This window comes from Ascaphus truei, unplaced genomic scaffold (genome assembly GCF_040206685.1).
Source record: "Ascaphus truei isolate aAscTru1 unplaced genomic scaffold, aAscTru1.hap1 HAP1_SCAFFOLD_206, whole genome shotgun sequence".
NCBI classification, from domain to species: domain Eukaryota; kingdom Metazoa; phylum Chordata; class Amphibia; order Anura; family Ascaphidae; genus Ascaphus; species Ascaphus truei.
The window spans coordinates 165843-310021 of record NW_027454968.1 but is presented as its reverse complement, the minus strand read 5'-3'; the positions used below and the strand labels follow the sequence as shown (position 1 = coordinate 310021).

Below are 144179 nucleotides of genomic sequence, written 5' to 3'. Positions count from 1 at the left end.
TTATATCCGCCCTGCGCTTGTCTTTATATCCGCCCTGCGCTGTGTCTGTATATCCGCCCTGCGCTGTGTCTTTATATAGCCCTGCGCTGTGTCTGTATATCCGCCCTGCGCTGTGTCTTTATATCAGCCCTGCGCTGTGTCTTTATATCAGCCCTGCGCTGTGTCTTTATATCCGCTCTGCCAGCCCTGCGCTGTGTCTTTATATCAGCCCTGCGCTGTGTCTTTATATCCGCCCTGCGCTGTGTCTTTATATCCGCCCTGCGCTGTGTCTTTATATCAGCCCTGCGCTATGTCTGTATATCGCCCTGCGCTATGTCTGTATATCAGCCCTGCGCTGTGTCTTTATATCCGCCCTGCGCTGTGTCTTTATATCCGCCCTGCGCTGTGTCTTTATATCAGCCCTGCGCTGTGTCTTTATATCAGCCCTGCGCTGTGTCTTTATATCCGCTCTGCCAGCCCTGCGCTATGTCTTTATATCCGCCCTGCGCTGTGTCTTTATATCAGTCCTGCGCTGTGTCTTTATATCCGCCCTGCGCTGTGTCTTTATATCAGCCCTGCGCTGTGTCTTTATATCAGCCCTGCGCTGTGTCTTTATATCCGCTCTGCCAGCCCTGCGCTATGTCTTTATATCCGCCCTGCGCTGTGTCTTTATATCAGCCCTGCGCTGTGTCTTTATATCAGCCCTGCGCTGTGTCTTTATATCCGCTCTGCCAGCCCTGCGCTGTGTCTTTATATCAGCCCTGCGCTGTGTCTTTATATCCGCCCTGCGCTGTGTCTTTATATCCGCCCTGCGCTGTGTCTTTATATCAGCCCTGCGCTATGTCTGTATATCCGCCCTGCGCTATGTCTGTATATCCGCCCTGCGCTGTGTCTTTATATCCGCCCTGCGCTGTGTCTTTATATCAGTCCTGCGCTGTGTCTTTATATCCGCCCTGCGCTGTGTCTTTATATCAGCCCTGCGCTGTGTCTTTATATCAGCCCTGCGCTGTGTCTTTATATCCGCCCTGCGCTGTGTCTGTATATCAGCCCTGCGCTGTGTCTTTATATCCGCCCTGCGCTGTGTCTTTATATCCGCCCTGCGCTGTGTCTTTATATCCGCCCTGCGCTGTGCCTTTATATCAGCCCTGCGCTGTGTCTTTATATCCGCCCTGCGCTGTGTCTTTATATCCGCCCTGCGCTGTGTCTTTATATCCGCCCTGCGCTGTGTCTTTATATCAGCCCTGCGCTGTGTCTTTATATCCGCCCTGCGCTGTGTCTTTATATCCGCCCTGCGCTATGTCTGTATATCAGCCCTGCGCTGTGTCTTTATATCTGCCCTGCGCTGTGTCTTTATATCCGCCCTGCGCTGTGTCTTTATATCAGTCCTGCGCTGTGTCTTTATATCCGCCCTGCGCTGTGTCTTTATATCAGCCCTGCGCTGTGTCTTTATATCCGCCCTGCGCTGTGTCTTTATATCCGCCCTGCGCTGTGTCTTTATATCCGCCCTGCGCTGTGTCTTTATATCAGCCCTGCGCTGTGTCTTTATATCCGCCCTGCGCTGTGTCTTTATATCCGCCCTGCGCTGTGTCTTTATATCCGCCCTGCGCTGTGTCTTTATATCCGCCCTGCGCTGTGTCTGTATATCCGCCCTGCGCTGTGTCTTTATATCAGCCCTGCGCTGTGTCTGTATATCCGCCCTGCGCTGTGTCTTTATATCCGCCCTGCGCTGTGTCTGTATATCAGCCCTGCGCTGTGTCTTTATATCCGCCCTGCGCTGAGACATTATAGGCTAAAGCTGGTAAATTCCGGGCATTATTGAAATCCCTGCTCTCTCATTGGATAATGCCCGGAATTTTAACCAATCAGTAATGGCCCGGAATATTTGGCAGCTTGCCAAGTTTTTCAGCCAATCAGCTTTCAGTTCTCATTCACAAAGAGTGACATTTGCTCTTAGACAGGGGAAGTGATTGGACAGAAGGCATCAGCCAGACACCGACTCCTCCCCCACCCTACCTGCAGCCAGGCACTGACTCCTCCCCCACCCTGCCTGCAGCCAGGCACTGACTCCTCCCCCACCCTGCCTGCAGCCAGGCACTGACTCCTCCCCCACCCTGCCTGCAGCCAGACACCGACTCCTCCCCCACCTTGCCTGCAGTCAGGCACTGACTCCTCCCCCACCCTGCCTGCAGCCAGGCACTGACTCCTCCCCCACCCTGCCTGCAGCCAGGCACTGACTCCTCCCCCTCCCTGCAGCCAGGCACTGACTCCTCCCCCACCCTGCCTGCAGCCAGGCACTGACTCCTCCCCACCCTGCCTGCAGCCAGGCACTGACTCCTCCCCCACCCTGCCTGCAGCCAGGCACTGACTCCTCCCCCCTCCCTCCCTGCAGCCAGCCACTGACTCCTCCCCCTCCCTACCTGCAGCCAGGCACTGACTCCTCCCCCTCTCTCCCTGCAGCCAGGCACTGACTCCTCCCCCTCCTTTCTGCAGCCAGGCACTGACTCCTCCCCCTCCCTGCAGCCAGGCACTGACTCCTCCCCCACCCTGCCTGCAGCCAGGCACTGACTCCTCCCCCTCCTTTCTGCAGCCAGGCACTGACTCCTCCCCCTCCCTGCCTGCAGCCAGGCACTGACTCCTCCCCCACCCTGCCTGCAGCCATACACTGACTCCTCCCCCTCCCTGCCTGCAGCCAGGCACTGACTCCTCCCCCACTCTGCCTGCAGCCAGGCACTGACTCCTCCCCCACTCTGCCTGCAGCCAGGCACTGACTCCTCCCCCTCCCTGCCTGCAGCCAGGCACTGACTCCTCCCCCACCCTGCCTGCAGCCAGGCACTGACTCCTCCCCCACTCTGCCTGCAGCCAGACACTGACTCCTCCCCCACTCTGCCTGCAGCCAGGCACTGACTCCTCCCCCACTCTGCCTGCAGCCAGAAACTGACTCCTCCCCCTCCTATCTGCAGCCAGGCACTGACTCCTCCCCCACCCTGCCTGCAGCCAGGCACTGACTCCTCCCCCTCCCTACCTGCAGCCAGGCACTGACTCCTCCCCCTCCCTACCTGCAGCCAGGCACTGACTCCTCCCCCTCCCTACCTGCAGCCAGGCACTGACTCCTCCCCATCCTGCAGCCAGGCACCAACTCCTCCCTCCCCCTCCCTGCCTGCAGCCAGGCACTGACTTCTCCCCCACTCTGCCTGCAGCCAGGCACTGACTCCTCCCCCACTCTGCCTGCAGCCAGGCACTGACTCCTCCCCCACTCTGCCTGCAGCCAGAAACTGACTCCTCCCCCTCCTATCTGCAGCCAGGCACTGACTCCTCCCCCACTCTGCCTGCAGCCAGGCACTGACTCCTCCCCCTCCCTACCTGCAGCCAGGCACTGACTCCTCCCCACCCTGCAGCCAGGCACCAACTCCTGCCTCCCCCTCCCTGCCTGCAGCCAGGCACTGACTCCTCTCCCACCCTGCCTGCAGCCAGGCACTGACTCCTCCCCCACCCTGCCTGCAGCCAGGCACTGACTCCTCCCCCACTCTGCCTGCAGCCAGGCACTGACTCCTCCCCCTCCTGTCTGCAGCCAGGCACTGACTCCTCCCCCTCCCTGCAGCCAGGCACTGACTCCTCCCCCTCCTTTCTGCAGCCAGGCACTGACTCCTCCCCCTCCCTGCCTGCAGCCAGGCACTGACTCCTCCCCCTCCTGTCTGCAGCCAGGCACCAACTCCTCCCTCCCCCTCCTGTCTGCAGCCAGGCACTGACTCCTCCCCCACTCTGCCTGCAGCCAGGCACTGACTCCTCCCCCTCCCTGCAGCCAGGCACTGACTCCTCCCCCTCCTTTCTGCAGCCAGGCACTGACTCCTCCCCCTCCCTGCCTGCAGCCAGGCACTGACTCCTCCCCCTCCTGTCTGCAGCCAGGCACTGACTCCTCCCCCTCCTGTCTGCAGCCAGGCACTGACTCCTCCCCCTCCCTACCTGCAGCCAGGCACTGACTCCTCCCCCTCCCTACCTGCAGCCAGGCACTGACTCCTCCCCACCCTGCCTGCAGAGAGCTCTGCACAGGAGAGTGAGGGGAAAGGTGTGTGTGTGTGTGTGTGTGTGTGTGTGTGTGTGTGTGTGTGTATTACAATAGCTGTGTGTGTATTACAATAGGTGTGTGTGTGTGTGTGTATTACAATAGGTGTGTGTGTCAGTGTGACTGTGTATTACAATAGCTGTGTGTGTATTACAATAGGTGTGTGTGTGTGTGTGTGTGTGTGTGTGTGTGTGTGTGTGTGTGTGTGTGTGTGTGTGTGTGTGTGTGTGTGTGTGTTTTGTGGATGTAAAGGGGGCCAGCAGATTGTTTAATTAGTGTGTGTTTTGTTGGTGTAGAGGGGGAGCTGCAGTGTGTGTTTTGCGGGTGGAGGAGGGGGGAGTGTTTTGTTTGTGTGTGTGGGTTTACAGGGGGCTGCAGTGGGTGTAGGGAGGGGGCTGCTGGTGTGTGTTTTGTGGATGTAGAAGTGATTTGTGTGTGTCTCTGCAGTGTGTGTTTTGTAGGGGGGGGGGGCTGCAGTGTGTGTTTTATAGGTGATGGGGGGGGGGCTGCAGTGTGTGTTTTATAGGTGTAGGGGGGGCTGCAGTGTGTGTTTTATAGGTGTAGGGTGGGGCTGCAGTGTGTGTTTTATAGGTGTAGGGGGGGGCTGCAGTGTGTGTTTTATAGGTGTAGGGGGGGCTGCAGTGTGTGTTTTATAGGTGATGGGGGGGGCTGCAGTGTGTGTTTTATAGGTGCAGGGGGGCTGCAGTGTGTGTCTTATAGGTGTAGGGGGGGGCTGCAGTGTGTGTTTTATAGGTGTAGGGGGGGCTGCAGTGTGTGTTTTCTAGGTGTAGGGGGGGCTGCAGTGTGTGTTTTATAGGTGTAGGGGGGGGGGCTGCAGTGTGTGTTTTATAGGTGTAGGGGGGCTGCAGTGTGTTTTATAGGTGCAGGGGGGGCTGCAGTGTGTGTTTTATAGGTGCAGGGGGGGCTGCAGTGTGTGTCTTATAGGTGCAGGGGGGGCTGCAGTGTGTGTGTTTTATAGGTGTAGGGGGGCTGCAGTGTGTGTTTTATAGGTGAGGGGGGGGGGCTGCAGTGTGTGTTTTATAGGTGTAGGGGGGGCTGCAGTGTGTTGTTTTATAGGTGTAGGGGGGGCTGCAGTGTGTGTTTTATAGGTGCAGGGGGGGGGCTGCAGTGTGTGTTTTATAGGTGTAGGGGGGGCTGCAGTGTGTGTTTTATAGGTGTAGGGGGGGCTGCAGTGTGTGTTTTATAGGTGAGGGGGGGCTGCAGTGTGTGTTTTATAGGTGTAGGGGGGGGGCTGCAGTGTGTTGTTTTATAGGTGTAGGGGGGGCTGCAGTGTGTGTTTTATAGGTGCAGGGGGGGGGCTGCAGTGTGTGTTTTATAGGTGTAGGGGGGGCTGCAGTGTGTGTTTTATAGGTGAGGGGGGCTGCAGTGTGTGTTTTATAGGTGCAGGGGGGCTGCAGTGTGTGTCTTATAGGTGTAGGGGGGGGCTGCAGTGTGTGTTTTATAGGTGTAGGGGGGGCTGCAGTGTGTGTTTTATAGGTGTAGGGGGGGCTGCAGTGTGTGTTTTATAGGTGTAGGGGGGGGGCTGCAGTGTGTGTCTTATAGGTGTAGGGGGGGGGCTGCAGTGTGTGTTTTATAGGTGTATGGGGGGGGGCTGCAGTGTGTGTTTTATAGGTGTAGGGGGGGCTGCAGTGTGTGTTTTATAGGTGTAGGGGGGGCTGCAGTGTGTGTTTTATAGGTGCAGGGGGGGGCTGCAGTGTGTGTTTTATTGGTGCAGGGGGGGGCTGCAGTGTGTGTTTTATAGGTGTAGGGGGGGCTGCAGTGTGTGTTTTATAGGTGCAGGGGGGGGGGGTGCAGTGTGTGTTTTATAGGTGCAGGGGGGGGGGGCTGCAGTGTGTGTTTTATAGGTGCAGGGGGGGCTGCAGTGTGTGTTTTATAGGTGTAGGGGGGGCTGTAGTGTGTGTTTTATAGGTGAGGGGGGGGCTGCAGTGTGTGTTTTATAGGTGTAGGGGGGGGCTGCAGTGTGTGTTTTATAGGTGTAGGGGAGGGCTGCAGTGTGTGTTTTATAGGTGTAGGGGGGGCTGCAGTGTGTGTTTTATAGGTGCAGGGGGGGGCTGCAGTGTGTGTTTTATAGGTGCAGGGGGGGGGGGGCTGCAGTGTGTGTTTTATAAGTGTAGGGCGGGGCTGCAGTGTGTGTTTTATAGGTGTAGGGGGGGCTGCAGTGTGTGTGTTTTATAGGTGTAGGGCGGGGCTGCAGTGTGTGTTTTATAAGTGTAAGGGTGTGTTAAATACCAGGTGTGTGTGCGGAGGGAGTACGGCAGGTTCTGCGACGGCGCGGTAGTACAAGGTGCCGCCATGTTGTTGCGCAATATTGCAAAGGACACTGACGGGGTGAAGAGGTCGCGCATGCGCAATGGGAGCGCGCGAACGACAGGCCAATAAGGGAAAGGCTCTGATAATGGCCCACAACTCCCGCGAGCTCTGGGACAGTCACCTGATGCTAGGAGCCAATGAGAGGGCGGGGATTAAGGAAGGAGGAACAGGAAGCGTGGGGGGAGAGACCACGCTAGGAGAGGAGATCGGGACAGAGCGAGAGGAGGTAGTGTGAGTGCAGGGGGTCCGTGACCCGCCTGCATAGGCCGACTATTACTCCCCAGGCCCATAGGAGGTTTCCCTGAGTCACAGCAGGGACGCCCGGTAGTGGAAGGAATTGTCACCTTAGTTAGGGACAGCGCACGGAGTTGTGGACAGTCACAGTCATCTGGGATCAGACGGCTGGACATCGCGACGTCTGGAGGATCCGAGCGGAGGCAACGGACCCTTTGCGAAGAGGCACCGGTCACCGCCGTGTCCGGAAGGTACAATTGTAAAGCAAGTGCACCAACACCGGTCATCAGGCGCTGATCCCGCCTTAGGAATAACTCTGGTAGTGACACTAGCAAGTGGCTAGCGGACTGAGTATATCAGCTAACCTCTTACACGGACAGCACTCTATAGAGCGTGGCGGAGCCACTGTATGCGGGACAATTTCACTAGGAATGCGGCTGAGACGCGATACTACAAGGACTCTAACGTTATAGTATAAGTATATAAGTTATGTGTGATGTTATATAGAGAGTAAGAGATGGTTACCTATGCACAGTAAACTTGGTTGCACGCATTGTTGGTGTGTTTCTTGCCCAGGGCGATCTTACATAACGGGGATCCTGGGTAGGTGGAGGCGCTGCGCTAGAACCCTTACCCCAGGCTCCCAGCTAGCGGAGGCTCAGATCTCCTGGAGCCGCAGGTTGAGTACAGTACCAGTAGTCCCTGAGGAAGGTGTCAGAAACAGGGCTACATAGGTGTAGGGGGGGGGGCTGCAGTGTGTGTTTTATAGGTGCAGGGGGGGGGCTGCAGTGTGTGTTTTATAGGTGCAGGGGGGGCTGCAGTGTGTTTTATAGGTGCAGGGGGGGGCTGCAGTGTGTGTTTTATAGGTGCAGGGGGGGGCTGCAGTGTGTGTTTTATAGGTGCAGGGGGGGGCTGCAGTGTGTTTTATAGGTGCAGGGGGGGGGCTGCAGTGTGTGTTTTATAGGTGCAGGGAGGGGCTGCAGTGTGTGTTTTATAGGTGCAGGGGGGGGCTGCAGTGTGTGTTTTATAGGTGTAGGGGGGGCTGCAGTGTGTGTTTTGTGGGTGCAGGGGGGGGCTGCAGTGTGTGTTTTGTGGGTGGAGGAGGGGTGCATAGTGTTTTGTGTGTCTGCAGTGTGTGTTTTATAGGTGCAGGGGGGGTGCATAGTGTTTTGTGTGTCTGCAGTGTGTGGGTTTACATGGGGGCTGCAGTGGGTGTAGAGGGGGCTGCTGGTGTGTGTTTTAAACACAGCATGCATTGGCTTGAGGATTTGCTTGTGTAATACGAGCTTGAGACAAAAGGTGGCACTGAGTGCTCATTTGCATGTCATTTCCCAGAATCCCTTGCTGCAATGGAAGCGCTGTATACTGGGTGACAATGGGGAAAGACAGGGTTGCAGACCTGTCTAAGACATGCAAATGAACATACAGTAATATTTACAGTTGCTTTATGCTTTACTGTGTCGGGTTTTTGTCACTTTTTTACCCACCATAACCTTAATAGTCTATCTATCTATCTATCTATCTATCTATCTATCTATCTATCTATCTATCTATCTCTGTGTATATGTACAATTTCCCTTTAATGAACTTGCAGTAAAAGCATAAGAGTGTAGACAATCATGCTGATAAAAATTAATGAACATGCAAAAACGCTTGCCTAAACAAGTGAGAGAACCCCTTTTGAACAAGCACTCATAGTGTGATTGATACAAGTTAGTTTTAAAAAGTAACCTTTATTAGTGTATATGGGTAAAATAAGTGAAGTACCACCTTGAGAAAGCGTCAGTGTGACGCGAAACGTACGTCGGTGGGCGTTCCTCTGTGACGTCAGCACGCGCACTGGTGCGGCGACGTCTGTTTGGGAGCGCGGAGAATAGCCGCAGCTTCACTTTGAGCTCCACCCGGCAGTTTTATACATAGCGGTGTTCATGAATACACCATGCCGGGCGGAGAATCAACAGATGCCGCCACTTGTGAGCAGGGATTAAAACGCTCCGAGATAGCAGCCCCCCACAGCACCCCTGTATTATAGAGGGTACGTCACCGAGCGGCTGCTGGGCACCTATACTTTATCTAGTCGCTTATATTTAGTAGACAGGGCTGATTTGCCCTAGAAGACAAGTGGTAACTGAGACAAATTTGTCTATGGCAAGATAGCCTGCCCATCCAAAACACCTACATTGACTGACACAGCTGGGCGGCTATTATAAATATCAATCACTTACCTATACCACTTATATAGGTCTGCAGAGATAAAGTGATTTTTATTTTTCAGGCAGCTGAAGATAACTCTTTTATTGGCTTTATTAATCGAGATATACCTGCTAGCCTATCCACAAACACACTTGCTACCTTCACAGGGGATACGAGCAGCTATTCATATCACTATCTACTTACTATGTGAATCGTGTTGAGCTCATATGAGGCTATAATAACTTTGAAATAATTAATGATTAGTGGGAAACAATAAAATCATCATTATATACCAATAGTTCCCACAATTTAGCCTCACTACCCCCAGCTACACAGTAGCCTTCCTTCCTGATATTTTACTGCATCCAGCGTTGTATTGAAGGATATATTTTAACCCTTTGATGGTCTCTCTGACAATTGACTCCAGCCAAGCCACACTAAGCACTGATCAAGTTGGTCTGGCCTGAAATTCACTAGCTATATACTATATACTGTATACTGTCAGAGAACCACATATCAATCAGATGTGGTATGAAAGTGGTGTGACTGACACTTTATCCACGTGACATACACCAGACCCTTTCAACAATAATATACACACCACACTGAGGCACCTTATTCATTCTATACTTTAATATTAAAAAAAAATTTCTTTCTTTTTGATTTTATTTCACATGGTGCCAGTTACATTATATTCCTTCAAATACCACCTCCATTAGTCTACAATTCAGACTCAGAGACATTAAGTTTAATACGTGTTTTAATTGTGTTGAGTGTTTATGTACTTCACTTATTTTACCCATATACACTAATAAAGGTTACTTTTTTAAACTAACTTGTATCAATCACACTATGAGTGCTTGTTCAAAAGGGGTTCTCTCACTTGTTTAGGCAAGCGTTTTTGCATGTTCAATGATCCTCTCACCCCTGGCACCAAATCACAGACAGTAGCTAGAGCTCACTATCCCTTCCCCCCTTAACTCCCCATTGATAAAAATTAATGACTACAAAAATGTATCTTTGTTTATGAAGAATTAATTTTTTTTTACAAATAAGCGTACATTTAGCCTATAATAGTTAATCCCAGAAGAACAGGGCATTACTGGCCAATAATGCCCTGGCTGGAAGAGTTAACGCAGCCAGTGCATGATTAGTGCATACGCTCGCGTCTGTACATAGAGTTATCAGAGTACAGTAAGTGTATATACGGTATGTGTGTGTGTATATATTGTTATCAGTGTTGGTGTATATAGTGTGTGTGTGTGTGTGTGTGTGTGTGTGTGTGTGTGTGTGTGTGTGTGTGTGTGTGTGTGTGTGTGTGTGTGTGTGTGTGTGTGTGTGTGTGTGTGTGTGTGTGTGCGTGTGTGTGCGTGTGTGCGCGTGTGTGCGTGTGTGTGTTTCTGAGTAAGTGCATGTTCTTGTAGTTTTCGAATCTGTCCCTTGTAGTCAGTACTTGCTACTATTATATACTCATGTCCGAGGTCTGGCTATTCTGGGCGCTGTTATGTTGAGGTGCCTGTTCCTGTCTCCGCTGCCAGGGCAGGGGGAGCACGCCGACTCAGCCAACGCTCTAAATAAACTCCCTGTCCGTGTTTGACCAGCAGTCGCCTCCCCCGCCCCGAGGCGCAGGTGCCGAGCGGGTTTGTGTGTCTGCTTTCCCTGCTTCTCGCTCTCCGAGCCCAGAATCCGCCCGCACATTGGTATCCAACCTTTAGAACAAGGGGGCCACCAAACAGGTTAGGTCTTTAACATATCCCTGCTTCAGCACAGGTCTCTCAATCAGTGGCTGCAGTCAATGACCGAGCCACCTGTGCTGGAGCAGGGACATCCCGAAGACCTGGCCAGTTGGTGGCGCTTGAGGACTGGAGTTGGCCACTTCATTCACAGTCACAACGACTGGGCCACCTGTGCTGAAGCAGGGATATCCTGAAGACCTTGCGGACTGGATTCGGCCACTCCTGCTTTAGAAGCATGAATGGCTCTTCTGTTCTCTTGCTGTGATCCGATCACAACAGCCCGGCCCAGATTTGTGGCCATTCACTCGGGCACAGGTCGCTGGGTGGCCTCATTGTCGCACTTGCAGTGATTCACGCAGCAGCCATGTGCAGGCGAGGAATCTGGGATCTGGCAGTGCTGGCAGAGTGGAATGTGCTGTCACTGGAATGGCAGGTTACAAGTCGCACATGCAGAGCCACACAGGCCAGGCGTCCTCCGGGGTATCACTGTCCTGTTCCCTCCAGGGGCAGCGCTTTAGCAGGTACCGTACCTATCCCCTGTGTGCCGTGCCTATTACAGCATGGGGGATGCAACGTGATATACCTCAACCCCACAACTTGAACCCACTCCCTCCCCCCCCCCCCTCCACCGTAGGTCCTAAAAAGGGCAGCACATTATATATATATATATATATATATATATATATAATTAATGCAAATAGTGCTGTAGAGTGTGCTAGTGAGTTTAAATATCGTTATATATATATATTTTTAATATATATATATATATATATATATTTTATATATATATATATATATATATTTGAAGCAAAAAGTGGCACTGCGTGCTCATTTGCATGTCATTTCCCAGAATCCCTTGCTGCAGTGGAAGTGCTGTATGCTGGGTGACAATGGTGAAAGGTGGGGTTGCAGACCTGCCTAAGACATGCAGATGAGCATACAGCTATATTTGCATATATATATATATATAATTTAAGTTACGGTGGGTGAAAAAGGCAACAAAAAACCTCCACCGTTAGCATATAGCCAATACAAGTGATATATATATATATATATATATATATCAGTGAATTCCACTCATTAAGGGCCTCATGCAGAGAGCAGCGCTATTCAGAATTGGAGAGGGGGAAAATTTTTAGCTTTATTGGAGAGTTTTTTTCTCCATATGCAGAAAGGGCATAAAACTGCCTTTCTGCATATGGAGAGTTTCAACCAGCGCTATGGGGCCTATGCAGAGAGCTGCGAATTTTAAAATTGGCGAATTTATTAAAAAGTAGCTTTTTTGGCGAGTTTAAATTGGCGAGATGCGCGCTTCAGAAATGTGTTAAAACAAATTCGCGCCTTTTTTTTTCCCTTTGCAATGGCCGCGAGCGGCAGCTTCTTGCCAATTTTTTCTGGCGAGGCAAAACGGAGACAATCGCGCCATTTTATTGGCGCGAACAGCCGCTAGATGCCGTTCGCACCTCTCTGCATTAGGATATTTTTAAAACTGGCGAGATTGAGGTTCTCGCCAGCCGCGAGGCGAGTTTTACAAATAGAAAAGAAAAATTGGCGCGTTTTTCGGAACTCGCCATTTTCTGCTGCTTTCTGCGCGATTTTCTCCAAAAAATGGCGAATTTCGAAATAGCGCTGCTCTCTGCATAGGCCCCTAAGTGTGCTGAAGTGGTGATAGCAAATCCATAGTGAGTGCCGTACATATACAATAAATACAAATTAGATATACAAAAGTGAATAATCGTATGAAACCAGTCCGGTGTGGATAAAAAAAAGGACAAAGTCCAAAATTCAGGTAGTGATCTGGCTGGAGCCGGCGGCAGCTTCCAGAATGATGTGGCCACATCACATGAATACCTAAAAGAAAATCGGGAAAACAAGCGCATGCTCCATAGCGTAACTCTGTGAGATAATGGAATTAAGTTAAAAGAAGACAAGAGGACAAGGAATAATAGCCCGTCAGAGCTATACCTCTGTATTCTTGGACCTGCCTGGCCTTTTGGCCCGGGGTGCACGCCGGCGCCGGGCGGGGGCGGAGGTGCCGGCGCTCGCGGAGCCGCCGGGCGGAGGCGCCGGGCGGGGGCGGAGCCGCCGGGCAGGGGCGGAGCCGCTGGGCGCGAGCAGAGCCGCTGTTACTGTGCAGTATAGTAAATTCAGGGGGCTTAACTCCAGCCCCCCCCATCCCCAACAGGTCAGGTCTTCAGGATATCCCAGCTTCAGCACAGACTGCTCAATCAGGCTCTGAGCCACCTGTGCTGAAGCTGGGACTGATTGAGCCACCTGTGCTTTAGCAGGGACTGATTGTGCCACCTGTGCTGAATCAGGGATTCATGCCACCTGTGTTGAAGCAGGGATCCATGCCACCTGTGCTGGAGCAGGGACTGATTGAGCCACCTGTGCTGAAGCAGGGACTGATTGAGCCACCTGTGCTGAAGCAGCGACTGATTGATCCATCTGTACTTAAGATGGGACTCATTGAGTCGCGTGCTGAATATGGGACTGATTGAGCCACCTGTGCTCTAGCAGGGACTGATTGCCACTTGTGCTGAAGCAGGGACTGATTGAACCATCTGTGATACAGCTGGGACTGATTGAGACACTTGTGCTGAAGCGGAGACGGGATTGAGCCACCTGTGCTATAGCTGGGACTGATTTGAGCCACCCGTGCTGAAGCTGGGATATCCTGAAAACCCAGCCTGTTGGGTGGGTGAGGGTGACGGGGCTTGAGGACTGGAACACAAACCTTCCCTGCTGCCCCCCCCTGCCTTCCCTGCTTCGATGCTCGCGCCTCCCCCCCCTACCTTAGAGCTGCGTCATTTGCGCCGTGTCACAGAGCGTCTGAATCCCGGTAAGGGAGTTACCAAGGCCTCACGCGCCCCCCCCCCTCGGGGGAGAGCGCGGGGCCTCTGCGGCTCCCCCCCAGCTTGCGCACCCTTGGCGTATAGCACAGTGAGCCGATGGGCTGTACGCAGAAACACGCACACGCGTGTGCATGATGCAGAGTGATTGCCCTTTTACCTCTGTTATGTCAGACACGGCCCTTCCAGGTGAGACCCCGCGCGGTGGGATGCCCGGGAGAGCGGCTCCTCCGTGTGGTGAGGCCCCGCGCGGCATCACAGGGGTTATTGGAGTATATCGTTAGTGTTAATCTATGCCGCCTTTCATTACCTGTAAGGAAAAGTAATTAGCCGAGCTGCCGATCAATTAGTTCTCCCGTGATCGATCGGCAAAGATCCTGCTTCCCTGAGCTCACTAAATGGCCGCCTTTCAGTTTCAATCAATCCTTCACTCGGTAACTCAGCAGATACAATGTATTCTTTCATTACAGCAAGGTTCTGCTTCTCGGAGAAGGTGGCCTCCATGTCTGCGCATGCGCAGAACGGGGAAGACCGAGGTCGCGCATGCGCAGAACGGGGAACACCGAGGTCGCGCATGCGCAGAACGGGTGGTTGTCGAGGGTGCACGTGCGCAGAACGGGTGGTTGCTGAGGGTACGCATGCGCAGAACGGGTGGTTGCTGAAGGTGCGCATGCGCAGAACGGGGAAGACCGAGGTCGTGCATGCGCAGAACGGGTGGTTGTCGAGGGTGTGCGTGCGCAGAACGGGTGGTAGCCGAGGGTGTGCATGCGCAGAACGGGGAAGACCGAGGTCGCGCATGCGCAGAACGGGTGGTTGTCGAGGGTGTGCGTGCGCAGAACGGGTGGTTGCCGAGGATGCGCATGCGCAGAACGGGTGGTTGCCGAGGGTGCGCATGCGCAGAACGGGTGGTTGCTGAGGGTGCGCATGCGCAGAACGGGTGGTTGCTGAGGGTGCGCGTGCGCAGAACGGGTGGTTGCTGAGGGTGCGCATGCGCAGAACGGGTGGTTGCTGAGGGTGCGCGTGCGCAGAACGGGTGCTTGCTGAGGGTGCGCGTGCGCAGAACGGGTGGTTGCTGAGGGTGCGCATGCGCAGAATGGGTGGTTGCTGAGGGTGTGCGTGCGCAGAACGGGTGGTTGCCGGGGGTGCGCATGCGCAGAACGGGTGGTTGCTGAGGGTGCGCATGCGCAGAACGGGTGGTTGCTGAGGGTGCGCGTGCGCAGAACGGGTGGTTGCCGAGGGTGCGCATGCGCAGAACGGGTGGTTGCTGAGGGTGTGCGTGCGCAGAACGGGTGGTTGCCGAGGGTGCGCATGCGCAGAACGGGTGGTTGCTGAGGGTGCGCATGCGCAGAACGGGTGGTTGCTGAGGGTGCGCAGTGCGCAGAACGGGTGGTAGCCGAGGGTGCGCATGCACAGAACGGGTGGTTGCTGAGGTCGCGCATGCGCAGAACGGGTGGTTGCTGAGGGTGCGCATGCGCAGAACGGGTGGTTGCTGAGGGTGCGCGTGCGCAGAACGGGTGGTAGCCGAGGGTGCGCATGCGCAGAACGGGTGGTTGCTGAGGGTGTGCATGCGCAGAACGGGGTGGTTGCTGAGGGTGCGCATGCGCAGAACGGGTGGCTACCGAGGGTGCGCATGCGCAGAACGGGTGGTAGCCGAGGGTGCGCATGCGCAGAACGGGTGGTAGCCGAGGGTGCGCATGCGCAGAACGGGTGGTAGCCGAGGGTGCGCATGCGCAGAACGGGTGGTAGCCGAGGGTGCGCATGCGCAGAACGGGTGGTAGCCGAGGGTACGCATGCGCAGAACGGGTGGTTGCTGAGGGTGCGCATGCGCAGAACGGGGAATACCGAGGTCGTGCATGCGCAGAACGGGTGGTTGTCGAGGGGTGCGCGTGCGCAGAACGGGTGGTTGTCGAGGGTGCGCATGCGCAGAAGGGGGAAATTGCCGGTATGCACATGCGCACACGCCGAAAATCGCTGATTCCACTCTCTGGCGGTTTTCTCTTTGCGGTGGGCCCTTAGTACGGAACCCGTCTCCTGCCCGGGGCCCTCCTGTACTAAGGTAACATTGCCTATTGTTGCAGTTTGCAGCTCAGAGTGCTGGGAACACTGGCAACCAATGATCCCAAACAGGAAAGTGTGACACAGATCTTGCGTTGCCGCCGAAAATGTTTTCATTATCAGACTATAGATACTCGGCACCATTATACAGTACAGCGTTTCAAAATCAGTGTACAGAGACAATCGACATCATTAGGCCGCGCTTATAGTCCCGGCGACGCCGCGCCAAAACAAATGGGATCCGGCGCGACACCGCGACCAAAATCGCTGAAATCAGTGGCATTTGATTGTTACCGCGACAGCCGCACCACGTGACGGCAATAAGCCAATCACAGGACGTCGCCGCCCCTTGCAGCAGCTGAATGGCAACTTTTGCGACGCCGGCAGGTGACATCACCGGTCGCGTCGCAGTCAGTGTCGCCTGCACTGTAAGCGCTGCCTTATACAGTGCGGCGTGTTCATCAGTATATAGATACTCAGTATCATCATACAGCGCGGCATGTTCTGTGTCCCTGTATACAGTAGATATACAGTAGATACTCAGCATCATTATACAATGCAGCGTGATCATTATCAGTATATAGATACTCTGCATCATTATACAGCGCGGCGTGATCATTATCAGTATATAAATACTCTGTATCATTATACAGCGCGGCGTGATCATTATCAGTGTATAGATACTCTGCATCATTATACAGCGCGGCGTGATCATTATCAGTATATAAATACTCTGTATCATTATACAGCGCGGCGTGATCATTATCAGTATATAAATACTCTGTATCATTATACAGCGCGGCGTGATCATTATCAGTGTATAGATACTCTGCATCATTATACAGCGCGGCGTGATCATTATCAGTGTATAGATACTCTGCATCATTATACAGCGCGGCGTGATCATTATCAGTATATAAATACTCTGTATCATTATACAGCGCGGCGTGATCATTATCAGTGTATAGATACTCTGCATCATTATACAGCGCGGCGTGATCATTATCAGTATATAAATACTCTGTATCATTATACAGCGCGGCGTGATCATTATCAGTATATAAATACTCTGCATCATTATACAGCGCAGCGTGATCATTATCAGTGTATAGATACTCTGCATCATTATACAGCGCGGCGTGATCATTATCAGTGTATAGATACTCTGCATCAATATACAGCGCGGCGTGATCATTATCAGTATATAAATACTCTGCATCATTATACAGCGCGGCGTGATCATTATCAGTGTATAGATACTCTGCATCATTATACAGCGCGGCGTGATCATTATCTCTCTCACACCCCACCCGCTGCATTGGTATGTACAGATATAATAGATAGAAGATGAGTGATACTTGTTACCTCCTAGTCCCGCGGTAGCGTGGCACCTGCTGGGAGTACATTGGCTGGATTGCAGCTGATAAGGTCCCTGGGTTTCTGTGGCAGAGACACGGGGAGCAGGAGGAGTCCGGTATTTCTAGCAGTGAGATAATGCGGGTTATATATACACCTGGAGTCTCCCGCCTGTGGCCTCTCTCTCCCCCTATGGATTCTCTGCTCTCCCGCCTGTCTGTGGCCTCTCTCTCCCCCTATGGATTCTCTGCTCTCCCGCCTGTCTGTGGCCTCTCTCTCCCCCTATGGATTCTCTGCTCTCCCGCCTGTCTGTGGCCTCTCTGCTCACTTTCCTGTGGCCTCTCTGTTCTCCCGCCTGCGGCCTCTCTGCTGTCCAACCTGTGGCCTCTCTGCTCTCTCTCCCGCCTGTGGCCTCTCTGCTGCCTGAAGCCTCACTGCTCTTCTGCCTGTGGCCTCCTTGCTCTCCCAACCTTTGGCCTCTCTGCCACCTGTGGTCTCTTTGCTCTCCCCCCTCTCTCTCCCTCCTGTGCCCTCTCTTCTCTCCTGCCCGTGGCCCCTCTCTCCCCACCAGTGGCTTCCTTGCTCTCTTGTCTGTGGCCTCTGCTCTCCCAACCTGTGGCCTCTCTGCTCTCCCTCCTCTGGCCTCTCTGCTCTCCCTCCTCTGGCCTCTCTGCTCTCCCTCCTGTGGCCTCTCTGCTCTCCCTCCTGTGGCCTCTCTGCTCTCCCTCCTGTGGCTTCTCTGCTCTCCCTCCTGTGGCCTCTTTGCTCTCCCTCCTGTGACCTCTCTGCTCTCCCTCCTGTGACCTCTCTGCTCTCCCTCCTGTGGCCTCTCTGCTCTCCCTCCTCTGGCCTCTCTGCTCTCCCTCCTCTGGCCTCTCTGCTCTCCCTCCTGTGGCTTCTCTGCTCTCCCTCCTGTGGCTTCTCTGCTCTCCCTCCTGTGGCCTCTCTGCTCTCCCTCCTGTGGCCTCTCTGCTCTCCCTCCTGTGGCCTCTTTGCTCTCCCTCCTGTGACCTCTCTGCTCTCCCTCCTGTGGCCTCTCTGCTCTCCCTCCTGTGGCCTCTCTGCTCTCCCTCCTGTGGCCTCTCTGCTCTCCCTCCTGTGGCCTCTCTGCTCTCCTTCCTCTGGCCTCTCTGCTCTTCCTCCTCTGGCGTCTCTGCTCTCCCTCCTCTGGCGTCTCTGCTCTCCCTCCTGTGGCCTCTCTGCTCTCCCTCCTCTGGCGTCTCTGCTCTCCCTCCTCTGGCGTCTCTGCTCTCCCTCCTCTGGCGTCTCTGCTCTCCCTCCTCTGGCGTCTCTGCTCTCCCTTCTCTGGCGTCTCTGCTCTCCCTCCTGTGGCGTCTCTGCTCTCCCTCCTGTGGCCTCTCTGCTCTCCCTCCTGTGGCCTCTCTGCTCTCCCTCCTGTGGCCTCTCTGCTCTCCCTCCTGTGACCTCTCTGCTCTCCCTCCTGTGGCCTCTCTGCTCTCCCTCCTGTGGCCTCTCTGCTCTCCCTCCTGTGGCCTCTCTGCTCTCCCTCCTGTGGCCTCTCTGCTCTCCCTCCTCTGGCCTCTCTGCTCTCCCTCCTCTGGCGTCTCTGCTCTCCCTCCTCTGGCGTCTCTGCTCTCCCTCCTCTGGCGTCTCTGCTCTCCCTCCTCTGGCGTCTCTGCTCTCCCTCCTGTGACCTCTCTGCTCTCCCTCCTGTGGCCTCTCTGCTCTCCCTCCTGTGGCCTCTCTGCTCTCCCTCCTGTGGCCTCTCTGCTCTCCCTCCTCTGGCGTCTCTGCTCTCCCTCCTCTGGCGTCTCTGCTCTCCCTCCTCTGGCGTCTCTGCTCTCCCTCCTGTGGCCTCTCTGCTCTCCCTCCTGTGGCCTCTCTGCTCTCCCTCCTGTGGCTTCTCTGCTCTCCCTCCTGTGGCCTCTCTGCTCTCCCTCCTGTGGCCTCTCTGCTCTCCCTCCTGTGACCTCTCTGCTCTCCCTCCTGTGGCCTCTCTGCTCTCCCTCCTGTGGCCTCTCTGCTCTCCCTCCTGTGGCCTCTCTGCTCTCCCTCCTGTGGCCTCTCTGCTCTCCCTCCTGTGGCCTCTCTGCTCTCCCTCCTGTGGCCTCTCTGCTCTCCCTCCTCTGGCCTCTCTGCTCTCCCTCCTCTGGCGTCTCTGCTCTCCCTCCTCTGGCGTCTCTGCTCTCCCTCCTGTGGCCTCTCTGCTCTCCCTCCTCTGGCGTCTCTGCTCTCCCTCCTCTGGCGTCTCTGCTCTCCCTCCTCTGGCGTCTCTGCTCTCCCTCCTCTGGCGTCTCTGCTCTCCCTCCTCTGGCGTCTCTGCTCTCCCTCCTCTGGCCTCTCTGCTCTCCCTCCTCTGGCGTCTCTGCTCTCCCTCCTGTGACCTCTCTGCTCTCCCTCCTGTGACCTCTCTGCTCTCCCTCCTGTGGCCTCTCTGCTCTCCCTCCTGTGGCCTCTCTGCTCTCCCTCCTCTGGCGTCTCTGCTCTCCCTCCTGTGGCCTCTCTGCTCTCCCTCCTGTGGCCTCTCTGCTCTCCCTCCTGTGGCCTCTCTGCTCTCCCTCCTGTGGCTTCTCTGCTCTCCCTCCTGTGGCTTCTCTGCTCTCCCTCCTGTGGCCTCTCTGCTCTCCCTCCTGTGGCCTCTCTGCTCTCCCGCTTGTGGTTTCTCTGCTCTCCCATCTGTGGCCTCTCTGTTCTCTCTCCTATGGCTTCTCTGTTCTTCCGCCTGTAGCCTCTAAGCTTGCCTGCCTGTGGCTTCTTCGCTCTCCTGCTTGTGGCCTCTCTCTGCTGTCCAACCTGTGGCCTCTCTGCTGCCTGAAGCCTCACCGCTCTTCTGCCTGTGGCCTCTCTGCTCTTCCACCTATGGCCTTGTTCTTCCAACCTTTGGCCTCTCTGCCACCTGTGGTCTCTTTGCTCTCCCCCCTGGCCTCTCTCTCTCTCCCTCCTGTGCCATCTCTGCTCTCCTGCCCGTGGCCTCTCTCTCCCCCGCCCGTGGCCTCCTTACTCTCTCGTCTGTGGCTTCTGCTCTCTAAACCTGTGGCCTCTCTGCTCTCCCAATCTGTGGCCTCTCTGCTCTCCCAATCTGTGGCTTCTTTGCTCTCCCGCCTGTGGCCTCTCTGATTTCCTGCCGTTGGCCTCTCTTTTCTCTCTCTTGTGCCCTCTCTGCTCTCCTGCCCCTCTCTCCCCCGCCAGTAGCCTCCTTGATCACTCGTCTGTGGCCTCTGCTCTCCCATCTGTGGCCTCTCTGCTCTCCCTCAAGTGGCCTCTTTGCTCTCCCGCCTGTGGCCTCTCTGCTCGCTTTGCTGTGTCCTCTCTATTCTCCCTCTGTGATCTTACCCTTTGGTTTCTCTGCTCTCTTGCCTGTGGCCTCTCTGGTCTCCCACCTGTGGCCTGTCTGTTCTCTCTTTTGTGGCCTCTCTGCTTTCCTGCGGGTGGACACTCTCTTTCCTGACTGTGACCTCTTTGATTTCCTGCCTGTGGACTCTCTTTTCTCTCTCCTGTGGCCGTCTGCTCTCCCAACCTGTGGCCTCTCTGTTCTCCCAATCTGTGGCCTCTCTGCTCTCCCAACCTGTGGCCTCTCTGCTCTCCCAACCTGTGGCCTCTCTGCTCTCCTGCCTCTCTGTCCCCCGTCAGTAGCCTCCTTGCTCTCTCGTCTGTGGCCTCTGCTCTCCCATCTGTGGCCTCTCTGCTCTCCCTCCTGTGGCCTCTTTGCTCTCCCGCCTGTGGCCTCTCTGCTCGCTTTGCTGTGGCCTCTCTATTCTCCCTCTGTGATCTCACCCTTTGGTTTTTCTGCTCTCTTGCCTGTGGCCTCTCTGGTCTCCCACCTGTGGCCTGTCTGTTCTCTCTTTTGTGGCCTCTCTGCTTTCCTGCGGGTGGACACTCTCTTTCCTGACTGTGACCTCTTTGATTTCCTGCCTGTGGACTCTCTTTTCTCTCTCCTGTGGCCGTCTGCTCTCCCAACCTGTGGCCTCTCTGCTCTCCCAACCTGTGGCCTCTCTGCTCTCCTGCCTCTCTGTCCCCTGTCAGTAGCCTCTTTGCTCTCTCATCTGTGGCCTCTTTGCTCTCCCACCTGTGGCCTCTCTGCTCTCCCACCTGTGGCCTCTCTGCCCTCCCATCTGTGGCCTCTCTGCCCTCCCATCTGTGGCCTCTCTGCACTCTTTCCTGTGGCCTCTCTGCTCTCTCTCCTGTGGCCTCTCTGTACAGTTTATTGTGGCCTCTCTGCTCTCCTGATGGTGGTTTCTCTCTCTCCCGACTGTGGCCTCTCTGATTTCCTGCCGGTGGCCTCTCTTTTCTCTCTCCTGTGGCCTTCTGCTCTCTTGCCTGTGGCCTCACTGCTCTTCTGCCTGTGGCCTCCTTGCTCTCCCAACCTTTGGCCTCTCTGCCACCTGTGGTCTCTTTGCTCTCCCCCCTCTTTCTCCCTCCTGTGCCCTCTCTTCTCTCCTGCCCGTGGCCCCTCTCTCCCCACCAGTGGCTTCCTTGCTCTCTTGTCTGTGGCCTCTGCTCTCCCAACCTGTGGCCTCTCTGCTCTCCCTCCTCTGGCCTCTCTGCTCTCCCTCCTCTGGCCTCTCTGCTCTCGCTCCTGTGGCCTCTCTGCTCTCCCTCCTGTGGCCTCTCTGCTCTCCCTCCTGTGGCTTCTCTGCTCTCCCTCCTGTGGCCTCTCTGCTCTCCCTCCTGTGGCCTCTCTGCTCTCCCTCCTGTGGCCTCTCTGCTCTCCCTCCTGTGGCCTCTCTGCTCTCCCTCCTGTGGCCTCTCTGCTCTCCCTCCTGTGGCCTCTCTGCTCTCCCTCCTCTGGCGTCTCTGCTCTCCCTCCTGTGACCTCTCTGCTCTCCCTCCTGTGGCCTCTCTGCTCTCCCACCTGTGGTTTCTCTGCTCTCCCGCCTGTGGCCTCTTTTCTATCCTGCCTCAGGCCTCTCTGCTCTCCCGCCTGTGGCCTCTCTGCTCTCCCCCCTGTGGCCTCTCTCCTCTCCCCCCTGTGGCCTCTCTCCTCTCCCCTCATATGACCTCTCTCCCCTCCTGTGGCGTCTCTTTCTCTTCCAACCAGTGGCCTCTCTGCTCTCCCAACCTGTGGCCTCTCTGCTCTCCCTCCTTTGCCTCCCTGCCCTCACATCTGTGGCCTCTCTGCTCTAACGCCTGTGGCTTCTCTGCTCTCCCTCCTGTTGCCTCTGTTCTCCCCATGTGGCCTCTCTGCTCCCCCACCTGTGGCCTCTCTGCTCTCCCACCTGTGGCCTCTCTGCTCTCTCACCTGTGGCCTCTCTGCTCTCCCACCTGTGGCCTCTCTGCTCTCCCACCTGTGGCCTCTCTGCTCTCTCACCTGTGGCCTCTCTGCTCTCCCACCTGTGGCCTCTCTGCTTTCCCACCTGTGGCCTCTCTGTTCTGTCTCTTGTGGCCTCTCTGATTTCCTGCCTGTGGCCTCTCTGATTTCCCGCCTGTGGCCTCTCTGATTTCCCGCCTGTGGCCTCTCTTTTCTCTCTCCTGTGGCCTTCTGCTCTCTTGCCTGTGACCTATCTTCTATTCCCACCTGTGTACTATCTTCTATCCTGCCTCAGGCCTCTCTGCTCTCCCACCTGTGGCCTCTCTGCTCTCCCGCCTGTGCCTCTCTACTCTCTCTCCTGCCTGTGGCCTCTCTAATGTTTCTCCTGTGGCCTCTCTGCTCTATCTCCCTTCTGTGGCCTCTCTGCTCTCCCACCTGTGGCCTCTCTAATGTCTCTCCTGTGGCCTCTCTGCTCTATCTCTGTTCTGTGGCCTCTCTGCTCTCCCACCTCAGGCCTCTCTAATCTCTCCTGCCTGTGGCCTCTCTGCTCTCCGCACCTCTCTCTCTACCCCCCCCCCGCCCCCCCCCCCCGTGGCCTCTCTCCTCTGCCGTGTCTGGAGCCTCGAGCAGCAGAGATCAGACTGCAGACTCGGCCATGGCACCGCGTACCCCAAATCCACACCGTGTCTTCTAAGTGATGCTATTCCTCCGCCCATTCCAGCGCCCAGGCCACAATGTACCTCACAGTATAGCAGTGCTGAGTAAATATACACGGTTACACTGTACACCGCACATTGGATAAGTTATGGTGGGTGAAAAAAGTATGGAAACCTGCTGTGCCCAATCTTCAAATTGCAGAACCAGCCTCACACTGAGGAGACCCCAAAAGGTCGAAAGCTGTCTGTGGGTGGGTTTACTGGCTCTACATCATAACCCAGGCCGTGCTGAAAGCTGTGTGATGCAGCGAGCATAAGTTTATAAGGGTTCCATGTCAAAATGGATTTGAAGCAAAAGGTGACACTGTGTGCTCATTTGCATGTCACCACCCAGAATCCCTTGCTGCAGTGGAAGCACTGTATGCTGGGTGATGATGGTGAAAAGCAGGGTTGCTGTGAATGTGCTCACAAGAGATATTTTCATTATATATATATATATATATAGCTTTCGCTTTGCCGCGGAGTGCGACAACGCGATCGGCCCAATGAGGTAACGGAGGAGGACGTTTTCCTGCAAAATGGCTACCGCCGTACCGTGACCACACTCTGCCCTCTAACGGATTCACTCGATATACCTCACTGGCGAGGTTTCCTGCATCGCTTCCCCAATTTAAAAAAAAGCTTTTTTAAATGGAAATAGGATTCTCATTGGAACCAGATTTGTCAGCCATTTTGTTTCCCCTCTGCAGAGTGGTTTAAACCCGCAGCTTGGCCAGTAAGTGTCTTGGGAAATGGGTGAGGGGGTCTAAGAAAATAGTACAGTTGAGATCCGGGAGGGTGGGACGGGGGGCTGTAAAAATAGAGGACACAAACAAATAGGGTGTGTGCGGTGTACCATGTCTAGGGCTTTTCATGTGGAGTCAGATCTCTTGATCACAACATAGTCCGTATTTGATTGTGAGTTGAACGTGCTGCCCATTAATAACGCACGACGCTTCCTCCACTCCAATAACGTTCTACCTTTGGGTCCCAGGGTTGACCACCTGGAAGTCCTCCTCGGTACAACGTGAGGCGCTCCAAGGTGGAGGAAACATTCAGCAGCGAAAGTGTCAATGCCTAGAACAGAAACCCAAGCCCCTCCCTATGCAAATAGAGTCCCTTGTGTTACCTGATACAGGATGTGTGTGTGTGTGGAAACCAAAGACTCTGGGAAATAGGCACAGGACGGAAGCCAGCACCTGGATGTCCCGGCTGCCCTGCGGTTCAGGTGAGCTGAAGGTGAAGGAAGAGGCAGACCGTTTTGGGGTTTCTGAGGACGTAGGTATGTTCTCGGTGTCTCTGTGTCTTTGGTGGACTTCTGCTTGCGGTGATCAGCGTTGTAGGAGATTTGGCCAGTTGACGGCACCTTGGGTCTGTGTTGTTGGAGGCTGCGTAGGGTGTTATCTCGTAGTACTGGTTGGATCACCGCATTCTTTCTCGTCCCCCCCTTGCGCTCTGTTTGCTTCTCCTCCAACATCTTGTAGGACCTGCACCTCGCCCCAATGGGGTGCAAAGATATGTACAAGAAGGGGGACAGGCAGTCCGTGCTGCCTACCCGTTGCTGCCGCCCTATGAATTTGGACATTGACCCGTTCCTGCTGTACATATGTCCACGAGAAGGTCTCGGGCTCTCTGACTTCCCTCTCCAGGTGAAACGTTGACGTTAGGACGAGTGGTGCACGGGAGATGCAAAGTGCATTGTCATTTACTGAGAGGGAAGTCAGGTGTAACTGCAGATATTTGTGTGTTGGTGTCATGTAGATCAGGGGCGGCCAACTCCAGTCCTCAAGGGCCACCAGCAGGTCGGGTTTTCAGGATACCCCTGCTTCAGCACAGGTGGCTCAACCGGTCCCAGCTTCAACACAGGTGGCTCAATCGGTCCCAGCATCAACACGGGTGGGTTAATCAGTCCTAGCTTCAGCACAGGTGGCTCAGTCAGTCCCCGCTTCAGCACAGGTGGCTCAATCAGTCCCAGCATCAACATAGGTAGCCACCTGTGCTAAAGCGGGGATATCCTTAAAATCTGACCTGTTGGGGGGGGGGGGGTTAGCACCCCTGATTCAGATCGTCTTCACGGGTGTGGGCGTGTGTTGTGGGGGAGATCTGACCCGGGCTTTATGGGGGTACGGTGAGACACCGAGCCTGATTCGTTTGTAGTGTGCGAAGTGGAATGTCGCTTCCCGTGACAACCCTGCAAACACTAGCGACTCTGCCAGTGACCACGCCCACAATGCTTCACTTTAACTCGTGCCCACATCTGCCGTGCGCATAAAGAGTGATTTATAGCGCCATTCAAATGCTGCGGCGCTTGTGTCACTTTATTAGGGCAGTAAACGCAAGTTGCTGTTTAACTACAGCGAGATTCCAGGGCTTTGCACTGTAGGCGTGTGTGAGGTATTGGCTTGGGCGCGCACACCCACTTGGGGTGTGTGTCTCACGTCGCCGCCCGATGTGCCCTCCGAGAGAGAATCTGCGCTGTTCGCTTCCTTCGCGTCTCCTATGTCCGGGGCGGGCGTGCCGAAATTCGGCACCCGAGGTGAGCGCAGAGAGTCAGCTGCTACCCCCTCCCCCCCAAGAGAGCGCGGAGCCTTCTTACCTGGTCCAGCCAGGGTCTCCTCCGCGATGCCATGTATGTATGTGTGTGTGTGTATATATGTATGTATGTATGTGTATGTGTGTATGTGTGTATGTGTGTATGTATGTATGTGTATGTATGTATATATGTATGTATGTATGTATATATGTATGTGTATGTATGTATAGTATGTATGTATATGTATGCATATATGTATGTATGCATATATGTATGTATGTATGTATGTATATATGTATGTGTATGTATGTATGTATGTATGTATGTATGTATATATATATATATATGTATGTATATATGTATGTGTGTATGTATATATATGTATGTATGTGTATGTGTGTATGTGTGTATGTATATATGTATATATGTATGTATGTATGTGTGTATGTGTGTATGTATGTGTGTATGTGTGTATGTATGTATGTATGTATAGTATGTATATATGTATATGTGTATGTATGTATAGTATGTATATGTATGTATGTATGTATGTATGTATATCGTATTGTACTATATGTCTTTATTTATATAGCACCAAAAGTGTACTCAGCGCTTCACAGAGAATACAGCACAGGGAATTATAATAATACAATAAGTGCATCAAAATCAGACAATAAGAAAGGAAATCCCTGCCCCGAAGAGCTTACACTCTAAGTGGTATGATGGGAGAGTTACAGAGACAGCAGGTGAGGGAGTAAGTGCTGTTTATGGCAGGGCTTGGCCACAATGGGTGGTAGGAGTGGCTGAGTGTGGGACAGTAGCCATAAGTGCAGGCTGTTGGTGTGTCTGATTTGTGGGGCAAGTTTTAAGGTTAGTCAAATAACTTAAGGGTTAACACACTTTACAGGGGAAGAGATGGCAGGGAGGCATGGGTGATATCAGGTATGTATGTCTTTATTTATATAGCGCCATTAATGTACATAGCACGTCACAACAGTAATACACGGGGTAATCATATAAATAACAAATAATAAAAATAACACAAAGGGAAGTAGTGCTTCAGTCATAAAAGTAACATTTCGGAATCGGAGTCCCTGCTCCGAAGAGCTTACACTCTAATTGGTAAAAGATGTTCTGGTAAGGGCGTCTGCAGGAGGCCAAGGTTTATGTATCAGGTGTATGGTATTTGCCACGGACCTACTCATATGCTTTGTTAAGCAGGTGTGTTTTAAGGTGGTTCTTAAAGGTGGATAGAGAGGGTGCTAGTCGGGTACTGAGGGGAAGGGCATTCCAGAGGTGTGGGGCAGTCAGTGAGAAATTTTTAAGGCGGGAGAGGGCTTTAGATACAAAGGGGGTAGAAAGAAGACATCCTTGAGCAGAACGCAAGAGTCGGGATGGTGCATAGCGAGAAATTAGGGCTGAGATGTAAGGAGGGGCAGAAGAGTGTAAAGCTGTAAAAGTGAGGAGAAGAATGGAGTGTGAGATGCGGGATTTGATTGGAAGCCAGGAGAGGGATTTCATGAGGGGAGATGCTGAGACAGATTTAGGAAAGAGTAGAGTGAATCTGGCAGCAGCGTTTAGGATAGATTGTAGGGGAGACAGGTGAGAGGCAGGAAGGCCGGACAGCAGGAGGTTACAGTAATCAAGACGGGAGAGAATGAGGGCCTGAGTCAGAGTTTTAGCAGTCGAACAACAGAGGAAAGGGCGTATCTTAGTTATATTGCAGAGGAAAAAGCGACAGGTTTTAGAAATGTTTTGAATGTGAGGGGCGAATGTGAGAGAGGAGTTGAATGTGACCCCTAGGCAGCATGCTTGGGCTACAGGGTGAATGATCGTAGTTCCAACAGTAATGTGGAAGGAGGTAGTCGGGCCAGGTTTGGGAGGAAGTATGAGGAGCTCTGTTTTAGCCATGTTGAGTTTAAGGCGTCGGAGGGCCATCCAGGATGATATTCCAGAGAGACATTCAGAAACTTTGGTCTGTACAGCAGGTGTAAGGTCGGTGTTGGGAAGTAAATGTGTGTGTGTTCAGCGTAGAGGTGATATTTGCTATGACAGCAGGAGGAGATGCCAGAGCGTGTACAGACACCAATGGCATCGCCATCCAGCCGGCCTGAGGGCAGAATTTTCGGAGCCTCCTTCCGTTCCTGGCAATATACCAGGCACTGAAACGTTTTCCGTCTCTTTGACTCGCCCGCGGAACCAGCTGACGTACGTGGGATATCAGTGTTCGAGCTCCTATAAGCTCTAATCACTGTACACCAGCACCGGACATTGGGCCGTGGCCATTTTGCCTCGACCAAGTCGGCGTGTCGGGCTTTGGGCGCCAAAGGACCATTCGCCGTGGCCGCTCCGTCGCAGACGCTTTGCCACGTGCGTTTCCGCCAACAAGGTAATTTAACTGAAGGGATTTCAGTGCTTATGGTAGGGGGTTGAGAATAGGGGTTTTAGGATTTGGGGGTTATCGAAAGGGATTTTAGGTCTAGGGGTTTTTAGAGGTTAGGGGGTTAAGGATAGGGGTTTTAGTTTATAGGGTTTTAGCGGTTAGGGTAGGGGGTTAAGGATAGGTTTTTTTGGGTAAGGAGTTTTAGGGTAAGGGATTATAGCAGTTCGAGTAGGGGGTTAAAGATAGGGATTTTAGGATACGGGGGTTTTACCTATTATGGTAGGGGATTATGGATCGGAATTTTAGGGTACTGGGTTTTATTGGTTATGGTAGGGGGTTAAGGATAGGGGTTTTAGGGCTAGGGGTTTTAGGGCTAGGGGTTTTATTGGTTAGGGTAGGGGTTAAGGATAGGGGTTTTAGGGCTAGGGGTTTTATTGGTTAGGGTAGGGGTTTAAGGATAGGGGTTTTAGGGCTAGGGGTTTTATTGTTTTGGTAACGGGTTAAGAATATGGCTTTTAGGGTAAGGATTTTTAGGGTAAGAAGTGTTCGTGGTTAGGATGTTTTTTTTTGGGTAAGTGGCATTAGTGGTTGGGGTAGTTGGATAAGAACAGGGGTTTAGGGTAGGGGTTAAGGATAGGTGTATTAGAGTAAGGGTGTTAGGGAAGGGGGTTCAGGATAGGGGTAAGGGTTGGGGTTAAGGATAGGGGTTTTAGGGTAAGGGTTGGGGGTTAAGGATAGGGTTTTTAGGATAAGGAGGTTTAGCAATTATGGTAGGGGGTTATGGATAAGGGTTTTAGGGTAAGGGTAGGGGTTATGGATAGGGGTTTTAGGGTAAGGTCACTGTCTGCTGCCCGACCTCAATATAGGTGTGCTACCAGCGCCGGTCCTGGGAGGACACGTTCAGAATACGGGTCACAGTGTGGGCAGCTGGTGACACATTAATACGAAGACAACTCATGAGGTGGTACTCGGTTTACCCGGGGGTGTGTGCGGCCTGAAGTTTTAAAAAGATGGACAGGTGTTGTGTTCAGTTGAAGAGCTGGTTGTAGCTGCGGTTACTGTTAGCCAAGGTTACAAGATTGTAGATCCAAACTCAGATAATTCCAGATGTATACCATGAGTAAGACACATTCTCCTTCACTACAGTAGGTGTGTGTGTGTGTGTGTGTGTGTGTGTGTGTATGTGTGTGTGTGTATATATAATAATAAGAACTCGTTTATTCTGCACTATATAGTGCAGAATAAACGGTTTCTTCGTTATATCTATTGTGGGACCTTTCACCTTTCACTCGTGGACCGAAACGTGGATTCTGTGTCTATTCATTCAATACACGTGTTTGATCAATTCTGGAGTGCTGCCTGCTGATTTCGTTCCCCAACGGTATCGTATTGCTTATATATATATATATATATATATATATATATATATATATATATATATATATATATATATATATATATATATAACTTCTAATTTGTATATCTACTATATGTCTACTATATATTTTGGAAAGTTTTTCTGTCTGTTCGCTGTGCATTTGGACATCTCTTAAAGAGGCAATCCAAGTGGCACTTTAAGAAAAGGAGGAAAAAAAAATATATATATTGTTTTAATCTATGCAGCCTTTGATGACCTTTTATTAAAACTAATTACACAAGTTGCCGATCAATTCCTAATCCCGCGGCTAATCAGTAAAGATCCTTTTTCTCAGGGTTCATTAAATGGCCGCCTTTCAGCTTCAATCAATCATTCAGTCAGTGTAACATAGGTAGAAAGAGAGACAGAGGGGTGCAGACAAGGGTCAGAGTTAGTGTCAGACCAGTAGTTGGAAACACATATAATAGTGAACCAATGGTTAAGAGCACAGGGGTGATAGGAGTATAACGCAATATGTACTCACACGGGCCTGTGTGGTTCTGGGTAGTACTATGGGTATCTTTATTTTCTTTCCTCCTTCTTGCTAGTCAGTCGTGCTCCTTCTCCCTCTGTGCGTCAGGGATGGGCCACTCAGGGCGCATGTAGTGGGAGACCGCGCCACACAGATGAATAAAAATATGTTTATTTGGCAAAGAATGTGAGACAACAATTCACTCACAGGTAAAAAACTGCTCAGGGACGCCGACGCCAGCCTCCCGCTCTCCAGCGCAGTGTGCTTCCTGTTCGCCGCGTCCGGTCTCCAGGACTGTTCACCGTCGGTGCAGGCGCCAGCTACGGTGTCCTCGAGCAGACACACAGCTTCTGGTCCAGGTCTCTGCACACACAACGCGTTTCGTATAATTGAATCCTTCGTCAGGATAACCATAGTACTACCCAGTACCACACAGGCCCGTGTGAGTACATATTGTGTTATACTCCTATCACCCCTGTGCTCTTAACCATTGGTTCACTATTATATGTGTTTTCAACCACTGGTCTGACACTAACTGTGACCCTTGTCTGCGCCCCTCTGTCTCTCTTCCTACCTGTGTTTTCTGGGGATCGCGGGAAGATCCTTTCCAGGGGTTGAGCAGCAGACACTGAGCATTTGAATTGTGATATATGTATATTTATTTTTGACCTTGTCCTTCTGTTCAGTTTCAAGCATTGTGTGAAGGGAGCGCCCCAGTTCACTTCCATAGTCAGTGTAACAATCAGCTACAATTTCTTTATTTGTAACATGTGTTACCAGGAAGTAATACAGTGAGAGTTACCGCTCGTTTTCACGCATGTCCTGGGCACAGAGTTATAATGACAAATAATACATGGCGACAAATACAGTTACATAAGTGAGCAGGGTATACATTATATACAAGACATTGCACGCACAGTTAGAGATAATATATATTATAGGTGTATGTAACAGTTACAGACCAGATTAAAATGCGAGACCGCTTTAGTTTCGAAAGAACTTAAACTGGTGTATCCTGATATTACTAAAGTAACATTAACGAGTGTTACTCGCAGCTCTAACTGCTGGGAACACTGGCAGCAAAGGATCACAAACAGGAAAGTGTGACACAGATCTTGCACTGCTGGGGAGGCGGGATAAACCTGCTATAGAAATCAAACGATGCTCAGTATATTAAAACTCATTACAAATGGTGAGTTAAAAAAAATTGCTGCACTGTAAGTATTATCTAATACTACAGAACTGATTTATTTAAAACAAAACAAACATTGATGGATTGCTTTAAGATATCATAGTCACACTTTGCGTTGTGATTTCTGAGACGAAGGAGCAGGTTTTTGTCTGTTTGGATACAATCTATTTTTAATACTATGAATTATTACAATTTCTCTTAGCAAGTCACCCACTGCGTATTGTACCTGGCGGCCTAATTATCTGTCACATGACATCATACTGATGGCACCAAAATGCACATAGCCTGGTGGCAGATAGGGAGAATCAGATAGCTATAAAGTTTACGCAGAATGAGTGGAACTCGGTTAGCACGGGCGGGCGGAGAAAGTCAGAACGCTGGAGAAGGTGAGAGAGGCAGAAGGAATTGGGGGCATAATAAGGTATTAAAGGATAGAGATGGGATGGAGAGAGATGAGAGGGGAGAGAGAAGAGGGTATGGGGGGTGGGAGGCAGAGGGAAGGTACTTTCAGGTAGTGGTATTTAATAATACGGACCCCAGTGACACCTCTTGTGTTGCCCTCTCCCCACGCCTGCTACACCATTTCCCCTCCTAGCGCCCATACCATGATGTCAACAAGAAACCGATTAGAGCAGCAGAAGGATTCTGGGAAATGACACATGCTGGGTGTCCGAGTTGAGGTATAACATTTGGTCTTGTATAAAGGAATAACTAACCTGCAAATGAGTGTTTAGACTAATCCGGTTGGAAGGGCCAACTCGTTAAATAATGTAGGCGTGTGAGACGGTGATCCTGGCTTTTAGGAGTTTGGTAGGTTTAAGGCGACTCTTCTTGATGTGACAGCGTGGAAGACTTTTTGGTGTGCTGAGAAAGCGGGGCGACCCCCTCTGTGAGGGGGTGTATTTATTAACACAACACAATCCCTGCGAGCTCTAACCCCAACCCATACCATACCACATCATATATATTTGTGTCAAACGAAGTGCTACTGAATGTGACAAATGTATACAACCAAAATTGTCAATGCTACCTCCAATATGGCAAGAAATGTATTGTTTACAACGTAACTGTCGTCTTATGAATACGGGTCATTTAGTTAAACTCGTTGGCCAAAGCGTTATAAGGCTGCAGCCACGGCACGACCCCTCTGCAGCCACATCACGGCACGACCACTATGCAGGTCCTAACACTACCTGTGAAAAAGTCTCATTTACCTCTGCAGTGGGGGGACAATGGTCCCAATAGACCAGTCTCCCATCGGTGCTACTTAAAGTGGGGAGGAGTGAGCTCCACCCCTTGTGCCTTTTGCTGGCGTATTCATTCATTAATATGTATAAGGAGTTATTTCCAGGTGGGGCGGGTCTGTGGTTGGTGATTTGACATATTTGTGAGGAATGTTGAACCGATTCGACGTAACGATGGAATCTCCGTGACTCAGAGGACGAGCGAGATCCTCTAACACAAAGTATTTGCCGCCTCTCTGCTTGTTGATAATGAGAAAGGGAAGAGCGCCGGGTTTCAGTTTGGACACGTGACACGGAGCTGGTATTCAGAGCACCGCGATCACCCTTATTGCTATCCTATCCATAATGAGGGGATACTTCCCGTACATGACATGGCCGGGGGTGGCCAAAACGCAGTCACCAAGAAACACCCACAGACCAGGTTTTAAGGATATCCCGGGATATCTTTAAATCCAAGCTGGTTGGTGGCGCTTGAGGACAGAGTTTGGCCACCCCCGGCTGTATGGCGTTAGGTATGGTGTTTACATGTTTGTTCACCAAGTATCCCATAAATCTCCTCCTTAAATCCCTCCCCGGGCTTCCCATCAAGTTTCGGATTACCCACAATGTTCTCCTCCTTACCTTGAAGGTTCTCCCCTCATCTGCCCCTCCCTACATACTGGCTCTGATCTCCCGTTTTGCCCCTGCCCGTCTCCTGCACTCTGCCCATAACTGTCTCCTTTCCACCCTTTTTTCTTCTACTGCTCTCTCTCACCTGTCCCCTTCACTGCCCCTTACCAGGAGGGGCTCCCTCACACGCAGTATACGCCCAGCACCCTCTCTCTCACCTGTCCCCTTCACTGCCCCTTACCTGGAGGGGCTCCCTCACACTCAGTATACGCCCAGCACCCTCTCTCACACCACCTCTAAGTCAAACCTTAAAACTCACCTCTTGCATGAAGCGTTTCAATAGCCTGGACTCGTGGCTACTGTCCCACACCCACAGTCACTCCTACCAACCATTGTGGCCAAGCACTGCCATCTCCTGCACTTACCCACCATCAAGGCCAGGCACTGCCATCTACTGCACCTATCCACCATCAAAGCCAGGCAATGCCCTCTACTGCACCTATCCACCATTAAGGCCAGGCACTGCCATCTACACCTACCCACCATCAAGGCCAGGCACTGCCATCTACTGCACTTACCCACCATCAAGGCCAGGCAATGCCATCTACTTCACCTACCCAACATCAAGGCAAGGCCCTGCCATCTCCTGCACCTACCCACCATCAAGGCCAGGCACAGCCCTCTACTGCACCTACTCACCATCAAGGCCAGGCACTGCCATCTGCTGCACCTACCCACCATCAAAGCGAGGCATTGCCATCTACTGCCCCTACCCACCATCAAAGCCAGGCACTGCCATCTACTCCACCTACACAACATCAAGGCCAGGCACTGCCATCTCCTGCACCTACCCACCATCAAGGCCAGGCACAGCCCTCTACTGCACCTACTCACCATCAAGGCCAGGCACTGCCATCTGCTGCACCTACCCACCATCAAAGTGAGGCATTGCCCTCTACTGCCCCTACCCACCATCAAAGCCAGGCACTGCCATCTACTGCACCTACCCACCATCAAAGTCAGGCACTGTCATCTACTGCACATACCCACCATCAAGGCCAGGCACTGCCATCTCCTGCACCTACCCACCATCAAGGCCAGGCACTGCCCTCTACCGGACCTACTCACTAGCAAGGCCAGGCACTGGCCTTTCTACTGCACCTACCCACCATCAAGGCCAGGCACTGCCCTCTACTGCACCTACTCACTATCAAGGCCAGGCACTGCCATCTACTGCACCTACCCACCATCAAGGCCAGGCACTGCCCTCTACTGCACCTACTCACTATCAAGGCCAGGCACTGCCATCTACTGCACCTACCCACCATAAAGGCCAGGCACTGCCCTCTCCTGCACCTACCCACCATCAAGGCCAGGCACTGCCCTCTACTGCACCTACTCACTATCAAGGCCAGGCACTGCCATCTACTGCACCTACCCACCATCAAGGCCAGGCACTGCCCTCTACTGCACCTACTCACTATCAAGGCCAGGCACTGCCATCTACTGCACCTACCCACCATAAAGGCCAGGCACTGCCCTCTACTGCACCTACTCACTATCAAGGCCAGGCACTGCCATCTACTGCACCTACCCACCATCAAGGCCAGGCACTGCCATCTCCTGCACCTACCCACCATAAAAGCCAGGCACTGCCCTCTACTGCACCTACTCACTATCAAGGCCAGGCACTGCCATCTACTGCACCTACCCACCATAAAGGCCAGGCACTGCCCTCTACTGCACCTACTCACTATCAAGGCCAGGCACTGTCATCTACTTCACCTACCCAACATCAAGGCCAGGCACTGCCCTCTACTGCACCTACTCACTATCAAGGCCAGGCACTGCCATCTACTGCACCTACCCACCATCAAGGCCAGGAACTGCCATCTACTGCACCTACCCACCATCAAGGCCAGGCACTGCCCTCTACTGCACCTACCCACCATAAAGGCCAGGCACTGCCCTCTACTGCACCTACTCACCATCAAGGCCAGGCACTGCCATCTACTGCACCTACCCACCATCAAGGCCAGGCACTGTCATCTACTGCACCTACCCACCATCAAGGCCAGGCACTACCCTCTACTGCACCTACTCACCATCAAGGCCAGGCACTGCCATCTACTGCACCTACCCACCATCAAGGCCAGGCACTGCCATCTACTGCACCTACCCACCATCAAGGCCAGGCACTGCCCTCTACTGCACCTACTCACCATCAAGGCCAGGCACTGCCATCTACTCCACCTACCCAACATCAAGGCCAGGCACAGCCACCTACTGCACCTACCCACCATCAAGGCCAGGCACTGCCATCTACTCCACCTACCCACCATCAAGGCCAGGCACAGCCACCTACTGCACCTACCCACCATCAAGGCCAGGCACTGCCATCTACTGCACCTACCCACCATCAAGGCCAGGCACTGCCATCTACTCCACCTACCCACCATCAAGGCCAGGCACAGCCACCTACTGCACCTACCCACCATCAAGGCCAGGCACTGCCATCTACTGCACCTACCCACCATCAAGGCCAGGCACTGCCATCTACTGCACCTACCCACCATCAAGGCCAGGCACTGCCCTCTACTGCACCTACTCACCATCAAGGCCAGGCACTGCCATCTACTGCACCTACTCACCATCAAGGCCAGGCACTGCCCTCTACTGCACCTACTCACCATCAAGGCCAGGCACTGCCATCTACTGCACCTACTCACCATCAAGGCCAGGCACTGCCATCTACTGCACCTACCCACCATCAAGGCCAGGCACTGCCATCTACTGCACCTACCCACCATCAAGGCCAGGCACTGCCATCTACTCCACCTACCCAACATCAAGGCCAGGCACTGCCATCTACTGCACCTACCCACCATCAAGGCCAGGTACTGCCATCTACTGCACCTATCCACCATCAAGGCCAGGCACAGGCACCTACCCACCATCAAGGCCAGGCACTATCATCTACTGCACTTACTGTATTCCCTCACCTGCTGTCTCTGTCAGTCTCCCAACATCCCACTTAGATTGTAAGCTCTGCGGGCCAGGGATTTACTCTCCGATTGTTTGACGTTGCTGCACTTCTTATACTGGCATTTCCTGTACTGTATTGCCTTTGCAAAGCGCCGAGTACTCTGTGGGCTCTATATATATAAAGATATACACACACGCCTAACAGAAAGCTAATTTAGTGCTTCCCCCTGCCCTCCTCCGGAAATGTGCGAAATACTCTGAGACGTCCTTCTCTTTTGAGTTCTCTTTTCTTGTTTGTCTGAGCTTCAAGCTTTCGTGCAAAGCTTGTAAGCAGCTTTGGCTCCTCACACCCACCAATGTGCAGAACGACCTCTCGAGTGCCTGTGAGCCAGTGGTGGATCCTGCAGCATGGTGGACTTCATTGTAAAAAGTGCTAACAAGTTTAGGAAAAAAGGATTGCGTCTGCTCAGCGCGTCTCAGGTAGGGTTCTCCAGCACTCACCTGTGTCTGCTTTACACCTGGAGGTCTGGCACGTCTCAGGTTGGGTTCTCCGGCACTCACCTGTGTCTGCTTTACACCTGGAGGTCTGGCACATCTCAGGTAGGGTTCTCCGGCACTCGCCTGTGTCTGCTTTACACCTGGAGGTCTGGCACGTCTCAGGTTGGGTTCTCCGGCACTCACCTGTGTCTGCTGTACACCTGGAGGTCTGGCACGTCTCAGGTAGGGTTCTCCGGCACTCACCTGTGTCTGCTTTACACCTGGAGGTCTGGCACATCTCAGGTAGGGTTCTCCGGCACTCACCTGTGTCTGCTTTACACCTGGAGGTCTGGCACGTCTCAGGTAGGGTTCTCTGGCACTCACCTGTGTCTGCTTTACACCTGGAGGTCTGGCACGTCTCAGGTAGGGTTCTCTGGCACTCGCCTGTGTCTGCTTTACACCTGGAGGTCTGGCACGTCTCAGGTAGGGTTCTCCAGCACTCGCGTGTGTCTGCTTTACACCTGGAGGTCTGGCACGTCTCAGGTAGGGTTCTCCAGCACTCGCCTGTGTCTGCTTTACACCTGGAGGTCTGGCACGTCTCAGGTAGGGTTCTCCGGCACTCGCCTGTGTCTGCTTTACACCTGGAGGTCTGGCACGTCTCAGGTAGGGTTCTCCTGCACTCGCCTGTGTCTGCTTTACACCTGGAGGTCTGGCACGTCTCAGGTAGGGTTCTCCAGCACTCACCTGTGTCTGCTTTACACCTGGAGGTCTGGCACGTCTCAGGTAGGGTTCTCTGGCACTCACCTGTGTCTGCTTTACACCTGGAGGTCTGGCACGTCTCAGGTAGGGTTCTCCGGCACTCGCCTGTGTCTGCTTTACACCTGGAGGTCTGGCACGTCTCAGGTAGGGTTCTCCAGCACTCGCGTGTGTCTGCTTTACACCTGGAGGTCTGGCACGTCTCAGGTAGGGTTCTCCAGCACTCGCCTGTGTCTGCTTTATACCTGGAGTTCTGGCACGTCTCAGGTAGGGTTCGCCAGCACTCACCTGTGTCTGCTTTATACCTGGAGGTCTGGCACGTCTCAGGTAGGGTTCTCCAGCACTCGCCTGTGTCTGATTTACACCTGGAGGTCTGGCACGTCTCAGGTAGGGTTCTCCAGCACTCGCCTGTGTCTGCTTTACACTTGGAGGTCTGGCACATCTCAGGTAGGGTTCTCCGGCACTCACCTGTGTCTGCTTTACACCTGGAGGTCTGGCACGTCTCAGGTAGGGTTTTCCAGCACTCGCCTGTGTCTGCTTTACACCTGGAGGTCTGGCACGTCTCAGGTAGGGTTCTCCGGCCCTCGCCTGTGTCTGCTTTACACCTGGAGATCAGGCACGTCTCAGGTAGGGTTCTCCAGCACTCACCTGTGTCTGCATTACACCTGGAGGTCTGGCACGTCTCAGGTAGGGTTCTCCGGCACTCGCCTGTGTCTGCTTTACACCTGGAGGTCTGGCACGTCTCAGGTAGGGTTCGCCAGCACTCACCTGTGTCTGCTTTATACCTGGAGGTCTGGCACGTCTCAGGTAGGGTTCTCCAGCACTCGCCTGTGTCTGCTTTACACCTGGAGGTCTGGCACGTCTCAGGTAGGGTTCTCCGGCACTCGCCTGTGTCTGCTTTACACCTGGAGGTCTGGCACGTCTCAGGTAGGGTTCGCCAGCACTCACCTGTGTCTGCTTTATACCTGGAGGTCTGGCACGTCTCAGGTAGGGTTCTCCAGCACTCGCGTGTGTCTGCTTTACACCTGGAGGTCTGGCACGTCTCAGGTAGGGTTCTCCAGCACTCACCTGTGTCTGCTTTACACCTGGAGGTCTGGCACGTCTCAGTTAGGGTTCTCTGGCACTCACATGTGTCTGCTTTACACCTGGAGGTCTGGCACATCTCAGGTAGGGTTCTCCAGCACTCACCTGTGTCTGCTTTACACCTGGAGGCCTGGTGTTACCTGCAGTGGGGAATTGTTACTGCCTCCTATTCATTTCGTTGGAGGCGCTTGTATGTACATATATCTTTTATTTCAACATCGCGCCCACAGTATGCTCCGCGCTTTATAACAGAGACAGCACTGGGGATTATAATGCAATAAGGGCGACAAGCCAAATCGGACAATTGGCGAGGAAATCCCTGCTCCGGAGAGCTTACAATCTAAGCGGGATGTTGGGAGACTTACAGCGACAGCAGGTGCAAGAGATGACGGTGCCTGGCTTTGATGGTGGGTAGGTGCAGTAAATGGCTGTGTCTGGCCTTGATGGTGGGTAAGTGCAGTAAATGGCAGTGCCTGGCATTGATGGTGAGTAGGTGCAGTAGATGGCAGTGCCTGGCCTTGATGGTGGGTAGGTGCAGTAGATGGCAGTGCTTGGTCATGATGGTGGGTAGTTGCAGTAGTTGGCAGTACCTGGCCTTGATGGTGGGTAGGTGCAGTAGATGGCAGTGTCTGGCCTTGATGGTGGGTAGGTGCAGTAAATGGCAGTGTCTGGCCTTGATGGTGGGTAGGTGCAATAGATGACAGTGCCTGGCCATGATTGTGTTTAGGTGCAGTAGATGGCAGTAACTGGCCTTGATGGTGGGTGGGTGCAGTAGATGGCAGTGCTTGGCCACTATGGTTGGTAGGAGTGACTGTGGGTGTGGGACAGTAGCCACGTGTCCAGGCTAATGAAACACTTCATGTCAGTACTTTTTTCCCCCCATTTTATTTAAAAGGGTATCATAAACATATATATTTCTATTATTTCAGGATATATAGTGATAAAATATATATAAACAAAAATTATTAAACAAAATATATATAACAAAACATTTTTCACTACCTATAGTAGTGAATGTATACAGTAACCTTAAATACTTAACACTCGATTAATACAACCCCCCCTTTTTTTCTCTCTTTCTCTCTCTCTCTCTCTGTTTTTCTCTCTCTCTCTTTCTCTCTCTCTCTCTTTTTCTCTCTCTCTCTTTCTCTCTCTCTCTCTCTTTTTCTCTCTCTCTCTCTTTCTCTTTTTCTCTCTCTCTCTCTCTCTTTCTCCTTTTCTCTCTCTCTCTTTTTCTCTTTTTCTCTCTCTCTTTCTTTTTTTTAATACACCAGCATTGAGTTCTCCTCCATCGACATCTCTCATGTACAAATTCCAAGCATCAGTGGGCAACAAAAAAAGTATTCCAGGTGACCGATGACCGGGAAGCTCTCAGGTGTCAAATATCACCGGCGGACTTTTTGATACAATTTCATATACTTTTTTTAAAATATTTTATTTGCTAAAGCCCCAACTACGTATGCGCCGGCGATGAAGTCTGCGTTTTCTAAGGCTTCAGCCTAAAACCTCGGGTTACAAATGAATGAGGGGTTATTACGCCTGATTTGGGAACCAGATTCGTACTGGACGGTGCCACGGTATTCCGACTCAATAGTGACTTCCATGACCAAGGGTGGCCAACTCCCGTTCTCACGGGCCACCAGCCCGGTCAGGTTTGCAGGATAGCCCTACTTCACCGAAGGTGGCTCAGTCAAGGACTGAGCCACCTGTGCTGCAGCAGGGATATCCTTCCAACCTGATCTGTTGGTGGCCCTTGAGGACGGGAGTTGGCCACCTCTGGTCCAGGAGACCATGCTCGTTAAAGGGTTTCTCAGGAGGAACTCCGATCTGACGTGCGGCCTCGAATCTGTGTGTTCTGCAGCTGGGACACTGAGCTAAGCGGAGCTCACAGCCGAGCGACTCGTGTTTATGGGCGGCCGGCTCGTGTGTGGTAGCTGGTTGTCAAGTGTTTTGCAAATATTCTGCAATATCCGAGGCAAATGGTTTCACAACCCACATGCAACTGTTGTCCCTGGTTCCTCTAACTCCACCATGTCCTATTCCTTATCCACCTCGGGGCAGAGTCGGTGGAAGATGTTACATTGAATTCAAGTGTTTCAGAATCCATGTTGGCTATTAGAATGTATTTTACATTGCTGCTGGCTGCACTATCACACACCCAGTATCACCCAGTATCACCCAGTATCACCCAGTATCACAAGCACGCTGCTTAGGGGGTCACATTTGACTACTGTACTTCCTCACATTCACAATCCAGCTAAAAACTGTGTTTTTTAAATCATTAACATTGCAAAGATACGCCCTTTCCTCTGTCCCTCAACAGCTAAAACTCTGACTCAGGCCCTCATTCTCTCCCGTCTGGATTACTGTAACCTCCTGCTGTCCGGCCTTCCTGCCTCTCGCCTGTCTCCCCTACAATCTATCCTAAACGCTGCTGCCAGAATCACTCTTTCCTAGATCTGTCTCCGCGTCTCCCCTCCTGAAATCCCTCTCCTGGCTTCCGATCAAATCCCACATCACTTACAAAATGATCCTTCTTTCTTTTAAGGCTTTTTTAAACTCTTCTGCCCCTCCCTACATCTCACCCTAATATCTCACTATACCCTCCTCTGCCCCTCCCTACATATCATCCTAATATCTCACTATACCCTCCTCTGCCCCTCCTTACATCTCACCCTAATATCTCACTATACCCTCCTCTGTCCCTCCTTACATCTCACCCTAATATCTCACTATACCCTCCTTTGCCCCTCCTTACATCTCACCCTAATATCTCACTATACCCTCATCTGCCCCTCCTTACATCTCACCCTAATATCTCACTATACCCTCATCTGCCCCTCCTTACATCTCACCCTAATATCTCACTATACCCTCCTCTGCCACTCCTTACATCTCACCCTAATATCTCACCATACCCCCTCTGCCCCTCCTTACATCTCACCCTAATATCTCACTATACCCTCCTCTGCCCCTCCTTACATCTCACCTTAATATCTCACTATACCCTCCTCTGCCCCTCCTTACATCTCACCTTAATATCTCACTATACCCTCCTCTGCCCCTCTTTACATCTCACCCTAATATCCCACTATACACTCCTCTGCCCTCCTTACATCTCGCCCTAATATCTCACTATACCCTCCTCTGCCCCTCCTTACATCTCACCCCAATATCTCACTATACCCTCCTCTGCCCCTCCTTACATCTCACCCTAATATCTCACTATACCCCCCTCTGCCCCTCCTTACATCTCACCTAATATGTCACTATACCCTCCTCTGTCCCTCCTTACATCTCCCCCTAATATCTCACTATACCCTCCTCTGCCCCTCCTTACATCTCACCCTAATATCTCACTATACCCTCATCTGCCCCTCCTTGCATCTCACCCTAATATCTCACTATACCCTCCTCTGCCCTTCCTTACATCTCACCCTAATATCTCACTATACCCTCCTCTGCCCCTCCTTACATCTCACCCTAATATCTCACTATACCCTCCTCTGCCCCTCCTTACATCTCACCCTAATATCTCACTATACCCTCCTCTGCCCCTCCTTACATCTCACCCTAATATCTCACTATACCCTCCTCTGCCCCTCCTTACATCTCACCCTAATATCTCACTATACCCTCCTCTGCCCCTCCTTACATCTCACCCTAATATCTCACTATACCCTCCTCTGCCCCTCCTTACATCTCACCCTAATATCTCACTATACACTCCTCTGCCCTCCTTACATCTCACCCTAATATCTCACTATACCCTCCTCTGCCCTTCCTTACATCTCACCCTAATATCTCACTATACCCTCCTCTGCCTCTCCTTACATCTCACCCTAATATCTCACTATACCCTCCTCTGCCTCTCCTTATATCTCACCCTAATATCTCACTATACCCTCCTCTGCCCCTCCTTACATCTCACCCTAATATCTCACTATACCCTCATCTGCCCCTCCTTGCATCTCACCCTAATATCTCACTATACCCTCCTCTGCCCTTCCTTACATCTCACCCTAATATCTCACTATACCCTCCTCTGCCCCTCCATACATCTCACCCTAATATCTCACTATGCCCTCCTCTGCCCCTCCTTACATCTCACCCTAATATCTCACTATACCCTCCTCTGCCCCTCCTTACATCTCACCCTAATATCTCATTATACCCTCCTCTGCCCCTCCTTACATCTCTCCCTAATATCTCACTATACCCTCCTCTGCCCCTCCTTACATCTCACCCCAATATCTCACTATACCTCCTCTGCCCCTCCTTACATCTCTCCCTAATATCTCACTATACCCTCCTCTGCTCCTCCTTACATCTCACCCTAATATCTCACTATACCCTCCTCTGCCCCTTTTTACATCTCACCCTAATATCTCACTATACCCTCCTCTGCCCCTCCTTACATCTCACCCTAATATCTCACTATACCCTCCTCTGCCCCTCCTTATATCTCACCCTAATATCTCACTATACCCTCCTCTGCCCCTCCTTACATCTCACCCTAATATCTCACTATACTCTCCTCTGTCCCTCCTTACATCTCACCCCAATATCTCACTATACCCTCCTCTGCCCCTCCTTACATCTCTCCCTAATATCTCACTATACCCTCCTCTGCTCCTCCTTACATCTCACCCTAATATCTCACTATACCCTCCTCTGCCCCTCCTTACATCTCACCCTAATATCTCACTATACCCTCCTCTGCCCTCCTTACATCTCACCCTAATATCTCACTATACCCTCCTCTGCCCTTCCTTACATCTCACCCTAATATCTCACTATACCCTCCTCTGCCTCTCCTTATATTTCACCCTAATATCTCACTATACCCTCCTCTGCCCCTCCTTACATCTCACCCTAATATCTCACTATACCCTCATCTGCCCCTCCTTGCATCTCACCCTAATATCTCACTATACCCTCCTCTGCCCCTCCTTACATCTCACCCTAATATCTCACTATACCCTCCTCTGCCCTTCCTTACATCTCACCCTAATATCTCACTATACCCTCCTCTGCTCCTCCTTACATCTCACCCTAATATCTCACTATACCCTCCTCTGCCCCTTTTTACATCTCACCCTAATATCTCACTATACCCTCCTCTGCCCCTCCTTACATCTCACCCTAATATCTCACTATACCCTTCTCTGCCCCTCCTTACATCTCACCCTAATATCTCACTATACCCTCCTCTGCCCCTCCTTACATCTCACCCTAATATCTCACTATACACTCCTCTGCCCTCCTTACATCTCACCCTAATATCTCACTATACCCTCCTCTGCCCCTCCATACATCTCCCCCTAATATCTCACTATACCCTCCTCTGCCCCTCCATACATCTCCCCCTAATATCTCACTATACCCTCCTCTGCCCCTCCTTACATCTCCCCCAAATATCTCACTATACCCCCCTCTGCCCCTCCTTACATCTCACCCTAATATCTCACTATACCCCCCTCTGCCCCTCCTTACATCTCACCCTAATATCTCACTATACCCTCCTCTGCCCCTCCTTACATCTCACCCTAATATCTCACTATACCCTCCTCTGCCCCTCCTTACATCTCACCCTAATATCTCACTATACCCTCCTCTGCCCCTCCTTACATCTCACCCCAATATCTCACTATACCCTCCTCTGCCCCTCCTTACATCTCACCCCAATATCTCACTATACCCCCCTCTGCCCCTCCTTACATCTCACCCATATATCTCACTATACCCTTCTCTGCCCCTCCTTACATCTCACCCTAATATCTCACTATACCCTCCTCTGCCCCTCCTTACATCTCACCCTAATATCTCACTATACACTCCTCTGCCCTCCTTACATCTCACCCTAATATCTCACTATACCCTCCTCTGCCCCTCCATACATCTCCCCCTAATATCTCACTATACCCTCCTCTGCCCCTCCTTACATCTCACCCTAATATCTCACTATACCCTCCTCTGCCCCTCCATACATCTCCCCCTAATATCTCACTATACCCTCCTCTGCCCCTCCTTACATCTCCCCCAAATATCTCACTATACCCCCCTCTGCCCCTCCTTACATCTCACCCTAATATCTCACTATACCCCCCTCTGCCCCTCCTTACATCTCACCCTAATATCTCACTATACCCTCCTCTGCCCCTCCTTACATCTCACCCTAATATCTCACTATACCCTCCTCTGCCCCTCCTTACATCTCACCCTAATATCTCACTATACCCTCCTCTGCCCCTCCTTACATCTCACCCTAATATCTCACTATACCCTCCTCTGCCCCTCCTTACATCTCACCCCAATATCTCACTATACCCTCCTCTGCCCCTCCTTACATCTCACCCCAATATCTCACTATACCCCCCTCTGCCCCTCCTTACATCTCACCCATATATCTCACTATACACTCCTCTGCCCCTCCTTACATCTCACCCTAATATCTCACTATACCCCCCTCTGCCCCTCCTTACATCTCACCCATATATCTCACTATACACTCCTCTGCCCCTCCTTACATCTCCCCCTAATATCTCACTATACCCTCTTCTGCCTCTCCTTACATCTCACCCTAATATCTCACTATACCCTCCTCTGCCCCTCCTTACATCTCACCCTAATATCTCACTATACCCTCCTCTGCCCCTCCTTGCATCTCACCCTAATATCTCACTATACCCTCCTCTGCCCCTCCTTGCATCTCACCCTAATATCTCACTATACCCTCCTCTGCCCCTCCTTACATCTCACCCTAATATCTCACTATACCCTCCTCTGCCCCTCCTTACATCTCACCCTAATATCTCACTATACACTACTCTGCCCCTCCTTACATCTCACCCTAATATCTCACTATACCCTCCTCTGCCCCTCCTTTCATCTCACCCTAATATCTCACTATACCCTCCTCTGCCCCTCCTTACATCTCACCCTAATATCTCACTATACCCTCCTCTGCCCCTCCTTTCATCTCACCCTAATATCTCACTATACACTCCTCTGCCTCTCCTTACATCTCACCCTAATATCTCACTATGCCCTCCTCTGCCCCTCCTTACATCTCACCCTAATATCTCACGGTACCCTCCTTACATCTCACCCTAATATCTCACTATACCCTCCTCTGCCCCTCCTTACATCTCACCCTAATTTCTCACTATACACTCTTCTGCCCCTCCTTTCTTCTCACCCTAATATCTCACTATACCGTCCTCTGCCCCTCCTTACATCTCACCCTAATTTCTCACTATACACTCTTCTGCCCCTCCTTACATCTCACCCTAATATCTCACTATACCCTCCTCCGCCCCTCCTTACATCTCACCCTAATATCTCACGATACCCTCCTCTGCCCCTCCTTACATCTCACCCTAATTTCTCACTATACAATCTTCTGCCCCTCCTTACATCTCACCCTAATATCTCACTATACCCTCCTCTGCCCCTCCTTACATCTCACCCTAATATCTCACTATGCCCTCCTCTGCCCCTCCTTACATCTCACCCCAATATCTCACTATACCTCCTCTGCCCCTCCTTACATCTCACCCTAATATCTCACTATACCCTCCTCTGCCCCTCCTTACATCTCACCCTAATATCTCACTATACCCTCCTCTGCCCCTCCTTACATCGTACCCTAATATCTCACTATACCCTCCTTTGCCCCTCCTTACATCTCACCCTAATATCTCACGATACCCTCCTCTGCCCCTCCTTACATCTCGCCCTAATATCTCACTATACCCTCCTCTGCCCCTCCTTACATCTCCCCCTAATATCTCACTATACCCTCCTCTGCCCCTCCTTACATCTCACCCTAATATCTCACTATACACTACTCTGCCCCTCCTTACATCTCACCCTAATATCTCACTATACCCTCCTCTGCCCTCCTTACATCTCCCCCTAATATCTCACTATACCCTCCTCTGACCCTCCTTACATCTCACCCTAATATCTCACTATACCCCCCTCTGCCCCTCCTTACATCTCACCCTAATTTCTCACTATACACTCCTCTGCCCCTCCTTACATCTCACCCTAATATCTCACTATACCCTCCTCTGCCCCTCCTTACATCTCACCCTAATTTCTCACTATACCCTCCTCTGCCCCTCCTTACATCTCACCCTAATTTCTCACTATACACTACTCTGCCCCTCCTTACATCTCACCCTAATATCTCACGATACCCTCCTCTGCCCCTCCTTACATCTCACCCTAATATCTCACGATACCCTCATCTGCCCCTCCTTACATCTCACCCTAATTTCTCACTATACACCTGCCCGACTCTTGCGTTCTGCTCAAGGATGTCTTCTCTCTACCCCCTTTGTATCTAAAGCCCTCTCCCGCCTCAGCCTCTGCCCTTCCTATCAATATCCGACTGGCACCCTCTCTCTCCACCTTAAAAGACACCCCTCTGTAATGCAGCATATGGGTAGCTCCGTGGCTGATACTATATCTCACCGTGGCCCCCCGCAGACGCACTTACCAGAACACCCACCTACTGTCCCTGTGTGTTCTCCCCACTTACCCCTTAGATTGTAAGCTCTTCGGGACAGGGACTCCTTTTCCTAACGTTACTTTCCTGCCTGAAGCGCTTATTCCCAGTATGTGTTATTTATATTATTATACCCCGTGTATTACCGCGGGGAACCTGGCTGGCGCAATATAAATGATGATCTGTAACTATATAAATACATATATGTTGGATTTTTAAATGAGATGGGTGTAATTCGGGATCCATTTTGTTTCCCCGGCCTCTCTTCAGACTGAGCTGAGAAAGATTGTGGAATATAAAAAAAAAAAACACATTTAAGGACATAACTTGTAGGAAATTTAGAAGAAGTGAATTAATTGTGTATGGTACAAATGATAAATCTCGTCATTTGCAGTTTCAGTAGTTGTTTCCATTCTTGTTAAAAAATGTTATGCTTCGTTCAGGAGAGGCGCATGTCTGAAGTATGAAGTATCTGGGACGTTTATATGATGGCTAACTCCAGTCCTCAATAGCCACAAACAGGCAAGGTGTTAGAGATATCCCTGCGTCAGCACAGGTGGCTCAATAAGTGACCGGTACTGAAGCAGGGATATCCCTAATGCCTGGCCTTTTGGTGGCCCGAGGACTGGAGTTGGCCACCCCTGGCCTAGACTCGTGGCCACTGTCCCACACCCACGGTCGCTTCTACCAATCATGGTGGCCAGGCCCTTCCATCTACTGCACTTGCCCACCATCAAGGCCAGGCGCTGCCATCTGCTGCACCTACCCACCATCAAGGTCAGGCACTGCCATCTACTGCACTTACCCACCACCAAGGCCAGGCCCTGTCATCTACTGCACTTACCCACCATCAAGGCCAGGCACTGCAATCTACTGCACCTATCCACCATCAAGGCCAGGCACTGCCATCTACTGCACTTACCCACCATCAAGGCCAGGCACTGCCACCTACTGCACCTATCCACCATCAAGGCCAGGCCCTGCCATCTACCATCTACTGTACCTACCCACCAGCAAGGCCAGGCACTGCCCTCTCCTGCACTTGTTCCCTCGCCAGCTGTCTCTGTAAATTTGCTAAAATACTACTTGGATTGTAAGCTCTGTGGGGCAGTGATTCTATTTAGTAAAGCGCTGAGTACACTGTGGGCACTATGTAAACAAAGATCTCCACACACTATGGGTTAAACTCCTATAGGTTTCATGGAGAGAGATTGCTGCTTTCGGAGTGCGGTTGGCTGTTGCATTTCCTGTTTCGGCTGACAGGAAAGGGACATGCGGCTTGTGCATGTTTCAAATTCACTTTACGACCAAACACTCCATGTTCTACATGTGAGAACACAAGCAGGGGTGAAGCACGGCTCCGCGTCATGCACACGCATGCGCAGAAACCTTCCTGTCCATGTCAGGCTCGCATGCACCTTTAGCAACGTGCCATTCCTAGCGTGGTACAGTATAGCCCGAGAGGTTGGGAAACCAAGCTGGCATGGACCCCGTCCACCATATCTGACACACACACCAGAACGGCAGGCTGGGGTGGAACTAGACACCTATTGGCCTACCTACTCCACCCGCGGGGCCCTGCCTGTGGAGCGGATGCGGTGGCGACTACGGAGGGAGCCCATCTAGACGGTGGCTGGGCCAGACTTATGGTCTAACTTCCGTGTTAGGACCACGCTGTTGAGCTCCCTCGGCCACCCCTGCCGGGTAAAACCCCGCACTGCAGGTAGGGCACCGGGAAGGGCGTTTGAGGAGAGGACGGGAGGGGAACGGCATTCCGGCGCCTGGAGTTCAGGCCCCTGAAGGTGGTGAGTCCACCACAGAATCGGCTGCACATAGGGCACCGATGTAGTAAGACTCACTGGGGTCGCGGTGGAAGAAGCTTCCGAATGGGACCCCACCAGCAGCGTTAATCACCCCCCGGACCCCTGGCCACCGCATAGACAAAGACACTTGTTCTGACTACAGACGCCAAATGGGACACCCCGCTCTTACCTGTCGGAGAGATAAGAATGCAGGAGCTCGAGTCGATTCATAGACTGGACCCAAAAGATAATAGTCCCCATCCTGACGTGTGGTGGGGGCTTATTTGATAGATCAGCCCAAGCATCCGGTCAGGCCATTTTCGACTACAATACCCCATTGAAGACAATGGGAACTTTTGCCCCAAGAAGTCCCAGTTGTGTGGGTCTACTTGATACGCGTGTTGTTTTACGTGGGGGGCTGACTTTTTGGCTGATGTGCCTCATCTCCTGACTCCATTGACACCCCCCACCCAATCGCAAGCTGACCCATAGCGCGTAACAAGTCTGCTCAGAGAACCGTGATACGTTGAAGCTGTGAGACGCGGGTCTTTAAGAGGTCCCTTCTGATCCTCTCTAACGCTGGTTTTATTTTTCAAATCAATCTGGAGATAGAAGCGTTAAACGTGGGGTGTCTGGGTAGGTTAAAATGGCGCTCTCCCCAGAGCCCCGCGCAGTGTACAGGTTACCATGGTAACCTCAGAAGCTAGAGGCGAAGAAAATCATGTTATATTAGAGTAGAAAGGCAGGACAGTTATAGAAATGGAAATCCTATAGGCTTCGGGGCAGGGTCGGGGGAGCGCGGTCTTCCTTATCCCTTATCCCCTCTCCTCCGCTCTCGGCACTGCCGATACCTCCACTGATCCACTTGCTTGAACTCCCACACTTTGCCATCTCCTCCTCCACAGGAGCCCGTCAGAACGTTCTACCTACCATAATGCCGCTGTAAATATCGAGAACAGACTTGTCAGGTCTCTAAGGTGGATAGATGGACTTCTTCACAGAAAGGGTGGTGGATTCGTAGAGTAGCCTCCTGGCAGGGATGGTAGGGGGTAATACAGTAATGGGAAGCAGACATGCTTGGGGTAGACATCAGACAACAAAGAAAAGCTGAGGATCTAATAGACTTCAGCTGTCTCGCATGTTAATCTGGTCTGTAACTGTTATTTACACCCATAATCTTATATAGTCTCTAACTCAGGCCCACTAGAACTCAGATTAGCCTGGAGGCGAATTCTTAAGTTTGACTGCAGGACTCGGGCCGCAGTATCCGACCAGCGGAAGGGCTAAAAAAATATTCACTATAACCTATGCGTACACTGGTATCCCTCTCCTCCTCCCTCTCCCCATTATGTCTCTCTTCCTCCCTAGATCACCTCTCTCCCCCTCACCTCTTTCCCCAGCACCTCCCCATCCCACCTCTCTCTCCCACTCCCCAGCACTTCTCTCTCACCAGGACCTCTCCCTCTCCCTCTCCCCATCCCACCTCTGTCTCTCTCCCCAGCACTTCTCTCTCCATCTTTCCATCCCATTTCTCTATCCCTCTCCACAGTACCTCTCTCCAGTGCCTCTCTCCCTTTCCCCAGCACCTCTCTCTCACACTCCCCATCCCACCTCTCTCTCACACTCCCCAGCACCTCTCTCTCACCAGCACCTCTCTCCCCATCCCACCTTTGTCTCCCCAGCACTTCTCTCTCCATCTTCCCATACCACCTCTCTATCCCTCATCACAGTACCTCTCCCCAGCACCTTTTTCTCCCACTCCCAATCCCATCTCCCTCTCCCCAGCGCACATCTCTCTCCCTCTACCCAGCGCACATCTCTCTCCCTCTCCCCAGCGCACTTCCCTCTCCCCAGTGCACATCTCCCTCCCCAGCGCACATCTCCCTCCCCAGCGCACATCTCCCTCCCCAGCGCACATCTCACTCCCCAGCGTGCCTCTCTCTCTCCCCAGCACACTGTCTCTCCCTCGCCTCAGCACACATCTCACTCCCCAGCGTGCCTCTCTCTCCCCAGCACACTGTCTCTCCCTCGCCCCAGCGCACCTCTGTCTCCCCAGCGCACACTATCTCCCTCTCCCCAGCCTGCTCTCTCTCCAGTGCACCTCTCTCTCCCTCTACTCACCTAGCACACCTCACCTCCCTCCTCCCATCTCCCCTTTTTCTCACCTATGAATTCTTCTGCTCGGACCCACCTGCTCACACTCTGTGTTCCAGCACAGCTTCTGTCTGACGTTGTCTGTCTGCCGAGCGCGCTTCGCCGCATGGCGGAACGCGTGGTTGGTGGCCCCTGCTCAAACTGCCCATGAAATATCTGTAAATATAACACTTGACCTCTGTTTAGCACAACCATGTATTGTCAACATAACTCTGTGCCCAGGACATACTTGAAAACGAGAGTGAGATAGGTCTGTGAAACCTGCCGGACAGGAGTTAGAAGCTCAACAAGAGATAATAGAGTTAATCAGCAAAAGGAGCGGGTCACAGGCAAGGAATGTAAGGGATTAACATGCCAACGAAGAAAGGAGGGAGGAGAAATCCCATTGTGTAACAATAAATCAATAACAGCAAGTGATTTTGTAGAAGAGGCCACGGGGAGATGTCTCCCGAGTTCTACTGAGTTTCTCACGTCTATTTCTACTTGTCAGAGAACAGTCACCACTTGAGTGATGGACAATCTGACTTATGAGGAGAGGCTAGCTAAATAAGATCTGTTTACATTAGAAAAGAGGCGTCTAAGAGGGGATATGATAACTATATACAAATATATTCGGGGACAATACAAGGAGCTTTCAAAAGAACTATTCATCCCACGGGCAGTACAAAGGACACGGGGCCATCCCTTAAGGTTGCAGGAAAGGAGATTTCACCAGCAACAAAGGAAAGGGTTCTTTACAGTAAGGGCAGTTACAGCGCGGGACTCATTCCCCATGGAGACTGTGAGGGCAGATACAGGAGATATGTGTAAGGAAAGGGATCTTTTACAGTAAGGGCAGTTACAGTGCAGGATTCATTCCCCATGGAGACTGTGAGGGCAGATACAGGAGATATGTGTAAGGAAAGGGATCTTTACAGTAAGAGCAGTTACAGTGCGGGACTCATTCCCCATGGAGACTGTGAGGGCAGATACAGGAGATGTGTGTAAGGAAAGGGATCTTTACAGTAAGGGCAGTTACACTGCGGGATTCATTCTCCATGGAGACTGTGAGGGCAGATACAGGAGATATGTGTAAGGAAAGGGTTCTTTACAGTAAGGGCAGTTACAGTGCGGGATTCATTCCCCATGGAGACTGTGAGGGCAGATACAGGAGATATGTGTAAGGAAAGGGATCTTTACAGTAAGGGCAGTTACAGTGTGGGATTCATTCCCCATGGAGACTGTGAGGGCAGATACAGGAGATATGTGTAAGGAAAGGGTTCTTTACAGTAAGGGCAGTTACAGTGCGGGATTCATTCCCCATGGAGACTGTGAGGGCAGATACAGGAGATATGTGTAAGGAAAGGGATCTTTACAGTAAGGGCAGTTACAGTGCGGGATTCATTCCGCATGGAGACGGTGAGGGCAGATACAGGAGATATGTGTAAGGAAAGGGATCTTTACAGTATGGGCAGTTACAGTGCGGGATTCATTCCGCATGGAGACGGTGAGGGCAGATACAGGAGATGTGTAAGGAAAGGGATCTTTACAGTAAGGGCAGTTACAGCGCGGGATTCATTCCCCATGGAGACTGTGAGGGCAGATACAGGAGATATGTGTAAGGAAAGGGATCTTTACAGTAAGGGCAGTTACAGCGCGGGATTCATTCCCCATGGAGACTGTGAGGGCAGATACAGGAGATATGTGTAAGGAAAGGGATCTTTACAGTAAGGGCAGTTACAGCGCGGGATTCATTCCCCATGGAGACAGTGAGGGCAGATACAGGAGATGTGTGTAAGGAAAAGGATCTTTACAGTAAGGGCAGTTACAGTGCGGGATTCATTCCCCATGGAGACTGTGAGGGCAGATACAGGAGATATGTGTAAGGAAAGGGATCTTTACAGTAAGGGCAGTTACAGCGCGGGATTCATTCCCCATGGAGACTGTGAGGGCAGATACAGGAGATGTGTGTAAGGAAAGGGATCTTTACAGTAAGGGCAGTTACAGTGCGGGATTCATTCCCCATGGAGACTGTGAGGGCAGATACAGGAGATATGTGTAAGGAAAGGGATCTTTACAGTAAGGGCAGTTACAGTGCGGGATTCATTCCCCATGGAGACTGTGAGGGCAGATACAGGAGATATGTGTAAGGAAAGGTTGGACGCCTTGTTAGGCTTGGTCCCCGCTGGCTACTGCAGCGCTCGCTATGGCGGCGCGGCGGGGACGAGAGCCGCTGTGAGGGGCGGCCGCCACGCCGCACGGTGCGTTTTTCCTGCAGACAGGAAAATTGTGATTAGTAGTAACAACGGAGCGCTAGGTCACGCCCCCCTGGCAGTTCAGCCAATGGGGGTGAACCTGCCGGGTGAAGTCATGGCCGTGCCCCGTCACTCCCCCCCCTCCCCCTCCGTCTTTCACCTGCAGCTCACTGCAGACCAGGGAACTCGGCTGCACGCGCCGCCAGCAGATGCACGTGCAGCGCAGACAGCGGGGCCGTAGCCTTAGAAAGGAAAGGTATACAGGGATATACCTAATAAGTAACGTGGGAAGGACGGTGACCCAGGGAGACTGTGAGGGCAGATACAGGAGATATGTGTAAGGAAAGGTTGGACCCCTTGTTAGACAGGAAAGGTATACAGGGATATACCTAATAAGTAACGTGGGAAGGACGGTGACCCATGGAGACTGTGAGGGCAGATACAGGAGATATGTGTAAGGAAAGGTTGGACCCCTTGTTAGACAGGAAAGGTATACAGGGATATACCTAATAAGTAACGTGGGAAGGACGGTGACCCATGGAGACTGTGAGGGCAGATACAGGAGATATGTGTAAGGAAAGGGATTTTTACAGTAAGGGCAGTTACACTGCGGGACACATTCCCCATGGAGACTGTGAGGGCAGATACAGGAGATATGTGTAAGGAAAGGGATCTTTACAGTAAGGGCAGTTACAGTGCGGGATTCATTCCCCAGGGAGAAAGTGAGGGCAGATACAGGAGATATGTGTAAGGAAAGGGATCTTTACAGTAAGGGCAGTTACAGTGCGGGACTCATTCCCCATGGAGACTGTGAGGGCAGATACAGGAGATATGTGTAAGGAAAGGGATCTTTACAGTAAGGGCAGTTACAGTGCGGGACTCATTCCCCATGGAGACTGTGAGGGCAGATACAGGAGATATGTGTAAGGAAAGGGATCTTTACAGTAAGGGCAGTTACAGTGCGGGACTCATTCCCCATGGAGACAGTGAGGGCAGATACAGGAGATATGTGTAAGGAAAGGTTGGACCCCTTGTTAGAAAGGAAAGGTATACAGGGATATACCTAATAAGTAACGTGGGAAGGACGGTGACCCAGGGAGAAAGCTGATGGCCATTACTGGGGTCAGGAAGGAATATATTCCCCCTTATGAGACAGCATTGGGTAATGTGTCACTGGGGCTGTGTGTTTGCCTCCTCTGGGCCACCGTACTGTAAATACAAATATAGAATAAGTATCTGTCATCTACATTTAGCATAGGTTGAACATGGACATACAGTATGTCTATTTTCAACCTTATCTACTGTGTAACTATGTAACATACAGTACATTGCTGGGAAAGCACTCGCCAACTGAATGTTGTTCCTAAACTGTAGCCCCAATAGCCTACCCAACTGGCTAAATAACAAAAATCAAGGGACATTTCGAGCTTGTAACAGGGCTGACTGAAGGATTTTACATCGCAGGTGAAAGGATGCAGCAGAGAGCTCAAAGCTGCCATTGACTTAAATGTTTCAGGAGCGGACGTGTTCATCACGTATCGTGAAGTAATGAATATTATTCCAATTAAACCTCGTTAAACACAATGAAAATAGGTCACCTAGTTGCCAACCAGACTCCATGTCATCATGCAATGGTAGACTCCATGTGATTTTGCGATGGTAGAATCCATGTGATCATGAGACAGTAGACTCCATGTGAACATGCGATGGTAGACTCCATGTCATCATAAGATGGTAGACTTCATGTCATGAGATGGATGACTCCATGTCATCATGAGATGGATGACTCCATGTCATCATGAGATTGCAGACCAGTTCATTGTAGTGGTAATGATTATAAGATGGGATTTGGGAACTGGATTTAATTGACGACGTCAGGTGAGAGATCCTATCATTGCCGATTTTGCTATGGGGTAGTTAAATATCTGTCTGTCTGTTTGACTGTAGCACGTGCTAACCTAATACCTGTTCTATTCTGCTGTAGGCACCTGAAGAGGAGAAGGAGCCTGCCCCGGTATACGTGAACATCGAGGAGCTCCGAAAGGAGACTGTGCGGAGAAGGTTGTCCTCTCAGCAGCACAGCTCAACCAGCACCTGCGAGGAATGGGAAACTCACACGGACAAAGGCAGCGGACAATTATTCTATTATAACAGTGTCACTCGGGAGACCACCTGGGATTCACCGTTTGATCAACCAGAAGACCAAATATACGCCTCCATCTCTCCCACGTCCCCGAGCCCAGTGCCCAGTGACACCGAGTGGGAGAAGCATTTTGATGAAGCCAGCCGAAAGTACTACTTCTATAATTTGGTGACGGGCGAAACCTTTTGGGAGCCTCCTCCCCATGAGGAAGTGTTCAACCTGGAAGGAATGAAATCAGTCTTCTCTTCGTCAATGGATAGGAGGGTATGTTTCTCTAATCGTTACCTTATTCCACAGTGAGGGGAGGTGCGAGAAGGCCATGATTTCTTACACATGGCGCCCAAACAAGGGCGCAATGTCTGGTGATAACACTGTACAGTTGAATACATTCTGTTAGGAAATAGCAGAAGTACCCACGGGTTACGGTTTATGATATTTGATCCGAAACTCAGATACCATCCTTTAAAAGGACCTGACGCTATGGTGGATTTTGACAGTGGTGTTTAGATCAACAGCTATGATCTATGCATAAATAGCTATACAAACTCATTTATTTTGTATATACAGTAACAAAAGAGGGAGAAGGAGTAGGGGGTATGATACCTTTTATTGGACCAACAAGTAGTTGACATGTTACAAGCTTTCGAACCCTGTAACATATCAGCTACTTGTTGGTCCAATTCTTGGTATCATACCCCCTACTCCCTCTCCCTCCTCTGTTACTGCATGGAAGAAAGCAAAAGAAAGGGGTGCCCAATGCTACATCCAATTGACAAAACATATATGGTAATAAGTATAAAGTTTAAATACTTCAATAATAATATTTACTTGGTTATTTAGTTAAACCCTTTGGCCAAAGTGTCGGAAGCCTGCATACCACGTCAAGGTATAACCAAATTAATGCAGGTCCTACACTACACTGTGAGCCCTCCCCTTTACCTCTGTATGAGGGGAAAGATCCATAGTAGGTCCTGTTCTTGCAGCAAAGTGAAGAAAACTCCCAAGTTGGCCAAAGGGTTTAACTAAATAGCCAATAATTATTATTATTATTATTATTATTATTGAAGTATTTAAACGTTATACTTCTTACCATATATGTTTTGTCAATTGGATGTAGCATTGGGCACCCCTGTCTTTTGTTGTATACATTTGCCACGCTCAGTAGCACTCTTTTTTGACATCAATATATATATTCATGATGTGGTGGGTGTGGGAGTTTGAGCTAGCTGGGAATGTGTGTTAATCAATACATGGAAGAAGGGACCCATTTGGTCATCCACCCTTCTTTGCTTATTTTGTAAATAAAACCTCTTAAAAGTACAGCTCAACCCCGTTATAGCGCGATCCGTTACAACGCGAATCCGCTTATAACGCGATGTGAAGCGTGGCTCCCAATTTTCGTAATGATGAATACTTCACAACACGATTATTGGTATCTTAAATACTTTATTGTACAATGCATACAATTGTACATTATTTCTAACGCGATGTGATTCTTTGGACCCCAAAGCACAGCGTTATAAGGGGATTGAGCTGTATGTGGACTGATGATGTGTGTAATAGTTAGCAAGATAGTTTATCTACTGGGTGATGTACCCCTATTGTTATAAAGAGACCAGCTTTGTTCTGACTCTAAGGGGGCTATTCAATTTAGCTTAATGGGTGGCAATATTGCCCAGAAACTCCAATTGAAGTTAACAGTGCCCCGACTGGCACTATTGCCGTTCAATGGGTTACCCCCCCCCCCCCCCAACAAAAAGTTTTTCACAGCCTTTTCACACATATTGTCTCCTCCATCCGTTCTTATCTGTGTTGGGCGCATTTCTGTAATGAAGTGTTGGCCATGAAACGATCTAGATATTTCTCCCCAGCCCTTGAGGTTACTTGAGACACAAAAATTGATGTTCAAAATGGTGTATTGTAGAAGAAAGTGGACCAACGCTTTGGTCCCAATGTTTGACCTGAAAAAGTTCCACATCGGGATGGAAACATTGGTCCGTTTTTTTGTGGAGGTGTTTTTCTTGCCTGATACGTTAATGATTGCAAAAGATACAGGACCCCCTCCCACTTTTAAATGGTTAAAGCTCTCTCCTTTGCACCTTCCACACCCATGGGAACGTGCATCCAGTGTGATTGTGACAAATCTAATACAGAGTGCTTTTCCTGGTAATGTACAGGTTAATAAGAGCTTCAATCAGACTTAGAACTATGCAACTAATTTTGACAGATTTATTATAAATCATTCTTCCTGGTAATGTACAGGTTATTAAGAATCTATATTAGTGTTAGGACCCTTGAGACGTGGTCTGCCTTGGAGGGGCTCAAGGGCTTACGACACTTTGGCCAAAGAGTTAAACTAAAAGACCATTTTATTCAAAAGATATCTATATATATATTTAGGCACTGTACCGTGTATTAGTGTCTTTGGATGTAGCACTGAGCTCTGTCTGTGTTTCATGTTCTGTCTCTGGTTTTAAACGGATACGTTAATGACCTTTTTCTTACAATGGGCGTCACAAATGACTTTAGAAAATGTTGTCCTGTTTTTTTTTTTTTTGCGGTGGCTCCGTAGCCACCGACTCCAGAAGCGGATTATCCCGACTATTCTCTGGAGGAAATAGAGAGCTATCCTCAGGCAGACTATGTGCTGAAGTCCTGTGGGCCGCCTATCCCCGTGCCACCCGACAATCATCAGTCCGAATATCAGACCTCGGGCTGGTCCTGTCAGATCAACAAAGAGGGGAACAAGCTGTACACCAATAGCTACAATAATGAGACGGTGAGTAACTTGATGTGTGCCCTGTATTGGGGTAAGGCCTCGGGCATGATGCCTCGGGCCGCGCTGAGCCGCGCTCCTGCTCTGCCTCGCCTGCTCAAACTGGTGCTTTTTTTGCGTCCTGGCTGGCGAGGCAGTGAGCGCGCTTTGGGGGTGGGGCGGAGGCGTGGCGGGAGGTGGGGCTAGTCCCTCACTCCCATTGGATGTTTGCGGTCACGTGACTGCTCCTCCGCTCCCCTGAGCTCCGAAATGTAAACTTGCCTGTCTCCAGAAAATTTCTGAGCCTCCGCACGCATGCGGAAGCGGCTGCTAAAGCCGCGCTGATCACAGATGAAGGGGGTAAGTTCATCTGCTCAGCGCGGCTCAGTACGGCTCAGCGGGGTCTGTGGAACTATGTCCCAGGCCTAATGGCACGCATAGATACAAACACGGGTATATTTTGGTCATTTGTGGGTATCAAGTAGATATATGGGAGCCATGTAGCTATACATGTAGGTGTGTGGGACCAAAGGCAGCATGACGGCAGCGGGCCCCTCCTCCTGCGTTATGATGTTAGTATGGAACGTGATGTGACTGACGCTGCATAAGGTAAGGACCCCAACGCGTGTCTACACATGCACCTCCCCCAGCTATCTCTGCACACACACGCGCATGCACACCCACACACACCCCTACCCCCTCTCTACCGTGGGGTGAGCGGCGGTGTGGTCCTGTGCCAATTCGGGGACTCCCGAGCTCCCCTCCATCGTTGGGTATTTTTGTCTTTTTGTTCTGTGCATTTGTCCACGCTCAGACACGCTCCTTTTGACACAAATATGTATATGATGTGGTGGGTGCTGGGGTTAGAGCTTGCAGGGATTGTGTGTTTATAGAGATACTCTGCGTCATTATACAGCGAGGCATGTTTATTATTAGCATATCTAAATTTCACACTCTCGCTCACTCTCTCCCCCTCACTATCTCTCTCCCACTCTTAATCTCTCTTCCCACACTCCCTCCCTCTCTCTCCCTCACTATCTCTCTCTCCCCCACTCTTAATCTCTCTTCCCACACTCTCTCCCTTCCCCTCACTCTCTCCCTATCCCCCTCACTCTCTCCCCCTCACTTTCTCCCTCACTATCTCTCTCTCCCCCACTCTTAATCTCTCTTCCCACACTCTCTCCCTCCCCCTTTCTCCCTATCCCCCTCTCCCTCCCCACTCTCTCCCTATCCCCCTCTCCCTCACTCTCTCCCCTCACTATCTCTCTCTCCCCCACTCGTAATCTCTCTTCCCACACTCTCTCCCTTCCCCTCACTCTCTCCCTTCCCCTCACTCTCTCCCTCCCCCTCACTCTCTCCCTTCCCCTCACTCTCTCCCTTCCCCTCACTCTCTCCCTCCCCCTCACTCTCTCCCCCTCACTTTCTCCCTCACTATCTCTCTCTCCCCCACTCTTAATCTCTCTTCCCACACTCTCTCCCTTCCCCTCACTCTATCCCTATCCCGCTCTCCCTCCCCCTCACTCTCTCCCCCTCACTATCTCTCTCTCCCCCATTCTTAATCTCTCTTCCCACACTCTCTCCCTCCCCCGTCTCTCCCTCCCCCTCACCCCCTCACCCCTCACCGTGCCCCAGGTTCCTCTGCGCATGGTTAGCCGGCACTGCTCCGGGTTTCTCGGAACCGGTAAGCATCTTCACATCCGGTTCCGGAGAACCCGTGCGAGCCGGGCCGAATATCCGCCCTGAACGCAGGTATACGGAGGCCCCTATAGCACCACCCGTACTTAATTGCTTCCCCAATCCCCCAAACTCGTGCACATATGTCCGTCCATTGAAAGCTATCACAAAGGTATCCGTGTAATGGTTTCTGCTGTCATGTTACTGCTGCATCGGTATAAATTGGGTCATCGGTGCGTGCGCTGCTACGGACATCTTATGGCGGTAGCCATATTGTCTTCAGATGTCACCTTCAAACATGTCCTCTGTCGCCGTTTCTTCCCGGGACGCCCTCTGGTCCCGAGCAGTGGTGGTGAGATTATTATACATCTATTCTGATGTCAGGGCGGTCACGTTGCTGCGGAATAACACACATATACCGATACCGCGTTTGAAGATCCGCTGCCCCCGTGGCATTTACCGGTGGCGGCCGCCCCCTTGCGGCCTCGCCTTTCTCCTCCTGAATTACCGCAATCATCGTCGCCAACGTGACGTCGCGGTGTCATGACGTCATTGGACGTCGCGTTGGCGACATCCGCAGTGTCATTTGATGCTGCGACTCGGACGGAGGAGGAGGGCAGTGGCAAGGAGGCGACCGCCACAGGTAAGAGCCCCCCCATCATGCCCGAGAGCGCGGCATCTGTATATGGGGGCGGACATTTTTTGCCGCCCGAGGCCTAGGCACTGACTCATGTTTTGAGCACATTCACACGCCTCAGACATGGTCTGCAACCCTGCCTTTCTTGGCAAACCGTGCTTCCACTGCAGCCAAAGGATTCTGGGTAATGACCTGCACATGAGCTATCCCAGTGCGCCACCCTGTGGCTTTTTTTTCCATTCTAACACGGGCCCCTACACGCTTCTGCCTACCGTGCAGGTACAAAAAAACAAAGGGGCTTCCTTCTGCTCACCTGGGCGGGCGCCATTGTTTTGTTCCATATCGAGGTCGAGTATGGGGGGGTAACGGGCGTCGCATTTTCTCATTGCAGTGGTTGCAGTCCCAAGACAATTCTGGAAAAACCTATTTCTATACCCCGGACGGATCCACGTCGCAGTGGAGTTTGCCGCAGGTAAATGACTAGAGGTGCCAGGTGGCTTCTTCAAAAATACAATGGTGAAAGGTGCGATGCGCTCGAGACACACAGGCATCTCTTTCCGCTCCATGCTGTTTCCTCCTCCCCTTGGCTCCAGCCACAGGCTCCTGGCACCTCCTCAGGATCAAGGAAGCTGCCCAGCCCCCAAGCAACAGCCCTGCTCTCTCCCTGCTCAGGGAAATCCCGCGGCCCCCCAAGCTGGTCAGGTCACTATGTCCAGAGAGGTAATACCGGTATACACATACACGCCCGGAGAGGTAATACCGGTATACACACACACGCCCAGAGAGGTAATACCGGTATACACATACACGCCCAGAGAGGTAATACTGGTGTACACATACACACCCAGAGAGGTAATACCGGTATCCACATACACGCCCAGAGAGGTAATACCGGTATACACATACACGCCCAGAGAGGTAATACCGGTATACACACACACGCCCAGAGAGGTAATACCGGTATACACATACACACCCAGAGAGGTAATACCGGTATCCACATACACGCCCAGAGAGGTAATACCGGTATACACATACACACCCAGAGAGGTAATACCGGTATACACATACAAGCCCAGAGAGGTAATACCGGCATACACATACACGCCCAGAGAGGTAATACCGGTATACACATACACATCCAGAAAGGTAATACCGGTATACACATACACGCCCAGAGAGGTAATACCGGTATACACATACACGCCCAGAGAGGTAATACCGGTATACACATACACGCCCAGAGAGGTAATCGCGGTATACACATACACACCCAAAGAGGTAATACCGGTATACACATACACACCCAGAGAGGTAATACCGGTATACACATACACGCCCAGAGAGGTAATACCGGTATACACATACACGCCCAGAGAGGTAATACCGGTATACACATACACGCCCAGAGAGGTAATACCGGTATACACATACACGCCCAGAGAGGTAATAAGGGTATACTCATACACTCCCAGAGAGGTAATACCGGTATACACATACACGCCCAGAGAGGTAATACCGGTATACACATACACGCCCAGAGAGGTAATACCGGTATACACACACACGCCCAGAGAGGTAATACCGGTATACACATACACACCCAGAGAGGTACTGTAATACCAGTATACACATACACACCCAGAGAGGTAATACCGGTATACACATACACACCCAGAGAGGTAATACCGGGCATACACATACACGCCCAGAGAGGTAATACCGGTATACTCATACACTCCCAGAGAGGTAATACCGGTATACACATACACGCCCAGAGAGGTAATACCGGTATACACATACAGGCCCAGAGAGGTAATACCGGTATACACATACACGCCCAGAGAGGTAATACCGGTATACACATACACGCCCAGAGAGGTAATACCGGTATACACATACACGCCCAGAGAGGTAATACCGGTATACACATACACGCCCAGAGAGGTAATACCGGTATACACATACACGCCCAGAGAGGTAATACCGGTATACACACACACACACCCAGAGAGGTAATACCGGTATACACATACACGCCCATAGAAGTAATACCGGTATACACATACACTCCCAGAGAGGTAATACCGGTATACACATACACACCCAGAGAGGTAATACCGGTATACACATACACGCCCAGAGAGGTAATACCGGTATACACATACACGCCCAGAGAGGTAATACCGTATACACATACACGCCCAGAGAAGTAATACCGGTATACACATACACTCCCAGAGAGGTAATACCGATATACACATACACGCCCAGAGAGGTAATACCGGTATACACATACACACCCAGAGAGGTAATACCGGTATACACATACACACCCAGAGAGGTAATACCGGTATACACATACACACCCAGAGAGGTAATACCGGTATACACATACACGCCCAGAGAGGTAATACCGGTGTACACATACACGCCCAGAGAGGTAATACCGGTATACACATACACGCCCAGAGAGGTAATACCGGTATACACATACACGCCCAGAGAGGTAATACCGGTATACACATACACGCCCAGAGAGGTAATACCGGTATACACATACACGCCCAGAGAGGTAATACCGGTATACACATACACGCCCAGAGAGGTAATACCGGTATACACATACACGCCCAGAGAGGTAATACCGGTATACACATACACTCCCAGAGAGGTAATACCGGTATACACATACACGCCCAGAGAGGTAATACCGGTATACACATACACTCCCAGAGAGGTAATACCGGTATACACATACACACCCAGAGAGGTAATACCAGTAATACACATACACGCCCAGAGAGGTAATACCGGTATACACATACACGCCCAGAGAGGTAATACCGGTATACACATACACTCCCAGAGAGGTAATACCGGTATACACATACACGCCCAGAGAGGTAATACCGGTATACACATACACTCCCAGAGAGGTAATACCGGTATACACATACACGCCCAGAGAGGTAATACCGTTATACACATACACGCCCAGAGAGGTAATACCGGTATACACATACACTCCCAGAGAGGTAATACCGGTATACACATACACGCCCAGAGAGGTAATACCGGTATACACATACATGCCCAGAGAGGTAATACCGGTATACACATACACGCCCAGAGAGGTAATACCGGTATACACATACACGCCCAGAGAGGTAATACCGGTATACACATACACGCCCAGAGAGGTAATACCGGTGTACACATACACGCCCAGAGAGGTAATACCGGTATACACATACACACCCAGAGAGGTAATACCGGTGTAGCCCTTTTTGTGAACCGGCCGACCCACCCAATCTCACATTGGCCCCTCGTGGTCTAACCGGTTCCTTTCCCTGCAACACACCTGCTCTAAGGGACTACTGGTACCGTATCACACCTGTGGCTCCAGGAGATCTGAGCCTCCGCTAGCTGGGAGCCTGGGGAAACCCTTACCATTACCTGGTGCAGCGCCTCCACTTACCCAGGATCCCCGTTACGAAAGATAGCCCTGGGTAAGAAATACAATAACACTCATAGATATAATACTAACACTTTACTAACACAACATGTCACACATCACATAACATAACCTTATGCTCTATCCGCATCCCCTCAGCCCAATGTCTGGTGTTCCCACCCAGTGTCCTGTGATCCCCCACACCCAATGTCCCGCACTCCTACGGAGGTCGTGGGTGACTGCGCAGTCACTATATTAAGCTAGGGCCCAGTTGGTGCACTTATAATACAGAAGTACCTTCCGAGCACTCCGATGCTCGGGACCGCCACACTCTCTTCTAAAAGGGTCAGACGTCCGTCTGATCCTATCCAGGTACTTCTCTCCGTGGACCCCAACGAGGGTCCCACCGCTTCACGGGAACATCAACCGCCGCTATCCCTATCTATCCCTAACGTGACAGTAACCCTAACCTAGGGCCTGTCCCTGAGGAACCGCAACCTGGGGTGGCTTGGGGAAATCTCCTAGGGCCTGTGGAACAATAACCTGCCCCCTCCCCTAGCTACCCAGTCCTATCTGTAACTCTCTAGCTACTCCTAACTCCCAGATGCTAACAGCCTGCAGCAGACACACAGCTCTCACCGTCAGCCTGCAGGCGTTCACACACGCTGCACACACTGCGCCCAGCACATGCAGCGACACACACACACACACAGCTGCACTCACACACAGCCACCTGAATCCCGCAGCAAATCCACTGCTTGCACGCTGTGCCTATTTGCCAGTGCGCACAGCCCTATCCGCTGTGGCACTGCCAAACTGCACCTTCCGCACCTAAGGGTAACCTCCCTATCTAGGGCCGTCCCTTTTCAGTTACCCCCTGCCCTTACCGGGGATTGGGGCCTGCCTGGGGATCTAAGGAGAACCCTTACCTGGTGCAGGAGCCACGCGCTCCCTGCACCCTTCCTACTCCTTCCTTCTCCTCGTGCAGACTGCCTGTGCAATGCCCGGGAAATGTATCTATATTCCCGGGCTGAGCTTCCTCCAGCCCTATTGGCCGCAAGGGAGCACCTGACCTCTGTCTCCCTATGCCTGCCCTCGCGCGATCTCTCCCTAGCTCTGGGGATCCTACCTGCGCATGCGCGACCTGTCTGGAGCCTTCCCTGCGCTGGCCACCTACTGCGCATGCGCGAGACTCTCTGCAATGGCGGCGCCCTCTTCTCAAGCCGCCGGGCCGGTGGCAACGCGATCGCGGCCTTAGCGACGGCCCGATCGCGTCCCCGGCAACCGTCCTGCACCAGAACACCACGATCTGCTCCCTGCACTGGCCCCCACCCTCGCGAAGTGCCGGCGGGTCCGTCGCAGCCTCCGGCGGCACCCGCTACCACACGGCACTCGCGGAGGGGGGCCAGAAGGTCCAAATTTACCTCGGGGCTACACCGGTATACACATACACGCCCACAGAGGTAATACCGGTATACACATACACGCCCAGAGAGGTACTACCGGTATACACATACACACCCAGAGAGGTAATACCGGTATACACATACACACCCAGAGAGGTAATACCGGTATACACATACACACCCAGAGAGGTAATACCGGTATACACATACACGCCCAGAGAGGTAATACCGGTATACACATACACGCCCAGAGAGGTAATACCGGTATACACATACACACCCCGAGAGGTAATACCGGTATACACATACACGCCCAGAGAGGTACTACCGGTATACACATACACACCCAGAGAGGTAATACCGGTATACACATACACACACCCAGAGAGGTAATACCGGTATACACATACACACCCAGAGAGGTAATACCGGTATACACATACACGCCCAGAGAGGTAATACCGGTATACGCATATACGCCCACAGAGGTAATACCGGTATACACATACCCACCCAGAGAGGTAATACCGGTATACACATACACGCCCAGAGAGGTAATACCGGTATACACATACACTCCCAGAGAGGTAATACCGGTATACACATACACTCCCAGAGAGGTAATACCGGTATACACATACACTCCCAGAGAGGTAATACCGGTATACACATACACACCCAGAGAGGTAATACCGGTATACACATACACGCCCAGAGAGGTAATACCGGTATACACATACACTCCCAGAGAGGTAATACCGGTATACACATACACGCCCAGAGAGGTAATACCGGTATACGCATACACGCCCAGAGAGGTAATACCGGTATACACATACACGCCCAGAGAGGTAATACCGGTATACACATACACTCCCAGAGAGGTAATACCGGTATACACATACACACCCAGAGAGGTAATACCGGTATACGCATACACGCCCAGAGAGGTAATACCGGTATACACATACACTCCCAGAGAGGTAATACCGGTATACACATACACTCCCAGAGAGGTAATACCGGTATACACATACACACCCAGAGAGGTAATACCGGTATACACATACACGCCCAGAGAGGTAATACCGGTATACACATACACGCCCGGAGAGGTAATACCGGTATACACATACACACCCAGAGAGGTAATACCGGTATACACATACACGCCCAGAGAGGTAATACCGGTATACACATACACGCCCAGAGAGGTAATACCGGTATACACATACACTCCCAGAGAGGTAATACCGGTATACACATACAGGCCCAGAGAGGTAATACCGGTATACACATACAGGCCCAGAGAGGTAATACCGGTATACACATACACGCCCAGAGAGGTAATACCGGTATACACATACACGCCCAGAGAGGTAATACCGGTATACACATACACGCCCAGAGAGGTAATACCGGTATACACATACAGGCCCAGAGAGGTAATACCGATATACACATACACGCCCGAGAGGTAATACCGGTATACACATACCCGCCCAGAGAGGTAATACCGGTATACACATACACGCCCAGAGAGGTAATACCGGTATACACGCCCAGAGAGGTAATACCGCTATACACATACATGCCCAGAGAGGTAATACCGCTATACACATACATGCCCAGAGAGGTAATACCGGTATACACATACACCCCCGGAGAGGTAATACCGGTATACACACACACACACCCAGAGAGGTAATACCGGTATACACATACACGTCCAGAGAGGTAATACCGGTATACACATACACGCCTAGAGAGGTAATACCGGTATACACATACACGCCCAGGGAGGTAATACCGGTATACACATACACGCCTAGAGAGGTAATACCGGTATACACATACACGCCCAGAGAGGTAATACCGGTATACACATACACGCCCAGAGAGGTAATACCGGTATACACATACATGCCCAGAGAGGTAATACCGCTATACACATACATGCCCAGAGAGGTGATACCGGTATACACATACACGCCCAGAGAGGTAATACCGGTATACACATACACCCCCGGAGAGGTAATACCGGTATACACATACACGTCTAGAGAGGTAATACCGGTATACACATACACGCCCAGAGAGGTAATACCGGTATACACATACACGCCCAGAGAGGTAATACCGCTATACACAGACATGCCCAGAGAGGTGATACCGGTATACACATACACGCCCAGAGAGGTAATACCGGTATACACATACACCCCCGGAGAGGTAATACCGGTATACACATACACGTCTAGAGAGGTAATACCGGTATACACATACACGTCCAGAGAGGTAATACTGGTATACACACACACGCCCAGAGGGGTAATACCGGTATACACATACACGCCCAGAGAGGTAATACCGGTATACACATACACGTCCAGAGAGGTAATACTGGTATACACACACACGCCCAGAGGGGTAATACCGGTATACACATACACGCCCAGAGAGGTAATACCGGTATACACATACACGCCCAGAGAGGTAATACCGGTATACACATACACGCCCAGAGAGGTAATACCGGTATACACATACACGCCCAGAGAGGTAATACCGGTATACACATACACTCCCAGAGAGGTAATACCGGTATACACACACACGCCCAGAGGGGTAATACCGGTATACACATACACGCCCAGAGGGGTAATACCGGTATACACATACACGCCCAGAGAGGTAATACCGGTATACACACGCCCAGAGAGGTAATACTGGTATACACGTACACGCCCAGAGAGGTAATACCGGTATACACACACACGCCCAGAGGGGTAATACCGGTATACACATACACGCCCAGAGGGGTAATACCGGTATACACATACACGCCCAGAGAGGTAATACCGGTATACACACGCCCAGAGAGGTAATACTGGTATACACGTACACGCCCAGAGAGGTAATACCGGTATACACGTACACGCCCAGAGAGGTAATACCGGTATACACACACACGCCCAGAGGGGTAATACCGGTATACACATACACGCCCAGAGGGGTAATACCGGTATACACATACACGCCCAGAGAGGTAATACCGGTATACACACGCCCAGAGAGGTAATACTGGTATACACATACTGCTGCGGCACAGTTTATTCGAGCATTTGCCCGTTCTGTGCCGCAGCAGTAGCCTGGCGCGCGCCCGAGTGTGACGGGCGCACGCCGAAGCAGCGGAAGAGCGCCCTCCGATCGGGGCGCTCTCCCTACCGCTGCCGGGTCCGCCGGGTCCCCCGGAACCCCCTGCCGCTGTCCCGCGATCGCGGGACACCAGGGCTCCCTCGGGGAGCCCCTGGACACGCGTGCAGGGGGCGCACGCTCCCGATGACGCGTGACCGCGCGTCTATGACGCGCGGCACGCCGACGGGCGGCCACTAGCAAGCCGGGTGATTTCCCGGCTTGCGGTACCGACCACACTTCAATAAAGTGTGTCGGTAGTGTACACATATTAACTCTCATTTTTTACTGGACAAATACAGAACAATACGTGTCAATACTAGACACCTGGCTACCCTATAAATGACTGATTTCTGCACCAATTGTTCAGGCGAATTTCCCATTCTTAATGCCTGCCTCCTCTCTTCCTCTCTGTTGAATAAGTTCACATTTGTACAGTAGTTGGGGAAACATTGCATATAACTCACAGTGTTACTGTACCTGTGTGGTAGTTACATATTATTTTTGAATACGTTTGTTTATAATTTTTCCATCAGCATCATCGCAGAATACACACGTTATTATATTGTTATTGGACCATATACAGTAGATTGCTAAGGTAAACAGCTAACAGCAATTTGGATGAGTTATTTCCAATCCATAAGAAAAGACGTTATGGAACTAGAGAGTGCAGAGAAAAGCCACCAAATTAATAAAGGGGATGGATAACCTGATTTATGAGGAGAGGCTAGCTAAATTAGATATACGTACAGTTCAACCCCGTTATAGCGCGAGCCTCTATAATGCAGATCCGCTTATAACGCAGTTTGATCATGGACCCCCAATTTAAAAAAAATTAAAATAAATAAAAAATGTTTTACATTTTTTTTTGCACACTGCCACAGCATACACTCACTGCACACTGCATACACACATTGCAAACACTCACTGCACACACTGCATACTCACAGCACACTGCACACTCACAGCACACTCACAGCACACTGCACACACACAGCACCAGCACACACTCACAGCACACTGCACACACTCACAGCACACTGCACACGCACACAGCGCACACAGCACACACAGCACACAGCACACACTCACAGCACACTGCACACACAGCACACTGCATACACTCACAGCACACTGCATACACTCACAGCACACAGCACACTACACACACTCACAGCACACAGCACAGTGCACACACACACTGCATACACTCACAGCACACACAGCATCAGCACACACCACACTCACAGCACACTGCACACACTCACAGCACACTGCACACACTCACTGCACACACTCACAGCACACTGCATACACTCACAGCACACACCACACACTCAGCCCCCCCCTCTACCTGTGGTGTCACATCCCACCTTTGGGGGCATCGTAGGGCCTCTGGGGGGGGTGGGGGAAGGAATGGTGCAAGGCTGTGGGATCGGTGCGAGGCTGGGGGGTCGGTGTGGGTATCGGCGCGAGGCTGGGGGGGGCGGTGCGGGGATCGGCGGGAGGCTGGGGGGGCGGTGCGGGATCAGTATGAGGCTGGGGGGGGAATAGGTGTGGGGAATAGGGGGGGGATCGATGTGAGGCTGGAGGAGAGTTGCGGGGATCCGTGGTTGGATGGTGAGGAGCTGCTGAGGGGAGTGCGGGGAATGCTGGGAGAACTACAGTGGCTGCTAGGGGACACGTAGGGCTGCCGGCGCCTCACTCCACCTCCTCCCCCCACCTCCCTCCTCCCGATCGGGAAATTAGCGCGACCCCAGTTATAGCGCGGTCGGATCGGATGGCCCTCGCGCTATAACGGGGTTGAGCTGTATTTACATTAGAAAAGAGGCGTCTAAAAGGGGATATGAAAACTATATACAAATATATGCGGGGACAGTACAAGGAGCTTTTAAAAGAACTATTCATCCCACGGGCAGTACAAAGGACTCGGGGCCATTCCTTTAGGTCGGAGGAAAGGAGATTTCACGAGCAACAAAGGAAAGGGTTCTTTACCGTAAGGGCAGTTACAGTGCGGGATTCATTCCCCATGGAGACTGTGAGGGCAGATACAGGAGATATGTGTGTAGCCCTTTTTGTGAACCCTCCTGCACAAAGGAACTACTGGTACCGTTTCACACCTGTGGCTCCAGGAGATCTGAGCCTCCGCTAGCTGGGAGCCTGGGGAAACCCTTACCATACCTGGTGCAGCGCCTCCACTTACCCAGGATCCCCCGTTAGGAAAGATAGCCCTGGGTAAGAAATACAATAACACACGTAGATAAACCAATAACTGACACTTTACTTAACACACACATATAACTCAATACATAACATAACGTAACCCGATGCTCTATCCGCATCACCTCAGCCCAATGTCTGGTGTTCCCCACCCAGTGTCCTGTGATCACCTCACACCCAATGTCTCGTACTCCTACGAAAGGTCGTGGGTGACTGCGCAGTCACTATATTAAGCTAGGGCCCAGTTGGTGCACTTATAATACTTGAAGATACCTTCCGAGCACTCCGATGCTCGGGACCGCCACACTCTCTTCTAAAAGGGTCAGACGTCCGTCTGATCCTTGTTCAGGTACTTCCGCCGTGGACCCCAACGAGGGTCCCACCGCTTCCCGGGAACTCCAACCGGATCACGGCAACACCAACCGCAGGGGAACCGCAACCGCGCTATCAGCTTCCTTTCCTAACTACTCCTAGAGTGACACAACCCTAACCTAGGGCCTGTCCCTGAGGAACCGCAACCTGGGATGGCTTGGGGAGAACTCCTAGGGCCTGTGGACAATAACCTGCCCCCCCCCCTTCCCCTAGCTACCCAGTCTCAACTGTAACTGCTAATCCTAACAGCCTAACGCACCTGCAGCCAACACTCAGCTCACACTGTCAGCCTGCAGGGATTCACACACACTTCACACACGCTGCACGTACTGCGCCCAGCACATGCAGCGACACACACACAGACAGCTGCAATCACACACAGCCACCTGGATCCCGCAGCAAATCCACTGCTTGCACACTGTGCCTCTTTGACAGTGCCCACAGCCCTCTCCGCTGTGGCACTGCCAAACCGCACCTTCCACACTCAAGGGTCACCTCCCTAGCTAAGGCGTCCCTCCTCAGTTACCCCCTGCCCTTCCCGGGAATTGGGGCCTGCCTGGGAATCTAGGGAGAACCCTTACCTGATGCAGGAGCCACGCGCTCCCTGCACCCTTCCTACACCTTCCTTCTCCTCTGCCTGACTGACGCATGCAAGCCCGGGAAATGTATCTATATTCCCGGGCTGAGCTTCCTCCAGCCCTATTGGCCACACTCAGGCACCTGATGCCTGTCTCCCTAAGCCTCCTGGGAGTTGTAGTTCCCAGGGGCTGCCTAATGCATTGGGGCCGCGTGCGCGCTTCCCTTGCGCATGCGCGAACCCCTAATGGCCGCCTCAACCTCTCTACTACCTTCCCTACTCTCGCGCGATCTCTCCCTGCACTGGGGATCCTATCGCGCGCTTTCCTCCTCCTGCGCATGCTCGAGCTAACGCGCAATGGCGGCGCACTCTGCTTAAGCCGCCGGGCCGGTGGCAACGCGATCGCGGCCCGATCGCGTCCCCGGCAACCACAGCTCCGATCTGCTCCCTGCTCTGGCCCCCACCCTCGCGAAGTGCCGGCGGGTCCGTCGCAGCCTCCGGCGGCACCCGCTACCTCACGGCACTCGCGGAGAGGGGCCAGGGATTCAAATTTCACCTCGGGGCTACATGTGTAAGGAAAGGGATCTTTACAGTAAGGGCAGTTACAGTGCGGGATTCATTCCCCATGGAGACAGTGAGGGCAGATACAGGAGATATGTGTAAGGAAAGGGATCTTTACAGTAAGGGCAGTTACAGTGCGGGACTCATTCCCCATGGAGACTGTGAGGGCAGATACAGGAGATATGTGTAAGGAAAGGGATCTTTACAGTAAGGGCAGTTACAGTGCGGGACTCATTCCCCATGGAGACTGTGAGGGCAGATACAGGAGATATGTGTAAGGAAAGGGATCTTTACAGTAAGGGCAGTTACAGTGCGGGACTCATTCCCCATGGAGACTGTGAGGGCAGATACAGGAGATATGTGTAAGGAAAGTTTGGACACCCTGTTAGAAAGGAAAGGCATACAGGGATATACCTAATAAGTAACATGCACCACCCTGAGGAAGGTCCTTAGAGGACCGAAACGTTGGTTATCTTTGTGCTGATGTGTTTTGTCAATACACTTTTTGCTTTGATGAAATTTGAGTGCTGTTTCTTTGCTGTCGTTTTGGTGATAGCAGCTGTTACCTATTCTTACTCTATGAAGCATGCACCTTGTCCATTGACTTATTTGCTTGGAGTGCCATCTGTTCCGATTGCTATATATATGTATATATCTCATAAGAACCATAGAATCCATATGTAAGGGGTGGGAGGGTGGGACCACTCATCTCTACCTCCTGACTCTACCCCACGCCGTGGCGTAACTACTCCTTAAGTGGCCCCCGGGGTGACGTCACAACGTTGATGCGTCACATGGCAACGCGTCGCCATGTGACATCGTGATGACGCTTCGTCCAATTACACTGCAACATCATGGAGGAGGGCTGCTCTGACCTGCAGTCTCCCCGGCAATAAGTTTCATTACTGTGGGGGACAGCACGGGGGCTTCTGTACCCGCTTGGGGGGGGGGGGGGGGCGGCAGGGGGTGGTTCATCAAGTGTCCGGAGGGAGGGTTCCGACTTGCCCGGGTGGTAGTTACGCCACTGACCCCTCATCTTCCGTATAGACAGCTTTGTCCAGAAGGGACATTGGCCTCCAAGTCATTCTCCACAAGAACCTCCATAATAGCAAAGATCAATCCCGACTGGTCGCCAGCCTTCCCTTCCCGCGCCACGCGCCCCGTTCCATGTTATAGTCACTTTCTCCGTGTTTCTCATTTATTTTTGGTCAATCTGTAGATGAGCCCTAAAGATCCCCGGCGTCCCGGCAGCGAATCGGACCAGGAGAGGGACATCTTTACTGCCTGGCAGCATAATTTCACCTCGCACTTTGTGCCGAAGGAGGCAGAGGTAAAGACGTTTCCCACCCCCCCCCCCCCCCACACCTCACCAAACAAATATTTACGGTAGGAGACACCCGAGGGCGGGGCAGGTTGTCAGGTGAAAGGGAAGTACGACTGTACGTGCTGCGGACGGGTCTAGGATGTTTGTTCAAAGGACATTTTTCCGCGACCAAATCTCCGGCGGCGTTTGGTCGCCACTCACCTCACTGCCGGGGACTCTCGCTGTCAAGGTGAGCCCTGCCATAACCCCCCTAATTGTAACCCCTAATGCTAACTTCTTACCCTAAAACACCGTACCCAAAAACCCCTTATCCTAAAGCCCCTTAGCCTAAAACCCCTTAGCCTAAAACCCCTTAGCCTAAAACCCCTTAGCCTAAAACCCCTTAGCCTAAAACCCATTAGCCTAAAACCCCTTAGCCTAAAACCCCTTAGCCTAAAACCCCTTAGCCTAAAACCCCTTACCCTAGAAACCCTTACCCTAGAACCCCTTACCCCAAAACTCCTTATCCTAGAACCCCAAACCCCTTGCCCTAAAACCCCTTACCCTAAAACCCCTTACCCTAAAACCCCAAACCCTTTACCCTAAAGCCCCTTACCCTAAAACCCCTTACCCTAAAACCCCTTACCCTACAACCCCTTACCCTACAACCCCTTACCCTACAACCCCTTACCCTACAACCCCTTACCCTACAACCCCTTACCCTACAACCCCTTACCCTAAAATCCCTTACCCTACAACCCCTTACCCTAGAAACCCTTACCCCAAAACTCCTTATCCTAGAACCCCTTACCCCAAAACTCCTTATCCTAGAACCCCTTACCCCAAAACTCCTTACCCTAGAACCCCTTACCCCAAAACTCCTTATCCTAGAACCCCTTGCCCTAAAACCCCTTACCCTAAAACCCCTTACCCTAAAACCCCAAACCCCTTACCCTAAAACCCCTTACCTTAATCCCCTACCCTAAAAAGCTTAACCCCTTACCCTAAAAACCAAAAACCCATCCTTAACCCCCCCACCTCCTACCCTAACCACTAGACTAACCCTTAAATCAACTTACCTTGGCGTAGCGTCCAGCGGCAGAGGGTCCTTCTGCGGCCGAACGCCGGCGGGTTCTTGGTCGCAGCGAGACGTGACGAGCTACGTGCGTATTCTGAATGACGCTAATAAATAACGGCACGCATTTCTTGCAGCCGGAAGCTACCCCCGCGTATTGGACAGATAACGCCGAGTACAGCACGCTGACGCACGCCGGAAGTCCGCAGCAGGTTGGAATAAAGTGTATTGCATTGAACGAGCTGTGCAGTGCCCGTAACGCGGTTTTAGCGACCGCCTGTATATTAAGTCTGTCTCTATACAAACGTATACTTAAAGTAACACTGGCATGTGGGCAGGGCTCGGAGAGCCACTTCTAATATTAGCAACACGTTTTGTCCCGGAACGGAAATATAAATAAAACCAATAGAACGATAAAATACACATTTCACATAGAAACATTTGATGGCGGGGTAATAGCCACTCAGCCCACCCATTTTTCTATTGGCTATAAAACCCTCTTTGATTCTTTGTTTACCCCAAGCGTGTTTGAATTCCCTTATTGTATTAACCCCCTACCACCTCTGCTGGGATGCTGTTCCATGAAGCCACCACCATTTCCATGAAGAAGTCCTTCCTCACATGTCCCCTCAGCTGCCACCATCCAGCTTCGGACAACGGCCTCTTGTTCTAGCTCTTCTCTCTCTGAAATAGGCTTCCCTCCCATACTTTGTATGTTTGAACGTTTCTATCACACCCCTCCTCTCGCTTGTGTAATTGAAGCAGGACATTTTTAGGTCCTGTAGTCTTTCTTGATGAGTCTTCTGCTGTAGACCGTGCACCATCTTAGTAGCACTTCTTTGCCCCATCTCCAGAGTTAGGGTCTCCAGAATTGAACACAGCACTCTAGATGAGGTCTCACCAATGATCTACAAAGGTGGCATCACCACCCCCGTCTTTCTGCTGCTTATGCCTCTCTCTGTACAACCTAACATCCGACTGGCTTTCCCCATGATTTAAATAAATATAACAAACATTGTGAGTCTCCTCTCACCATACACAGATTCTGAGGCCTTTTCCTCTCCACAATCACACGCAACGTGTGTCTTCTTTGAGCTTGCAGAGATTTCCCTGATTCCAACCGTACGTCTCACACATACTCCATCACCCTGGGCGTCACAAGAAGACCTTCTCCGTAGAGATCAGGTGTTCAATATAACACAGAGCTTTCTTCTTTTTTTTCTGCTCTAGACAAAAGGCCTGGAGAAAGCCGGAGTGCTTCATAAAACAAAGATCGCCGAGAATGGTAAAAGGCTTCGGTGAGTAAGTCCCTGCCTCGGAAAGGGGTAGAGGGAAGGAGAGGGGAGAGAAGAAGGTTTGTAGGTTATGGGGAGATGTCCTTCATCAGGATGGGCTGGAGTTCACTTACAGGTGGAGCAAGACTCACTGTCCCCATCGCCACGGCCGAACAAGCAAAAGTCCTCAGCGCCTGGGACGGTGTCTGTCGCGATCGAGCTGCGGGGGGTCCATGCTTCTCAATGGTTCCCCTGCAGCGTTAATCCTTCTATGTTGCAACCACAGCGATTGCGTGACCTCGAGCGGCTGCGGGGATGTTAAGTCTTGCTACATCTGTAGCTTAAAAGTTCAATCCCACATAGTCGAACAGTTGAATTTGTTGGGGGCTTCTGAAAGGGGAAACTTGTCAGTCAGGTTTTTTTCTTTGCCCTTATCTCCTCCCCCTGTCCTTATTAGGCAGCCAATAAGGATGTGGGGAGGGTGACTATCTGTACAAGAACATGCTCACCACACGGGACCTCCTCACACAGGGGACCTCCTCATACAGGGGACCTCCTCACACAGGGGACCTCCTCACACATTGGGGACCTCCTCACACTGGGGACCTCCTCACACTGGGGACCTCTTCTCACTGGGGACTCCTCTCACTGGGGACCTCCTCTCACTGGGGACCTCCTCTCACTGGGGACCTCCCCAAACAGGGGACCTCCCCAAACAGAGGGCGTCCTCACACAAGGGACCTCCTCACACAGGGGACCTCCTCACACAGGGTACATCCTCACACAGGGGACCTCCTCACACGGGGGACGTCCTCTCACACGGGGGACGTCCTCTCACACAGGGGACCTCCTCTCACACAAGGGACCTCCTCTCACACAAGGGACCTCCTCTCACACAGGGGACCTCCTCTCACACAGGCTACCTCCTCTCACACAGGGGACCTCCTCTCACACAGGGGACCTCCTCTCACACAGGGGGCCTCCTTTCACACAGGGGGCCTCCTTTCACACAGGGGACCTCCTCTCACACAGGGGACCTCCTCTCACACTGGGGACCTCCTCTCACACTGGGGACCTCCTCTCACACTGGGGACCTCCTCTCACACTGGGGACCTCCTCTCACACTGGGGACCTCATCTCACACTGGGGACCTCATCTCACACTGGGGACCTCATCTCACACTGTGGACCTCCTCTCACAGGGGACCTCCTCCCACAGGGTACTTCCTCAGAGAAGGAACCTCCTCTCACACATAGGGGACCTCGTCTCACACAAGGAACCACCTCCCATAGGGAACTCACACAAACGGGAGCATCCTGAGGAAATCAAACCCCTCCCAAGTCTAACTTTAAAAACATACATCAAAAATAGTGTCAGATTTGGGTATAAATAAAAAAGTATAAATTTCCCAAACGAGACCCCTTAATCGCGTTTCGCCGCCACGACTGCCTCAGGGAGATGTTGGCGCTTGTCGGCTCTATCTGCGTCTGTCTGTGACGAGATGAGGGGTTTATGGGGCATGTGTGAGGCGCTTAGGGCGGAGTTACGTTTGTATGTGGGTGTAGGTCCGTGACGGTTGTTTTTCTCCATCACCTTAACGGTGGCGGCATTTTGTTTAGCGCAAATTACTAGCGGGGCGCTCAACAAATTCTAGAAAAACTCTTCATAAAAACGCTGCGTTTCAGGCAGAGAAAAGTGCACATTTTTTTACACGCAAGTGCCTTGGCGCAGGGGGGCTCAACTCCAGTCCTCAAGCACCCCCCTCCCCCCTCCCAACAGGCCAGGTTTTCAGGATATCCCCGCTTCAGCACAGGTGGCTCAATCAGTCCCTACTTCAGCACAGGTGACTTAATCAGTCCCTGCTTCAGCACAGGTGGCTCAATCAGAGGCTCAGTCAAAGAGCCACCTATGCTGAAGTTGGATTATCCTGAAAACCTGTCCTGTTGGGGGGAGGCTTGAAGACTGGAGTTGAGCTCTCTCCTGAGCGCAAACCACTTTCTTGATACATAGAAACGAGTCTTTTCTCCTTTTGGGTAATTTAAGGATGTCTTTGACCTCAGGAGAGGGTCCCATCACTCGGATGACTCCCCCCGAGTGACAAAGTTATCCCCCCGGAAAATGCAGCTGAAGAATGTTCTATTCCCTTTTTTTCCCTTTGTGACCTACAGAAAGAACTGGAGCTCGTCTTGGACGGTTCTAGAGGGCGGGATTCTGACCTTTTTTAAGGACTCGAAGAATCTGTCGTCCAACAGTTCGGTGAGAGGTTTAACCCAATCGACAATGTAAACGGTTGATGTTCTAGTCTTCCCGTGGCCAACGTCCGATCACAACCAGACATGTCGAGGACGCTCTTCAAACTGTGGGGATGAAGTGTTACAGAATCGATCTTATTGTTTAGTTCTTGTGCGTCTTCTTGCTGTATATCACATGAGCCTCGTCCCCCGGAGCATGGACCTACCCAAAGCGGGCAAGAAAGAGAAACGTATAGTGTAGCACGGGGGTGGCCAACTCCAGTCCCGAAGGGCCACCAACAGGTCAGTCGTTGACTGATCCGCTGATTGAGCCACCTGTGCTGACGCAGGGATGTCCTGACTTGTTGGTGGCCCTTGAGGACACTGGAGTTGGCCACTCCTGGTGTAGTATATCAAGAACGTATTACATCAAAACGCGCGTGTTGTACTGTACACACGGCGCGATTGGCTCCCCTCTATGAGTCCTACATCACTTCCAGTATCTCTGTCTTTCTCCTCACTACCAGTGACCGTTTTGGGGTCGGAATCTAGATGTCTCACCCACCCAACGCGTTCCGCTGCAGCGGCTTCCTCAGGAGTTGTCTCCCATACATTAGATTGCACTATGGGGAAAGCCCTTCTAGGTTGTGCACAATTACTGACGCATTTTGTGTGGATATCGAGGCTGAATGTTGTGGCTATTTGCATGTCTAGCGTGTAAGGCAGGAATGGCAGCGCTGTGCGCGCAGTATCACGGGACGTGTCGCGTTCTTCTCTCGCTCCTAGAAGCAGCCGTCTTCGTTAACCACCCCAGAGCACACGGTCAAGTTACGAGGGGCGTCGCTTGCATGGGCCAGCAAGGAGAAGTCCAGCAAGAAGAACGTGTTAGAGGTGAGAGCCGGGAATCCGTCGCCGCTCGGCCTTCAGCCGTGGTAGGACGCAGGCCCTCTGGCGGCTTTCATAGCAACCAGGACCGCTCGAGCCAAGCTCCCGGTACGGACTGGTGGTGTCCTCCTCGACCACTGTGGTCGGGCTCCCCCTCAAGCCGAGCCTATTTGCTATGTCTATTACATGTAGAGTAGAGCAGGGGGGCTCAACTCCATGTCTCAAGCCCCCTCCACCCCAACAGGTCAGATTTGAAAGATATCCCAGCTTCAGCACACCTTCAGCACAGTCGAAGACTGAGCCCCTGATTGAGCCACCTGTGCTGAAGCAGGGATATCCTGAGAACTTTCATTGAACAGATCGCATTCGTTTCTCAGACGAGCTTCAACCGGCCGACACAGGTAATAGCCATCAAAATTAAAAGAACGCGCCACCCGGAAGATATAAAAAGACACATCCCCCCCCCCCAAAAAAAAACTAAATCCAGTGTAATACGTCAGGGAAATTATAGTGTATTCCATTCATTTGAATGACTTTGGGATTTCGAAGTTAGGCCGCAGCCACGGTGCGAGCCACGGTGTGAGCCACGGCGCGCACGGCTCTGACAAACTGCAGGGGATCAAAGGGTCCGGCCATAGTGCACGCGAAGAGGCGCAGCAGACGTTCCAGGAGACCACAGATTTTGTGTTTTATCACGTGAGCGGTTCAGCCAATGACGGCGAACCAGTGTCCCTGACGTCTTGGCCACGCCTCCCCGTCGCTGTGGATCTCAGGTCACAGAATCGCTCAGCCGACAGTGGCGGGTGACGCATGCGCGACGTCGTGCGCGCACTATATCCGGGGCCTTATATAGGTATATTGAATGAGTTTGGGACTTTGCAGTCTTGGTGTTTTGCACAATATAATTCTTCATCCTTTGTGCTGCCACGTATTGAGATACACTTTGTGCTGCCACGTATTGAGATACACGTTGTGCTGCCACGTATTGAGATACACGTTGTGCTGCCACGTATTGAGATACACTTTGTGCTGCCACGTATTGAGATACACTTTGTGCTGCCACGTATTGAGATACACTTTGTGCTGCCACGTATTGAGATACACTTTGTGCTGCCACGTATTGAGATACACTTTGTGCTGCCACGTATTGAGATACACTTTGTGCTGCCACGTATTGAGATACACTTTGTGCTTCCACGTATTGAGATACACTTTGTGCTGCCACGTATTGAGATACACTTTGTGCTGCCACATATTGAGATACACTTTGTGCTGCCACGTATTGAGATACACTTTGTTAGAAGTGTTTAGCGAGATCACGTTTTATTCACTATATAGAGAGTATAGGAAAGCTTTACAAGGCTGCGGATGTAGTGGGCGAGCGACACAGCGCAGGCGTCACGCGCGCGCCCAGCTTCAAATTCCAGAATGTGTAACCTGTCTCGCCGAATCCCACGGTGCTTAAACATAAAAGGTGCAAAGAGATGTCTGGGAGGAGGGATATTGGCGCCCGCGTTTTGTTAATCAAAGCTGTGTAATACAGCAGCCAACACTTTACAGGGGTCCGTGTTACAATAGGTGAGAAGCAAATTGAGTGTCATTACCCAGAGTCCTTTGCTGCAGTGGAAGCAATGTACGCTAAGAGATTAATGGGGAAAGGCGGGGATGCAGAACTGTGTGTAACGTGAGATATTAAATTACTGCCTTCTCTGTGTATAAAAGATCTGTATATTTGGGTGCCTGGCATTGCATTGTATTGTGGCCGGTGTATATTTGGGTGTCTGGCATTGCATTGTATTGTGGCCGGTGTATATTTGGGTGCCTGGCATTGCATTGTATTGTGACCGGTGTATATTTGGGTGCCTGGCATTGCATTGTATTGTGGCCGGTGTATATTTGGGTGCCTGGCAGTGCATTGTATTGTGTCCGGTGTATATTTGGGTGTCTGGCATTGCATTGTATTGTGGCCGGTGTATATTTGGGTGCCTGGCATTGCATTGTATTGTGGCCGGTGTATATTTGGGTGCCTGGCATTGCATTGTATTGTGTCCGGTGTATATTTGGGTGCCTGGCAGTGCATTGTATTGTGTCCGGTGTATATTTGGGTGCCTGGCATTGCATTGTATTGTGGCCGGTGTATATTTGGGTGCCTGGCATTGCATTGTATTGTGGCCGGTATATATTTGGGTGCCTGGCATTGCATTGTATTGTGGCCGGTGTATATTTGGGTGCCTGGCATTGCATTGTATTGTGGCCGGTGTATATTTGGGTGCCTGGCATTGCATTGTATTGTGGCCGGTGTATATTTGGGCGCCTGGCGTTGCATTGTATTGTGGCCGGTGTATATTTGGGTACCTGGCATTGCATTGTATTGTGGCCGGTGTATATGTGGGCGCCTGGCATTGCATTGTATTGTGGCCGGTGTATATTTGGGTGCCTGGCATTGCATTGTATTGTGGCCGGTGTATATTTGGGTGTCTGGCATTGCATTGTATTGTGGCCGGTGTATATTTGGGTGTCTGGCATTGCATTGTATTGTGTCCGGTGTATATTTGGGTGTCTGGCATTGCATTGTATTGTGGCCGGTGTATATTTGGGTGCCTGGCATTGCATTGTATTGTGGCCGGTATATATTTGGGTGCCTGGCATTGCATTGTATTGTGGCCGGTGTATATTTGGGTGCCTGGCATTGCATTGTATTGTGGCCGGTGTATATTTGGGTGCCTGGCATTGCATTGTATTGTGGCCGGTGTATATTTGGGTGCCTGGCATTGCATTGTATTGTGGCCGGTGTATATTTGGGTGCCTGGCATTGCATTGTATTGTTGCCGGTGTATATTTGGGTGCCTGGCATTGCATTGTATTGTGGCCGGTGTATATTTGGGTGCCTGGCATTGCATTGTATTGTGGCCGGTGTATATTTGGGTGTCTGGCATTGCATTGTATTGTGGCCGGTGTATATTTGGGTGCCTGGCATTGCATTGTATTGTGGCCGGTGTATATTTGGGTGCCTGGCATTGCATTGTATTGTGGCCGGTGTATATTTGGGTGTCTGGCATTGCATTGTATTGTGGCCGGTGTATATTTGGGTGCCTGGCATTGCATTGTATTGTGGCCGGTGTATATTTGGGTGCCTGGCATTGCATTGTATTGTGGCCGGTGTATATTTGGGTGCCTGGCATTGCATTGTATTGTGGCCGGTGTATATTTGGGTGTCTGGCATTGCATTGTATTGTGACCGGGGTATATTTGGGCGCCTGGCATTGCATTGTATTGTGGCCGGTGTATATTTGGGTGCCTGGCATTGCATTGTATTGTTGCCGGTGTATATTTGGGTGCCTGGCATTGCATTGTATTGTGGCCGGTGTATATATGGGTGCCTGGCATTGCATTGTATTGTGGCCGGTGTATATCTGGGTGTCTGGCATTGCATTGTATTGGGGCCGGTGTATATTTGGGTGCATGGCATTGCATTGTATTGTGACCGGTGTATATTTGGGTGTCTGGCATTGCATTGTATTGTGGCCGGTGTATATTTGGGTGCATGGCATTGCATTGTATTGTGGCCGGTGTATATTTGGGTGTCTGGCATTGCATTGTATTGTGGCCGGTGTATATTTGGGTGCCTGGCGTTGCATTGTATTGTGGTCGGTGTATATTTTGGTGCCTGGCGTTGCATTGTATTGTGGCAGGTGTATATTTGGGTGTCTGGCGTTGCATTGTATTGTGGCCGGTGTATATTTGGGTGACTGGCATTGCATTGTATTGTGGCCGGTGTATATTTGGGTGCCTGGCATTGCATTGTATTGTGGCCGGTGTATATTTGGGTGCCTGGCATTGCATTGTATTGTGGCCTGTGTATATTTGGGTGCCTGGCATTGCATTGTATTGTGGCCGGTGTATATTTGGGTGCCTGGCATTGCATTGTATTGTGGCCGGTGTATATTTGGGTGCCTGGCATTGCATTGTATTGTGGCCGGTGTATATTTGGGTGTCTGGCATTGCATTGTATTGTGGCCGGTGTATATTTGGGTGCCTGGCATTGCATTGTATTGTGACCGGTGTATATTTGGGTGCCTGGCATTGCATTGTATTGTGACCGGTGTATATTTGGGTGCCTGGCATTGCATTGTATTGTGGCCGGTGTATATTTGGGTGTCTGGCATTGCATTGTATTGTGGCCGGTGTATATTTGGGTGCCTGGCATTGCATTGTATTGTGGCCGGTGTATATTTGGGTGCCTGGCATTGCATTGTATTATGCCCGGTGTATATTTGGGTGCCTGGCATTGCATTGTATTGTGGCCGGTGTATATGTGGGTGCCTGGCGTTGCATTGTATTGTGGCCGGTGTATATTTGGGTGCCTGGCATTGCATTGTATTGTGGCCGGTGTATATTTGGGTGCCTGGCATTGCATTGTATTGTGGCCGGTGTTTATTTGGGTGCCTGGCGTTGCATTGTATTGTGGCCGGTGTATATTTGGGTGTCTGGCATTGCATTGTATTGTGGCCGGTGTATATTTGGGTGCCTGGCATTGCATTGTATTGTGGCCGGTGTATATTTGGGTGCCTGGCATTGCATTGTATTGTGGCCGGTGTATATTTGGGTGCCTGGCATTGCATTGTATTGTGGCCGGTGTATATGTGGGTGCCTGGCATTGCATTGTATTGTGGCCGGTGTATATTTGGGTGCCTGGCATTGTATTGTGGCCGGTGTATATTTGGGTACCTGGCATTGCATTGTATTGTGGCCGGTGTATATTTGGGTGCCTGGCATTGCATTGTATTGTGGCCGGTGTATATTTGGGTGCCTGGCATTGCATTGTATTGTGGCCGGTGTATATTTGGGTGCCTGGCATTGCATTGTATTGTGGCCGGTGTATATTTGGGTGCCTGGCGTTGCATTGTATTGTGGCCGGTGTATATTTGGGTGCCTGGCATTGCATTGTATTGTGGCCGGTGTATATTTGGGTGCCTGGCATTGCATTGTATTGTGGCCGGTGTATATTTGGGTGCCTGGCATTGCACTGTATTGTGACTGGTGTATATTTGGATGCCTGGCATTGCATTGTATTGTGGCCGGTGTATATTTGAGTGCCTGGCATTGCATTGTATTGTGGCCGGTGTATATGTGGGTGCCTGGCATTGCATTGTATTGTGGCCGGTGTATATTTGGATGCCTGGCATTGCATTGTATTGTGGCCGGTGTATATGTGGGTGTCTGGCATTGCATTGTATTGTGGCCGGTGTATATTTGGATGCCTGGCATTGCATTGTATTGTGGCCGGTGTATATTTGGGTGCCTGGCATTGCATTGTATTGTGGCCGGTGTATATGTGGGTGCCTGGCATTGCATTGTATTGTGGCCGGTGTATATTTGGATGCCTGGCATTGCATTGTATTGTGGCCGGTGTATATTTGGGTGTCTGGCATTGCATTGTATTGTGGCCGGTGTATATTTGGATGCCTGGCATTGCTTTGTATTGTGGCCGGTGTATATTTGGGTGTCTGGCATTGCATTGTATTGTGGCCGGTGTATATTTGGGTGCCTGGCATTGCATTGTATTGTGGCCGGTGTATATGTGGGTGCCTGGCATTGCATTGTATTGTGGCCGGTGTATATTTGGGTGCCTGGCATTGCATTGTATTGTGGCCGGTGTATATTTGGGTGCCTGGCATTGTATTGTGGCCGGTGTATATTTGGGTACCTGGCATTGCATTGTATTGTGGCCGGTGTATATTTGGGTGCCTGGCATTGCATTGTATTGTGGCCGGTGTATATTTGGGTGCCTGGCATTGCATTGTATTGTGGCCGGTGTATATTTGGGTGCCTGGCATTGCATTGTATTGTGGCCGGTGTATATTTGGGTGCCTGGCGTTGCATTGTATTGTGGCCGGTGTATATTTGGGTGCCTGGCATTGCATTGTATTGTGGCCGGTGTATATTTGGGTGCCTGGCATTGCATTGTATTGTGGCCGGTGTATATTTGGGTGCCTGGCATTGCACTGTATTGTGACTGGTGTATATTTGGATGCCTGGCATTGCATTGTATTGTGGCCGGTGTATATTTGAGTGCCTGGCATTGCATTGTATTGTGGCCGGTGTATATGTGGGTGCCTGGCATTGCATTGTATTGTGGCCGGTGTATATTTGGATGCCTGGCATTGCATTGTATTGTGACCGGTGTATATTTGGGTGCCTGGCATTGCATTGTATTGTGGCCGGTGTATATTTGGGTGCCTGGCATTGCATTGTATTGTGGCCGGTGTATATTTGGGTTTCTGGCATTGCATTGTATTGTGGCCGGTGTATATGTGGGTGCCTGGCATTGCATTGTATTGTGGCCGGTGTATATTTGGATGCCTGGCATTGCATTGTATTGTGGCCGGTGTATATTTGGGTGCCTGGCATTGCACTGTATTGTGACTGGTGTATATTTGGATGCCTGGCATTGCATTGTATTGTGGCCGGTGTATATTTGGGTTTCTGGCATTGCATTGTATTGTGGCCGGTGTATATTTGGGTGCCTGGCATTGCATTGTATTGTGGCCGGTGTATATTTGGGTGCCTGGCATTGCATTGTATTGTGGCCGGTGTATATTTGGGTGCCTGGCATTGCATTGTATTGTGGCCGGTGTATATTTGGGTGCCTGGCATTGCATTGTATTGTGGCCGGTGCATATTTGGGTGCCTGGCATTGCATTGTATTGTGGCCGGTGTATATTTGAGTGCCTGGCATTGCATTGTATTGTGGCCAATGTATATTTGGGTGCCTGGCATTGCATTGTATTGTGGCCGGTGTATATTTGGGCGCCTGGCATTGCATTGTATTGTGGCCGGTGTATATTTGGGTGCCTGGCATTGCATTGTATTGTGGCCGGTGTATATTTGGGTGCCTGGCATTGCATTGTGTTGTGGCCGGTGTATATTTGGGTGCCTGACATTGCACTGTATTGTGGCCGGTGTATATTTGGGTGCCTGACATTGCATTGTATTGTGGCCGGTGTATATTTGGGTGCCTGACATTGCATTGTATTGTGGCCGGTGTATATTTGGGTGCATGGCATTGCATTGTATTGTGGCCGGTGTATATTTGGGTGCCTGACATTGCATTGTATTGTGGCCGGTGTATATTTGGGTGCCTGACATTGCATTGTATTGTGGCCGGTGTATATTTGGGTGCCTGGCATTGCATTGTATTGTGGCCGGTGTATATTTGGGTGCCTGGCATTGCTTTGTATTGTGGCCAATGTATATTTGGGTGCCTGGCATTGCATTGTATTGTGGCCAATGTATATTTGGGTGCCTGGCATTGCATTGTATTGTGGCCGGTGTATATTTGGGTGCCTGGCATTGCATTGTATTGTGGCCGGTGTATATTTGGGTGCCTGACATTGCATTGTATTGTGGCCGGTGTATATTTGGGTGCCTGACATTGCATTGTATTGTGGCCGGTGTATATTTGGGTGCCTGGCATTGCATTGTATTGTGGCCGGTGTATATTTGGGTTCCTGGCATTGCATTGTATTGTGGCCGGTGTATATTTGGGTTTCTGGCATTGCATTGTATTGTGGCCGGTGTATATGTGGGTGCCTGGCATTGCATTGTATTGTGGCCGGTGTATATTTGGGTGCCTGGCATTGCATTGTATTGTGGCCGGTGTATATTTGGGTGCCTGGCATTGCATTGTATTGTGGCCGGTGTATATTTGGGTGTCTGGCGTTGCATTGTATTGTGGCCGGTGTATATTTGGGTGCCTGGCATTGCATTGTATTGTGGCCGGTGTATATTTGGGTGCCTGGCATTGCATTGTATTGTGGCCGGTGTATATTTGGGTGCCTGGCATTGCATTGTATTGTGGCCGGTGTATATTTGGGTGCCTGGCATTGCATTGTATTGTGGCCGGTGTATATTTGGGTGCCTGGCATTGCATTGTATTGTGGCCGGTGTATATTTGGGTGCCTGGCATTGCATTGTATTGTGGCCGGTGTATATTTGGGTGCCTGGCATTGCATTGTATTGTGGCCGGTGTATATGTGGGTGTCTGGCATTGCATTGTATTGTGGCCGGTGTATATTTGGGTGCCTGGCATTGCATTGTATTGTGGCCGGTGTATATTTGGGTGTCTGGCATTGCATTGTTTTGTGCCCGGTGTATATTTGGGTGCCTGGCATTGCATTGTATTGTGGCCGGTGTATATTTGGGTGCCTGGCATTGCATTGTATTGTGGCCGGTGTATATTTGGGTGCCTGGCATTGCATTGTATTGTGGCCGGTGTATATTTGGGTGTCTGGCATTGCATTGTATTGTGGCCGGTGTATATTTGGGTGCCTGGCATTGCATTGTATTGTGGCCGGTGTATATTTGGGTGCCTGGCATTGCACTGTATTGTGACCGGTGTATATTTGGGTGCCTGGCATTGCATTGTATTGTATTGTGGCCGGTGTATATTTGGGTGCCTGGCATTGCATTGCATTGTATTGTGGCCGGTGTATATTTGGGTGCCTGGCATTGCATTGTATTGTGACCGGTGTATATTTGGGTGCCTGGCATTGCATTGTATTGTGGCCGGTGTATATTTGGGTGCCTGGCATTGCATTGTATTGTGGCCGGTGTATATTTGGGTGCCTGGCATTGCATTGTATTGTGGCCGGTGTATATTTGGGTGTCTGGCATTGCATTTTATTGTGGCCGGTGTATATTTGTGTGTCTGGCATTGCATTGTATTGTGGCCGGTGTATATTTGGGTGCCTGGCATTGCATTGTATTGTGGCCGGTGTATATGTGGGTGCCTGGCATTGCATTGTATTGTGGCCGGTGTATATTTGGGTGCCTGGCATTGCTTTGTATTGTGGCCGGTGTATATTTGGGTGTCTGGCATTGCATTGTATTGTGGCCGGTGTATATTTGGGTGTCTGGCATTGCATTGTATTGTGGCCGGTATATATTTGGGTGCCTGGCATTGCATTGTATTGTGGCCGGTGTATATTTGGGTGCCTGGCATTGCATTGTATTGTGGCCGGTGTATATTTGGGTGCCTGGCATTGCATTGTATTGTGGCCGGTGTATATTTGGGTGTCTGGCATTGCATTGTATTGTGGCCGGTGTATATTTTGGTGCCTGGCATTGCATTGTATTGTGGCCGGTGTATATTTGGGTGTCTGGCATTGCATTGTATTGTGGCCGGTGTATATTTGGGTGCCTGGCATTGCATTGTATTGTGGCCGGTGTATATTTGGGTGTCTGGCATTGCATTTTATTGTGGCCGGTGTATATTTGTGTGTCTGGCATTGCATTGTATTGTGGCCGGTGTATATTTGGGTGCCTGGCATTGCATTGTATTGTGGACGGTGTATATGTGGGTGCCTGGCATTGCATTGTATTGTGGCCGGTGTATATTTGGGTGCCTGGCATTGCTTTGTATTGTGGCCGGTGTATATTTGGGTGTCTGGCATTGCATTGTATTGTGGCCGGTGTATATTTGGGTGCCTGGCATTGCATTGTATTGTGACCGGTGTATATTTGGGTGCCTGGCATTGCATTGTTTTGTTGCCGGTGTATATTTGGGTGCCTGGCATTGCATTGTATTGTGGCCGGTGTATATTTGGGTGTCTGGCATTGCATTGTATTGTGGCCGGTGTATATTTGGGTGTCTGGCATTGCATTGTATTGTGGCCGGTGTATATTTGGGTGTCTGGCAATGCATTGTATTGTGGCCGGTGTATATTTGGGTGCCTGGCATTGCATTGTATTGTGGCCGGTGTATATTTGGGTGCCTGGCATTGCATTGTATTGTGGCCGGTGTATATTTGGGTGCCTGGCATTGCATTGTATTGTGGCCGGTGTATATTTGGGTGTCTGGCATTGCATTTTATTGTGGCCGGTGTATATTTGGGTGTCTGGCATTGCATTGTATTGTGGCCGGTGTATATTTGGGTGCCTGGCATTGCATTGTATTGTGGCCGGTGTATATTTGGGTGTCTGGCAATGCATTGTATTGTGGCCGGTGTATATTTGGGTGCCTGGCATTGCATTGTATTGTGGCCGGTGTATATTTGGGTGCCTGGCATTGCATTGTATTGTGGCCGGTGTATATTTGGGTGCCTGGCATTGCATTGTATTGTGGCCGGTGTATATTTGGGTGTCTGGCATTGCATTTTATTGTGGCCGGTGTATATTTGTGTGTCTGGCATTGCATTGTATTGTGGCCGGTGTATATTTGGGTGCCTGGCATTGCATTGTATTGTGGCCGGTGTATATGTGGGTGCCTGGCATTGCATTGTATTGTGGCCGGTGTATATTTGGGTGCCTGGCATTGCTTTGTATTGTGGCCGGTGTATATTTGGGTGTCTGGCATTGCATTGTATTGTGGCCGGTGTATATTTGGGTGTCTGGCATTGCATTGTATTGTGGCCGGTATATATTTGGGTGCCTGGCATTGCATTGTATTGTGGCCGGTGTATATTTGGGTGCCTGGCATTGCATTGTATTGTGGCCGGTGTATATTTGGGTGCCTGGCATTGCATTGTATTGTGGCCGGTGTATATTTGGGTGTCTGGCATTGCATTGTATTGTGGCCGGTGTATATTTTGGTGCCTGGCATTGCATTGTATTGTGGCCGGTGTATATTTGGGTGCCTGGCGTTGCATTGTATTGTGGCCGGTGTATATTTGGGTGCCTGGCATTGCATTGTATTGTGGCCGGTGTATATTTGGGTGTCTGGCATTGCATTTTATTGTGGCCGGTGTATATTTGTGTGTCTGGCATTGCATTGTATTGTGGCCGGTGTTATATTTGGGTGCCTGGCATTGCATTGTATTGTGGACGGTGTATATGTGGGTGCCTGGCATTGCATTGTATTGTGGCCGGTGTATATTTGGGTGCCTGGCATTGCTTTGTATTGTGGCCGGTGTATATTTGGGTGTCTGGCATTGCATTGTATTGTGGCCGGTGTATATTTGGGTGCCTGGCATTGCATTGTATTGTGACCGGTGTATATTTGGGTGCCTGGCATTGCATTGTTTTGTTGCCGGTGTATATTTGGGTGCCTGGCATTGCATTGTATTGTGGCCGGTGTATATTTGGGTGTCTGGCATTGCATTGTATTGTGGCCGGTGTATATTTGGGTGTCTGGCATTGCATTGTATTGTGGCCGGTGTATATTTGGGTGCCTGGCATTGCATTGTATTGTGGCCGGTGTATATTTGGGTGTCTGGCAATGCATTGTATTGTGGCCGGTGTATATTTGGGTGCCTGGCATTGCATTGTATTGTGGCCGGTGTATATTTGGGTGCCTGGCATTGCATTGTATTGTTGCCGGTGTATATTCGGGTGCCTGGCATTGCATTGTATTGTGGCCGGTGTATATTTGGGTGCCTGGCATTGCATTGTATTGTGGCCGGTGTATATTTGGGTGCCTGGCATTGCATTGTATTGTGGCCGGTGTATATTTGGGTGCCTGGCATTGCATTGTATTGTTGCCGGTGTATATTTGGGTGCCTGGCATTGCATTGTATTGTGGCCGGTGTATATTTGGGTGCCTGGCATTGCATTGTATTGTGGCCGGTGTATATTTGGGTGCCTGGCATTGCATTGTATTGTGGCCGGTGTATATTTGGGTGCCTGGCATTGCATTGTATTGTTGCCGGTGTATATTTGGGTGCCTGGCATTGCATTGTATTGTGGCCGGTGTATATTTGGGTGCCTGGCATTGCATTGTATTGTGGCCGGTGTATATTAGGGTGTCTGGCGTTGCTTTGTATTGTGGCCGGTGTATATTTGGGTACCTGGCATTGCATTGTATTGGGACCGGTGTATATTTGGGTGCCTGGCATTGCATTGTATTGTTGCCGGTGTACTGCACCGACACACTTTATTCGAGCAAATACCCAGTATGTACCTGGCAGATACCTGGAATGCGCCACTCCTCACCTCTGACAAGCCCCGTTGCGTTTGCCTTCCCAGCCTGGGTTCATGCCTGGCTGACGGGCGGCTGATCTGTTAAATGATAATGATAAGGATTTAATAGGCTGCAATGCTTCGCGTGTCTACCAGATGGCATAAATTCATGAATTGTAATGCAGTATATATAAATATACTGTGCAGTATTGCAGCCAGCGGGAATAAAATGCTTAAATCCCTGCATGGAAAATACCTCAATGAACTCGGGCAGAAAACAGTCACAAACCTCAATACACCCGGGTATACCCGAATTCGTGGGACTAGCCAAGCTCGAATAAAGTGTGTCGCCAGTGTATATTTGGGTGCCTGGCGTTGCATTGTATTGTGGCCGGTGTATATTTGGGTGCCTGGCGTTGCATTGTATTGTGGCCGGTGTATATTTGGGTGCCTGGCATTGCATTGTATTGTGGCCGGTGTATATTTGGGTGCCTGGCATTGCATTGTATTGTGGCCGGTGTATATTTGGGTGCCTGGCATTGCATTGTATTGTGGCCGGTGTATATTTGGGTGCCTGGAATTGCATTGTATTGTGGCCGGTGTATATTTGGGTGTCTGGCATTGCATTGTATTGTGGCCGGTGTATATTTGGGTGCCTGGAATTGCATTGTATTGTGGCCGGTGTATATTTGGGTTCCTGGCATTGCATTGTATTGTGGCCGGTGTATATTTGGGTGCCTGGCATTGCATTGTATTGTGGCCGGTGTATATTTGGGTGCCTGGCATTGCATTGTATTGTGGCCGGTGTATATTTGGGTGCCTGGCATTGCATTGTATTGTGGCCGGTGTATATTTGGGTGCCTGGCATTGCATTGTATTGTGGCCGGTGTATATTTGGGTGCCTGGCATTGCATTGTATTGTGGCCGGTGTATATTTGGGTGCCTGGCATTGCATTATATTGTGGCCGGTGTATATTTGGGTGCCTGGCATTGCATTGTATTGTGGCCGGTATATATTTGGGTGTCTAGCATTGCATTGCATTGTATTGTGGCCGGTATATATTTGGGTGCCTGGCATTGCATTGTATTGTGGCCGGTGTATATTTGGGTGCCTGGCATTGCATTGTATTGTGGCCGGTGTATATTTGGGTGCCTGGCATTGCATTGTATTGTGGCCGGTGTATATTTGGGTGCCTGGCATTGCATTGTATTGTGGCCGGTGTATATTTGGGTGCCTGGCATTGCTTTGTATTGTGGCCGGTGTATATTTGGGTGTCTGGCATTGCATTGTATTGTGGCCGGTGTATATTTGGGTGCCTGGCATTGCATTGTATTGTGGCCGGTGTATATTTGGGTGCCTGGCATTGCATTGTATTGTGGCCGGTGTATATTTGGGTGCCTGGCATTGCATTGTATTGTGGCCGGTGTATATTTGGGTGCCTGGCATTGCATTGTATTGTGGCCGGTGTATATTTGGGTGTCTGGCATTGCTTTGTATTGTGGCCGGTGTATATTTGGGTGCCTGGCATTGCTTTGTATTGTGGCCGGTATATATTTGGGTGTCTGGCATTGCATTGTATTGTGGCCGGTGTATATTTGGGTGCCTGGCATTGCATTGTATTGTGGCTGGTGTATATTTGGGTGTCTGGCATTGCATTGTATTGTGGCCGGTGTATATTTGGGTGTCTGGCATTGCATTGTATTGTGGCCGGTGTATATTTGGGTGCCTGGCGTTGCATTGTATTGTGACCGGTGTATATTTGGGTGTCTGGCATTGCTTTGTATTGTGGCCGGTGTATATTTGGGTGCCTGGCATTGCTTTGTATTGTGGCCGGTATATATTTGGGTGTCTGGCATTGCATTGTATTGTGGCCGGTGTATATTTGGGTGCCTGGCGTTGCATTGTATTGTGACCGGTGTATATTTGGGTGTCTGGCATTGCTTTGTATTGTGGCCGGTGTATATTTGGGTGCCTGGCATTGCTTTGTATTGTGGCCGGTATATATTTGGGTGTCTGGCATTGCATTGTATTGTGGCCGGTGTATATTTGGGTGCCTGGCATTGCATTGTATTGTGGCTGGTGTATATTTGGGTGTCTGGCATTGCATTGTATTGTGGCCGGTGTATATTTGGGTGCCTGGCATTGCATTGTATTGTGGCCGGTGTATATTTGGGTGCCTGGCGTTGCATTGTATTGTGACCGGTGTATATTTGGGTGTCTGGCATTGCTTTGTATTGTGGCCGGTGTATATTTGGGTGCCTGGCATTGCTTTGTATTGTGGCCGGTATATATTTGGGTGTCTGGCATTGCATTGTATTGTGGCCGGTGTATATTTGGGTGCCTGGCATTGCATTGTATTGTGGCCGGTGTATATTTGGGTGTCTGGCATTGCATTGTATTGTGGCCGGTGTATATTTGGGTGTCTGGCATTGCATTGTATTGTGGCCGGTGTATATTTGGGTGCCTGGCATTGCATTGTATTGTGGCCGGTATATATTTGGGTGTCTGGCATTGCATTGTATTGTGGCCGGTGTATATTTGGGTGCCTGGCATTGCATTGTATTGTGGCCGGTGTATATTTGGGTGCATGGCATTGCATTGTATTGTGGCCGGTGTATATTTGGGTGCCTGGCGTTGCATTGTATTGTGGCCGGTGTATATTTGGGTGCCTGGCATTGCATTGTATTGTGGCCGGTGTATATTTGGGCGCCTGGCATTGCATTGTATTGTGGCCGGCGTATATTTGGGTGCCTGGCATTGCATTGTATTGTGACCGGTGCATATTTGGGTGCCTGGCATTGCATTGTATTGTGGCCGGTGTATATTTGGGTGCCTGGCATTGCATTGTATTGTGGCCGGTGTATATTTGGGTGCCTGGCATTGCATTGTATTGTGGCCGGTGTATATTTGGGTGCCTGGCATTGCATTGTATTGTGGCCGGTGTATATTTGGGTGTCTGGCATTGCATTGTATTGTGGCCGGTGTATATTTGGGTGCCTGGCATGGCATTGCATTGCATTGTACTGTGGCCGGTGTATATTTGGGTGCCTGGCATTGCATTGTATTGTGGCCGGTGTATATTTGGGTGCCTGGCATTGCATTGTATTGTTGCCGGTGTATATTTGGGTGCCTGGCATTGCATTGTATTGTGGCCGGTGTATATTTGGGTGCCTGGCATTGCTTTGTATTGTGGCCGGTATATATTTGGGTGTCTGGCATTGCATTGTATTGTGGCCGGTGTATATTTGGGTACCTGGCATTGCATTGTATTGGGACCGGTGTATATTTGGGTGCCTGGCATTGCATTGTATTGTTGCCGGTGTACTGCACCGACACACTTTATTCGAGCAAATACCCAGTATGTACCTGGCAGATACCTGGAATGCGCCACTCCTCACCTCTGACAAGCCCCGTTGCGTTTGCCTTCCCAGCCTGGGTTCATGCCTGGCTGACGGGCGGCTAATCTGTTAAATGATAATGATAAGGATTTAATAGGCTGCAATGCTTCGCGTGTCTACCAGATGGCATAAATTCATGAATTGTAATGCAGTATATATAAATATACTGTGCAGTATTGCAGCCAGCGGGAATAAAATGCTTAAATCCCTGCATGGAAAATACCTCAATGAACTCGGGCAGAAAACAGTCACAAACCTCAATACACCCGGGTATACCCGAATTCGTGGGACTAGCCAAGCTCGAATAAAGTGTGTCGCCAGTGTATATTTGGGTGCCTGGCGTTGCATTGTATTGTGGCCGGTGTATATTTGGGTGCCTGGCGTTGCATTGTATTGTGGCCGGTGTATATTTGGGTGCCTGGCATTGCATTGTATTGTGGCCGGTGTATATTTGGGTGCCTGGCATTGCATTGTATTGTGGCCGGTGTATATTTGGGTGCCTGGCATTGCATTGTATTGTGGCCGGTGTATATTTGGGTGTCTGGCATTGCATTGTATTGTGGCCGGTGTATATTTGGGTGCCTGGCATTGCATTGTTTTGTTGCCGGTGTATATTTGGGTGCCTGGCATTGCATTGTATTGTGGCCGGTGTATATTTGGGTGCCTGGCATTGCATTGTATTGTTGCCGGTGTATATTTGGGTGCCTGGCATTGCATTGTATTGTGGCCGGTGTATATTTGGGTGCCTGGAATTGCATTGTATTGTGGCCGGTGTATATTTGGGTGTCTGGCATTGCATTGTATTGTGGCCGGTGTATATTTGGGTGCCTGGAATTGCATTGTATTGTGGCCGGTGTATATTTGGGTTCCTGGCATTGCATTGTATTGTGGCCGGTGTATATTTGGGTGCCTGGCATTGCATTGTATTGTGGCCGGTGTATATTTGGGTGCCTGGCATTGCATTGTATTGTGGCCGGTGTATATTTGGGTGCCTGGCATTGCATTGTATTGTGGCCGGTGTATATTTGGGTGCCTGGCATTGCATTGTATTGTGGCCGGTGTATATTTGGGTGCCTGGCATTGCATTGTATTGTGGCCGGTGTATATTTGGGTGCCTGGCATTGCATTATATTGTGGCCGGTGTATATTTGGGTGCCTGGCATTGCATTGTATTGTGGCCGGTATATATTTGGGTGTCTAGCATTGCATTGCATTGTATTGTGGCCGGTATATATTTGGGTGCCTGGCATTGCATTGTATTGTGGCCGGTGTATATTTGGGTGCCTGGCATTGCATTGTATTGTGGCCGGTGTATATTTGGGTGCCTGGCATTGCATTGTATTGTGGCCGGTGTATATTTGGGTGCCTGGCATTGCATTGTATTGTGGCCGGTGTATATTTGGGTGCCTGGCATTGCTTTGTATTGTGGCCGGTGTATATTTGGGTGTCTGGCATTGCATTGTATTGTGGCCGGTGTATATTTGGGTGCCTGGCATTGCATTGTATTGTGGCCGGTGTATATTTGGGTGCCTGGCATTGCATTGTATTGTGGCCGGTGTATATTTGGGTGCCTGGCATTGCATTGTATTGTGGCCGGTGTATATTTGGGTGCCTGGCATTGCATTGTATTGTGGCCGGTGTATATTTGGGTGTCTGGCATTGCTTTGTATTGTGGCCGGTGTATATTTGGGTGCCTGGCATTGCTTTGTATTGTGGCCGGTATATATTTGGGTGTCTGGCATTGCATTGTATTGTGGCCGGTGTATATTTGGGTGCCTGGCATTGCATTGTATTGTGGCTGGTGTATATTTGGGTGTCTGGCATTGCATTGTATTGTGGCCGGTGTATATTTGGGTGTCTGGCATTGCATTGTATTGTGGCCGGTGTATATTTGGGTGCCTGGCGTTGCATTGTATTGTGACCGGTGTATATTTGGGTGTCTGGCATTGCTTTGTATTGTGGCCGGTGTATATTTGGGTGCCTGGCATTGCTTTGTATTGTGGCCGGTATATATTTGGGTGTCTGGCATTGCATTGTATTGTGGCCGGTGTATATTTGGGTGCCTGGCGTTGCATTGTATTGTGACCGGTGTATATTTGGGTGTCTGGCATTGCTTTGTATTGTGGCCGGTGTATATTTGGGTGTCTGGCATTGCTTTGTATTGTGGCCGGTGTATATTTGGGTGCCTGGCATTGCTTTGTATTGTGGCCGGTATATATTTGGGTGTCTGGCATTGCATTGTATTGTGGCCGGTGTATATTTGGGTGCCTGGCATTGCATTGTATTGTGGCTGGTGTATATTTGGGTGTCTGGCATTGCATTGTATTGTGGCCGGTGTATATTTGGGTGCCTGGCGTTGCATTGTATTGTGACCGGTGTATATTTGGGTGTCTGGCATTGCTTTGTATTGTGGCCGGTGTATATTTGGGTGCCTGGCATTGCTTTGTATTGTGGCCGGTATATATTTGGGTGTCTGGCATTGCATTGTATTGTGGCCGGTGTATATTTGGGTGCCTGGCATTGCATTGTATTGTGGCTGGTGTATATTTGGGTGTCTGGCATTGCATTGTATTGTGGCCGGTGTATATTTGGGTGTCTGGCATTGCATTGTATTGTGGCCGGTGTATATTTGGGTGCATGGCATTGCATTGTATTGTGGCCGGTGTATATTTGGGTGCCTGGCGTTGCATTGTATTGTGGCCGGTGTATATTTGGGTGCCTGGCATTGCATTGTATTGTGGCCGGTGTATATTTGGGCGCCTGGCATTGCATTGTATTGTGGCCGGTGTATATTTGGGTGCCTGGCATTGCATTGTATTGTGACCGGTGCATATTTGGGTGCCTGGCATTGCATTGTATTGTGGCCGGTGTATATTTGGGTGCCTGGCATTGCATTGTATTGTGGCCGGTGTATATTTGGGTGCCTGGCATTGCATTGTATTGTGGCCGGTGTATATTTGGGTGCCTGGCATTGCATTGTATTGTGGCCGGTGTATATTTGGGTGCCTGGCATTGCATTGTATTGTGGCCGGTGTATATTTGGGTGTCTGGCATTGCATTGTATTGTGGCCGGTGTATATTTGGGTGCCTGGCATGGCATTGCATTGCATTGTACTGTGGCCGGTGTATATTTGGGTGCCTGGCATTGCATTGTATTGTGGCCGGTATATATTTGGGTGTCTAGCATTGCTTTGTATTGTGGCCGGTGTATATTTGGGTGTCTGGCATTGCTTTGTATTGTGGCCGGTGTATATTTGGGTGCCTGGCATTGCTTTGTATTGTGGCCGGTATATATTTGGGTGTCTGGCATTGCATTGTATTGTGGCCGGTGTATATTTGGGTGCCTGGCATTGCATTGTATTGTGGCCGGTGTATATTTGGGCGCCTGGCATTGCATTGTATTGTGGCCGGTGTATATTTGGGTGCCTGGCATTGCATTGTATTGTGGCCGGTGTATATTTGGGTGTCTGGCATTGCATTGTATTGTGGCCGGTGTATATTTGGGTGTCTGGCATTGCATTGTATTGTGGCCGGTGTATATTTGGGTGCCTGGCATTGCATTGTATTGTGACCGGGGTATATTTGGGTGCCTGGCATTGCATTGTATTGTGACCGGTGTATATTTGGGTGCCTGGCATTGCATTGTATTGTGGCCGGTGTATATGTGGGTGCCTGGCATTGTATTGTGGCCGGTGTATATTTGGGTGTCTGGCATTGAATTGTACTGTGGCCGGTTTATATGTGGGTGCCTGGCATTGCATTGTACTGTGGCCGGTGTATATTTGGGTGCCTGGCATTGCATTGTATTTTGGCCGGTGTATATTTGGGTGCCTAACATTGCACTGTATTGTGACCGGTGTATATTTGGGTGCCTGGCATTGCATTGTATTGTGGCCGGTGTATATTTGGGTGCCTGGCATTGCATTGTATTGTGGCCGGTGTATATTCGGGTGCCTGGCATTGCATTGTATTGTGGCCGGTGTATATTTGGGTGCCTGGCATTGCATTGTATTGTGGCCGGTGTATATTTGGGTGCCTGGCATTGCATTGTATTGTGGCCGGTGTATATTTGGGTGCCTGGCATTGCATTGTATTGTTGCCGGTGTATATTTGGGTGCCTGGCATTGCATTGTATTGTGGCCGGTGTATATTTGGGTGCCTGGCATTGCATTGTATTGTGGCCGGTGTATATTTGGGTGCCTGGCATTGCATTGTATTGTGGCCGGTGTATATTTGGGTGCCTGGCATTGCATTGTATTGTTGCCGGTGTATATTTGGGTGCCTGGCATTGCATTGTATTGTGGCCGGTGTATATTTGGGTGCCTGGCATTGCATTGTATTGTGGCCGGTGTATATTAGGGTGTCTGGCGTTGCTTTGTATTGTGGCCGGTGTATATTTGGGTACCTGGCATTGCATTGTATTGGGACCGGTGTATATTTGGGTGCCTGGCATTGCATTGTATTGTTGCCGGTGTATATGTGGGTGCCTGGCATTGCATTGTATTGTGGCCGGTGTATATTTGGGTGCCTGGCATTGCATTGTATTGTGGCCGGTGTATATTTGGGTGCCTGGAATTGCATTGTATTGTGGCCGGTGTATATTTGGGTGTCTGGCATTGCATTGTATTGTGGCCGGTGTATATTTGGGTGCCTGGAATTGCATTGTATTGTGGCCGGTGTATATTTGGGTTCCTGGCATTGCATTGTATTGTGGCCGGTGTATATTTGGGTGCCTGGCATTGCATTGTATTGTGGCCGGTGTATATTTGGGTGCCTGGCATTGCATTGTATTGTGGCCGGTGTATATTTGGGTGCCTGGCATTGCATTGTATTGTGGCCGGTGTATATTTGGGTGCCTGGCATTGCATTGTATTGTGGCCGGTGTATATTTGGGTGCCTGGCATTGCATTGTATTGTGGCCGGTGTATATTTGGGTGCCTGGCATTGCTTTGTATTGTGGCCGGTATATATTTGGGTGTCTGGCATTGCATTGTATTGTGGCCGGTGTATATTTGGGTGCCTGGCATTGCATTGTATTGTGGCTGGTGTATATTTGGGTGTCTGGCATTGCATTGTATTGTGGCCGGTGTATATTTGGGTGTCTGGCATTGCATTGTATTGTGGCCGGTGTATATTTGGGTGCCTGGCATTGCATTGTATTGTGGCCGGTATATATTTGGGTGTCTGGCATTGCATTGTATTGTGGCCGGTGTATATTTGGGTGCCTGGCGTTGCATTGTATTGTGACCGGTGTATATTTGGGTGTCTGGCATTGCTTTGTATTGTGGCCGGTGTATATTTGGGTGCCTGGCATTGCTTTGTATTGTGGCCGGTATATATTTGGGTGTCTGGCATTGCATTGTATTGTGGCCGGTGTATATTTGGGTGCCTGGCATTGCATTGTATTGTGGCTGGTGTATATTTGGGTGTCTGGCATTGCATTGTATTGTGGCCGGTGTATATTTGGGTGCCTGGCGTTGCATTGTATTGTGACCGGTGTATATTTGGGTGTCTGGCATTGCTTTGTATTGTGGCCGGTGTATATTTGGGTGCCTGGCATTGCTTTGTATTGTGGCCGGTATATATTTGGGTGTCTGGCATTGCATTGTATTGTGGCCGGTGTATATTTGGGTGCCTGGCATTGCATTGTATTGTGGCTGGTGTATATTTGGGTGTCTGGCATTGCATTGTATTGTGGCCGGTGTATATTTGGGTGTCTGGCATTGCATTGTATTGTGGCCGGTGTATATTTGGGTGCCTGGCATTGCATTGTATTGTGGCCGGTATATATTTGGGTGTCTGGCATTGCATTGTATTGTGGCCGGTGTATATTTGGGTGCCTGGCATTGCATTGTATTGTGGCCGGTGTATATTTGGGTGCATGGCATTGCATTGTATTGTGGCCGGTGTATATTTGGGTGCCTGGCGTTGCATTGTATTGTGGCCGGTGTATATTTGGGTGCCTGGCATTGCATTGTATTGTGGCCGGTGTATATTTGGGCGCCTGGCATTGCATTGTATTGTGGCCGGTGTATATTTGGGTGCCTGGCATTGCATTGTATTGTGACCGGTGCATATTTGGGTGCCTGGCATTGCATTGTATTGTGGCCGGTGTATATTTGGGTGCCTGGCATTGCATTGTATTGTGACCGGTGCATATTTGGGTGTCTGGCATTGCTTTGTATTGTGGCCGGTGTATATTTGGGTGTCTGGCATTGCATTGTATTGTGGCCGGTGTATATTTGGGTGCCTGGCATTGCATTGTATTGTGGCCGGTGTATATTTGGGTGCCTGGCATTGCATTGTATTGTGGCCGGTGTATATTTGGGTGCCTGGCATTGCATTGTATTGTGGCCGGTGTATATTTGGGTGCCTGGCATTGCATTGTATTGTGGCCGGTGTATATTTGGGTGCCTGGCATTGCATTGTATTGTGGCCGGTGTATATTTGGGTGTCTGGCATTGCATTGTATTGTGGCCGGTGTATATTTGGGTGCCTGGCATGGCATTGCATTGCATTGTACTGTGGCCGGTGTATATTTGGGTGCCTGGCATTGCATTGTATTGTGGCCGGTATATATTTGGGTGTCTAGCATTGCTTTGTATTGTGGCCGGTGTATATTTGGGTGTCTGGCATTGCTTTGTATTGTGGCCGGTGTATATTTGGGTGCCTGGCATTGCTTTGTATTGTGGCCGGTATATATTTGGGTGTCTGGCATTGCATTGTATTGTGGCCGGTGTATATTTGGGTGCCTGGCATTGCATTGTATTGTGGCCGGTGTATATTTGGGCGCCTGGCATTGCATTGTATTGTGGCCGGTGTATATTTGGGTGCCTGGCATTGCATTGTATTGTGGCCGGTGTATATTTGGGTGTCTGGCATTGCATTGTATTGTGGCCGGTGTATATTTGGGTGTCTGGCATTGCATTGTATTGTGGCCGGTGTATATTTGGGTGCCTGGCATTGCATTGTATTGTGACCGGGGTATATTTGGGTGCCTGGCATTGCATTGTATTGTGACCGGTGTATATTTGGGTGCCTGGCATTGCATTGTATTGTGGCCGGTGTATATGTGGGTGCCTGGCATTGTATTGTGGCCGGTGTATATTTGGGTGTCTGGCATTGAATTGTACTGTGGCCGGTGTATATGTGGGTGCCTGGCATTGCATTGTACTGTGGCCGGTGTATATTTGGGTGCCTGGCATTGCATTGTATTTTGGCCGGTGTATATTTGGGTGCCTAACATTGCACTGTATTGTGACCGGTGTATATTTGGGTGCCTGGCATTGCATTGTATTGTGGCCGGTGTATATTTGGGCGCCTGGCATTGCATTGTATTGTGGCCGGTGTATATTTGGGTGCCTGGCGTTGCTTTGTATTGTGGCCGGTGTATATTTGGGTACCTGGCATTGCATTGTATTGGGGCCGGTGTATATTTGGGTGCCTGGCATTGCATTGTATTGTGGCCGGTGTATATTTGGGTGTCTGGCATTGCATTGTATTGTGGCCGGTGTATATTTGGGTGCCTGGCATTGCATTGTATTGTGGCCGGTGTATATTTGGGTGCCTGGCATTGCATTGTATTGTGGCCGGTGTATATTTGGGTGTCTGGCATTGCATTGTATTGTGGCCGGTGTATATTTGGGTGCCTGGCATTGCATTGTATTGTGGCCGGTGTATATTTGGGTGCCTGGAATTGCATTGTATTGTGGCCGGTGTATATTTGGGTGCCTGGCATTGCATTGTATTGTGGCCGGTGTATATTTGGGTGCCTGGCATTGCATTGTATTGTGGCCGGTGTATATTTGGGTGCCTGACATTGCATTGTATTGTGGCCGGTGTATATTTGGGTGCCTGGCATTGCATTGTATTGTGGCCGGTGTATATTTGGGTGCCTGGCATTACTCTGTATTGTGACCGGTGTATATTTGGGTGCCTGGCATTGCTTTGTATTGTGGCCGGTGTATATTTGGGTGCCTGGCATTGCACTGTATTGTGACCGGTGTATATTTGGGTGCCTGGCATTGCTTTGTATTGTGGCCGGTGTATATTTGGGTGTCTGGCATTGCATTGTATTGTGGCCGGTGTATATTTGGGTGTCTGGCATTGCATTGTATTGTGGCCGGTGTATATTTGGGTGTCTGGCATTGCATTGTATTGTGGCCGGTGTATATTTGGGTGTCTGGCATTGCATTGTATTGTGGCCGGTGTATATTTGGGTGCCTGGCATTGCACTGTATTGTGACCGGTGTATATTTGGGTGCCTGGCATTGCATTGCATTGTATTGTGGCCGGTGTATATTTGGGTGCCTGGCGTTGCATTGTATTGTGGCCGGTGTATATTTGGGTGTCTGGCATTGCATTGTATTGTGGCCGGTGTATATTTGGGCGCCTGGCATTGCATTGTATTGTGGCCGGTGTATATTTGGGTGCCTGGCATTGCATTGTATTGTGGCCGGTGTATATTTGGGTGCCTGACATTGCATTGTATTGTGGCCGGTGTATATTTGGGTGCCTGACATTGCATTGTATTGTGGCCGGTGTATATTTGGGTGCCTGGCATTGCATTGTATTGTGGCTGGTGTATATTTGGGTGTCTGGCATTGCATTGTATTGTGGCCGGTGTATATTTGGGTGCCTGGCATTGCTTTGTATTGTGGCCAATGTATATTTGGGTGCCTGGCATTGCATTGTATTGTGGCCAATGTATATTTGGGTGCCTGGCATTGCATTGTATTGTGGCCGGTGTATATTTGGGTGCCTGGCATTGCATTGTATTGTGGCCGGTGTATATTTGGGTGCCTGACATTGCATTGTATTGTGGCCGGTGTATATTTGGGTGCCTGACATTGCATTGTATTGTGGCCGGTGTATATTTGGGTGCCTGGCATTGCATTGTATTGTTGCCGGTGTATATGTGGGTGCCTGGCATTGCATTGTATTGTGGCCGGTGTATATTTGGGTTCCTGGCATTGCATTGTATTGTGGCCGGTGTATATTTGGGTTTCTGGCATTGCATTGTATTGTGGCCGGTGTATATGTGGGTGCCTGGCATTGCATTGTATTGTGGCCGGTGTATATTTGAGTGCCTGACATTGCATTGTATTGTGGCCGGTGTATATTTGGGTGCCTGGCATTGCATTGTATTGTGGCCGGTGTATATTTGGGTGCCTGGCATTGCATTGTATTGTGGCCGGTGTATATTTGGGTGCCTGACATTGCATTGTATTGTGGCCGGTGTATATTTGGGTGCCTGGCATTGCATTGTATTGTGGCCGGTGTATATTTGGGTGCCTGGCATTGCATTGTATTGTGGCCGGTGTATATTTGGGTGCCTGGCATTGCATTGTATTGTTGCCGGTGTATATTTGGGTGCCTGGCATTGCATTGTATTGTGGCCGGTGTATATTTGGGTGTCTGGCATTGCATTGTTTTGTGCCCGGTGTATATTTGGGTGCCTGGCATTGCATTGTATTGTGGCCGGTGTATATTTGGGTGCCTGGCATTGCATTGCATTGTATTGTGGCCGGTGTATATTTGGGTGCCTGGCATTGCATTGTATTGTGACCGGTGTATATTTGGGTGCCTGGCATTGCATTGTATTGTGGCCGGTGTATATTTGGGTGCCTGGCATTGCATTGTATTGTGGCCGGTGTATATTTGGGTGCCTGGCATTGCATTGTATTGTGGCCGGTGTATATTTGGGTGTCTGGCATTGCATTTTATTGTGGCCGGTGTATATTTGTGTGTCTGGCATTGCATTGTATTGTGGCCGGTGTATATTTGGGTGCCTGGCATTGCATTGTATTGTGGCCGGTGTATATGTGGGTGCCTGGCATTGCATTGTATTGTGGCCGGTGTATATTTGGGTGCCTGGCATTGCTTTGTATTGTGGCCGGTGTATATTTGGGTGTCTGGCATTGCATTGTATTGTGGCCGGTGTATATTTGGGTGTCTGGCATTGCATTGTATTGTGGCCGGTATATATTTGGGTGCCTGGCATTGCATTGTATTGTGGCCGGTGTATATTTGGGTGCCTGGCATTGCATTGTATTGTGGCCGGTGTATATTTGGGTGCCTGGCATTGCATTGTATTGTGGCCGGTGTATATTTGGGTGTCTGGCATTGCATTGTATTGTGGCCGGTGTATATTTTGGTGCCTGGCGTTGCATTGTATTGTGGCCGGTGTATATTTGGGTGCCTGGCGTTGCATTGTATTGTGGCCGGTGTATATTTGGGTGCCTGGCATTGCATTGTATTGTGGCCGGTGTATATTTGGGTGTCTGGCATTGCATTTTATTGTGGCCGGTGTATATTTGTGTGTCTGGCATTGCATTGTATTGTGGCCGGTGTATATGTGGGTGCCTGGCATTGCATTGTATTGTGGACGGTGTATATGTGGGTGCCTGGCATTGCATTGTATTGTGGCCGGTGTATATTTGGGTGCCTGGCATTGCTTTGTATTGTGGCCGGTGTATATTTGGGTGTCTGGCATTGCATTGTATTGTGGCCGGTGTATATTTGGGTGCCTGGCATTGCATTGTATTGTGACCGGTGTATATTTGGGTGCCTGGCATTGCATTGTTTTGTTGCCGGTGTATATTTGGGTGCCTGGCATTGCATTGTATTGTGGCCGGTGTATATTTGGGTGTCTGGCATTGCATTGTATTGTGGCCGGTGTATATTTGGGTGTCTGGCATTGCATTGTATTGTGGCCGGTATATATTTGGGTGTCTAGCATTGCATTGCATTGTATTGTGGCCGGTGTATATTTGGGTTCCTGGCATTGCATTGTATTGTGGCCGGTGTATATTTGGGTGCCTGGCATTGCATTGTATTGTGGCCGGTATATATTTGGGTGTCTAGCATTGCATTGCATTGTATTGTGGCCGGTGTATATTTGGGTGCCTGGCATTGCATTGTATTGTGGCCGGTGTATATTTGGGTGTCTGGCAATGCATTGTATTGTGGCCGGTGTATATTTGGGTGCCTGGCATTGCATTGTATTGTGGCCGGTGTATATTTGGGTGCCTGGCATTGCATTGTATTGTGGCCGGTGTATATTCGGGTGCCTGGCATTGCATTGTATTGTGGCCGGTGTATATTTGGGTGCCTGGCATTGCATTGTATTGTGGCCGGTGTATATTTGGGTGCCTGGCATTGCATTGTATTGTGGCCGGTGTATATTTGGGTGCCTGGCATTGCATTGTATTGTTGCCGGTGTATATTTGGGTGCCTGGCATTGCATTGTATTGTGGCCGGTGTATATTTGGGTGCCTGGCATTGCATTGTATTGTGGCCGGTGTATATTTGGGTGCCTGGCATTGCATTGTATTGTGGCCGGTGTATATTTGGGTGCCTGGCATTGCATTGTATTGTTGCCGGTGTATATTTGGGTGCCTGGCATTGCATTGTATTGTGGCCGGTGTATATTTGGGTGCCTGGCATTGCATTGTATTGTGGCCGGTGTATATTAGGGTGTCTGGCGTTGCTTTGTATTGTGGCCGGTGTATATTTGGGTACCTGGCATTGCATTGTATTGGGACCGGTGTATATTTGGGTGCCTGGCATTGCATTGTATTGTTGCCGGTGTATATGTGGGTGCCTGGCATTGCATTGTATTGTGGCCGGTGTATATTTGGGTGCCTGGCATTGCATTGTATTGTGGCCGGTGTATATTTGGGTGCCTGGAATTGCATTGTATTGTGGCCGGTGTATATTTGGGTGTCTGGCATTGCATTGTATTGTGGCCGGTGTATATTTGGGTGCCTGGAATTGCATTGTATTGTGGCCGGTGTATATTTGGGTTCCTGGCATTGCATTGTATTGTGGCCGGTGTATATTTGGGTGTCTGGCATTGCATTGTATTGTGGCCGGTATATATTTGGGTGTCTGGCATTGCATTGTATTGTGGCCGGTGTATATTTGGGTGCCTGGCATTGCATTGTATTGTGGCCGGTGTATATTTGGGTGCCTGGCATTGCATTGTATTGTGGCCGGTGTATATTTGGGTGCCTGGCATTGCATTGTATTGTTGCCGGTGTATATTTGGGTGCCTGGCATTGCATTGTATTGTGGCCGGTGTATATTTGGGTGCCTGGCATTGCATTGTATTGTGGCCGGTGTATATTTGGGTGCCTGGCATTGCATTGTATTGTGGCCGGTGTATATTTGGGTGCCTGGCATTGCATTGTATTGTGGCCGGTGTATATTTGGGTGCCTGGCATTGCATTGTATTGTGGCCGGTGTATATTTGGGTGCCTGGCATTGCATTGTATTGTGGCCGGTGTATATTTGGGTGCCTGGCATTGCATTGTATTGTGGCCGGTATATATTTGGGTGTCTAGCATTGCATTGCATTGCATTGTATTGTGGCCGGTATATATTTGGGTGCCTGGCATTGCATTGTATTGTGGCCGGTGTATATTTGGGTGCCTGGCATTGCATTGTATTGTGGCCGGTGTATATTTGGGTGCCTGGCATTGCATTGTATTGTGGCCGGTGTATATTTGGGTGCCTGGCATTGCATTGTATTGTGGCCGGTGTATATTTGGGTGCCTGGCATTGCATTGTATTGTGGCCGGTGTATATTAGGGTGTCTGGCATTGCATTGTATTGTGGCCGGTGTATATTTGGGTGCCTGGCATTGCATTGTATTGTGGCCGTCGTATATTTGGGTGCCTGGCATTGCATTGTATTGTGGCCGGTGTATATTTGGGTGCCTGGCATTGCATTGTATTGTGGCCGGTGTATATTTGGGTGCCTGGCATTGCATTGTATTGTGGCCGGTGTATATTTGGGTGTCTGGCATTGCTTTGTATTGTGGCCGGTGTATATTTGGGTGCCTGGCATTGCTTTGTATTGTGGCCGGTATATATTTGGGTGTCTGGCATTGCATTGTATTGTGGCCGGTGTATATTTGGGTGCCTGGCATTGCATTGTATTGTGGCCGGTGTATATTTGGGTGCCTGGCATTGCATTGTATTGTGGCTGGTGTATATTTGGGTGTCTGGCATTGCATTGTATTGTGGCCGGTGTATATTTGGGTGTCTGGCATTGCATTGTATTGTGGCCGGTGTATATTTGGGTGCCTGGCATTGCATTGTATTGTGGCCGGTATATATTTGGGTGTCTGGCATTGCATTGTATTGTGGCCGGTGTATATTTGGGTGCCTGGCATTGCATTGTATTGTGGCCGGTGTATATTTGGGTGCCTGGCATTGCATTGTATTGTGGCCGGTGTATATTTGGGTGCCTGGCATTGCATTGTATTGTTGCCGGTGTATATGTGGGTGCCTGGCATTGCATTGTATTGTGGCCGGTGTATATTTGGGTGCATGGCATTGCATTGTATTGTGGCCGGTGTATATTTGGGTGCCTGGCATTGCATTGTATTGTGGCCGGTGTATATTTGGGTGCCTGGCGTTGCATTGTATTGTGGCCGGTGTATATTTGGGTGCCTGGCATTGCATTGTATTGTGGCCGGTGTATATTTGGGCGCCTGGCATTGCATTGTATTGTGGCCGGTGTATATTTGGGTGCCTGGCATTGCATTGTATTGTGACCGGTGCATATTTGGGTGCCTGGCATTGCATTGTATTGTGGCCGGTGTATATTAGGGTGTCTGGCATTGCATTGTATTGTGGCCGGTGTATATTTGGGTGCCTGGCATTGCATTGTATTGTGGCCGTCGTATATTTGGGTGCCTGGCATTGCATTGTATTGTGGCCGGTGTATATTTGGGTGCCTGGCATTGCATTGTATTGTGGCCGGTGTATATTTGGGTGCCTGGCATTGCATTGTATTGTGGCCGGTGTATATTTGGGTGTCTGGCATTGCTTTGTATTGTGGCCGGTGTATATTTGGGTGCCTGGCATTGCTTTGTATTGTGGCCGGTATATATTTGGGTGTCTGGCATTGCATTGTATTGTGGCCGGTGTATATTTGGGTGCCTGGCATTGCATTGTATTGTGGCCGGTGTATATTTGGGTGCCTGGCATTGCATTGTATTGTGGCCGGTGTATATTTGGGTGCCTGGCATTGCATTGTATTGTGGCCGGTGTATATTTGGGTGTCTGGCATTGCATTGTATTGTGGCCGGTGTATATTTGGGTGCCTGGCATGGCATTGCATTGCATTGTACTGTGACCGGTGTATATTTGGGTGCCTGGCATTGCATTGTATTGTGGCCGGTATATATTTGGGTGCCTGGCATTGCTTTGTATTGTGGCCGGTGTATATTTGGGTGTCTGGCATTGCTTTGTATTGTGGCCGGTGTATATTTGGGTGCCTGGCATTGCTTTGTATTGTGGCCGGTATATATTTGGGTGTCTGGCATTGCATTGTATTGTGGCCGGTGTATATTTGGGTGCCTGGCATTGCATTGTATTGTGGCCGGTGTATATGTGGGCGCCTGGCATTGCATTGTATTGTGGCCGGTGTATATTTGGGTGCCTGGCATTGCATTGTATTGTGGCCGGTGTATATTTGGGTGTCTGGCATTGCATTGTATTGTGGCCGGTGTATATTTGGGTGTCTGGCATTGCATTGTATTGTGGCCGGTGTATATTTGGGTGCCTGGCATTGCATTGTATTGTGACCGGGGTATATTTGGGTGCCTGGCATTGCATTGTATTGTGACCGGTGTATATTTGGGTGCCTGGCATTGCATTGTATTGTGGCCGGTGTATATGTGGGTGCCTGGCATTGTATTGTGGCCGGTGTATATTTGGGTGTCTGGCATTGCATTGTACTGTGGCCGGTGTATATGTGGGTGCCTGGCATTGCATTGTACTGTGGCCGGTGTATATTTGGGTGCCTGGCATTGCATTGTATTTTGGCCGGTGTATATTTGGGTGCCTAACATTGCACTGTATTGTGACCGGTGTATATTTGGGTGCCTGGCATTGCATTGTATTGTGGCCGGTGTATATTTGGGCGCCTGGCATTGCATTGTATTGTGGCCGGTGTATATTTGGGTGCCTGGCGTTGCTTTGTATTGTGGCCGGTGTATATTTGGGTACCTGGCATTGCATTGTATTGGGGCCGGTGTATATTTGGGTGCCTGGCATTGCATTGTATTGTGGCCGGTGTATATTTGGGTGTCTGGCATTGCATTTTATTGTGGCCGGTGTATATTTGGGTGCCTGGCATTGCATTGTATTGTGGCCGGTGTATATTTGGGTGCCTGGCATTGCATTGTATTGTGGCCGGTGTATATTTGGGTGCCTGGAATTGCATTGTATTGTGGCCGGTGTATATTTGGGTGTCTGGCATTGCATTGTATTGTGGCCGGTGTATATTTGGGTGCCTGGCATTGCATTGTATTGTGGCCGGTGTATATTTGGGTGCCTGGCATTACACTGTATTGTGACCGGTGTATATTTGGGTGCCTGGCATTGCTTTGTATTGTGGCCGGTGTATATTTGGGTGCCTGGCATTGCACTGTATTGTGACCGGTGTATATTTGGGTGCCTGGCATTGCTTTGTATTGTGGCCGGTGTATATTTGGGTGTCTGGCATTGCATTGTATTGTGGCCGGTGTATATTTGGGTGTCTGGCATTGCATTGTATTGTGGCCGGTGTATATTTGGGTGTCTGGCATTGCATTGTATTGTGGCCGGTGTATATTTGGGTGTCTGGCATTGCATTGTATTGTGGCCGGTGTATATTTGGGTGCCTGGCATTGCACTGTATTGTGACCGGTGTATATTTGGGTGCCTGGCATTGCATTGCATTGTATTGTGGCCGGTGTATATTTGGGCGCCTGGCATTGCATTGTATTGTGGCCGGTGCATATTTGGGTGCCTGGCGTTGCATTGTATTGTGACCGGTGCATATTTGGGTGTCTGGCATTGCATTGTATTGTGACCGGTGTATATTTGGGTGCCTGGCATTGCATTGTATTGTGGCCGGTGTATATGTGGGTGCCTGGCATTGTATTGTGGCCGGTGTATATTTGGGTGCCTGGCATTGCATTGTATTGTGGCCGGTGTATATGTGGGTGCCTGGCATTGTATTGTGGCCGGTGTATATTTGGGTGCCTGGCATTGCATTGTATTGTGACCGGTGTATATTTGGGTGCCTGGCATTGCATTGTATTGTTGCCGGTGTATATTTGGGTGTCTGGCATTGCATTGTATTGTGACCGGTGTATATTTGGGTGCCTGGCATTGCATTGTATTGTGGCCGGTGTATATGTGGGTGCCTGGCATTGTATTGTGGCCGGTGTATATTTGGGTGCCTGGCATTGCATTGTATTGTGGCCGGTGTATATGTGGGTGCCTGGCATTGTATTGTGGCCGGTGTATATTTGGGTGCCTGGCATTGCATTGTATTGTGACCGGTGTATATTTGGGTGCCTGGCATTGCATTGTATTGTTGCCGGTGTATATTTGGGTGTCTGGCATTGCATTGTATTGTTGCCGGTGTATATGTGGGTGCCTGGCATTGCATTGTATTGTTGCCGGTGTATATTTGGGTGCCTGGCATTGCATTGTATTGTGGCCGGTGTATATTTGGGTGTCTGGCATTGCATTGTGTTGTGGCCGGTGTATATTTGGGTGCCTGGCATTGCATTGTATTGTGGCCGGTGTATATTTGGGTGCCTGGCATTGCATTGTATTGTGCCCGGTGTATATTTGGGTGCCTGGCATTGCATTGTATTATGCCCGGTGTATATGTGGGTGCCTGGCATTGCATTGTATTGTGGCCGGTGTATATTTGGGTGCCTGGCATTGCATTGTATTGTGGCCGGTGTATATTTGGGTGCCTGGCATTGCATTGTATTGTGCCCGGTGTATATTTGGGTGCCTGGCATTGCATTGTATTGTGGCCGGTGTATATTTGGGTGCCTGGCATTGCATTGTATTGTGGCCGGTGTATATTTGGGTGCCTTGCATTGCATTGTATTGTGGCCGGTGTATATTTGGGTGTCTGGCATTGCATTGTATTGTGGCCGGTGTATATTTGGGTGTCTGGCATTGCATTGTACTGTGGCCGGTGTATATGTGGGTGCCTGGCATTGCATTGTATTGTTGCCGGTGTATATTTGGGTGTCTGGCATTGCATTGTACTGTGGCCGGTGTATATGTGGGTGTCTGGCATTGCATTGTACTGTGGCCGGTGTATATGTGGGTGCCTGGCATTGCATTGTATTGTGGCCGGTGTATATTTGGGTGTCTGGCATTGCATTGTATTGTGGCCGGTGTATATTTGGGTGTCTGGCATTGCATTGTACTGTGGCCGGTGTATATGTGGGTGCCTGGCATTGCATTGTATTGTGGCCGGTGTATATTTGGGTGCCTGGCATTGCATTGTATTGTGGCCGGTGTATATTTGGGTGTCTGGCATTGCATTGTATTGTGGCCGGTGTATATTTGGGTCCCTGGCATTGCATTGTATTGTGGCCGGTGTATATTTGGGTGTCTGGCATTGCATTGTATTGTGACCGGTGTATATTTGGGTGCCTTGCATTGCATTGTATTGTGGCCGGTGTATATTTGGGTGTCTGGCATTGCATTGTATTGTGGCCGGTGTATATTTGGGTGTCTGGCATTGCATTGTATTGTCCGGTGTATATTTGGGTGTCTGGCATTGCATTGTATTGTGGCCGGTGTATATTTGGGTGCCTGGCATTGCATTGTATTGTGACCGGTGTATATTTGGGTGCCTGGCGTTGCATTGTATTGTGGCCGGTGTATATTTGGGTGCATGGCATTGCATTGTATTGTGGCCGGTGTATATTTGGGTGCCTGGCAGTGCATTGTATTGTGCCCGGTGTATATTTGGGTGCCTGGCATTGCATTGTATTGTGGCCGGTGTATATTAGGGTGTCTGGCATTGCATTGTATTGTGGCCGGTGTATATTTGGGTGTCTGGCATTGCATTGTATTGTGGCCGGTGTATATTTGGGTGTCTGGCATTGCATTGTATTGTGACCGGTGTATATTTGGGCGCCTGGCATTGCATTGTATTGTGGCCGGTGCATATTTGGGTGCCTGGCATTGCATTGTATTGTGGCCGGTGTATATTTGGGTGCCTGGCATTGCATTGTATTGTGACCGGTGCATATTTGGGTGTCTGGCATTGCATTGTATTGTTACCGGTGTATATTTGGGTGCCTGGCATTGCATTGTATTGTGGCCGGTGTATATGTGGGTGCCTGGCATTGTATTGTGGCCGGTGTATATTTGGGTGCCTGGCATTGCATTGTATTGTGGCCGGTGTATATGTGGGTGCCTGGCATTGTATTGTGGCCGGTGTATATTTGGGTGCCTGGCATTGCATTGTATTGTGACCGGTGTATATTTGGGTGCCTGGCATTGCATTGTATTGTTGCCGGTGTATATTTGGGTGTCTGGCATTGCATTGTATTGTTGCCGGTGTATATGTGGGTGCCTGGCATTGCATTGTATTGTTGCCGGTGTATATTTGGGTGCCTGGCATTGCATTGTATTGTGGCCGGTGTATATTTGGGTGTCTGGCATTGCATTGTGTTGTGGCCGGTGTATATTTGGGTGCCTGGCATTGCATTGTATTGTGGCCGGTGTATATTTGGGTGCCTGGCATTGCATTGTATTGTGCCCGGTGTATATTTGGGTGCCTGGCATTGCATTGTATTATGCCCGGTGTATATGTGGGTGCCTGGCATTGCATTGTATTGTGGCCGGTGTATATTTGGGTGCCTGGCATTGCATTGTATTGTGGCCGGTGTATATTTGGGTGCCTGGCATTGCATTGTATTGTGCCCGGTGTATATTTGGGTGCCTGGCATTGCATTGTATTGTGGCCGGTGTATATTTGGGTGCCTGGCATTGCATTGTATTGTGGCCGGTGTATATTTGGGTGCCTTGCATTGCATTGTATTGTGGCCGGTGTATATTTGGGTGTCTGGCATTGCATTGTATTGTGGCCGGTGTATATTTGGGTGTCTGGCATTGCATTGTACTGTGGCCGGTGTATATGTGGGTGCCTGGCATTGCATTGTATTGTTGCCGGTGTATATTTGGGTGCCTGGCATTGCATTGTATTGTGGCCGGTGTATATTTGGGTGTCTGGCATTGCATTGTATTGTGGCCGGTGTATATTTGGGTGCCTGGCATTGCATTGTATTGTGGCCGGTGTATATTTGGGTGCCTGGCATTGCATTGTATTGGGGCCGGTGTATATTTGGGTGCCTTGCATTGCATTGTATTGTGGCCGGTGTATATTTGGGTGTCTGGCATTGCATTGTATTGTGGCCGGTGTATATTTGGGTGTCTGGCATTGCATTGTATTGTCCGGTGTATATTTGGGTGTCTGGCATTGCATTGTATTGTGGCCGGTGTATATTTGGGTGCCTGGCATTGCATTGTATTGTGACCGGTGTATATTTGGGTGCCTGGCGTTGCATTGTATTGTGGCCGGTGTATATTTGGGTGTCTGGCATTGCATTGTATTGTGGCCGGTGTATATTTGGGTGTCTGGCATTGCATTGTATTGTGGCCGGTGTATATTTGGGTGTCTGGCATTGCATTGTATTGTGGCCGGTGTATATTTGGGTGTCTGGCATTGCATTGTATTGTGGCCGGTGTATATTTGGGTGTCTGGCATTGCATTGTATTGTGGCTGGTGTATATTTGGGTGCCTGGCATTGCATTGTATTGTGGCCGGTGTATATTTGGGTGTCTGGCATTGCTTTGTATTGTGGCCGGTGTATATTTGGGTGCCTGGCATTGCTTTGTATTGTGGCCGGTATATATTTGGGTGTCTGGCATTGCATTGTATTGTGGCCGGTGTATATTTGGGTGCCTGGCATTGCATTGTATTGTGGCCGGTGTATATTTGGGTGCCTGGCATTGCATTGTATTGTGGCTGGTGTATATTTGGGTGTCTGGCATTGCATTGTATTGTGGCCGGTGTATATTTGGGTGTCTGGCATTGCATTGTATTGTGGCCGGTGTATATTTGGGTGCCTGGCATTGCATTGTATTGTGGCCGGTGTATATTTGGGTGCCTGGCATTGCATTGTATTGTGCCCGGTGTATATTTGGGTGCCTGGCATTGCATTGTATTGTGGCCGGTGTATATTTGGGTGCCTGGCATTTCATTGTATTGTGGCCGGTGTATATTTGGGTGCCTGGCATTGCATTGTATTGTTGCCGGTGTATATTTGGGTGCCTGGCATTGCATTGTAGTGTGGCCGGTGTATATTTGGGTGCCTGGCATTGCATTGTATTGTTGCCGGTGTATATTTGGGTGCCTGGCATTGCATTGTATTGTGGCCGGTGTATATTTGGGTGCCTGGCATTGCATTGTATTGTGGCCGGTGTATATTTGGGTGTCTGGCATTGCATTGTATTGTGGCCGGTGTATATTTGGGTGCCTGGCATTGCATTGTATTGTGGCCGGTGTATATTTGGGTGCCTGGCATTGCATTGTATTGTGGCCGGTGTATATTTGGGTGTCTGGCATTGCATTGTATTGTGGCCGGTGTATATTTGGGTGCCTGGCATTGCATTGTATTGTGGCCGGTGTATATTTGGGTGCCTGGCATTGCATTGTATTGTGGCCGGTGTATATTTGGGTGCCTGGCATTGCATTGTATTGTGGCCGGTGTATATTTGGGTGTCTGGCATTGTATTGTATTGTGGCCGGTGTATATTTGGGTGTCTGGCATTGCATTGTATTGTGGCCGGTGTATATTTGGGTGCCTGGCGTTGCATTGTATTGTGGCCGGTGTATATTTGGGTGCATGGCATTGCATTGTATTGTGGCCGGTGTATATTTGGGTGCCTGGCATTGCATTGTATTGTGGCCGGTGTATATTTGGGTGCCTGGCATTGCATTGTATTGTGGCCGGTGTATATTTGGGTGCATGGCATTGCATTGTATTGTGGCCGGTGTATATTTGGGTGCATGGCATTGCATTGTATTGTGGCCGGTGTATATTTGGGTGCATGGCATTGCATTGTATTGTGGCCGGTGTATATTTGGGTGCCTGGCAGTGCATTGTATTGTGCCCGGTGTATATTTGGGTGCCTGGCATTGCATTGTATTGTGGCCGGTGTATATTAGGGTGTCTGGCATTGCATTGTATTGTGTCCGGTGTATATTTGGGTGTCTGGCATTGCTTTGTATTGTGGCCGGTGTATATTTGGGTGCCTGGCATTGCATTGTATTGTGGCTGGTGTATATTAGGGTGTCTGGCATTGCATTGTATTGTGGCCGGTGTATATTTGGGTGCCTGGCGTTGCATTGTATTGTGGCCGGTGTATATTTGGGTGCCTGGCATTGCATTGTATTGGGGCCGGTGTATATTTGGGTGCCTGGCATTGCATTGTATTGTGGCCGGTGTATATTTGGGTGTCTGGCATTGCATTGTATTGTGGCCGGTGTATATTTGGGTGCCTGGCATTGCATTGTATTGTGGCCGGTGTATATTTGGGTGCCTGGCGTTGCATTGTATTGTGGCCGGTGTATATTTGGGTGCCTGGCATTGCATTGTATTGTGGCCGGTGTATATTTGGGTGCCTGGCGTTGCATTGTATTGTGGCCGGTGTATATTTGGGTGCCTGGCATTGCATTGTATTGTGGCCGGTGTATATTTGGGTGCCTGGCATTGCATTGTATTGTGGCCGGTGTATATTTGGGTGTCTGGCATTGCATTGTATTGTGGCCGGTGTATATTTGGGTGCCTGGCGTTGCATTGTATTGTGGCCGGTGTATATTTGGGTGCCTGGCATTGCATTGTATTGGGGCCGGTGTATATTTGGGTGCCTGGCGTTGCATTGTATTGTGGCCGGTGTATATTTGGGTGCCTGGCATTGCATTGTATTGTGGCCGGTGTATATTTGGGTGCCTGGCATTGCATTGTATTGTGGCCGGTGTATATTTGGGTGCCTGGCATTGCATTGTATTGTGCCCGGTGTATATTTGGGTGCCTGGCATTGCATTGTATTGTGGCCGGTGTATATTTGGGTGCCTGGCATTGCATTGTATTGTGGCCGGTGTATATTTGGGTGCCTGGCATTGCATTGTATTGTGGCCGGTATATATTTGGGTGCCTGGCATTGCATTGTATTGTGGCCGGTGTATATTTGGGTGCCTGGCATTGCATTGTATTGTGGCCGGTGTATATTTGGGTGTCTGGCATTGCATTGTATTGTGGCCGGTATATATTTGGGTGCCTGGCATTGCATTGCATTGTATTGTGGCCGGTATATATTTGGGTGCCTGGCGTTGCATTGTATTGTGCCCGGTGTATATTTGGGTGCCTGGCATTGCATTGTATTGTGGCCGGTGTATATTTGGGTGCCTGGCATTGCATTGTATTGTGGCCGGTATATATTTGGGTGCCTGGCATTGCATTGTATTGTGGCCGGTATATATTTGGGTGTCTGGCATTGCATTGTATTGTGGCCGGTGTATATTTGGGTGCCTGGCATTGCATTGTATTGTTGCCGGTGTATATTTGGGTGCCTGGCATTGCATTGTATTGTGGCCGGTGTATATTTGGGTGCCTGGCATTGCATTGTATTGTGGCCGGTGTATATTTGGGTGCCTGGCATTGCATTGTATTGTGGCCGGTGTATATTTGGGTGCCTGGCATTGCATTGTATTGTGGCCGGTGTATATTTGGGTGCCTTGCATTGCATTGTATTGTGGCCGGTGTATATTTGGGTGTCTGGCATTGCATTGTATTGTGCCCGGTGTATATTTGGGTGCCTGGCATTGCATTGTATTGGGGCCGGTGTATATTTGGGGGCCTGGCATTGCATTGTATTGTGGCCGGTGTATATTTGGGTGCCTGGCATTGCATTGTATTGTGGCCGGTGTATATTTGGGTGTCTGGCATTGCATTGTATTGTGGCCGGTGTATATTTGGGTGTCTGGCATTGCATTGTATTGTGGCCGGTGTATATTTGGGTGCCTTGCATTGCATTGTATTGTGCCCGGTGTATATTTGGGTGTCTGGCATTGCATTGTATTGTGGCCGGTGTATATTTGGGTGCCTGGCATTGCATTGTATTGTGGCCGGTGTATATTTGGGTGCCTGGCATTGCATTGTACTGTGGCCGGTGTATATTTGGGTGCCTGGCATTGCATTGTACTGTGGCCGGTGTATATTTTGGTGCCTGGCATTGCTTTGTGTTGTGGCCGGTGTATATTTGGGTGCCTGGCATTGCATTGTATTGTGCCCGGTGTATATTTGGGTGCCTGGCATTGCATTGTATTGTGGCCGGTGTATATTTGGGTGCCTGGCATTGCATTGTATTGTGGCCGGTGTATATTTGGGTGCCTGGCATTGCATTGTACTGTGGCCGGTGTATATTTGGGTGCCTGGCATTGCATTGTACTGTGGCCGGTGTATATTTGGGTGCCTGGCATTGCTTTGTGTTGTGGCCGGTGTATATTTGGGTGCCTGGCATTGCATTGTATTGTGCCCCGTCCCTATCCCCCCCCCCTCCCCATTACGGTTATTGCACAATGTGCTGACACATCGGAGGGAAGCGGGAAAGGAATGTTATGTGCAGATGTGTGCTATACGCAGAGCAGTGCCCTGTGATATGCAGAATTGTGTTGTTGTGTGCTATACGCAGAGCAGTGCTCTGTTATATACAGTATGGTGTTGACGTGTGCTATACACAGCGCAGTGCCCTGTTATATGCAGAATGGTGTTGATGTGTGCTATACACAGAGCAGTGCTCAGTTATAGGCAGAATGGTGTTGATGTGTGCTATTCAGAGAGCAGTGAACTATTATATACAGAATGGTGTTGATGTGTGCTATACACAGAGCAGTGCTCAGTTATAGGCAGAATGGTGTTGATGTGTGGGATATGCCGAGCAGTGAACTGTTATATGCAGGAGGGTTTTGATGTGTGCTTTACGCAGAGCATTGACCTGTTATATGCAGAATGGTGTTTACGTGTGCTATACACAGAGCGTTGTCCTGTTATATTCAGAATGGTGGTGTGTGCTATACGCAGAGCAGCGCCCTGTTATATGCAGAATTGTGTTGGTGTGCTATAAGCAGAGCAGTGCCCTATTATACACAGAATGGTGCTGATGTGTGCTATATGCAGAGCAGTGCCCTGTTATATGCAGCATTGTGCTGATGTGTGCTATATGCAGAGCAGTTGGTACCTGTTGTGTGCAGTACGGGGGACCCTTGTGTCCCTTGGCCTCACCCCCCCAGTAACACACATTGTTATAATTATTACTTTGTTACTCTGTGTATCTCTGATTTTGACCTGTTTACGGCCTCTGATTTTGCAGCTGAGAACCCGGGAGGGATGTGAATATCTGATCCACCACGACTCTGAGACCATTACTACCGACTGGCACACAACCATACAGAACAGCATCACCAAAAATGTACGTACCCCTCGTCCTGTGGAACACCTCAACGTCATTCCCCACTAGCACACACGTGACCCTCCCAGAGGGGTTCTAAGCATCTTCCAAACTCCGACAGGGATCTAAGGGTCTTTCAACCTCTGACAGGGGTTCTGAAGGTCTTCAAACCTCCGACAGAGGGTGTAAGGGTATTCAAACCTCCAACATAGGGTCTAAGGGTCTTCAAACCTCTGCGGGGGGTCTAAGCGTCTTCCATCCTCCGACATGGGAGACTAAGGGTCTTCCATCCTCCGACAGGGGCTCTAAGGGTCTTCCATCCTCCGACAGGGGCTCTAAGAGTCTTCCATCCTCCGACAGGGGCTCTAAGGGTCTTCCATCCTCCGACAGGGGCTCTAAGGGTCTTCCATACTCCGACAGGGGCTCTAAGGGTCAACCATACTCTAACATGGGGTCTAAGGTTCTTCCAAACCTCAGAGATTGGGTCTAAGGGTCTTCCAACCTCCGACAGGGGGGAAAAGGGTCTTCCAACCTGCAACACAGGAGTCTAAAGACCTTCCAACCTCCGACAGGGGTCTAAGGGTTTTCCATTCTCTGACATGGGGTCTAAGGGTCTTCCAACCTCCGACAGTGAGTTTAAGGTTCTTCCAACTGTCAAGATGGTGTCTAAGGGTCTTACAACCTCAAACACGGGAGCCTGTATCTTCCATCCTCCGACAGGGAGTCTAAGAGCCTTCCAAGCCCCAACACGGGAGTCTAAGGGTCTTCCAACCTCCCACATAGGGTTTAAGTTTCTTCCAACCTCCAAAGGGGGTCTAATATTCTTCCAACTTCCAACAGGGGGTCTATTGGTCTTCTAAGCTCGGCGGAGGTCTAAGTGTCTTCCAACCTCTGACATGGGAGTTTAAGGGTCTTCCAACATCTGACAGGGGGTCTAAGGACCTTCCAACCTCTGACAGGGGGTCTAAGGGCCTTGCAATCTCCCAGATGCGGTCTAATGTGATCGAGTGATCACACGGGACCTTCATGTATCATGTGACCAACATGGAACACCAGATATGTCCATCTGAGAATCAATGTTGGTAACGTATTTGGCAATAATCTACGACCCCCTCCCCCCCCCAAAAAACAAAAACAAATAGGGGAATTCATACTGATATAAGGTTTCAGAATTGTTTGTAATGTTTCTCCCTACCTCTCTGTTCCTTTCACAATGTAACCCCCTTCTTACCCCACCTCCCCACCTCTGTCACACCATTCCCCTCACCCCCTTCACACCACCCCCTCTACCCTTTTCAGATCATCCCCCACCCCCTTCACTCCCTCCCCCATACCAGCTTAACACCACCCCCCTCCCATCCCATCCCCTGCACTTCATCCCCCCCTCCCCCTTAACACTGCTGCTGGATGTACCGATGTAGCAAACCTTCGACACCGGCCTCTCGTGACCGGAGGCTTAACGCTGCGTGTGGTCCCATTCCGAAGCGCGGACCCCCCTCCTGCAGTGCGGTGGTGACTGACCCCATCTCGGGCACCACAGACTTCGGCTTTTCTTCGACCCCCGGGGACAGGGAGGCTTGCTATATCCGTACGGTCCAACGTTCTCTCCCCATTACTCACGCTCCCTTTCATCGTGCCCCGTCTCCACCTCGGTTGTTATTTTGGATGTTACATTCATGTTAAACTCCTGGAACATTCTGTAAATCAGTATTCCTGGACCTGAGGAAGAGAGGAGAACTCTCGTAATCTCGTCCTAACAATATCAATAGTTAGTCCAAATAAACAAGGTACCACTTAATACTGAGGTCCTCCTGTATATGGGGAATGTATCCCACTTAAGGCTTTCTGAAGTGTGGTAATCCATAAATGGTGTATTAGTGTGACAGATAAAAAAGCCGGGTCAGGACATCTGTCCTTGTTTATTATTTCAGGGAACTTTGTTGTTACGTTTCCATTCTGATTGTCAGACAGAAAGTGGAATTGTGAGAGCCAAAGAGATGGACGTAGACCGAGAGACACACAGTCCGATAGGTACACACAGACCCACACATATACACACATACACATGCAGATAAATATACAGATAGACGGATGGATGCACGGATACACACTCGGATACACACACAGATAGATGGATATACACATGGATATAAACACGGATACACACTCAGATAAAACATACAGGACACCTACCAGCTCATATTGAACCCCTAAAATAACAACAACATATATATATATAAGCGTATAAGTGTCACAGAGCAGTGCTACTGAGCATGGCAATATATATTTAAAACCAGAGACATAACATAAAACACAGACAGAGCTCAGTGCACATCCAGTGAAACTTATACACGGTACAGTGCCTAATTATATATATAGATATCTTTTTAATAAAATTGTCTTTTAGTTTAACTCTTTGGCCAAAGTGTTGTAAGCCCTTGAGCCCCTACACGGCAGACCACATCGCAAGGGTACCTGTCTGTATTTCATGTTCTGTCTCTGGTTTTAAATACACACTCAGATACACAGATGTATAGACGGATACACACACACACCGATATAAACATGGATATACAACAGATACACACACACACAGATACACACACAGATACACACAGAGATAGATAAATACAGATGGGTACATGGACAGATGGGTACATGGACAGATGGGTACATGAACAGATGGGTACATGGACAGATGGGTACATGGACAGATGGGTACATGGACAGATGGGTACATGGACAGATGGGTACATGAACAGATGGGTACGTGGACAGATGGGTACGTGGACAGATGTATAGTCAGACGGATGATGGATAGACGGATGTATTGATGGGCAGATAGACAGAAAGCCTGGTTTATCCTTTTCTTTTCCCCATGCCTCGTCACTGAAACCCCGGCCTCCTTACTCTAGTTCACAGAAATCTCCCCTAAGATCGAGGCCGAACCTCATCAGGAGTTTGGCTCCAATGAAAGGTTAGGAATCAAGGATGAGAAGGAAAGGAAGGCTCAAGGTATGGAAACCACCAAAAACACGGCAATGTGTATATAGCCCCGATGAAGGTCCCTGCGGGAAGCGAAACGTTGGCTGTGCATTTGAATACTTAACACTAAAATGTATTTGACCACTTACTGTACCATGCAGTGCAGATCTTCATCTCACTGATGGGTATGGGTGGTGTGTGTGTGTGTATATTAATTTATTAAGACCATAATGATTATCTCAGAGGGGAATATTGGTAAATAATTGTCATGTATCTACAACCCCCTTCCCCCCACCCCCCCCAAAGATTATTTCCCTAGAATGGAGGATAAATTACCGGTAAAAGTGATATGTTAGGCGCAAAAACAACTTAACAGGTGATCACTATTAATAAAGTGAAGTGAATAAAACACGCTAATATAGTTAATATCAGGTGCACATACAATACGAGAGACAAGGGGAAGGATTAGGGAATGATCACAAAGTTTTAAGTCAATTTATTAAAAGTTACTTTTTACAGCCGGTGGTGTGCAGTTTAGTGAATTCTTTTAGGGGCACAATCACTTTGTGTTTCCCTTCCACCTTTTTCTGGTGCACATACAATACAATGCACATATAAAATATAGTGAATAAAAAATAAATGCGAAATACAAAATGATAGTAAATTTTAACCCTCCGGTGGGGCGTGTCTTCACTTGTCCCAAAATGTTGCAGAAGATTCACAAAATCCAGGGGGAGCATGAAGGGGAAATAAAACAAGAACACAGAAAAAGTGCAGGGGTCATACAGAATGGACGAGTGTCAGCTGCCTCTCCTCTACACTACTTAAGTGTGATGTGCCCTTTTTAAACATCGTTATTGTAAGTGCAAACTTTATATTTGTATAGATAACATTTATCAAACCTGGTTGATCTGTGCTATGTAGCTCTTTCTCACCTCTCTATATTGGGGCCGTTTCCTCTGATGACGCCGAGCCACATTACATCTACCCTGGAGAGATTGCCACAGCCTGTATAACACATTGCCTTTGAAATTCTTCCATTCTGTTAATAGGCCATCTATATGAGCCAAGATTGGAGCCGACACTCGTCCATTCTGCATTACTCCTGCTCTTAGATTTTCCGTGTTCTTGTTTTTTTCCCCTTCATGCTCCCCTTGGATTTTGTGAACCTAGCATGGAGGATGCCATTGGCGCATGCGTAATATATATGATTATCTCTGTGTCTTGGCCAACACCCAACAGGACAAAATAGTGTCAGCTCCGACGGAGACGCCAGGAACGTTCGGACCAAACTGAAGAAACTCTTGCTGAGACGGCCGACCTTGCAGTCCCTTCGCGACAAAGGTTACATCAAAGGTAAATCAATGGCTGGGTCTCGTATCGGGAAGCTGGATGATCAGGTTGTCTTCTTAACTCATGAAAATGTTGATTTTCTCCCCTCCCACCCGCCCCCCGCCCCAACCGGCAGACCAAGTGTTCGGATGCTATTTACAGCAGCTCTGCGAGAGAGAGAAGCAGAATGTGCCGGGGTTTGTCACCATGTCCATCCTCGCAGTGGAGAAAAGAGGTATCATTAACACCCTGGCCTACTTCCTCCTTCTACATTACTGGTGGCAGTACTATCATACACCCAGTAGCCCAAGCACGCTGCCTACGGGTCACACTCGACTCCTCCCTCACATTCTCCTCTCACATTCACAATGTAGCTAGAACCTGTCGTTTTTACCTCCCTAACATTGCAAAGATTTGCCCTTTCCTCTGTCCCTCTACTGCTAACATTCTGACTCAGGCCCTCATTCTCTCCCGTCTTGACTACTGCAACCTCCTGCTGTCCGGACCTCACTTGAATCACTTTACTCTCTCCTAAATCTGTCTTAGCGTCTGCCCCGCTGAAATCCCTCTCCTAGGTTCCTATCAAATCCCATATTACTTACAAAATGATACTTCTCTCTTTTAAGGCTTTGCAATCCTCTGCCCCTCCTTACATCTCACCCTAATCTCTCACTATACCCTCTTCTGCCCCTCCTTACATCTCACCCTAATATCTCACTATACCCTCCTCTGCCCCTACTTACATCTCACCCTAATATCTCACTATACCCTCCTCTGTCCCTCCTTACATCTCACCCTAATATCTCACTATATCCTCCTCTGAAACTCCTTACATCTCACCCTAATATCTCACTATATCCTCCTCTGCCCCTCCTTACATCTCACCCTAATATCTCACTATACCCTCCTCTGCCCCTCTTTACATCTCACCCTAATATCTCACTATGCCCTCCTCTGCCCCATCTAACATCTCACCCTAATATCTCACTATACCATCCTCTGCCCCTCCTTACATCTCACCCTAATATCTCACTATACCCCATCCCGACTCTTGCGTCCCGCTCAAGGATGTCTTCTCTCTACCCCCTTTGTATCTCAAACCCTCTCCTGCCTAAAACCTTTCACTGACTGCCCCACACCTCTGGAACACCCTTCCCCTCCATATCCGAATAGCACCCTCTCTCTCCACCTTTAAGACCCATTATAAAACACACCTCTGTAATGCAGCATATGGGTAATTCCATTGGCTGATACTATACATCTCCTATGCATTTCTCCTTACAGACGCACTTACCATAACACCCTTCTACTGTCTGTGTACGTTTTCCCTAATTACCACTTAGATTGTAAGCTCTTGGGGGCATGGACTCCTTTCCCTAATGTCTTCTTTGATGTATGAAGCACTTATTCCTATTATGTCACGTGTTTTACTTCGGAAAAGCGCCGTGAACATGAATAGGGGTACAGCCTCCCATCCCTTCTACAATGAGCCTGCAGCGCGAATCGCATAGGGATCCATTCTATGTTAATAGTGCTTGTCGGTTCAATCGGTATACTCTAGGATTGACCCCTGTGGAAGTCACATAGGACTATGTGGTCCATGGCTGCTTCTTCTCTTCCCTCCCACCGCGTGTGTCCCTGTAAACCTAGAGCCACGTGACGCAGCATCGTGTGCGCGGAACCAATTTTTCCGCCTCTTTTCCTTTCTGACGACAGGTTTGGATATCGACGGTTTATATAGGATCAGCGGAAATCTCGCCATCATCCAGAAATTGCGCTACAAAGTAGATCATGGTTCGTAAAACTCTCTTTATAACCCATCACGGATGGTCCAGCCAGCAGAGGTGCACATCTGTTTAGAAATACGATTTATTATGAGCGTTATATGATGCAATAAGGACATACCAAAAGTTGCCATTGTGGTTGAATGAGTCGTGCTTCCTTAGGAATGAGTTCTTTGGTCAATGAGTGGACATCGTGTTCCCAGGAGGGTGTGGGCAGACGTGTTAACATTTACACATCTATAACCTAGACGAACACTTCAGTCTGGACGACGGGCGGTGGGAAGATGTCCACGTGATCACCGGAGCTCTGAAGCTGTTTTTCCGGGAGCTTTCCGAACCCCTCTTCCCGTACAGTCACTTTGACCAATTCATCGATGCTATAAGTATGAAAACACAGCCCACGCGTTGCGACATTGACCGGAAGTCCGTATTTTAGGTGTTGATGAGCATTTCTGTGTGCTACCGCATTTAACATAACCATTTGTTTACTTTTGCTCACAATTTTCTGCTGGAGAATGGCGCGCACCGTGTGCATGTATCTGAGTCGCCAGGTAAACCCCAACGCATTTTGTGTTCTGTAGCTGAATGGCAGGTGGAATTTATTGCACAGGAAAAACAGCAGCTGTTATGATAACTGGTTTTTATTTTCTGAAGTATGAAACATTAACTATTCTCTACCAGCATTACTGATTCTGAGCAGACAGGCACAATTATGTTATGGTGCCTAAAAAAGTGACAAAAACCTTCAAACATACCAGCTGCTTGTTTCCTTCTTGTTGTCTTTTAAGAACATGTTTTCCCAGAGTAAATTATTTAGCATGATGGCTTAGGTGTTTTCCACGAGGTTTGGAAACAAAAGTGGGAAAAGCCTGAAAGATTGTGGCAATTTATTAGCTGCCTCACACATGCTACAGATCTTGTGCGGAGCATCTCATAATGTTTTAGCTGTGTGGGAGTGGAGAGGGCTTTGTGTGGGGAGGGGTGTGTGACAGCTTTATGTGGGAGTGGAGAGGGCTTTGTGTGGGGAGGGGTGTGTGACGGATTTGTGTGGGGAGGGGTGTGTGACGGCTTTATGTGGGAGTGGAGAGTGCTTTGTGTGGGGAGGGGGTGGTAAGTGGCGGGTGTATAAGTGGAGGTGCTGAGTGTGGTGTGTGTAAGAAGAGATATGTGTGTGAGAAGGGGGTAAGTATGCTGTGTGGGGAGACAGGGGAAGGTAAGTGTGAGTGTATATAGAGTATGAGAGAAGTGGGGTTGATGTGGAGTGTAATAGAGAAAGGGGTTGAGTGTGCTATGTGAGAAGGGGGGCTAAGTTGAAGGTGAAGTGTGAGTATGAGTGTGAAAAAGTGATAAATGTAGAGTATGTAAGAAGGAGCTGAGTTGTGGAAGGTGAGGTGCGTGTATGGCGTATAAGAAAAGTGGGGTGAATGTGGAGTGTGTAAGAAGTTGTCGAGTGTGCTGGGTTTGTACGTGTGAGAAGAAGGGTGAGTGTGAGCGAGATGTGAGGTCTGGTAAGCAGAGGTTCCCCGAGATGTGTGTCAAGACAAATCAAAACACCAATTAACACACCAACTCCTCGGAACATAACACATATTAAGTACTTGGCACAGTACCATAGTAAAGGGTTTATTATTTATACGGCTGGTCCTCAGGATTTATTGATGACCATCTAGGATGAAATGCCACTTGGGATGTTCCTCTTCTAAAAAGGAACGCAAAGTTACGGCAGCTCCGGAGTCTGACGACACATGTCTCTTCTCTGTGTACAACAGAAATGAGTGACCAGGCTCAGCGAATCCGGCGGCTCAAAGAACTGGTGATGTCTCTACCTTCCCCAAACCTCGAGACGATGAGGGTCCTGTTCAAACATCTGTGCAGGTGAATAATGTGCGCGGTTATAGTTTTATATACACTTGATAATGTTGGCAGCTAAGGGCCTTGTTCTGTAGATGCTGGAGGAGCTGTTTTCCACCATAGTGCCCCATTAAAATCTGGGGGGTTCGGCCCAAACCGGGTAGGAAGGTGACTTCGGCGTATATAGGGCGGAGAACACTTATATTTCAGTTACTAAATCTCTGCTCCACCTAACAATTAGCACATGGGGACACAGCGCATGTTATGTATGGTGAACTAGCTCAGAAGGAATCGATTAAAACCTCATGAGGCTAATTTGGTGTTGGTGGAATAGGCATCTACATTTCGGCAGCCCTTCCATTGGTTCTGCTTGGTCCTGTGTTGGGCTGTCCCCCGTAATCTGGAGCTGGGATGCAAAGTGGTGATTGTACTGGAGCCAATATGAACGGTTTATTGCCGACCTTTGAGACCATGTCTGCAGGTCCCAAAACCCATCAATGCTAAAAGAACCTCGGCACCCAAGAAGTCCTAAATCCAGAACGTTCTGAGGACCGTGAGACACAGTGAATAGAATTTAGTATAAGAGAAGCAACGAATACAGTGTAACCCCAAACCCTAACATGAAGGGGCTAATTCGACATATTCCCAAGTGGCCGTTCTGGTGGTTTTCACCCCAAATTCCCAGTGACTCCAATGGAAATGTTCTTCTGAAACATGTCCTAAACACCTGCTTTTGTATACACAGAATAAGCTCCTTAATACAATATATTAATATGTCAAGTTCTCATTTCCTCGGACCCTTGGGGCCATGTTCTCTGTCCCTCTTTAACGAAGCATATGAGTATCTCCGCGGCTGATACTATACACCTCATACATCGACCATGACCCCTTGCAGACGCACTTACCAGAACGCCCTCCTGCTGTCTCTGTAAGTTCTCCCCACCTACCACTTAGATTGTAAGCTCTTTGGGGCAGGGACTCCTTTTCCTATTGTGTTATGTCTTCTTCCCATTGTGTTGTAATACTATGCCACGTGCATTGTACAGCGCTATATACCTGGATGGTGCTATATAAGCAAAGCTAGGCATACATACATACATGAGGGAAGCTCCTAGCCTGGATTTTGTACAGTCTTTGAAGTATAATCATGATATCAACACAACAGAAAATATTTAGGATTGGCATATTCGGTTCATGCCTGTGCGAGGTCTTGTATGTTACCATCCTCAAACCGAGTATCCCATCCACATGACTGTTGCACCAATGGTGAAGTCATCACCCAAAATTGCGTCCGGTTACGCCCCGAGTAACGTTTTTTTTTTCCCCCGTCCCTTTTTCAGCGTCATCGAACGCCGAGAGGCGAACCGGATGTCCGTGCAAAGCGTGGCGATCGTCTTTGGCCCGACGCTGCTGAAGCCGGAGACGGAAAGCGGGAATCTGGCCATGTTCATGGTGTTTCAGAACCAGATCGTGGAGCAGGTTCTCAGTCACTACAAATACATCTTTCAGGACAGCTGAGCCCGCGTGTCGCTCCCAGGCGGACATGAAGGCGCCGGCTCGCCTGATAAGCCGCGTCTCACTATTTAAATGTATATATACTTGTGCTATTAATGTATATATGTGTGTGTGTGTATATAAAATAGGGAGTGTTTGCATGCAAGATGGCGGTGCAGTGCAAAAAACAAACCAGGGCAAAAATGATGATAAAAAGTATATTTATTGATTAGCCATGTAAAAAGGGATCCTCCAACGCGTTTCGTGGCCACACTGTTTTAGTATACCGAGGAGATATGTAGGGAATGCCAATTGTACATATATACATACCCTACAGAAAATGTCCGGAAAACTCACTTTATTTACAGTTTTTGTTGCCTAAAATATGTGGGGGGGAGGGGGGATTTTAAGTAGATTTTATATTAAAAAAAAAGAATACACGTGTGTGAAAACAAAGAGAGCGATCTAAAGGTAAACCGAGAACATGTTTTACACGCACACGCCTCGCACACGCCTCGCTATGTGAGAATTATCCTCCATGTTAAAAACCTATGTACAAAAGACAATAAATATTTTATGATGAGCATATCTTTTTGTTGTTGTTGTTGATGAGGGAATATTTTATTAACGAGAATAAATTAGATAAACGATTTAGAAAAAAAAATTCCAGTTAAACGGGGAAGAAATGGTGATAAAATAAATATGAATCCTGTTATATTTAATGATCCGTATCAGAATTAGGGAGGAGGAGATAGAGACTGAAGGGACACTTGTTTACAAGTTGCAACGCTATCAATATTTTTACATTAAATTACATTTTCAATTTTCTTCTCAATCGATCAATACAAACCCTGGTAACATTATCATAATAATGTAATCTGTGAGTACCTAAAACAGGTACACACTGCACTGTGTATATACTGCGCTGTGTGATACAGGTACACCATGCACTGTGTATATACTGCGCTGTGTGATACAGCCAGGTACACACTGCACTGTGTATATACTGCGCTGTGTGATACAGGTACACCCTGCACTGTGTATATACTGCGCTGTGTGATACAGGTACACCCTGCACTGTGTATATACTGCGCTGTGTGATACAGGTACACCCTGCACTGTGTATATACTGCGCTGTGTGATACAGGTACACACTGCACTGTGTATATACTGCGCTGTGTGATACAGGTACACCCTGCACTGTGTATATACTGCGCTGTGTGATACAGGTACACCCTGCACTGTGTATATACTGCGCTGTGTGATACAGGTACACCCTGCACTGTGTATATACTGCGCTGTGTGATACAGGTACACCCTGCACTGTGTATATACTGCGCTGTGTGATACAGGTACACCCTGCACTGTGTATATACTGCGCTGTGTGATACAGGTACACACTGCACTGTGTATATACTGCGCTGTGTGATACAGGTACACCCTGCACTGTGTATATACTGCGCTGTGTGATACAGGTACACCCTGCACTGTGTATATACTGCGCTGTGTGATACAGGTACACCCTGCACTGTGTATATACTGCGCTGTGTGATACAGGTACACCCTGCACTGTGTATATACTGCGCTGTGTGATACAGGTAGACACTGCTCTGTGTATATACTGCGCTGTGTGATACAGGTACACACTGCACTGTGTATATACTGCGCTGTGTGATACAGGTACACACTGCTCTGTGTATATACTGCGCTGTGTGATACAGGTACACACTGTACTGTGTATATACTGCGCTGTGTGATACAGGTACACACTACTGTGAATATACTGCGCTGTGTGATACAGGTACACCCTGCACTGTGTATATACTGCGCTGTGTGATACAGGTACACCCTGCACTGTGTATATACTGCGCTGTGTGATACAGGTATACACTGCACTGTGTATATACTGCGCTGTGTGATACAGGTACACCCTGCACTGTGTATATACTGCGCTGTGTGATACAGGTACACACTGCACTGTGTATATACTGCGCTGTGTGATACAGGTACACACTGCACTGTGTATATACTGCGCTGTGTGATACAGGTACACACTGCACTGTGTATATACTGCGCTGTGTGATACAGGTACACACTGCACTGCGTATATACTGCACTGTGTGATACAGGTACACACTGCACTGCGTATATACTGCACTGTGTGATACAGATACACACTGCACGGCGTATATACTGCGCTGTGTGATACAGGTACACACTGCACTGCGTATATACTGCGCTGTGTGATACAGGTACACACTGCTCTGCGTATATACTGCGCTGTGTGATACAGGTACACATTGCACTGCGTATATACTGCGCTGTGTGATACAGGTACACACTGCACTGCGTATATACTGCGCTGTGTGATACAGGTACACACTGCACTGTGTATATACTGCGCTGTGTGATACAGGTACACACTGCACTGTGTATATACTGCGCTGTATGATACAGGTACACACTGCACTGTGTATATACTGCGCTGTGTGATACAGGTACACACTGCACTGTGTATATACTGCGCTGTGTGATACAGGTACCCACTGCACTGTGTATATACTGCGCTGTGTGATACAGGTACACACTGCACTGTGTATATACTGCGCTGTGTGATACAGGTACACACTGCACTGTGTATATACTGCGCTGTGTGATACAGGTACACACTGCTCTGTGTATATACTGCGCTGTGTGATACAGGTACACACTACTGTGAATATACTGCGCTGTGTGATACAGGTACACAGTGCACTGTGTATATACTGCGCTGTGTGATACAGGTACACAGTGCACTGTGTATATACTGCGCTGTGTGATACAGGTACACAGTGCACTGTGTATATACTGCGCTGTGTGATACAGGTACACATTGCACTGTGTATATACTGCGCTGTGTGATACAGGTACACATTGCACTGTGTATATACTGCGCTGTGTGATACAGGTACCCACTGCACTGTGTATATACTGCGCTGTATGATACAGGTACACATTGCACTGTGTATATACTGCGCTGTGTGATACAGGTACACATTGCACTGTGTATATACTGCGCTGTGTGATACAGGTACACATTGCACTGTGTATATACTGCGCTGTGTGATACAGGTACACATTGCACTGTGTATATACTGCGCTGTGTGATACAGGTACACATTGCACTGTGTATATACTGCGCTGTGTGATACAGGTACACATTGCACTGTGTATATACTGCGCTGTGTGATACAGGTACACATTGCACTGTGTATATACTGCGCTGTGTGATACAGGTACACATTGCACTGTGTATATACTGCGCTGTGTGATACAGGTACACATTGCACTGTGTATATACTGCGCTGTGTGATACAGGTACACATTGCACTGTGTATATACTGCGCTGTGTGATACAGGTACACATTGCACTGTGTATATACTGCGCTGTGTGATACAGGTACCCACTGCACTGTGTATATACTGCGCTGTGTGATACAGGTACACATTGCACTGTGTATATACTGCGCTGTGTGATACAGGTACACACTGCACTGTGTATATACTGCGCTGTATGATACAGGTACATACTGTACTGTGTATATACTGCGCTGTGTGATACAGGTACACACTGCACTGTGTATATACTGCGCTGTGTGATACAGGTACACACTGCACTGTGTATATACTGCGCTGTGTGATACAGGTACACACTGCACTGTGTATATACTGCACTGTGTGATACAGGTACACATTGCACTGTGTATATACTGCGCTGTGTGATACAGGTACACACTGCTCTGTGTATATACTGCGCTGTGTGATACAGGTACCCACTGCACTGTGTATATACTGCGCTGTGTGATACAGGTACACACTGCACTGTGTATATACTGCACTGTGTGATACAGGTACACATTGCACTGTGTATATACTGCGCTGTGTGATACAGGTACACATTGCACTGTGTATATACTGCGCTGTGTGATACAGGTACACATTGCACTGTGTATATACTGCGCTGTGTGATACAGGTACACATTGCACTGTGTACAGTATATACTGCACTGTATATATTTTTTCAAATGAATAGAAAACGAGGGCGCGCTTGGACTGATCCTGTAAGTAACTATCATTCTTCACACTGCGGCTCACCTGTGAGTTAAGGTCACAGTGATAGATGTGATGCTGATGTAATAAATGCTACAGTAACAGTACATTGCAATAAACGTTTACTCCTAATGGTATGAGTTGATCTGGGCCCTTTGCAGAACGAGCTGAACTACAAGGGGTACAGGTAGGGCGTGATCTGTGAGTATCAGGGTAATGGGGATGTGCCCCACCTGGTGGTGGTAATCATGAGCTGCACGTTAGTGTCTGAATATTATGTATTGTACATGGTGTGCCACCCTGTGGTTAATTGTAGGTACTGCAGACATAACAGTACATTTGATTTCTGTATTAGACTAGTCAGCGTACCGTATACCGTATACCGTATACCATGGTGAAATAAAAGTACTTTATTTTTACAACAGTGCTGTCCATAGGCCATTCATATTCAGGAAAGTCAGGTGTGTTTTGTGGTTTGATGGTGTCGGGGGAGTGACATCTTCTAGCGTCATACACTATTGCATGTAATAAAGAGATATACTGCAATTTACAGAGGCTCTGCCCCGAGTGTGTAACCACACAAAGAAACGTACACAACTGCACAGTGATGCTGAGTGAGTAATCTTCATCTCTCTCATAAGGCACTATATAACGATAATGAGTATTTCTACACCCTCTGAAACAATGTACCGTCTCCTTGTAAAAGGTGAGCACACGGCAGGTCCTTCCTTACTGCTCCGGCCTCTCGTTCTCGGCCTCAGGGTGCGGACCAAATGCATTAGATCGGCCAAAGTCAAACAGCTCAGGGAACCCAAGCCTGGTCTGCCTGTGTGACGCCTTATACCGTAGAAGTAGAAGTGTAGCGTTCGCACGATTTTCACCACGGACTTTCTTAGGTGGTTTTTTTTTTTACTGATCAAAGCACTCTCACCCCACACCCCAGTTTTCACGAGAGAGAGACAGACAGACAGAGACAGACAGACAGAGACAGACAGACAGACAGACAGAGACAGACAGACAGACAGAGACAGACAGACAGAGACAGACAGACAGAGACAGACAGACAGAGACAGACAGAGACAGACAGACAGAGACAGACAGAGACAGACAGACAGAGAGACAGACAGAGACAGAGACAGACAGACAGACACAGACAGACACAGACAGACAGAGACAGACACAGACAGACACAGACAGACAGACACAGACAGACACAGACAGACACAGACAGACACAGACAGACAGACACAGACAGACACAGACAGACAGACACAGACAGACAGACAGACACAGACAGACAGACACAGACAGACACAGACAGACACAGACAGACACAGACAGACACAGACACAGACAGACAGACACAGACAGACACAGACAGACAGACACAGACAGACACAGACAGACACAGACAGACAGAGAGAGACAGACTACACATCTCAGGTGCATGGACCTTGACCCCCTGCAGACGCATTTACCAGAGCACTCGCCTGCTGTCTCTGTAAATTCTCCCCTCTTACCACTTAGATTGTAAGCTCTTCAGGGCAGGGACTCCTTTTCCTGTTGTTACTTTTATGTCTGAGGCTGTGCATTTTGGTACAAAAGAAGCTCTAGACCGTTATTGAAATTTATATTAATGTTTATTTCCAATCAGACGTTAAAAATCAAAATGCCACCGGGTTAATGTAACAGAATGGTAGTAAATTAGAAGCCTAGTGGTGGGTAGGTGTAATTACATGCAGTGTAATCCAAGTAAGCAGTGTCATCTACTGGTGTTTATGTGTAACTACATGCATTAAGTATTGCCATCTATTGGTGGTTATATGTAACTACATGCCATACACCCGTGTAAACAGTGCTGTCTATGGGTAGTTATGTGTAACTACATGCAGTGCATACAGGTTAAACAGTGCCACCTATTGGTGTGTAATGATAGATTTAATCCTATATTTTGCAAAGGCTTTTGATACTGTTGATCATGCTATCCTGCTTAACAAACTCCAGAGCTCTGGAATAGGGAAGCATGCTTTAAACTGGTTTCAGTCCTACCTATCAGGAAGATCCCAACATGTGTCCATCTCAGGCTCTAACTCCAACCCCCTGGATATCACCTGTGGTGTCCCGCAAGGCTCTGTTCTGGGTCCCCTACTCTTCTCAGTGTTCATTAATGATCTTCCCACAGCTTGTAAGGAAGCCTCAATACACATGTATGCAGATGACACAATCCTATATGCACACAGCCATAGCCTCTCTGACCTTCAACACATACTTCAGTCTGACTTTTTGAGACTCGAAAACTGGATTTCCCAAAACAAACTGTTTTTAAACACTGACAAGACTGTAACAATGGTATTTGGGACCAAGACTAAATTTGTAAAGCTTCCAGTGACTGAGCTCCTGATTAGAACCAACGCTAACACCACCCTAACACCTGTCACTAGTTTTAAATACCTGGGCTTATGGTTTGACTCCCACTTAACATTTGGAATGCACATTGATACCCTGACAACCAAGACCTATGCCAAACTACTTTACAGGAACAAATCCTCCCTAAGTCTCCTGGTCAGAAAGCGTATCGTACAGCAGATGCTAATGCCAATTATTGACTATGGAGACTTAGTATATGGCTCGGCACCTCAAACCCACCTTAGCAAACTTGACACCCTCTACAATTCAATTTGTCGTTTTGTTCTCCAATGCAACTACAACACACATCACTGCGAAATGCTCAAAGAACTAGATTGGTCATCACTAGAGTCTAGGCGCAAAGTTCACCTTTCCTGTCTTGTCTTTAAATTCTTTATGGGCAAGCTACCCAGCTACCTGAACAAGCTCCTCACCCCTACCACATGCAGCACTTATCACTTGAGATCAGACTCCAAAAGACTATTCATGGTCTCAATGCTCAACAAAGTATCCGGACGTTCCTCCTTCTCCTTCCGTGCACCCCAAAACTGGAACAACCTACCAGAGACTCTCACATCCCCCACCAGTTTAAGTTCTTTCAAATCTAAGGCTGTCTCACATTTTAATCTGGTCTGTAACTGTTTCATACACTCATAATATATATTTTCTTTAACTGTACACGCAATGTCTTGTATATAATGTATACCCTGTTCATTTATGTAACTGTATTTGTAAACATGTATTATTTGTTTTATTTTGTGTTTGTGTTGCCCAGGACATACTTGAAAACGAGAGGTAACTCTCAATGCATTACTTCCTGGTAAAATATTTTATAAATAAATATACGGTAAAACCTGTGGAAATAGTGCCACCTGGTGTTCTGTATGTGTTACTACATCCAGTAGACATGAGTGATGGGATACATCTCTCACACAACTAGAGATTGGGGGGGAAACTTTTTCTGGATCAGTGCAGATTGGCTGGTTCGTTTGGCCCAGAGATTTCAGCAGACCAGGTTAAAAAAATGGCACTTTGTTGCAGAGTTGAGCTGAGGGTTGGTCAGGTTGTGTGTTCTTGCTGTACTATTATAGTCTAACAATGAAAACATTATTTACTTCACTCCAGAGCCTCATACTGTACACCTGTCTTCTGTCAACTTACAGAACTGGGACAGCTTTTTGAATCATCAAAGCCCAAATCTGGTCATGCCAATACAAAGAACAAATATGATAAGAGAGACATGCTAAAACCATTGTATGATTCTCCAAAATCTATTACACAATTCAACCAGGCTGCTTATAAAATGACGGCATTGTCAACGCGCATTGGGATATTCTGTTGAGTAAACCATTTATTGGGTCTAAATTACCAAAACAGGTTCCAATTGTCTATTAAAAAAAAGCAAGGAACCATCTTAGCCCCAAGTAAATTAAAAACCTTGAAGAAGAATACAACTCTTATGACATTGCCTTCAGATGGTAATTTATAATGTGGCAGAGGTCGCTGTTTGACCTGTAAACATCTAAAGAAAACTAATACGATTATGTCTCATTCAAATAAATCTGAAAATTCATATCAATTGTCTGTCAACCTATGTCATTTAATGTAAAACAAATATAATCCCTGCGCTTCTCCATGTAAAGAGCATGCAGCTAGTGAAGGAAATGGCCATACAAATGTGCAAAACAGAAAGTGAATCCCTGCGCTTCTCCCATAAGGATAGCAATCAATGGGGAATATATATATATATATATGTATGGTGTAAATACCTATAAGAAAAAATGAGACTTTTGGTATACATCCTTTGATCAAATAATGCCAAGCCTGCTAACCACGTCAAGGTAAGTCTCTTTAGCAGGTCCCTACGCTAAATGCATACTAGTGTTATGTGAAATAAGCCCAGAAGGGGTTAAAATATCAAAGCATATGCTTGTATAACCTAGTGCAATTAAAAACTGGTATATACCAGTACAGATACTCACATGTAAGTGAAGTGGAATAAGGGGACCTTGCTAGGAGATTATATACCTAGAAGAGGAGGGGCTGGCCTGCCACAAACTGCTCAATAAGCAGTTGCAGGTGATTGGCTAAATATATTCAATTACACCATAGTAGTGTTGCCCTCTAGGAGCGTGCTGCAAAGGATTAAAATCGGCCTATGTCATTTATATGATTTTGTGTGTCTGCGATCTCCAATATATTGGAAGGCCGACACGCACATTATGAACACGCTTCCTTCAACATCGTCGCAATGTCATTGGCGGATTGAATTGGCATAGTCTATCCAGACATTACTTCTACTATGTAACTATGTACACTGGCGACACACTTTATTCGAGCTCGGCTAGTGCCACGAATTCGGGTATACCCGGGTGTATTGAGGTTTGTGACTGTTTTCTGCCCGAGTGCATTGAGGTATTTTCCATGCAGGGATTGAAGCATTTTATTCCCGCTGGCTGCAATACTGCACAGTATATATATATATGCTGCATTACAATTCATGAATTTATGCCATCTGGTAGACACGCGAAGCATTGCAGCCTATTAAATCCTAATCATTATCATTTAACAGATCAGCCACCCGTCAGCCAGGCATGAACCCAGGCTGGGAAGGCAAACGCAACGGGGCTTGTCAGAGGTGAGGAGCGGCGCATTCCAGGTATCTGCCAGGTACATACTGGGTATTTGCTCGAATAAAGTGTGTCGGTGCAGTAACATTACTTCCATTTACATCATAAAGATCCCTGCTCTCTAGTCACTGTAGGTATAGAAAGTATACTTCCGATATGGGAGGAGATAGATTCAAGAGATTATGTATTAGAGAGACATTTTGGATTTCCACGTTAGGTACTTTGTCCCCAATGGAATAAATGAGTGTATTGATGTCACTGCCATTGTCTGACTATCCTATCATTTCCCTGTGGCTCTGTGGCTTTAGGTGTCTCTGATGGTCCGTGTTTGAATGTGGCTCAGTCCGCTTTCCCATCCGGTCAGCGGACGTCGTACACATTGGTCATCAATGTTTGTGACATCACTAGGACGCAATATATTTCCACTGAAATTGTGATATTACACATCATCGCTCTTCTTTCTTTTCCCTGCTCCATTCCCGTGTTCCCTTTCCCAGTCTTTCCCATTTCCCTTCCTCCCCCCGTTTACCATTCTTTCCCCTCCCCTCCCCCCGTTTGCCATTCTCTGTCAACATTCTGCCGCTTCCCCCAGTGAACCCATTGCAACCTGGCGGGCGGGCTCCACTAAGTCTGACAAACCAGAGGGTCCTCCCCACATGGGGTCTCTGTTCTCCGGATCCAGTACTCCGCCCTGCCCCGGCCACTTAGCACCCCGACACCTCTCAACATCCCATCTTCTCTTTGAACTACGGACTCTATACAGACATGCCTGCGCCGATGCCCACGCTGAATGTGTAGAGTCTTATAACAAATGTCTAAAACATTATAAAGTATATTTTAATAAAGTTTACGTGTTAGGGAACCTTATATTTGTAAGGGAAATGGATTTGGGATATTTGGGCTCGAAATCCAGGAGTCTGGGGGACACGGGGCGGCCCCGGTGTAATTCACCCCGCGTACCGGCAAATCATGCCTGCACGCCGGGGAGAATTAAAGGAACTTCGGCCACCGAAGTCCTGCAAACAAAATAATTGTATTTCTACCCAAATATCCCCCCTAAAATTGACACACAAGACATCTCACAGTTCTTGGGCCAAGGGAACACGAAAACAGAAAAAAGCGGGGGTCACTTTATTTTCAGCATGTGTTATCCCCAGTCCCTGGCTTATGGTGCTTAATTAGCTACTAGGGACCCCACAGTTGTAGGGGTAACAAGAGGGTTTAACCTTCTTTTTTTATGTAGCCTGGTTACCCCATACCAAACGCATACTCTCCAAACCTCAGGGGAGCGGAGATAGAAGCCATATCATTAAAAAAAGAAAAATCACATAGTGCAATAATGCAAAAACAGTGATAACAATGTCATGTGATAAAGGGGTCTGTAAATATCCTTCTCACAATGGAGCAGGCGTTATACGCACGAATCCAAACAGTGGCACAATGATCCCTGGCTGGTGTGATGCATGCAGTCCTAGGGTCTCAAAAACAGAAAGGCAGAGCCATGGTGCAGGTCAACTTTCAAATATATTAGTAGAACAACAACAAATCACAAGTGGAGGCTTACACTCAGTAGTCAAAAAGCAAGATACAGCAGGCTATAGTGACACGCGGTCAGTCGCGGTGCCACCGCTGCCAAGTCCCGCCAGGTCTCCGGTTGTCTGCTCCTTACGTCACCGCCTGACGTCACTTCCGGTCGCGTCAATTCGTCCGTCGGTGCCCGCCCACAGATGATCCTCTCTCCTCTCTTGAGATCATGTATCAAGCCACACTCGACGCGTTTCACTGCACAGATTGGCAGCTTCTTCAGGAGTAGCTCTCTGATGCATCATGAGTGGTATATATTCCCAACCCTCTACCCTAAAGCCCTCCTAATTGGCTTTTTGAAAAATAGGCACAACTATGCCTCGTAAGCTAATTCACTACAAATATTATAAATATTCAAGTACCATAATTACTAGAAATAACCTAAAATACATAATTTAGTACATTACAATCAAACCATAATGGTGCAATCTTAAAAAGATCATAATGTAACCCCCAAATAAATATATGAAATAATAAAATGAATAATATATTGGAAATAGAAAAATTAATCACATAATACGAAGACAAAATATATCAAACATATCTACCTACACTGTCAATCTCTAGAGGGATGGAGATTGTGGTATTCTCCATGTATGATATGTAACAGGAAAACAGGAAAACAAAACAAGTGTATTAGTCATAGAATATACAATATATAATCGTAAAATATATGTAATAAAAATATATTAAAAAAATATATATATACAAACTGATGATGACCCATCATGCAAAGAACCCTAATAGAAAACCCCTAAGTCTATGTCAACATTGAGTCCCTGGGGTACTAATGTTCTTAATTTGTAAATCCAAAAGGTCTCACGTTTCGTTAAAGGTTCCTGTCTCCTCCCCTCCAATGAGACAGGTTCCAACCCTGTAAATTTGAGACCGTTCGGATCCCCATAGTGATGGGGGATAAAACGATTAGACAGGAGGGGAGCGGTGACCTTCCTTCTAATATTGCCCACCTGCTCTAATATCTTCGTTCTTACGGGTCTCGTGGTTTTGCCACGTTTTTGAGATCCTAGGACTGCATGCATCGTACCATCCATCGATCATTGTGCCACTGTTTGGATTCGTGCGTATAACGCCTGCTCCATTGTGAGAAGGATATTTATAGACCCCTTTATCACATGACATTTTTATCACCATTTTGCATTATTGCACTATGTGATTTTTCTTTTTTATTATTATATGGCTTGTATCACCGCTCCCCTGAGGTTTGGAGAGTATTTGTTTGGTAGGATTTTGGAAACAGTCCTTTTTCAAGGGTTGAGAGGAGATTTTTTCCCCCTCTATTATCACTATACACTAATACACTTTATTTTGGTGGTGTTATATATCACGTTTATATTATACTAGCTGAGAGACCCGGCGTTGCCCGTGAGTTAAATTTCCCATTATATACAAATTACTGGTGAAGGGAGAGTTTGAGCGCCATCCAGTGTTCTTTCCTGTGTATTACACCGTCACAATAGTCACACATTTTTATCATCCAGGTTCCTAATCTCAAAGTTTGGGTGGAATTATATTTCCTTTATATATTGTCATATCCTATCCTGGATATTATCTCTAGAGCGTTATTATCCAATCCAAATACAATTTTGATAACTAGTTAAGGCTGGCTAGTATCAATGTCATACTTATATATGATGGGCATATCAATGTCAATTTTATATTTTTAAATATGTATCATTAACTACTAATGTTTATTGAGAAGTGTATTCATTAACTTTGTGATTGACTACACATTCTGCTGTGTATTCTGTTTAAATCAATTACCATCTATAACTGCCATCAGCTGAGACATTGCTGTCTATATAAATAGTCTTCCCTTTATGATGGTGTAACAGGGGACTTATCCCTGTTCAGTAATGTGTCTTTAATCCAGCAGTGTGGTGGTTAACCTCTTGTAGTTAATTACTAAACACCACCTGCCTGAATTAGATGGCTTAGAAAGCCTGTCTTTTGAAAGAGGAAGTGAGAACTCTTTAGCTGACACCTGAGCTGAACTTGGCGACACACTTGTTTTGAGCTCTGCCAAAAGTTAGCAGAGCTGCTTTCAAGACACAAGGCCCAAATTAGACTTCTAAACCTGGATGCTGATTTTCTGTGCACGCTCCGTGCGGTTCCAGGAGAGCAGAGAAGCTTACTCTACAGCTGATAAACAGATAAGACTTTCATTATTAAGAGACTGCTTATATCTGCTTATTTTCATGCTATGTTTGGGGCTGGGGAGAAATGCTTGACTAGGGAGATGTGAATTGGTTGCATAGTGTTTTCACTAGAATTACTCCCAAGTGAATGGAAGCTTTGTTCCCCCCCCTGTGTTTGGATAATTTTCCTGATAAAAAGGAACAGGCACAATAAAGCCTATTATAATTTCACATTATAAAGCCTCCTAATTGTGTACCTCTGTGAACGTCCGTCCACAGATGGCAATACCCCTGATGAAGTTGTGAAGCTACTATGAAACGCTTTGGGAAGCTGGTACACGTCACGTAAACGTCAGTTTATCCACTCTGCCGGATGAGCTGGTCGAGCTGGAAGAGCGCGAACACAAAGGGGAACTCATTGCAGAGTTGATGGTTGCCAGATGACACAATTTGGAGGTGTCACTACTGATTCCGCCCCCCCCCCCGGAAGGTGCATTCGGCGTCTTGTAGTACAGTGGAGCACCGAGAGACATCATCTGTTGCAGTGACGGAGCATGAGTTTATCTCATACAATGCTCAATACCATCTGGCGTTTGTGAGTGCAATGATTGTAGAATTGTCCAGTGTATTAAATCTGTTTAATTGATTTTCCACATGGAGTGTGTACTCTCTCTCTTGTATGTATGTGTGTGTGTATGTATGTATGTATTATGTATGTATGTATGTATGTATTTGTGTATGTATGTATGTATGTATGTGTCTTTATTTTTATAGCACCATTAATGTGAATAGTGCTTCACAGCAGTAATAAGTGACAATCATATAAATGATATAAATAACACAAAGGGAAGAAGTGCTTCAGACATAAAAGTAACATTTAGAAAGAAGAGTCCCTGCTCTGAAGAGTTTACAATCTCATCATTGATATTACTGTGAAAAATAATCCCAAGAATAATTATTAAGCCTCCAAAGCAGTTTGATTGTAACTGACAATTTTTGGAAAGGACAGTCCGCCGGACAAGTGTCCCATGGCAGCGTGGCAAAGCTCCCTTATATCAAGATGTATAAACATTTGATTCCTCCCAAATATATACAGCCCCTATATCTTGCATTTAAGAGGCTGTGGTCATGGACGGACTATAAATAACACTGCACGAAGCTCCGTGGATAAATCCCATCCTGTCTCAACAATGAGAACAAGGAACTCCAGGGCATGCACCAAATGAGCATCTGAACCGGCGTGTACTTTGTTGGAACGTGATGATGCACCTCAACGCGTTTCGCTTACTAAATCACACTTCTCCCAGCACTATACACACATTTTAAAAATAGCATGCAAACAATAGCTGTCTACATGGCTGTGTGAGTGTCACTCACCATGATCAGGGCCCTGGGTCACCACCACCAGCACGGCAGAGATGTTCTCATATAGCAGAACTACTACCAGCAGAGGGCACTAGCCCACGTGGGGCATTTCTTAGGAAGAAAGGAGACAGAGAGCCACTTGTCTTGGCAAACAATGTTTTAGTCGTGCAAAAGTGCAAGGGTCAACATTTTGGTCCTAGTGTGAGCCGCGGTCAAGATCAGTGATGGATTTCCCATTAGGCCTGATAGGCCGTGGCCTGGGGAGGCAAAAATGCCCCGCCCATAATGCAATGCCGCGCTCTCTGGACTGATGGGAAGGTACACCTCCTTCTTCCAAATCGCAGCGTCGAATGACGCCACGGATGTCACCAACGGGACGTCACACGGCGTCTCACTGCCATGGCAATGTGATGGATCTCCGTCAAATGACATCATGACGTCACTGTGGCAACGTGACGCCATGTGATGTCATGTCGGTGACGTCATTTGACGATGCGATTCGAAAGCAGAAGGCGGGTCGCCAGCAAGGAGGCGACGGCCGCCACATGTGAGTGCGTAGTGGTGGTGGATCTTCAAATCCGCTGCTGGTCAAGATGGAAACCCATGACCAGTTGACCCGTGGGCTACTACGGGATTAATATGTACAACAGTGTACTTTGATTACTATGTTATCCTCTATTTCAGGTCCGTTTAGCCTATGTATATATTGACCATTATTTGAAATATTTAAAATGTTTGAATTATTTTTTAAAATATGCTTGGAGCACGAGTTCTCTGAAGCTGAACCCTATTAATGTCAGCTAAGGGGAGGACACCGGCCTCCAGGGACCTTTAAACAGCAGAGAGATACAGGCACCCCATACAAAGGTATCTCGGGAAGCTGGGGGTCCCTAGAGCCAAAATCAGTGCGTTTCAGCTCTGGAGACCCCCCCCCCAGCTTCAAATATATTTATTTAATATTTAAAATGAAAAATAAATAAATGTTGGGGACAGATTTAAGCCGCCGTTATGTTATATCTTTGCTGGCGTGTTGGGCGTCTGCTTTGCTAATAAAACCTTATTAGATCCTTGTGTCTGGCTTCTGCAAACCCTGTGTCCCGGGGGAAGCCTCCCCTAGTGGAAAGGTTGGGGATATCGAAGTTGAGCCTGCCCCACAGGCTCAGGTAGCAGCGAATCATGACCCATCTGGACTTTATTCTAATGGTGAGTTACTGGGGCTATCCCCATCTTCCTCCCTCCCCTACTTGTTACACGGAGAGATGTTACTCTGGGATGTGTTTCAGGGTAAAAGTACTATTCGAAGTGGACCATTTATGTCTAATTATTAAAGTCACTAACGGCAATAACTTGTTTTTCTGCAGAACTTTACCTTTCCAAAAAATTGTTTATATTAACACTACAACATATGGAGTGTCAGTTGGTGTGGGGCTGCTGAAGAGGTAACTGCTTCAGCACAGGGTGGGAACAGAATGGGGAAAAGTTCCTGAGGGGGGGCCCCAGGCCTAAGTACTCCCAGTTACCCCCAGTTAAGTGTGAGTGTTGTCTGTTTATATATGAGCAAGCATCCTCTCCTTCACCCTGGTATCAAAAACATGTGTACATATTTAAGGCAAATGGCTGGAATAAAAGACGCATCCCAGCATGCCCAATTACCTCCTGATGAAGCGCCGATCAGTGCGAAACGCGTTTTTTACTGAGAGTGCAGCTCTAGCTAAGCTGTACTCTCCCGCGAGACGTCCTGCCTGACTTGGAAAGAACTTCAACGGGTTCACTTCCGGTTTGTGTCGAGTAGAGGGGGTAACGCGGAGCTCGCTGTGTTGGCGTTGGAACCGTGAGGGATCCATACCGTTCGTGTGGCTGTATTACATTTCTATATTCACAGTGTGCTACTAAATGTGGAATTCTTCCTAATGTCCTGCCCTCTCTGAGCTCCTATCTCCTTTTTTTTTTTTTGCATGACGTGTCCCGGTTGATCCCCGGAGAGTCTTGGAGCTGCGGGAGGAAGAGGACCTGGTAAAAGTTTGACTTTGATGGACGAGTGCGGTCTCACATCTATGTGGAAATATTGTCTGTTTATATGTACTGTTGTGGATATATTTTTTCCAATTAATTAATTTTATAAACTCTCGTGTTTGTGTCTGGCGATATTGATCCCTGGTATTAGTCCTGGTCTTCCCGTGACACTGCGTGTTTAGCATGTTACACATTCTATCAGTGCAGACAGTGCAGCATCTCCCACGTTAAACATGTCCTCCTCATCACGTGAGCACGTCACATGTTACATGTTCAGCGTGGCGCTGGCCACGTACAGAGGGTTTTATGGTGTAAGATACAACAATGTGAGACACAGGAGAAGACTCGCACACTGCAGGGATAAAACAATCACTGGGAGAAGGGAATCCCTGCCCCGAAGAGCTTACAATCTAAAGACATTGGGAACCTCCAGGCACTAAATCCTCACCCCCTTTACAACGAGCAGCATAACGTGATCAAGATACGTCCCTAATCTTCCAGTTACCCAGTAACTGAGATCAGGAGGTGACA

The 144179-nt window shown here is 49.3% G+C and overlaps 2 protein-coding genes across 5 annotated transcripts in view; both read left to right on the top strand.

Moving 5' to 3' along the window:
• The first annotated feature begins 23873 nt into the window (after positions 1-23873).
• Positions 23874-127993, top strand: LOC142477230 (rho GTPase-activating protein 27-like). Of its 4 annotated transcripts, none has more exons than XM_075582225.1 (17): positions 23874-23978; positions 54544-54966; positions 57275-57481; positions 60160-60240; positions 72776-72886; positions 74072-74146; positions 75165-75232; positions 77377-77464; positions 78226-78330; positions 117882-117980; positions 120875-120974; positions 122187-122300; positions 122413-122511; positions 123993-124070; positions 124309-124443; positions 125830-125935; positions 127252-127993. In XM_075582225.1, exons 1-17 carry the CDS (start codon positions 23904-23906, stop codon positions 127427-127429), a joined length of 2142 nt encoding a protein of 713 aa, XP_075438340.1. In that variant the 5' UTR covers positions 23874-23903; the 3' UTR covers positions 127430-127993. The 4 variants fall into 4 exon arrangements, with proteins under 4 accessions (XP_075438340.1, XP_075438338.1, XP_075438339.1 ...); XM_075582223.1 differs by having other exon boundaries at positions 23889-23939; XM_075582224.1 differs by lacking the exon at positions 23874-23978 and adding an exon at positions 25135-25236.
• A 14134-nt stretch (positions 127994-142127) lies between these two features.
• Positions 142128-144179, top strand: part of LOC142477232 (uncharacterized) — a 5904-nt gene continuing 3852 nt past the window's right edge. The window contains exon 1 of the mRNA XM_075582228.1: positions 142128-142182. Coding sequence (XP_075438343.1) covers positions 142128-142182 — 55 coding nt within the window. The remainder of the gene's footprint in view (positions 142183-144179) is intronic.

Excerpts from the sequence above, each read along its gene's own strand:
- LOC142477230 (XM_075582224.1), top strand. The coding sequence starts at position 25,150 with ATGTGCCCTCCGAGAGAGAATCTGCGCTGTTCGCTTCCTTCGCGTCTC. Across the intron at positions 25,237-54,543 it reads GCCGAAATTCGGCACCCGAG|GCACCTGAAGAGGAGAAGGA; the intron begins GTGAGCGCAGAG and ends ATTCTGCTGTAG. Across the intron at positions 124,444-125,829 it reads CCAATTCATCGATGCTATAA|AAATGAGTGACCAGGCTCAG; the intron begins GTATGAAAACAC and ends TGTGTACAACAG.